We start from the raw sequence: 121,981 nt of genomic DNA, 5'->3' as shown, positions 1-121,981 counted from the left end.
ATTATCGACAAAATATCACGATAATCGTCGAATTTCCTCCAAGGATAATAAGCATGATACTATTCAGCGAAATCCGTAGATAGAATCGATTTTCGATAATTATGAATTTAGAAAAAACGAAGAGGAGAGTCGGGAGTAGGACACAAGGTTTTGAGAAAAGCGTATGCGCGAGCGAAATATGTCTCCTTCGAAAGTTGCCAGGAGGATAGAGCACGAGGAGATTGCGAATAATACGATCTAGAGGCGAACGTATTCATAGATATACAACCGCGGGACCAACCATCGAGCGGCAGTGTTATCGTTCCTCTGATAGCTGGCACTAGACGCGACTTACGTAACACGTTAGGGTCAACGTATCCACTAGCTTTATGCAATTGCACGTTGGCATGCTATGAATAGCTCGACGCGTAGCGGTGGCTCTAAGCCGTGTCTAGTCGCGATCTAATCGAAATCGCGACGGCAATTCGTGGATCGTCTTCGGAGAACGTCTTACGATTTCTATTCTTATCTCCATCTTTTTTCACGTAAACAACATAAACAATGTTTTTGCATTCGAACGTCGAACGTAATTATAAACTTTATGAGAATATTAGCTCGTAAAATGTTCGACAAAATTAACGATTTACGAGGGTAATGGAATGTGTGATCTTTAAATTAGCGATAAGAGATAATCGTTGAATGTGCGTTTACGTTCTCGAATATCGCTAATTTGTTCGATAAAACGTAAAGAAGTTGGAAATAGTTCGTATCTTCCAATTTTTATCGCTCTCGCAATATTTCTTTGGCGTTTCTCAACAAAGTCGTTGCACTCGACTCGTACCTTTACTTCTCGTCCTTCTTCGATATTCTTTAAAAGGAAATGATCCGTCGTAAAATTCTTACATCGGAATTGTAGTTCTTCGAGAAAACGTTTTACGTATTCGAAAAAAGAACGCAAACAATTTCCTTCGAGATAAATTTTCGAAAATAACTACGTTCTTTATTTACTCTCTCTCTCCCCCTCCCCCCTCTCTCTTCTATCTATCTGTCTTTTTTCTTTCGAGCGAATAGCGGACTGCTCGCTTCAACTATTTCTACGATCAACGAGGAGAAAAAAATACGATTACAACGAGATAGGCACTGGATATTTATGCGGGAGGTATAACAATAATTTATAATACGAAGGCGAAACGATGGAGAACGTCCAAAAAAATGGTCGTTCGTTGCGTAACTCGAGCCGTATTTCGAAATGGATGAATATAGCGTGGACTGCCCTTCGCTCGAGTTCGCATTTCGCGGGCGTGGTCGTAGAGTCCTATATCAATTCTTTCCTTCCTACGTTCCACTGCGGTCTTTATTCTCTATCTTTCTCGTTTTCGCTATACAATCACGGATAGAAAATCTTTTCATCCTCCTAAAGGAAAGATATTAATTAAATTTCTCGAGGACGGAAAAGAGAAATTTCACAAGTATTTCGAGAGCAAAGATTCGTTCGTCACGTCCAGGGAGATTCAACGAGACTATAAAAAGAAGAGACGAAGCGAGTTACTCTTTCCACGGTCTAGCAATCGATCGGAAAAGCAGCAGTTGTCCGGGTAAAACAGCGAGGCTTGTTCGAACGAGCTCTCGATCCTAAAGGGGCACGTTCACTGGCGTCGAGAGTGCAACGATACTTGACAGGGACCTGATAAAAATTCGTGGGGCGAGGCGGGAGTTTTTGGCGTCGGTACATCGAAAAAGGACCACCCCTTCTCTCTCTTTATCTACGAGTGACGCCCTGTAATTTTCGATCCTGACGAGGTACTAGGGTAGCGAGCGTGCCGAGGGTGCTGCTCGTACCGGTGGTAGTGGATTTTACGTGGGTAGAATCTTCGTGAACGCATCTAACCCCCAGACTTGGGAGCGAGAGAGAAGGAGGTAGTAGGGAGAGAGAGTGCAACGAGCATGCGCAGCCTGAAACCGAAAGTGCACGCCCATCCGGGCAATGACGGCCCTGAACCTAGACCTACACCCCCGCTTTCTGCGTCCCACGGTCAATCCTGTGTCCCCAACCTTCAAAGCTCCCCCAACCCTTACTTCCAGCCTACCTCGTCGTATCATTATATACCTTGCGCTGCCGCGGTAGCGCCACTGTTCTCCTTCTCTATCGACTCTCTTTGTCTCTCTTGCAGTAACTCGCACTACATTTGCACTGCAGTCTCGTATCTACATTTCTCGATCTTGAACGGAACTGGTACATACGAAAGTATGTTCTATGCGATTTTTCAATATATGCATTTCGGTTAGCGAGCATCGTTAGCTAGCTCCCATCCATCTTCACGATACTTTTACACCCTCGCGTCTAGCGTGCGAAATAAAAATTTCAACGAACGATAAGAGCTCGTTTCTTTGTTCCTCGCACGCGTCTATTTTTACGTTATTCCCTTCGAGAATTTGATACGCGCAAGATCTTGCGATAGGACTATCGCGTTCGTACCGAATAGTGATTCACTTTAGAATCGATTTTCATCGCTAATTTATAACCCTCCTCGTTTTCGATAGAACGAGCAGATGATAAATGTTTCCAAGATCATATTATCGTGCGTACATGCTATTTTAAAAAAGAAAACTACGAGGAATCCAACTTTGTACGCTCGCATGTAAGTATACTGCTTCCCTTTTTATTATTATATTACGTTACCTTCTCTCAACCACCCAACCTTCCCTCGACTCCCTACAGACTGCGGATTTTTTAATCGAGCAGCGGTGCTCCTTAAGCGCGAAACGGGATGGACCGTGTTCCTTTTCAGCGACATCTGGTTCTCCCGTACCTAAACCCTCCCTGCCTTCCTCTCTTCTCTTCTTCTTCTTCTCTATTCTCCTTTTTCTATCCTTTTCTCTTCCAACCGTGGCCATTATATACCGGCTAAAGCCTCATTCACGGTCACCGTCCTAGAAACCCGAGCCGATCAAAACAACTTTTTCATGGGGAGTCCTCTCGAGGACGATGGATTATCCTTCCTCTCTCTCTCTCTCTCTCTCTCCCCCTCCCTGTCTCTTTTCGGGTGCCCTGATTTCGCGTTCCCTTCTTCCGTTATGCAATTTCTTCGCAACCTTTGGTGCCTATTGGAAAAAGAAAGAGAGAGAAAATCCGTACGGGGGCACCAAAATTTTTCTCCCCCGTTTTACGCCATAACGTTCACTCCCTCCCCTCTGTCTTCCACTATCCCTCTCGTACAATATTTACACGTTTCGATAAACAGCAAGATCCTTTGTGACGAACGAATCGAATTCGTCGCCGACTACGCGTACGTATGTATCTACTCAATCGCCCTATAAATCTCAATTTTCGATTCTGTTATTCATCAACGACGAGTTTCGTGTGTGCACGCATACTGTACTTTCATGATAGAAAAAGGAAAGAGAGAGAAAAAGAGGGTGTGGATGATGGCAGTGGACGATTTGCGGCCGATACGTCACGTAATATGCTTCGAAAGTTCGCACGCGCTTTTTCCTATCGCTCCAAGTTCCTTGAAATTTATCGATTAGATCGTAAAACTTTGGGGACCCTTCTCTTATATATATATATATCTTACGCTAGCCTGAGTTCCTTAATAGAATAGACGAAAATATGATAGTGTACTATCTAAATAATAACGATTATATAATTGTCCGTATCACATATCTGAAATATTTCTTAAAAGGTTACAAAACAAACGCTTATTAATAATATTCACTAAACAGGTATTGCGGAAGTAATATTCGCAAGTAAAGATTGACCAGCTATGTATAAAGAAAATAGTTGTTCAAATAAAATGTACTATACGTTTCGAAGAAAATTTTTGTTATCTCGGATCAAAGTTTAAGATGGTTCCAGGTGCTATTTTTATTGTACACGTAAGTACGACTTTCTCAGTTTTATGCCACTTCGAGAAAGAAAGAAAGAAAGAAAGAAAGAAAGAAAGAAAAACAAAGAAAGAGGAAGAGGAAAAGAGAAAAAGAATTGGGAAGTCTCGTGTTTCGTAACAGCTTTATGTTCCGCCGATAAAGTTATGCAATGTAATCTAATACGTATTTCGTGTCGTTTCTCTGTCGGCGGTAGCGGCGTATCGGAAGGCGTATCGAAGCTGACGCGTAGCACAAAGTTTTTCATCTCAGATATGTTTGTCGTTTTAAGTCCGATCACAATACCGATTGCGTTACCAGACGTATCCGAAACAAATTGCGATCGTCGAAATTAATATCGATTGTTTCGAATTCAATTGAGACTGTATTATTAATGATTATTGTGAAAATTTTATCAAATATTACGAACTAAAAAGGAATTAAATCTGAAAGACTTAACGAAATAATTACCGTGAAAATTTTATAAAATATTCGGTATTTTTAAAGGATGTTAAATCTGAAAGATGTAACGAAACAGACTACATATATCGTACGATAAAAACGTATCGTAAAATCTGCTCTAAATGATCTTGCGAAGAATTCGAGGTTCGTTACAATCTCTAATTAAGTTTGCATTACTCACGGTATGACGCGGCGCCATCGATATACGAAGGAATGCCGTCGTTAAGAAAGAAAGAAAGAAAGAAAGAAAGCGATCGATTCGATTATATCCAGCGTCGTTGTTCGGTTCAATGTTTCCGCCACGCCTGAGAACTAGAAGAGAATTTCTCGGAAAGAACGGGAGCGATCGATTAAGGAACGTAAAACGGCGATTAACGATTTTGAAGACTCGATCGAGTGGTTATACAAATGCTTACGTATTTTTTTTTTGTAAATATAACAAACACGGAATGCGTTTCATGGGAACTTTGCTACCGATAAGAAGACGAGATAACCATGATAATCTCCGGTTCGACCGGAAAAATTTCCTTTATCAACTATTTCCGTTCATTATCTATTTTTGTTCAACACGCTTACGATCGAACGAAAATTTCAATATTATATTACGTTACGTCACAGAATAATTCTAAAGATTATAAAACGATATTATACTTTCAGTCTCTTCTTCCACTGCGTAGATCGTAAGCCGCTATCGTATCGTTCGACGTAACGGATAAGCTGGATATGCATGTAAGTAAGTACTTACTCGCGTCGTAGTCTCATCCGCGAATTTCTTCTTTCGCTTGGAGAAAAAAAAAGATTTCAATACCGTCTCCTTTCGATAAAAAACTCCATAATGGATCTTTTCTCGCGAGCGAGTACACGATAAATACGATTATCGTTTCTATCCATTTAAGTATATCGCACATATAAACTTCTTTTTATAAACGCATGATTCACATGTTTATTAAAAACGTTATATATGCAATTCGTGTAACGATGAAAAGAAAAAAAAAGAGGCGTATCTACTAATGTTTCGTATGATTCAAGCACGACTTACGAGTCCTCGGATCGTACAATTTAACAAACTATCGAACTGTTCCTTCATCGATTTACTTATCTTAATAAATTCCAAGTTGGCCAGATCCGGATCGAGTTTAAACGGGACGATCTTGCTCCTTACAATTATAATAATACAATGTCTTAAGATCGACGAAAGAAACGTGATCGAGATGAGAAAAAGAAATCGAGGAATAAGCGAAGTTACTCGACAGAAGAAAACTTCCACTTCGAGAGAATCGATCGCGTGAGATCGACGAGGATCATTTACGATTTACATCGTTGTTTATATCGCACGAACTGCGTTAAGATATTAGGAGAGTATAAACAAGTAGCACAACATCTAACATACTTCGTTCTTAATCTCTATCGAAACCGTGTAAGGCGATAACTAGTTTTCGAAGAACTATAATTATAGATGATAGCACGAACAAGACGAAATAAGTATCGCGAAATTTACGTAAGCAAAACCAGTCTTCTCGTTGTTTGGAATGATCGTAAACGAAAATGTCGTGATATTCAGCACGTACGCATTATAAGAATTCATGGAATAATGGCGTGTTGACTAATTGATAGAGAAATTAGAAAAAGCGAACGAAAAAGTCGTTTTCATTATTCTTCCATCTCTGTTCCTCTCTTTATCTCGCGATCTTACATTGTTTATTCTACGAATTGAATATTCCAAAGGTACCAACAAGAGAACTTCTATATTCATACATACATATGTACGTACATATAAACAACGTTCTCTTTCAATTTTTCCTAACGAGTCTCAACTTGGATTATTTCAAGCGGAACAAAAAATCACAGCGACGTATTTTTTTCTGTAACTTTTCGCTACATTTCGACAAAGGTTTCGCCGACTATGAAGTACGATACAACGAATCTCGCTAGGAAATTAACGTTTATCGAGGAAAAAAAGTTCCAAGCCGGATCGTTGAAGCGTAACGAAGTTTGGTTGATGCAGGGCGACAGTGTCCGGGTTACAACGTTGCATTTCAAAATAATCGCAGAGACAAACATCGTGTCACTTTTTGGACATCCTTGTCTGTCGAAGGACGTATCGTATAAACAAAAATATGTCGATTGTTTTAAAAGCGAATATCGAGAGCACGTATGCGCTATACCTACGATACCATTAACTTTCGATGTAATACCGGTTTTTATGTAACACGTTCGCGACAGTAGTGGTAGTAGTAGTAACGTCGATAGAGTTACTAAGAAACAAAGAAAAAAGGAAATGATCGTTGGCGAGACAAAAAAGAGAAACTATCGAAAACGTATAGGTGATACAACGAGAGAAAAGACGGGATTACCTTTATACAATTTCCGTGTACTCCATGAGTATGAGAGAGAGAGAGAAAGAAAGAAAGAAAGAAAGAAAGAAGGAAGGAAAGAAAAGAGATAGGCGGCTCAGAATCGCGTGTCGCGCGCACGAGCGCGTAGCACGCACACGCTCGTCGCGGATTATTCGTAGGGCTGTCGTGAAAAGTAAAACGCGTTGGACTCTTGGTAGATACGATGTACGCGCGCATACACACGCATTCCCGGTAGTGGAGGGGAAGGGGAAGCTGCACGGCTCACTCGCGAGACGAAGCGAGACGATTCGATCGGTAAGCGCGAGTAAGAGAGAGAGAGAGAGAGAGAGAGAGAGAGCGACGGGCGACGAGCCGTCCGGGGGACGAGAACGGCGGGCATCGATTGGCGCGCTAGCCGTGACCCCCACCATGCCGCTTTCGCTTTCACCCAATGAGGCCTCACTTTCGCGCTCGCCCGCGCTCCGAGCCACGGCAGCCGGCACGCTGTCGTCGCCGGTACTCTCAGTGATTCTGGTGCACCCTAAGTGCGAGCGAACGTGCGAGAGCGTGCGTTTTTCCTCTCGTCATATTTCTCTGAGCCACGTACGAGAGAAAGAGAGAGAGAGAGAGAGAGATAAATAAAAGAAAAGAAAAGACGTGACAGAAAAAGAAACGTTCTTACGTTGGTGACTTTCTATTCGCTATCTGGTCGCTAATATTCGTCGAAGGCACGAAAATTTGATAGATAAAGAGAAGGAGAGGGAGAGAGAGAGAGAGAGAGAGAAAAAGTCTTATTCATCCTTTGAAAATTGCGTTTCGTCGAACGTCGCGCGCGCCCCTCACCGGTGACCCTGACACTCGGACACACTGGGCACACACGGCGCGCACGTCCTTTTTCGTGTTCTACAGCAGGCGGGAGAAGAAGAGAACGAGAAAGAAGACGGAAACAGCGGCAGCATCATCAGCATCGTAGCGGCCGCCAGCCAGTTCCAATCGCACGTTCCACGGTACGCGATCACCGAGAGAAACTCACCTCTACGTTGTTTCTCGTCACATTCGACCGAGTCATCGAGAGAAAACAAAAAAGAGACGCGTTTTCGATCTTAGCGTGAAGTTCGTGCGTTTCGAGAAAAGAATCTAAAGAACGAAGTACTCCAAGTGTCCACCCTCCAACGGTGTCGCCTCGATCGAGCTGACCTTGACTTTGATTCTTCGCCGATCTTCGTGATCTCGTTTCGCCGAATCGGTCGAGTCGATTTTTGCGCCGGTAGACGGGTGGATGAATCCTCCCCGTCGTCGAATTCTAACCTCCAAGTAACGTTCCAGAGCGAGACGCGCGCGCTCGTTCGTCGGTCGGGAAAGAGACGGAGAGAGAGAGAGAGAGAGACCACGTGACTTTCATCCTGCTTCTCGAACGTGGAATCGCGAAACGGGCGGGAAAATGACCAAGTGATCCGTACGTCGGTCGCTCGAACGTTAGTCGTCGTCGTCGTCGTCGTCGTCGTAGCGTCGCCGTTGGAAGATAAGAGAAGGAGAAAACAGGGTAAAACCATCGACGAGGAAAGAGGAGAGGGACAGAGGTAGGTGAGAAAGAGAGAGAGAGAGAGAGAGAGAGAGAGAGATTAGAGGGAGGGTGGGAGGGAGAGACGAAAATCGAGAAAAACGGCTGCAACGGCTTTCGAGGTCGCTTGTTTGAGAGCCATGGCCCCTCGGCGCCACGGCAACGGTCACGCTGCTGGTGGTGGCCTCGGAGACAACAACGGTGTAGGTGCGACCGGAAGTAACGACGCCGTTCAAATGGACAACAATCTCGTGGTTGGCCAGAACAATAACATCAACAACGGCATCAACAACAACCAAGGTACGACTCGTTGCTGCACACCGACGGGCGAATGTCTGCGCAGTGACTCTCTTATACGAATGAACGCCTTGCATGATACGGTCAAGGTCATCTGCAACAACGAGAACTGCCCGGTCGGTCAATTTATGCATCGCGAGTGCTTCGATGCGTGGGAACAAACTATCCTGACCTATCTCAAAAGCTGCGGACGTGCAAGAAGCTGGTCCGAGAGACAACGTCATCAAAATCTCTGGACGAAAAAAGGCTACGATCTCGCGTTCAAAGCTTGCGGATGCCGTTGCGGTCGCGGCCATCTTAAGAAAGACCTCGACTGGATGCCACCGGGCTTAGGTAACGCTGCCGGCAATCGGCACGACGAGAACGAAGCGAAGAAAAAGAAACGACGCAATCGGCAGAACACTCGGCCGACTTTAGCCGTATCGGCCGGTCCACCGAACCACTCGAGTCACGTAGTTTCCGCGAACGGACGTGGCACCACCGAGGCACAACTCATCGAGTCCGGACGCGGCAGAGCTGGATCTCTTTCATCGAGTACCGGCTCGAGCTCGCCACCAGCCACCAGCGAGCCCAGCGTCAGTCCTCTTCATCAACCCCAGGCCATCGTCAAGAAGAAGAGCAAGGTTGACTTTTTTGCAGATCGGGCCAGGTCAGTACTAACTGCTAGTAGAGAGACTCTTGAATATGTATTTCCTTTTTTTTTTTATGTATATATATATCTCTTGCGATGTCCTTTGTAATCGAACAAAAAACGATACCTTAACATTTTCATAAGACTACCGACGACTATAACTCTACTCGTCGTTACGGACCGATTTTGAACGTGTAAATATCTCTTTTTGTCCCTCTATCTCTATTATTCCGCTCTCCGTAGTTTTCCGGTAATAACGGCTCTTTAGCCCAACAGCAGTATCTTTTTCGAGAAACTTTTTTAAGGTCCTTGCATATACGTAATACTCGAGAGCTATTCCTATATATATATGTTCTTACGTACTTCGGCGATGTCCTTTGTAAAGAAGGCTTTATCGTTTCGGATCTTCTCGGAAAGGCTTACGGACGAACGGAGAAGAGGAGCGATTACCTCTTATAAACGTAACCCGATATCCCTAAGGATCGTTCTATGTAGCTTGAAATTTCGATCTCTCCTGTTTCTAGGATAAGATTTCAACGGAAGATAGTAGGTAGTAGTCTCTTCGATTTAAGACGATTGGTCAGCTTAACCTATAAAAGAAACGTTAGAACGCGATCTTTCGGTCGAATCGATCCGATCGGTTTCATTCGAAGTCGGGAAAATTAGGAAGGGAAAGATAAAGATAGAAAGATTCTTTTCTTTTAGTCCGTTTCGAGGAAACAAAGAAAAGGGCACTTGAGTAGAAGCAGAAAGCGGAAGTTCTTCCCCTATTCAGGAACTTTCCAGACGAGCTTCCAAAGAGGCTTGAATGAAACTGCGAGTGAGTTCGTTTTGCGAAAACAAAGTAAGAGAGAGAGGAAGGAAGGAAGGAAGGAAGGAAAGCACGTTAGAAGATATATATATCGGGTTGTTGTATACAATCATATGTCGTTTCTCGAAAGTTTCTTTACTCGAGAAGGGAGAAAAGACGACGAAGGGTAGCGAAGACGAAGAAGATTACGATGTCGTGTCCCACCCACGGTGTGCGTTTGAGACATTCGGCGCATCCTATATTTAGTTCACGATCTTCTTCAGGCTTGGAAACCTGTCCTATTTTTGTCGTACGTTCCACCGAATCGTTTCGACGAGGAGGAACGAAAAACATCGTGGAAAAGAAGCTTTGGTTGTCGTACGTATTATTTTTAATAAAAGATTCGTTTGTTAGGTGAAACGTTAGATAAGGGTTTTTTTTTTATTGTCTGAAAGATCGACGTACCTAACAGCCGATTTATAAGTACGTATGTAATAATCATATCCGTGGGTAGACGAAGGAACAATTTCATTTATATGTATGTACGTACGTATGTATGTATATATTATGTCACGCGCTTGTGCGCACGCGCGCGAACATACAAATAATATATCGTGTATCTACTACGGTGCTACGATTTCTACTTGCAAGTTTGGTCTTGCGTTGCGATTAAAAAAGTGCACGTTCGCATAAAGGAACCGGAGCCGTTTTCGTTTCGAGCTCAGTCAGGCGAGTCTTACGCGGCACGGCCGAATGCTTCTGCACTCGAATGCAACGTTCGTCGAGTTCTCAAAGCCCACCGTATACCATAGGGATTCGTCGAGAGTCTCTTCTCAATTTCTTCTTCATCTTGGCTTACGAGTGTGTACGTTTGCGTGAAAGTATAAAAAGAAGAAGAAGAAGAAGAAGCAGTAGAAGAAGAAAAACAAGAAAAAGAAGATGAAGATGAAGAGGAGGAAGTAGCGAGAGGGGGGAGAGAGAGAGAAGGTACAGGAAAGAAAGAGAGAAAAGGTACAGGAAAGAGATAGAGAGGGGGGAAATGTTTGTGGCCTTGACCGTGGCCACCTCCTCAGGGCCACCAAGTAAAGGAGGAGTCCGATGCTTTAGCAGCTCTTCAAGGCCGACTGCATTGAATCACGGCATCGCGATGCATTTAAAGAGGCAAAACGGCGAGGGAGTACGTTTAAAAATTTTTGCACGCTACTACCATTCTTCTCTCTTTCTTTTCGAAGGACCACTAGTTCTTTTTTTAATTCTCTCTCTTTTTTTTTTTATCGCATATCGATCTATCTATTTAAAAGAAAAAGAAAAAAATTCTCCGATCTAAACTTGTTTTTCAATTCGACGATAGAAGTCTCTCAAAGATGTTGCTACTGTGTAACCCTCATCCAGGAAACGCGAGTTTCCTTTTATTTTCAATCTAACGACGTGTCGGTGGGAGCAAGCTCGTAAAATTTCGAGGAAAGTGTCCTTTGTCTCTTTCTCTCTTTCTCTCTCCCTCTCTTACTCTCTGCTTCCCTATCCAGCCCGTCTCGCGACACATTCTCCTCCTTTATGGGCTTCAATTAAAAGGAGGAGCTTCCTCCGAACTGCGCATTATCCTAAATCTTTCGGGTGGTTGTCGACCCAGAAGGGGCCACCATCTCGACGACACAATGACGACGACGACGACGACGACGACGAAGACGACGAACACGCCTTGTTCCGCTTAGGGATCGAGAGGATAACAACGAGGATGTCGATTACCAATTCTAAATATCGTTGTACGTAACTGCGAAGGCAGGCAGGCAACAGCAGAGGGTTGGCTGGCTACTCGCTGCTACTAAAGGAACTTTTCTTCTCGAGCTTCTTCTTGACGCTATTTTTAGGGAAATCGCTTGAAAGTCCTCCGTTTATCCTTTACATATTTATTTACAAGTTCTTCGAATCGCCAATCAGTCGGAAAGAAAATTCTGTTTTCTCTCGATTAGGATAGTTGATAATTAAATTTTAAAACGGCGTTATCAAGCAATAGATTTTTTTTTTTTATAAAAAGAAAAGGAAGAGAAACAAAAGAAATTGTTAATAATTCTCGAAGGAAAGGATATTTTTTTTGTTGTTGCATTTTTATTTCTTTTTTGAATTTCTTCCTCTCTCCATTTATTTATTAGTGGATTCTTCGAGCGTTTCATGATTTTTTTTCCAGAGAAATTTCCTCTTCGAATTAGTTGCTAACGATAAGAAGTTATTTTTACTATTTCGAGTTTTTATTAAATAAATCACGTAGCCGCGTACGAGATAAAGGATATTTTTAAGAAATTTTTATAATCGAGAAATGGCAATCAATATAGCAATCTCTAATTGTGATAATTTATAAATCCTTCGGAGAATATTAATACGTCTATGTTGTACATATACAAACGCGTCCATATGACGTAATTTTTCGTTATAGTTTTAATGAATCTTGTTCCACCTAAGTATGTCGTCGTGTCACGTCTCTGACTCACCGAGTTTACAAATTTTCCTCATTTTATGTAAGTACGTGGTTTATCGTACAAATAATAATGGCTATAATGACTACCATGGATGAAGAACTTTGTTCTCACGTTGAATTTCCTTCGAACTTGTTAATCCGTTAAGATTAAGAAATAAGAGTTCATTTGAGAAAATCTTACTTGTTATAAAAGATGTAAAAGTCGTTTCTCACTCTCACTACGAAAATATTACATCGTTAAACGTCCATCTTTTATTACATACAACCATTATCCAATTTTATATAAACATGCACGTTTTTAATCGTTATTATAACGAGACCTTACAAGACCTTTAATTATAGAGATCTTTATCCTCACAGACGAATTACACCATATTCGCATTTGCTCTTTGAGTAAAAATTTACAGCTTTAACCGGTATAGTGATTATCACTTTCATCGTCTCTCCATTATCGATCGTTTTTAGTAGCTCTCGAAGTAGGTAAATGATCGTTACGTGTTATTCAATTGTGTTCGGTACGATCGATCGATAATCCTTTTCTCAAACATAGGAATTAACGCGTGACGAGAAGTCTTCGATGATATTTAGAATATTACCCCTATTTATTCTCTTCTATATTTTCACTACAAACTCAAAAATGTGCCTTCGAAAATGTCAGGGTCGTTTTTTTTATATTGCTCAATCTAGCAAACAAGTTCGTGGATCAACTTTCAAAGTTGAAACATATTGAAATGCCGTGAAGGCCACTCCCGACTGGGACTACCCAATGTTGCAGGATCTTAAAACATTCTCCAAATTTTTTTTCTAACGTTTTACATATTAAACTTTCAAAGTTACACGCGATGATACGTTTATGTAATATGGTAATTTAACGGTAATAGTTGAGCAAATTATAATTTTTATGAAATCCTTTGATTTGAGATTTTGTTGTAATATTTCATTCATTGTTATGTAACTCGGAATGCATTAGAAGCATTATTTTTTTTTGTAAACGATATTAATAGGACTCGATGAAGTGTATCGGTAAATAGGAGTGAAAAGTAAGGCAACGATGAAGATAGTGAGAGAGCTTAGAGAGAGAGGACCGAGTTTGGGGATTGACCCTGAACCTCGACCCTCAAGTTCGCGAGAGAGAGAGAGAGAGTGAGACAGACAGACAGATCTTCCAAGGATGCCTTAAAGAAGACAGGGCGAGATGTGTGCTATCTCTCTTCTCCGCCTATCGGTTGTGTTTCTTTTTGTAAAGGTCGAATTTGCCCTTAATTAAATTCTCTTCGAAGGGTGGATATTCACCCTCTCCATGACAAATCCAGTTGAATTTTCGCGTTATTATCGGACCAGTCCCACCCTCTTTCTTCTTTTTCTTTCATCCCAAATAAGACATTCCATTCGCGCCACGGCGAAGCGAAAGAAAGGGTCGTGAGTGTTCCAATTATTAAAAAAAAAAAAAAAGTAGTAAAAAAGTACCGTAAAAGATCAAGAGAGACGTTGAAAGACGTTTTATTCTCTTTCATTTATTCTGTTCTCTTATTATTATTTTATTACTTATATATTATTCATACATATGTTCTCTTATAATTTACAACATATACTTTCCAGTTAAACACGAGATTCTAATAGTTCGTTTTGTATGATAATGTTTTATACATAGGATACTGACTTAACATGTATAATAAATTTGTCGTCTTCTTTCCTTTTTAAATGGATCGCGTCGAAGTAATCTGAGCGTGACGAGTCTGGCTGTTGTGTTACATTGTTTCCTTTTTCCTGATTATTTTTTTTTTTCTTTCTTTCTTTCTTTTTTTCCCTGAAACGAACTTGCGGAGTATAGTCGCGTAAGAAGGAGAAAAGTTTATAAAGGGATTAAACTTCGTTATAACTCGTGCCTCTGTGAATTTCTTTCTTCTTTTTTTCTTTCTTCAGCTGCTACACGAACTCGTCGGATACTTTTTATCCCTCCCTCGGCGCTAGGTTAATAATAACAAGGTGACTTTCATTATTACCGCATGTTTAACTAACCGACCGGTCGGCTAACGAGATTAGACGGGCCAACTATGGTATCGCGAAAATTACGCGCTTTGCCGACCCACGTTTTTAGTAATTTTAGTCTTTCTTGTTCTTTGTCTCTCTCTTTCTCTCTCTGTTCGTATTTTAAAAATTTGCGATTGACTGGAGCGCTTACGAGATTAACGAAATCAAGTTATTACTGAACGCAGGAAGAGCTCGATAATTACATGATAGCGAGATGAGATTTTTTCTTTTTTTTTTTTTTTATGTTAAATGCCGAACCGATTTTTCACACAAATGAATTATATTCATCTAATAATTTTCATATCTTTTTACAAATAGAGGATTCAGGAGAATTGTTATATTTTTTCTAGATTAAATTTTATTCTCATTAGAAAGAAATACTTTGAATCTTTAGAACGTTATTAGAAAAGAAATTTGAAAACACAATTGAAATAAATTTCTGTAACATCGAGTGTCACTCACGAGTGACCTTAACCACATTACAACAAATCGTTAATGTATCGAACGACTAAATCATATATCTATGTCATTTTGATTCTCTTAATGATAATGAGAATCAGCATGTAGAAGTATTATAGCATTCGTTGTAGAATAAGTTTTCCGAAAACGAATTTCGTAGTCCTCGCCATTATCATCGTGCCTTACATTATTCAGTCGGTAGAAATGTCCTTCACACGTTGACCCAAACTCGCGTATCTTTTATCTTGTATTTTCTGCAAGGGAGAAAGAGAGACGAGATTACATACCCGTGTATACGTCGACGAATGCGTAATAGACTGTTTGCCAAATTTATGCAAATGCATAGATCGTATAAGTCGGGTAGAGGAAACGACGACGACACGCCTTCTCTTCTCGCATGTCGTTAACATTCATGAATCGAAAGCCACTCGTAGTCATTCCTCTCTTTCTCTCTCTCTCTCTCCTCCCTCCCCTTCTCTCTCTCCTCTCTCTTCTCCTTTGTCTGGTTTCATCCTTCGACGATCGCTTTTGCGCCTTTTTTCGTAAGCAAGCCACGCTTTTCCATGATATAAGACTAAGGAAAGGGGCTTCCTGACTAGGCTGAATGCTTGCTTGGTTATTTGGCTTTGTCATGAATTCAAATGCTATTTGAAAAGATCGTTAAAAAGAGAATACAAAGGAAACAATGTTAGTTATCTGGAAAAATCGATAATTCGAGGATGTCGAGTACTTTTTAATTGGATTTACTTTTGTTCGATTCGAGGAAAGGAATCTACGGGAATGAAGAAGACCACTTGGATAAGATCGAATGAATATAAGATAGATCGGATTTTACCATTTAATGTATTATATTTTTTTTTTAACGGGCGGAATATAAGTGTTATATCTTTCTCTCTCTCTCCTCTCTCTTTCTCTTTCTCTCTCTGTGTAATGGTTTCGTAATTTTGGAAAGACGTATGTATCACTATAGAAAGTGAGAAACAGCGAGTAGGAGGATGAGGGAATGGGGCTAGTAATTTGGAAAGGTACAATGAGTACGAAACTGTAGGAGAACGGTTGGGCTGCCCTTCTCGAGGTTAATTAGCGTAGCCCGGTAGTGGCGTTCAGACTGTGTTTGTCGATGGACCGTTTTCACGGGTCCTCGGCTACGGGATGGTTATTTTCGTTAAAAATATCCACCCCTCGGGCAAGTCTAGTTACATTTAAACCCACGCGACGTGCAGTACCTATTTCAGAGAGAGAGAGAGAGAGAGAGAGACTGAGACAGAAAGACAGGCAAGCAGAGACAGAAAAAGAAAAAAGCGCGAGCTTGTTCGACACAGGGGTCACGTTGTCGGAGCACCCATCGAATGACCGTAATTAAAGAAAATTGCGTCGCGCCTTTTCCAAAACACATTTCCAAAAAAGTACGTATGCCGTTTGTGCCCGCAATTCTTTCGTTATCGATCTGACCGCGACAAGAAAATATTTATAGTTCATCGTTAATCACGCCTCTTTCAGTTCTAATCATGCAACGTAATTCTCGTTACGCGTTCTCGGTGAAATAGAAGGACAGCTGTCCGGGAAAAGTTATCGTATCGAACGGACGTCTCGAAAATTTTGCTGAATATTCCCGATCAATTTTAATTTCGAGGATAGACGTATTTTTATTAACATTGGTGTGTTCATGCAAACGTGTATGGAGAGTCAAGCATATGCGGTTTTTTTTTCATGCGTATGCGAACGAGCTTGTTGAAGGAAGTACTAGAGATAGAGAGGTATTTAATAAATTTCTTTCTTCTTGCATAATTAGCCGTTGGGAAAATAGATATTATAGTCGTCATCTTTCTCTTTAGTCGTCATCATTCACATCTTTATCTCCTGTATAACGTAGCCGTTTAATTGCAAAACGAGGAGAACGTAGCTCGTCTATGTTGCTACCGTTGCTGCTGGTGTATAGTCGTCTAAATCATTGACTTAAGGACCCAAGAGAAACGTGAACCCTTATTTACGCGATCCACCCGTTATCTTTCCGTTTCCTCTCTCTCTCTCTCTTCACGCGCGCGCACACACACACTAATTTTAAAAGTACTTTTATTTTGTTTATACACGTTTTCTATATCTCTCAATGTTTTTATGTATTTTTTATTTCCTAATTTATTGATATCTTTTTACCTTGGCCAAATTAAAAATGAAGTTTTACGTAGAAGCAGAAAAATTATTTCTTTTTTGTTTTTCGGTTTTTCCAAGCTGCACGTGCAAGTGCCTGTTTATATGGTCCGTGCGAGTTCGTATGAATTATTACAAGCCCAAGGGTGGTTTACTGCTAATTGCTTTGTTAACCTCGTATTTACTTCTCCCGAGACGCCAGTTTGCTCTCTTTACGCTTTCTCTCTCTCTCTCTCTCTAACTTTCTATCTCACTATTTCTCTATCTCTATCTCTATGTTTCAAGCACAGAAAGGACGATTGTTATTACCTCGAGCTCGAGCGTGTTTGTTTCTTTACTCTTCTATTTTCTACTTTGTGTAGTATTTCTAATTAAAGAACAATAACGAGTCATTCTTTAACGATAATTTTGTTGCTCATATTCTCTCCTTTATAAATTTTCTCTATCGTTTTACAATCGCTACACGCGATACTATAAACATGATATTTTGACGAATAAAATCCGTTTTTTGTTTTCTGTTTTTTTTTTCTTTTTTTTTCTTTCTTTTTTTTTGTTATAAGAGATGACACGAGGGAATTAAGCGATAAGAATTTTATCTTTTGAACATACGTTTATTGTTTACTCGGTCAGTATAATTTCATTGCTACGGGCATAGCAATTGAAAGCTTTTGTAACAAGATATTTGTATTTTCTTCGAAAGCACTCGTATAGAAAGAGATTTATCGTTCGGAATCTGTTTGGTGAAAGATTAATGTATAAACTCGAAGGCTTTTGATACGATACACGTATTGCCTTGTCGCACGATTGTTAGATTTATACGAAAAGAAGTAAGGGGAGAGTCGCGATAATGAAAGAAAGATACGAGTCAAGGTAAAACACATACACGTGTCACGGCGAACAGTCACCATCCTATCGACTTACAGAAAAACTTTCAGACAAATTTCATACTTTTGTTCAATCGAATTTTGATGGAGATCGAGATAGAGAAGGGTGAAGAGAGATCGATCGTGCTAAAACAGAAGGAGAGAGATAGAAAGTTTGATATTAGAAAATAAGGAGACGAGTCGATTTTATTTTAGAAAATATTCGTATTTTCATTTTCTTTTTCTTCCTTTTCTCGCCAAAGCAAAGAAGAATGAGATTGCTGCTGCTCCGTTATTCGGACGTTTCAACGTGACCCGATTCGCGTTGGAACGACTCGAAGGGTTAATTAATCGTGAGCGAAGTATCACTCGGGGCCTCGTGATCGTGTCTGAGATCGCGAGATAAGATAGCGAGATTGCTTATTATCTACTTTCATAGAATACTGCACTCTCCTTCGAGTGTGTTTATATCGTGTGAAAAAGTTTGTTTTTTCTTTCTTTTTTTTTCGTAGATACACCTACATCTATAATCGCAGATTTATTTCATGAAATCGACGAAAAATGATAGTCGAGTTTGGCATCGAGAGAAAGATGACATGCGTTTTTTTTTTAATGCCATTTCCGACTTAATTAACGAATTGAGTTGTCGTTTCTTGCGCTTGGAACGGTCTTTATTAGCATACAATTAAAATCGACGCATAAATACAGGCGTGAGTTAACCCAAACACCCATAGCGCGAATAAATTCCTGCTTTGCGATGCGGTACACGCAGACCCGTGCGAACGAATGAACGAATGGCGTGACATACACCAAATTTTTATCCTCCTCGGTCGCTGCTTGCCGTATATACTTATAACGTTTATTAATAGTAGAGGTAAAAACCTGCCGGAAGAACCGGTCCTCGATTCTTCTCGGTAGAAACGACTTTCATGTCCTGCGTCATTTCAAAACGTAGAAAAGAAAATCTTTCTTTCTGTTTTTTTTTTTTACAACCCTTAACCTTTCTCCTTTTTTTTTTAATTCATTTAAATTTATATTCATGTTTCTAACATCATTGTAACAATTAATGTCTACGAAGTTTTCTTCGTTACCGAAAACACATTAGATCCTTCGTTCATTATCTCTTCTAAGTTTATTAGTGTTGACCTACGAAGATACTCCACTATGTTTCTGCATAGTCAGATAGCTCGACGTTTCAATGTCAAGTAATCTCTCTCTTTCCCTTTTCTTTTCTCTCTCTCTTTCTCTTTCTCTTTCTTCGTTTCTCTCTTTATCCATCTCGTTTTCTTTGCTTTATCGCACGCAATCGCATGCGGCAGCAGCTAACGTTTCTTCGTAGCTTCCTTGGAAGGATCCTCACGTCTCTAGTAAGTAATTCGTGAAGCGAATCGAGGAATCCCATCCGCGTTGTTCAAGGACATGGTGAGACGTCAAAGACGGAACCACCTTCGAGGGTCGTTCATCCTTTCTCTTTAACACGTTCGCTGTCCTTTGATGTACGTCTATGTAGAATCGTAAAATAAATTCGACTAAAAATTCAAGACGAATGTAAATGGGATGAACGGATCTACGTTTGAAAAGAGTAAGTGCTCGTTAAGAGAACAGTCATGAAAGAATGGATCTACGTCGAAAAGCATTCAATCTTTCAAGATACTCTCCATCTGATCGATTATTGATGACCAATAAATTCAAGAAACGATTGTCCATTCGATTTCGAAAGTAATCGCGGAACCGCACTGCGTGATTACTTATGAAATCTGAGAACGGAAGGAAAACCACGTAGAAAGGAGGAAGAAAAGTATACTCGCTCGTACATAATTTAATTTCCTTTTTTCATACTGAAAATAAAATCTCGCCAGTGTCATTTCATGGAACGTATATGTTGACAGCGTATCCTTAACTATCAGAGACACGTAGATATTATTTATTGGGATTTTTCATCTCCCGTTAAACGAGATCGTGCGATTACACGTCCGTCTACGTCGCATTTTACACTTGGTGTGCATCGTTTATAAAACTGACGTGAGAAAGTTTCTCGAGTCGAGGAAATATCGGCATTCTCTCTCTCTTTCTCTCTCTCTCTCTCCCTCTCTCCTTCCCTCTCCCTTTGGTGGATTTAATAAGATAATGGAAGAGTTCGTTCGAGCTACTACCGTTGTTGATGCTGCGGATACTCTCTCGTAATTCGTTATATCATCGGACACATTAGTTAGCAAGTCGTGATTCCACGAATTGCTCCAACGATTCACCGTAATCGACTTTGCCAATAGCAACGTATATACGATTTCCTAGACGTCTTCGTTTTTCGTTGCGACTGTCTTGGTCGGTCTTTTAACATAGATAATCGTTATCGCCGTAGTGTGAAATAGAGATAGATGGAGCAATGGACCGAGAGAAAGAGAAAGAGAAAGAGAAAGAGAACGGTGCATCACTTACTTAACCCTTTGCTTTGCAGTCTGCCGTCCTGTCTGCCGCATACTATACCCTGTCTAGCCTTCTAATCTCGTTCGCAGTACTGTTAGGTTACACTATAATCGTTCTCTATAATTTCGGTTCGTAACAAGCTTCTCTAATTTCCTGATCTCTATTAATTATGTCATTAACTGTCTCGTATTTTATCGTGTAAAAATATTTATAAGAAAAGGTCAGACCAATCAATGAAATTCTTCGTCGAGAGATGAGAATAATAATATACTCTTTCGAAGGTAGAGAGCGATCTCGCGAGTGCAAGTGTACCGAGTAAAAAGATGATCGGACTACCAAGATCAAAGTCGTCATTCTCTCTTTCTCTGCCCCTCTCTTTTTCTCTCGTTTCTCTTATAAAGATCGCGCAAACAAATGCGACAGTGACGGCAGGCACCTGCACATATATAAGCTTCTCGCGTATTTATAGATAACAAATGTCTTGTTTACCCCCTGCATACGCGTCGTCCTTTTTATAAGCGTCTCTTGGTACCTGATAGAGACGAAAGAGAAAGAGAGAGAGAGAGAGAGAGAGAGAGAGAGAGAGAGAGAGAGAGAGAGAGAGAGAATGAGAGGAGGAAGAAGATGCTAAGAAACGAAGAAAGGTGTGGGTGTGGCGACAAGGTGTGATATTCCAAAGGTAGTTGACGTTGAAACGGGAATAAAAAGAGAAGCTGATGCGATCAAAATATACGTTCCCGGCGGTTGTTCGACGGCCGGTTGGTTGGTTGGTTGGTTGGTTGGTCGAGTGGCCGGCATATTAGCGATGTTTTCGCTCGAGGCATTTTTGCGCAGTTAGTCGATAAAGCTCGTGACTCAGATGCCCTTCCGTTTCAGGTCTCAATGACAATCCCAATAGCACCTACACGCATAGAGTGAGTGAGTGAGCTAGCGAACGAACGAGCAATCGTGCGAAAGAGAGAGAGGGGGGGAGGAAGAGAGAGAGAGAGAGAGAGAGAGAGAGAGAGAGAGAGCTACGCGTGCGCTACCCACCGATCTCTCTCTGACTCTCATTCTCCTCGATGCTTTGGGCGTGTCACGAGCGGACAGCGCATCGATTTCGCGCGAGTACTCGTGCAAGAATACACGCGTGCAAAGATAATCGACAATGATGTTTGGAAAATGCAGTCTGTTTCTCGTACTCCCATTATGACTAGCTACGGAGAGAGAATCTTGGATTTATTTTTACATTTTTACGTTGTTTTTTTTTTTATTAAATACACACACATACACGTACGTAATTTTGATTCGCCATGCGTCGCAATAATTAAATTCATTCATTTGCCATTGTTCGATTCACTGTACAAAGACAGTTTGTAGTATATGACTGGATCGAGTTTACGATTCATATCGCACGTGTGCTCTAACCGATCGAAGTTCTTCGAAGTTCTTCCTGTCCTTGTGCGAAGGCAAACTACGCCGACTGAAATAGAAAGGGAAGGAAGAAAAGGCGTGATTTTCTTCGAGCGTTAAAAGTCACGACAAGGTCAGATAAAAATGCTCCTCTCCCGCCTAGCAGTCGAGTTGAATACAGCTTGGGTTGTAATCTTGTGATTATTTCGTACGCGTATCCCTAGCCACTGTTTGCTTCGTGATAACAGTGTTGCTGCACACACGTGTACATATCGTTGATAATAGAACTGACGTTAATTGGACCGCGAAGCATGACGATCTTCGCTCAGCGAACCTGTTGAAATTTGCTCGCGATTCACATCTCGTTTAATTTAACAGACCATATTATCGTTATATGCATTGTTGTATTCTATATGTAACGATACGATAAACTTGGACATAAGTTCATTGATTTGCAAAGTATTTTTAAATTCTTGGTTAAAAACATTTTTGCTTATCGACAAGACAAACTTGTTCCGAGTTATATTCGTGGGAGTAAACACGCGATATATATCCCCTCTTACGATCGTCCGATCCTGCGATTAACGAAAGTATCGATTCGTATCCGTCTCTCTCGTGATAGTGTTGCGTAACGTCGTCGAGTATTAGTCATTCTAAAACAACTAGTCAACGTAGTGATGCAACCACGCGCGAACGTTGAGATTAGAAACTGCAAAACCTAGGAGATTTGCAAGACGATGGGATGCCACGCGTGTGATTCATAAGCACACTTTATTTTTTTTCCTTTTTTCTTTTTTTTTCTTTTTTTTTTTGATAAGGGATTATCTTTTTGACCTTGACTCGTTTATTTTTTTAAGAATGAAATTTTTTTCTTTTTCAATTTGTTTCTTTTTTTTTTTTTTTTTTTACTATTATCATTGTCCATCGTATTCAATTTCGATAGTATATATCGGGCATGTTTTCATTTTTTATGTGAAACTTTTTATGTGAACCAGAACAAGTACATATATTATCATCGTGCCTTATATATGCAGATAACTCTTACGACTTGATTCTCCAAGAGACAGGAAACATACATTCTCGCGAATGCGTGTGTGGTAACTTTCAAAAGTTATTTTTAAGCATTCATTATCCTCCACTGTTAGCGCGTGCTACGATTCGTTAATTAGTCGCGACGTAATCCGTTGCCCGTATTTGTTTCTCCACCTTTGCCAGTCACTATTGTTCACTTTTTCTTTTTGAGATAGTCAAATTTGAAAATAAAATACTCTTTGATCGTTAAACTCTCGAGAGTGTTTTGTCGAATGAATTTATATAGTAAAATCGTCGTCTGTTCGTTTAATATGTCGAGATTTGTTCGATGAGCAGCATCGAATAGCCGTAAAATGGCCCATATTCGGGTAATAATGTCGTTAGCTCTCGATAAGAGAAAATAAAACTAGAGTCATCCTCGTCGAGTACGTTTTCACTTTTTGTCCTTGTTATCGAGCTATTTGTGCGATTAACACACAAATTGCACCGTTTAGAATGAGAGAAACAAAAAAGAGAAAGAAATATAATTTCCTCGAAATTTATTTTCTAGATAAGTTTTCAAAAAGCTCATTGGATTTCAATAACTTACGTGATATTCCGTGTTATCTTTACACGATTAGATCATGATTAGGTAAACGCCTTTCCACTTGTTGAATTCTAATATAATAAAATTCTTCGAATTGATTTGAATTAGTCATCGTTGAATAGATATTTATTATATCCATCGATAACGGACGTATATAAATAAACCTTCATTAATAATTTATACTCTAATGAAATTTAAATGAAATATAGAGAGGTTAAAGTAGTGGGAAATTGGAATTATATAAAAGCGTCGATAAAAAAAAAAGAAGAATAAGCATTTCGATTACACTCGTGTTCGCATAACAAGGCCCTCGCGTATTTTCCAGTTTGTTTTCCTCCGATAGTATGGCTACATTGGTGGTGTGGTGAGGACAGAAGGGAAGAACGCGTAATATTTTCGTGACCCTTGCTTGACATTGCCAAAAATAACCGATACGGGCGACGATAGGACGATTTCATTCGAGTCGAGGCCAAGGTTAAGGTCGAGTTGTTTCGTTCTCTCTCTCTCCATCCTCTCTTCCCTCTCTATGTCGTAGCTCTTTGCCACACTTGTCCCAGTCTGCTTACTTTTGCTTGCATTTGTCCGCTTGCTGGCTTGCTTATCTGTCTCTTTAATGATGCAACTTGCGTTGTTCAAGCAACGGTTCGAGCTTTACGATTATTGTCACTTCTCTGTTTCCTTTTCGGCATTTTTTTAATCGTTTGTCCATTTTTACGAAATTAAATTAAGTTTAAATTCCTTATTAGTTACTTGACTTTTGAATCTTTCGATTGATTATGATCGTCCTCGTTTCTAAATTACACTTCTAAGTGACACTCTCAAAGCGATTTTGACGATTGGAGAATCATAATATAAATAAATTGCTATTTCGATTCGTTCACATTTCTTTCGACTCTTGTAGGTTTTCTAAATAAAATACTTCGATATTAAGTTGCTTTCGATATATCTTCATATTATTTATCCTACAATGACGTTGAACGATACTTCTACATAAAAATACGTTCTCCTACAGCCCGAAAGCTCTTTCGAATAACGACGATTCTTACATCATCGCTCCTCATAATTCGCGCTTCTACTTCGAGAAGGAATGCGCACATTTTTTATCGTTCAAAGTCGATATTTTTAGATTTTTTTTCTCTCTCTCTCTCTTTTTTTACAGATCGTACGGGAATCTGACGTACGTGTATATAGTTTGAAAAACTCTAAGCTAGCTGTCCTTGTCTATATACGTATAAATTTGTGTGTATGTGAAGATAAATACATACACATAGAATATATATATCTACACGTATAAACATATGTGTACGAGTTTTATCGCGCATTCCTTCTGCCGCTTCCTTTTCGAGGGTTATCAAGGGATAGAAAGGAGGGTGCGGAATTATTATGAATCACGAGAAATTCACTGGATCCCCCACCGGCTTTTCCCGTGAAAGCCTTTCAAATGGAATGTTTAGTTCCTTCCTTCCTTCCTCCCCCCCTCACACACACACACACACACACACACACACACACACACACACACACACACTCTCTCTCTCTCTCTCTCTCTCTCACTTTTCGTTAGAAGAACGTTATCAAATCTTTTTTAGAGACCATCTATTGCGAATGAAATGACGTGAAAAATTTTCAAATGATAGACGTAGATCGTATTAAGGTCATTGATAGAAATATATATTCGTTTACTTGTCTTCGTATTACGATCGAGATCGTAATAAACCTGAATTTGTATTTCCAGACAAAGCTGCGGTGCCAACGGTATCTTCTCCCGTCGTTTGGACTTCAGCGCGTTTAACAGCTTGCCCCGCACTAAACTGAACTCCTATCATATTAAGGTAAGAAATTTGAAGTTGTCTAAAGTTCGTTCTCATTTGTTTTCATTAGAATTAATACCTTGAACGTCGAACTGATTTAGTATAAAAATTTGTGTTCGTTTAATATCTTTAACCTTTTCTAAAGAAATTTACTATTTACGTTAGACTTTCACATTATCTTTATTACGGAAAATAGTTTAAAACATTTCAGAGGTAGCAAAAGAAGTCTTACAAATTTTGAAAATAATCTTTTAAAATAAAGTCTCAATCAGCGATATTCAATGCGATAATAATGATGAAAAGAACGTAAAAATAGATTTAAACATTTCTTTTCGTATTGATATTTTTATTCGTTGCATTTCTCTCTGGTTTTATTTATAACAAGGTCCGAAGTTGGTACTAACTTGTATCGAGATCGCGTAAACGTAATTAACGAGTGCAAAACTTACAAGAAAGGGCAGGTTTTCAGTTTAGCGTTTCTAATTTCCAACGTTGAATCAAAGTAAATCATGCGAGTACCACCCGCATGAGGGTTCTCTTTTTATCATTACCGATTAATCTCACGCGAATCCGATCGTTTTTTTCCTTTTTGCAAACAAGCAAAGCGTATTCTTCGTTCGCGCACGCTCACGCCCTTCCGAGCGAATCCTTTCGCGCGTTGCGTCGTAACACTGTCGTCCTACCCCAAATACGAGGGAAAATCAATACCAACCCCCTCGTTGGCTTTACCGTGCACTTACTCTCGCATTTTCTGCACGTACGCGTTTTGCTCCTACGCACGCGCCGTCACTTCCTGAAGGGTTGTATAAATTTTTTTTGTTACATTCCGTTTTGTTTTACATATATTCTCGTCGAGTTCCTAATTCTTTATCGATAGGAATCGATCGACTTAAAAAAAAAAAGATTAACATTATTAACGTTATTTCATGTCTCTATCGGTGCGGAATAAACTTGCGTAAGTAATAATCGGAATATTATAGTACATACGTGAATATAAATGTCTGCGAAAAAAGGATGAGAAAGCAAGCACGACAAGAGAGGAGAAACAAATACTTTTACTATGGCGCGCGTCCCCTATATACACATACGCACACGCAAGAAAAGCCATCGAATTATTCGTGCGTCGGATGGAGGACTCGTAAAAGGGTTCGAATCTAGCTTTGACGATGGCGTAATATGACAACGTACACATTACGTTTTGGACACGATCGATAAGCGAAGGACGACCTGGCATACTCTCCATTCCATCGCTTCTGCCTTCTACTCCTCGTTTAAATTGTACAGAGGGGAAGTGTATGGCAAAGTTCGAGAATAATTTTCTAACTATGTGGAAAAGTTTTTTCATATTTAGCCGTGGCCATTGAGATCAAGAAGAGAAAGAAACGAAACGAGAGGAAATGAAATTGTAGGACGTCGGTCGACCTTGACCTTGACATGGGTACTCTTCGTGTATGTATGTATGTATGCATGTATGTAGATAGGTAGGTAGGTAGGTAGATATGTATGCGTGTGTTAGCGAGTGCAAAGTGAAGGATGACTAGTAAAATAGTCGGCTCCCCTAAGAACTCGGCTAAGTGCCTGCGGCTTTCCGAACGAGCAACCATAATCGAGCTGCCCTCGTCCTCCTCTCTCTACCCTATTATATTTTAATCGAAAGGACTTGCCATCACTGTTCTTCGGCGTGTAAAAAAAAGAGAGAGAGAGAGAGAGAGAAAGAACGTTATTTCGAAAGGGTTAATTTAGTTTCGAGGTGGCTTCGATGTGTATACTTCGATAGTTGAATTGTTTTCATCTCTTTGAGATAATGCTAAACTGTTAAATTCTCTCTCTCTCTCTCTGTCTCTCTTTACTCAACTATCTTATTTTCTATTTATTTTTCCGCTCGATATTCTCGTCCCTAAAAAAAAAAGAAAGAAAGAAAACGTCTATGTATTACCGGTGAATGTCGTAAGAAAAATAAAAAGGGAAAGAAAGGATCGAAGGATCTTTTCTTGTTACGTTTTGCGTCAAAGAACGATCGTAAAATCGTAAAGTCTCTTTTCAGGGCGACCTTTAGATATGGTAGCTTTTCTAACACAAGACCGCACTAGGTAGTTCAGTGAGAACTTCGAATGCGGAGAGAACGACGACAGACGAGAAGGAGAAAGACAAAGAGGTGGTAAAAAAGGAAAGAGAGAGAGAAAGACCCTTACGTTGTATAAACGAGAATATCGTACAGTTTGTAAGACCGAATAACCACCGTTGCGAGTCCTTGTTCTTCTCGACCAATCCTGTGTACCCTTCTAACGCGGGAAAAGCCGCTCGTTCTTTGTACCGCGAACGAATGAAAATAAAGGGTACACTCACGATACCACGTGCGAGAGGAAAGAAATATTCTTTAACCCTTTGAGCAAATACGAACGTATATTTACGAGTCGTATCTTAGTCAGCTTGTTGTATAGCACGAGCGTACGTGTACATATACGTGTTTAAAATTTTTTTATTAAAGTTTTAGTACTGTTTTTAATTTATTAATTTGTGTCTACTCTTGATAATAGCTAATCGTTTCTAAAATTTATCGCACGATAAATTTAGGATACGAAGATAAAGGGTAATGTGAAATACAAGAGAACAATGTAAGTGTAAAGTATAAAGAATAATGAATACAGTTTTGTTTTCATTAATTGAATTATTTCTAAAGAGAAACATATGGAACAATCAATCTGACAATCGCTTACAGTTTATAGACAAATGAATTCAAAGCAAATTAATTGTTAACACGTTATTGAACGCCATGTGAAGTCAACATCAAGATCAGTAGAGAGACATAATTAGAGTAAATATCCAAATTTAGACATTTTTCAATACTATCATCGTTACTACGATGGTGCCAAGATATCCAGTAAGATAATTTCATTAACCACATTTATACATCTGAATTTATCTGTTGTAGATAATATTTAAAGATAATATGTATCGCATAATAGCAGATTGATGTTGGCGTTGTGGTCATGTAATGTTATTATTATATATTGAATTTACTGCATTAATTATCTCGACTTTTCGTAATAAAAAAAATTGTATCCAGAAGTTATATGATACGCGAGATCATTAATAGGCATTATTAGGGTGATTTGAAAACTAAGCAGCATTGGCAATGGCTCTCGAGATTACCGGTCCCCTTGCAAAGAGGAGAGTGATGTTTTCGATCGAACGAGCTGGCCAGGATATTCCGGTTTCCAATTGCGTCGCTTTTCGTTTCAAACTCGCAACCCTAACGACGTGACGAGAGGGGCGAGCGAGCAAGAGAGAGAGAGAGAGAGAGAGAGAGAGAGAGAGAGAGAGAGAGAGAGAGAGAGAGAGAGAGAGAATGATCGTATGCGCGTAGTATAGTAGAAAGGAGGAGCAAGAGGAGGACCAGACCCTCAAACGTATCCCTTTGCCGTAGCAACGTTGGCAGGGAACAACGAAACTCGGCAGGGCTAGTGGTATACGTGTCTATAACCCTCTCTCGCTTCGAGCAAGGGTGGTAGAGCACCCCTCTTCGCGAATTGCAAAATGCAAGGTTTGCCTTTTGCTCGGTGAATACCGATATGCAGGCACCGAACCCCTCGCGTTTAGTTGCGTCGCTTTTAAAAGCCGAGATTGCTGGCGTGAATTGGAAATCAGCGCACACTCTCTCTTTCTCTCTCTTATATGTATCGTTCTTGTTATTTTCTTTCGTTTTTTTTCCCTTTCTGTTAGTCTCTTTTGTCATTTTTTATTTATATAGTTTCGTCGTACATGTAGCATAAAATAAAAGAAAAAATGTTTGACGATTTAGATGTCATCGATCGAATTCGACACCTACTCACGAGACGAAACAATAAATCGATAAATAGGAGATGAGAAGCAGCGAAAACGGAAATGGAAAGGTGGCGTGCCACGAGGCGATAACTCCACACGTGGCACATCTTATAGAGATATATCGAATCTAGGAGTGGCTCGTTACCGGTCGCACGGCGCCTCCAACGATTACAGCAGCTCGTTTCGTGAGTATATATACAACCCGAAAGTTACGTACTCTCTATCTCGTAGCTCGTTAACGATTGTTGGAAATCGATCGCTCGATATCGGCGATTTCTTTACGATTCTCGTCGACTTTATTTCTTCTTTTCTTTTTATTTTGAAATACAAAATTTCCGCGTTGCGTGAAACTCCAGAAGAAAGAGGAAGATCGATTTTTCTAAACATTTCGTTAAATCGAGTCTGGTTTTAGAGAAGTAACGAAATCTCGTGGAATATCTCGTGAAGATGCACGATATGGAAATCCCTCTACGCTCGTTATCATCTTATCGAGTAAATTTTCTCCTGGCTGGTGCAACGACGAAGATAACTACCAAAAACTACCGACTACGTATCGTTTTTCTTCGATCTAGGAATTACCCTTGTTATCTCTTTTAGTGTGTCTCGATAACGAGACCCCTCACTCGAAAGTTCCTCACTTTATAGTCTTTTCGTCTGTTATCTCTAATAATAATAAATGGGCTGCATCAATAATAATAAATAAAAATAGTATACTTCTGGTACAATCTTAAATATTTTTTCTTCCTACTACTATTACTGTTACTATTACTACGAAGAAGAAGAAGAAGAAAAAGAAAAATAAGAATAAAACTAGTAAGCCGACGATGTTGAAACACAACAGAGGGAGAAGAACGAGAGAGCGAAAGAGAGAGAGAGAGTTAAGGATGATAGTACTTGTGTTCTTGAGGGGGAGGGCCGAGATTAATTAAAAGGAGCTCTCGTAAGGACGACGTCGAAAAGCTTTCGTCGTAATTCAACTGCCTCTTCTCTCGAAGAAGAGAGACTGGAGAGTCTTCTCTATCCCTTTCTCTCTCTTTATCTTTCTTTTTTCTTCTTCACCCTCCTCGCTTTACCTAGCCGCTCGATGGACATTGATTCCCAATGAGTCGACGCTGATATACGACGGCACGTTCAACCATTTGGAGACTAATAGGAAAACGCCAAGCAGGAATTTATCGTGGCGTGTCGCGTACGAATCTTCCGATATTGAATTCGTGTCTTTGACCTTTCGTAGAGACAACCGAAAGAATCACCCCCTAACGCGAAATTTTTTTTTTATTCTCATTCTGTTTTATTCTCTTTTATCCTTTTTTTTTTCTTTTCTTCCAACCGAGTAATCACGCAAAGGAATTCTTTTATGCCTGCCAATTCTTCTTTTTATTATTTCTTACAATTTTTTTCTCGAAATTAGGAAGTTGAAATATTAAGCCGAGAGATAATCCTTCGAATACGTAGCAACCAGAGGATATTTCAAGCTTCTACGAGCTTGTTTACGCAGCAGTCTGGTACAAGGAAATCGGCAGACACAAGAGATCGTTGCGAACGAGAAACCGCTGTACTTTCTAGCCGAGTCGAGTACCCGTAATATTCCTTAGATAGTTTCAAAGTAATATAATTCTGGGGCGTACTTGGTCTCTCTCTCTCTCTCTCTCTCTCTCTCTATGCCCTACCGGCGTTGATTAAATTCAGAGGTCGCGCAAAAGGATGAACGGAAGTTTGGCCAGTCGGATTTCTCGCTCGCATGGTTGCTAGAAAGCACATAGGGACAACTCGAGAGCTTCGAGAGAAGAGCACTTGCTAATTTCGTTGTGCCATGTTAAACTAGTCCAGATAGAGTTTATGTCTTTGATGCAGACGTTTGTACGTGTACATTTGACTTCTGTCGAACTTTGATTCGATCCTAGAGTCAGTTGGAGATATTAAAGTTTTTAGTAAGAACGAAACAATCGCGAACAATTTTCTTCCTTTAAAAAAATTAATAATCCCTTTGTCTAAGATTATTTTTGTTTTTAAGATGGTGAAAAAAAGATATTGTGAGGCGTTGATATTTTGGGATTCGTAAGGAATCGATTTATTTATACTAATATCGTGTATATAAAGTCTTCATGTTCAATGTATAACGATATTTCGAAATACGACACATGGACGAAGTTATCGTTCGATACACTTATTAGCAGCACACTCGTTAAGAGAACGCTCGTACGACTCGAAGATCACGTTTTTCTCGTAGCGACCGTTAATTAGCTTTCGAAACGTATTCATCGGCAAAGGGTGTCACTCCCTTCTCTTCTCTTTCCTCACGAATAATTCTCCTCTAGTGCCTTTCACATCTCCCGATGGGTACATTTTCTCTACCCTAAGCACCTTGTGTCACAGGGTCCAACGGAGGCGTGCGTTACAATGGAGCTTTGCATTAAAGGTCATTAGCTTAAACGTTCGTGCTTCCTGTTGCGCAAGCCGAGCGATTCAACGCGTTGAGCTACCAGTAAGAGAGAAAAAGAAAGTAAGAGAACGTTTTCGAGCGTGAAATAATTGCGCCGACTTTTCGTTCGACTACCCCTTAACAGTTCACAACCACCATCACCATTACCAGTACTTCACTACTACCCTCTTTTGCCATCGTGGTAGTTTAGTTTCCTTCTTCACTTTTTTCCTCCTTTCTGTCCTTTGAATCTCCCTAACGAAACGAAACGAAACGAAACGAAACGAAACTAGGCTACTCGGCTTTGCGACCATCTTACGATCGATGAAACAGTTCTTTTTATTTTTCTACCCCTCTTTTTCGTCTTTCTTTATCAACAACTGTATACGTGCGAACGCACCGAGTCTCCGACTCGCACGCTGTTTCCTCTTCTCTCAATTTTTCTTCTATCTATTCGCTTTAAATCATGTAGATAATTGGCTGTCTTTTTAACGAAACACAAAAACTTGATTTTATTAACTCGAAGATGTTCTTGCGCGTATATCCATATAACAAACTACGTTAATTTATGGAGGAATAAATATATTTTGGAAAGCGCTGATCATCAGGACAATTACCATCGGATCTTGCGATGAAACTATACGTTTTACGTTTCAACTTTCTTTCTAAATTATAGCCACGTCTTTCGTTTAAAATAAAGAGTTATGGTAGGTTCGTTTTAAGTTATCTCGAAAATTATGTTCAAGCCGAGCGAACTTGACGAGCAACGTGTTTCAGCTTTTTATTGCGGGATAAATAAAATTAACAAAAACAAAGGAAAGAAAAAAGAAAAGAAAAGATTATAGAAAAGCTACGGTGAGCGCGTGGGTTTTCGGTACGTCCTTGAAATTCATTCCTGAACTGGGATAAGAGTCGTGTCGTCGTTCCCTTGGGAACAAGACCTACCTCAAGCCAACGCGTCACGGCGGATCGATGCCAAATAGCCCCGTGTTTTCTCCGGTGCGGCCCTTCTCTCGCGTCGGCACTATTTTTGACCCTGAACTTGTTACGTACGACGGCCAACGTGCTTCCTTTTTTCCAAGGGTGAAAGAAGAATCGGAAGAGGGTTTGCTGGAACCTTTGTGTTACGAGGAAATCTTGTAGAAACACGGAAACACATCCTTTCAGTTTTTCTTTTTCCGTTCGTACTGACTTTAATCTTTCGAACGTTAAATGACAAGCTTTTTGATAACAAAAGACATTTGAAACTGACTCGTATTTTTCTTTATACTTTTACGATCGATAATATGTACTTGTTTCTTTTGATAGTGCAGTTTGACTTTCTCATTTTTTCTATGGTTTGAAAAAAAAAGATTAGACTGGTAAATCGCAGCAAGTACAACCTTCCTCCTTCAATCGAAAGATTCGTCGAATGAAGAAGAAAAATTAGACGAAATAAAATCTTTCTCTCTTTCTCCCTCCTTCCTTCCCCTATCTTTCTCTCTTCGAGAAAAGATAAAGAGGTTTAAGATTCGAGTTTGATGCAGAGACTGGAAAGAAAAAATTGCTTGCAGTTTTATGCACAGGTACATCGTCGATCATAAACTGGCAAGATTTGGATGAGAAAAAAATCAAAGTATGGCAGGACGAATGCACGATCTCCCTTCTTCTTGTTCATCGTCATTTTCGTTTTCGTCTTCGTCTTAGTCTTTGCTGTCGTTGCTTTCGTTTTAGTTTTCTTCTTCGTCTTCGTCGTCTTAGTTGTAGTCGTCATTATAGTGTAGAGAGGATGAGAATCAGCAGAAGGAGGAAGCAAAAGCCGACCGTCGACCTCTCGTCTTTGCCGAACGGGATTATTAATGATAACGTACCGTGCGTTATATACCCTCTTTCCTCCCTCCTCTTCTTCCTCTTCATTCTCCTGATATACTCATCAATTTGAAAACCACCGAGATACGGCGGAAATTACAAGAATCGTTCCACGTGGGCGGCCAGCTCTCTTCTCTGTCTCTCTCTTTCCCCCTCCCCCCTCTCTCTCCCTCTCTCTCTCTCTCTCTATCTCTCTATTTCCTAATTGGCAAATGGAAAAGAGGCTCGATTCCGTTTCGCGTTGGCTGCGAGCTTAATGAGGAACACGGAATCGCACCTTTTACGTTAGAGACCTTTTGTTCCTAATTAACCTACCGTAATTTAAATTTGTCCGTTTCATTTGAAAATTAGTTCCATAATTGCTTATTAATTTCTTCGTTTTGATTATATCGACAAGCAGATTTTCCTCCAAACTATCGATAACTTTCAAGACGAAACTTTGTATATTCGATGTTTCTCAGAAATAGAGAAATTCGAATTAGTATAGGTGAGGTGGTAGGATTATCACGCTTGATCTTGAGCAAGCCCTTTGAAGAAGTTTCTCGAGCGAGTAGGAAGAAGTTACTTCGAGACTCGTCCAACGACTACAAAACTCGCACGAGGTTAGTTCGATAAGAAATAACAAATTACTTGATAAGGGTTCTCGAAAGAGGTGTTCTTAGTCGAAATCTCGTCGAAAAGAAAAGAGGTCTTAAGATCCTTCTCTATCGTCCATTTTTTTTTCTTTTTTTCGTAAACCCTATCAAGAATCTCAAATAACATCGTTTCGGAGGAACGATAAGGATTTCATAAAAATTATTATTAACGTTTCCTGAAATCAAAATATACGGGATTTCTTTTTAAGAGTTTTCTTCTTCTCGAGACGCAGGGAAAATATTATGGAAAAATATTGAATCTTCTCCGTGCTACGGGAATTGTCTTATTTTTTCGTTCTTTCTTTTTTTTTCTTTCTTCTTCGCTGATGTATTCTATGTCCAAGAAAATGGAAATACAATCCCATTATGGAAATAGAAATGCGTGTTTCGTCGACCTCGATGACCATAACGATATATACTTTCACTGACCAGTTTCTCTCTCTCTCTCTCTCTCTCTCTCTCTCTCTCTCTCTCTCTCTCTTTGTACGCGCATATACGAGATACGATGATTTTCCGGTAATCGCGATCGATCCGTCGTGTACGATCTTTTTCGAATCTTACCGTGAAAAGAAGAGGTACTTTGCCTCCTCGATATCGCCTCGTATATGGTGCTCATCGCAAAATGGATACCATAAGAGGAAAATCTCTTCGATATAGAGCCAAACGCTTATGAAGTCTCTTTATCGTTAAATAAATTCAATGACTAGGGAAAAGTGTCGATAAAAGTGCTCGTGAAGTGGCTAGATTTGCCATTGAAATCATTCTTAACGTTTCCGTCGATGGTATATATCGACTGCGGTTAGAAGCTTAAATGCATTTTAGTAACCAAGTAAGAGAGAGAGAGAGAGTGAGAGAGAGTACATTCTATAGATTGATTCGTTGGTTCATTACAGAGTTCGTTCTTGTAAATTCAACGAAATAAATCGGAGATTTCGAATCCGAACACAGACGCTTCGTTCAGCATTATTTGAATATCCTTAGTTTCGTGGAAGGAGAAGCGAGAGAAAGAGAGAGAGAAAGAAATACTAATTTCGGTCGCGTTTGCAGACGAATGCAATAAGTCCTACACGCTGGTATTCACAGCTTTGCGCCTCCACCAACGGTATTCCAAGTAATTATTACAGAAAGGATCGAGAATGGGAAGAAGTGGGATAGCTATAGGAATGAGAGAGAGCGAGAGAGAGAGAGAGAGAGTGAAAGGAGGGATGAGTATTACGACGAGACATTCTTCCCTGGAGCTCCTCATGGTATTCTCTCCCTCCTTGTCTCTCTCTCTCTCTCTCTACCTTTACATCTATCTCTCTGCCTTTTGTCCCGGCCTCTTTGTCTGGACCGCCGTATTTCCCAGCTTTTTCCTTCGCCATCTCCTCCCACAGGAGGGAACCCGAGGGAAAGTCCTGATAGAGAAATAGTTGGAATACGAGGCGTTACGCGCGGTGATTTGGTTCTTGCGCACGATGAATCGATCTGTCTGCTGCGCCTCCCTTCTCCGCTAAAAGAGAAAACAGACGATGCTCTCAGAGCAGTTGTTGGAATTATTTGCCAAATTTTTCTGCTCTGGAATATTCGAACCCATTAAGTCGATAATATTTCTAGCTCCTTTCCCGACTTATTTTGTGCGTGTGTATGTTTTTCTTTTTTTTAGATGTTACAAGCGTTAAAGAAGAAAAACGATCGTGTTCTTGCACCATTTCAAGACTCCCTTCTGGTGGGCAGACACCGAAACCAAAGAGGGGGAAGGAAGGAACTCGAAAAGTTGCGAGATTTATTACGCCATTACTCGAAGCGATACGCTCGCTCGAACGGAATGGTTATGGTTACGAACGCCCGAAATTTGCTCGCGGGAGGTCGAATACAATCACCGTGTTCAGAGCACCGCGAAACTTGAGAGTTTCTTTCTCTATCTCTTCTTCTTCTTTCCTTGTTTCTAAGTGTAAAATTGCAAGAAGATCGTTCCCGGACGATACAAAATCTTCTCACGATTCAAAAGAATGTTTTCCAGAAAGATTATGTAATGTTGTAATCGTTGGAGGAGATAGTTGTTAGGAGAGCAAAATGATTCAATATTCTTCTGAGAAGTTAAATTTTATGACACTTATCCTACCTGTGATATGGTGTGTGTGTGTGTGTGTGAGAAAGAGAAAGAGAGAGATAGAGATAGAGATAGAGATAGAGGAGTATCCAACAGATACCTATCAGAATTCGGGTTAGAATTTTCATTACTACACAGAGATGCGTCTGCGGTGTGGCGAGTGAATCCCTTGTAGGTATCGCCCTGTGATGTAGCTAGCCGAGCTTCGCGTATTGGTTGGTCGTCGTCGTCGTAACCAACGGGGGCCGCAAGGTATTAAAGCCGTCAAGACAAGAGAGAGACACCAGGGGCCGGTACTCCGAGTGCCAGGGATAGTTTGAGACCGAGAGCCCGTTCTTAGCTATGTATCCCGGTGGTGGTTACGTTCGTATTCCTGGAAGGCGCCATACCCTCCGTAGAAATGCCAACGATGTTCCTCCGAAACGCTTCTCTCTCTCTCTCTCTCTCTCTATCTCTCTATCTCTATCCACTCTCGACCTGTTCTTACATTCTCTTACCTTTCTTGTATCGTCGTAGTTCTCTCGATGATCTCCACCTTTGCAAAGTTTTAATCGGCTACATAGTAAGACGAGCTATGTACAAAAGATATGCACATCCCTTTGGAATGGCTCGTCGTCCTTTTCGCCCACACTCTCGAAGAAGAATTTCTACAAGAGTTCGCGTTAGAAACCTTTGTTACTTATCGAAACATGATATTTCAATGTCAAAGTTCTTGCATATATAAAGTGCTCCGAAACTTTTCAGATCATCGTTTGCCTCGTAACAAGATACATCGACGGTGGTGGGATCTATCTTGTACACAGATCGTTTCGTTCGTTTTTACAAAAGAACGTATAGTGCGATCTTGCGTTTAAATCCGATCGTTTCTCTTCGCTCTTTCGTATTCTTGCATCTTCCGTCCTTTCTCCCTTTTTTCCTCCGTTTTATTCCCCGTTCTTTGTGGATACAATTTAAAGTTTAGAAAAGTGTCGTTAAAGAAAACTTCGGAACGAGAATTTACGCTGGTGTGCGTTTGCTCCGAGTGTCAAGGGCAAGAGAGAAGAAAGGCGTCGATAGAGTAGACATCTAGGGAGCAAAGTAGGGACGGGGAGGTCAGGTCATGTGAAAAATATAGATAGTAGTAGCCGATAGCAGTTAAATATTTGTGTAAAGAGTCCGAGTTTCGAGACTTAACAAGAGGAGCTAAAAAGAATACGAAGGTTGTTTCTACTCTCGCTAGATGGGTATTTCAGCTCGATGCTTCTACGTCGTTAAAGTCGTCTGTATTTACGCAGCCCTTCTTTTCCACTCTCTCTCTCTTTTTCTCAACGAGGAGGAGAAGAGAAGACTGCTTAAAACTTTGGGCAATACGTCTACCAGCTGAAGTAAAATTCGCAGCAGAGATCTTTGTTCCAGTCTTTCTCTCTCTCTCTCTCTCTCTCCTCTTTCTTTCTTTCTTTCTCGTTTTGTTCGTATTTATCTCTTGCTCCCGGAAAGAGAGAATGACCGAGGGTGAGCGAGAAGGGGGGAGAAACGAAGTGCGGACCGTCGTCGTTGTTCATTTGCATTTCATTTCGGACGGAATATCTTAAAAGTCACCGCGCGTTTTCACTCGATTTATTCTCGCCTCGAAGTAATTCGCTATCTCGCGAAACGCGATCAGGTTCTAAACGTTTTTATTTAAAAACTGTCTCTTTCGCGAGAACGCGATAACAATTTTATTTAAAGCACGACTGATTTATTATGTAATTATTATTATTTTTCTCTTGTTCTTTTTTTTCTTAGTTTTTTTTTTTTTAAATTTGAATTACACCCAAAGGTACCTTTTTTGTGGTCAGAGACCTCGTTATGATTCTTCAGAAGGAAAAGGGAGAGAAAGAGTAAACCCTTTTGGTCAGAATGGTTCAAAAGCATAACCGCGTGTCCGTAGAGCTCTACCGACTGTTGAATTTAGACATTGGATCGCAAAAGGGAAGAAAGATAACGAGTCAAAGTTTCGTGGTGTATACTGGACAGAGGAGGACCCTTTCCTGACACTAATGCGAGCTCGCACTTTGAATCCTGAATATCAACGACATTAACCGACCCTCTTTCGTTGACTTCTATGGACGACGTTAAAAGTGGAATGTCAAGAGATGGAAGATTTAAACTGCCTTTTTCCCGAATATTATTGCCATCCCTAACGATATAATGCCTCTAATCTTTTCTTTATAGGCTCGCCTGTTTTTATTTCCAAAGTAACATTTCGGTATGGAGATGGTGTATTAAAAAAAAGAGAACTGCGAACGATCAAACGGGACATCGTAAAAAAAAAAAAAAGAAAATGGACCGTTAAATATTTTTGCAAATATGACTGAATGTAAATACAAGTGGCGAAGGTATAAAAAAAATTGTAATAAATTGCTCTCTCCTGTTTTTGTCTCGTATGAAATTCATATGAAAGTTTTAAACCAGGAAGGTAAAAAATTTCATTCGTAGGAAATTCCAGACACGAACTTTTGGTCTAAGCTTTTAGTCGAATACTTATTCCGAAAATCTGTTCGAAAGTCTTAAAGTTTTCTCTCCCTTTTCCCTCCTTTCTTTCTCTCTCTCTCTCTCACACACACACACACACCGCGAGAGAGAGAGAGAGAGAGAGAGAGAGAGAGAGCAGCTATTACGAGGTAAAAGAAGGGGTTGAATCTCGTCGAAGAACTTTTAGAGTTTCACGGAAAGAAGGTGTGCCGTGTATCCGGCGCGATATGGTGGACACAGCCGGTTACAGGTTCTCTCGCGGTATTCTCTGAAGCCAAGCAAGGCGACACGGCGAACGAAGTGACTGTTATGAGGGAGTTAAAGCCGAGGGAATAGTGCCGGAAGTGAATGACTAGCGTTCGTTGCTTTAAGCACGCGAGAGAAGAGGAGCTTCTTTATACCGCCTTCGTGAGGTTCTCTTCTCGTTGACTTAACCCCTTTACTGACCGAAGTTTAAAACCGTAGAACGCGTTTGTCGTGTTTTTCTCTCGGTTGATTCTTTGCTCTAGCTTTTTCAGCAAAAAGAAATTATGACGAGCGTCGTAACAACGATAATAGAACGGAGAACGAATACATATTGTAAGCAAAAAAAAAAAAACATGCGATGATACCGTTATTGGAATATATGTACATATGAAAGAAGCAAGGAAATAATATCGATTTGAAGAGAAAAGGATAAATAGAATTGGTACTGTGATTTCTCCGAGTTTCTTTTATTTCTTTCTCTTTATTTTTATCTTCTCAGATTCGAAGTCAACGCTAGCGGAATCTTTTGCAAAAGTCTTTCCTCATTCGTTGCAGTGAAGTCGTTCGGCTTCGCTTCGTGTATCCCATCTCAATTTCCCAGGAGTAGTCGAGAAGTCTTCCTCTCTTTTTCCATATTATCTCTCTCATACGCGTTCTTACCAATCATATTATGATTGAAGCGATCGATTTGGAGACTATCTGTGAACCAGCATCGATGACCGAACCTTCCCACTATTTTTAACATTTTCAAGAAAAGAAAAAAAGTCATTTTTGTCTGTGCAAACGTTTAACGTAAAGTAATACTGAAGGTCTTCCAATTTGATTATTCGATTAGAGAATATTTATACATGAAAAGGGAAAACTCGATTAAAAATTGAAGAGTAAATTCACTCGATTCGATTGTTTGATAGTATCGGAAACTTTTTTCGAATCTGTGTTAACAGATGACACTGGATCTATCAATAAAAAAAAGCGAATCGGTTGTCAGTAGCGTATGTAGAATAGATTGTTTTATTGGTAGATGCGATGTTATCGGTTTACACGATTACAGTTCAAAAATATTATTGATACGTTAAAAATGTCGACAAGTGTGAACTCGTTAAAATTTGAATGCGTTAAAAGTTCTATCGTACCGTTGAAAATCATCTCTGTTCTCCGAAACATTCGGGAGATCCTTTGGTCATTTAGACGTCATAACAGATATACTACGAACAAGGTCAAGCACGAAGGTCTCCTACGCTCGATCCCTTCATTCCCGAACCTTTTTCCTCTCACCGTTGTCCCCGATTTTGTCCTTCCAGGACACCCCCTATATTTCCTTCTGAAAGCGAAAAAGGGAGGGACAGAGAAAGAGAGAGAGAGAGAGAGAGAGAAACAGAGAAAGAGAAGGAAGAAGGGACGAGTATCTGAATTTTAAGCGGACGAGGCTAGCAACGACGAGGTGCAAATTAGCGAGTCTTATCCGGCACTCTCCTCTTTAAGTCCCTCGCGGAGGGAGGGTGTGGGTGGGAATCAATGGCGCAGCTGATGAGCTGTTCGGTGCGCATGCTCGCAGACGATTCTATCGACCGTCCTCGTCCTCGTCTGCTGCAGAGAGCACAGACACGGCGGCCTACACCTTCTAACACCCTCACGTCCATCCCCTTGCCCCGTTCACTCTCTAGCTGTGTCTCTCTTCCACCTATTCGGACTACACCCACAGTCAGAAGTTCGAAGCACTCTTGAGATTGTAGATAAACTTTGAACGTGTACTTACAATTCGAATTACTCTAATCTTAACTCTCTATTTCCGGTGAATTAAACGATCTTTAAATTTTGTCTATATCGTATCGTTTATTAATTAAACGCTTTTGTATAAGAATTACAATGGTACGATATATATATAGACATATATGTATATATATACGCATACGTGTATATTTCTTTAAAAAAGATCTTTCTATAGCAGTTAGGTATTTATTAATAACAATATAACTGAAACGATTATAATAGGGTGCGGCAAACTTTTGGTCGGGGATATACTTTTCCTTCCTTCCTTTCTTCCTTCTTTCCCAGGGTCCCATCGTCATAGTACGGGGATGGTTCGCTGCTCTTGAACGAGAGAGAGGGGGTTGGCCTCGACCGGGCTGCGGCTGCGGCTGCGTCTGCGGCGCTGCAATGCTGCGGCCTTGACTCTGCGCCTGTCCGATAACTTTCCCCGATGATCCACACCAGACGTACCGACGACAGTGTTGAGCCACCACTACCACCACCAACATACACCATTACCCGCCACCCCCACCAGCACACACCCATACACCCACGCTTCTCTCTCTCGAACTAGCAAGATCCTTCTTCTTCTTCGCGTCGCTATATACCGACAGAGTGTTAGACAACTATCTCTCTCACTTTCCTCAATACTCTGCTCCTCATAACCCATTTCAAGGATAGTCTGGTGGAAACGTCTTGTCGAATGTGCTTGAGGGATCGGCTTTAATCTTTTACCTCGTAGTTCGGTTATGCTTCTTGAACATATATAATATTATTTATCGTAAGATATTTAAAAGGTACATATACGTTAGCACCGAATTTTAAATGGCTCCGGTTAATATTAAATTTGAAACGTCACCTCGCGACGAAGACGTAATTTCTCTCGTCTTTTGGTAGAACGTAACCTCGAATGTTTCAGGATGATTTTCGGTGAGATGTCTGCTCTCTTCGTTCTGGCAGACGTGATATTAACGGTCTTCTCTTCCGTCTATTCTTCTTCCTGTATTATGCATGGTCTTTAGGATATTAATATCGCATCGTTCTTTGCGTAGTTCCCGTCCATTTTCTGTCCGGGCTCTTTCCCCTTAATGCCTCTCTCTCTCTCTTACTCTCTCACTCTCTCAACCGCATTTCCTGCATAATGAATTATATTATCTAGTCGGAAGAAAATAGGATGGAATTCATGAAACAAAGGGAAATAAAGGAAAGGACAATAGATTCCTCAATGTTGAATATTATCAGACGAAAATTTTATTGAAATCGTAAAACAGAATGAAAAGCATATCTTTGGATCGAAGGTAAAAATATTCTATACGATTCGTAAAAAGAATAATGTACAAGTCGGAAATCCATGATAGACTGTAAAAGAACTTTAATATCGAAAGCAAAAAGACGATGCCTCTATCCATCGGAGACAATGATCAGAGACGTAATCACGTGGATGGAAGGACTAGTCGTCCCTTATTCCCTCTACGAAGGGCGGTACGAGATAAAACGACGAAACACGTACACGTGCACACCTAGAGCTATGTTTCGTTAATCGTACGAACATCGGCTAACGCTCGTCGAGAACGGTCGGTTCCGTTCACGATGCAGACAATAGTGTGATCAGGACACAATGTGTCTTCCCTTCATTTCCCTTTTCCTCGATTGCTCCGGGGCTATCGTCTCTCTCTCTCCCTTTCTCTCTCTCTCTCTCTGTTTCGTACATACAACACATACACGTATACGCATACACATTTGCCAGAATAATACTAGCTTTCAAATGGGGTACCGACATTCTATCTTGTTCACTCTCCTCCTCTCCTACTATTCTATTCTTACTACTACCTTTCAAATATTTAGGCTCGACGAAATATTTCGTATATTTTAATAATAGTAATATTAATCCTTTTTGTTACAAATTATCAATTTACCTTTTCTCATTTGATAAATTAAATATTATTATGAATGTTGCAATAAATTCGTTCGAGTCTCTGTCTCTCTCTCCTTTTTGTTTGTCTGTCCGTCCTTCCGTCTCTTCTGTCTCTAGTTTTCCTCCTCTTTCATTGGACTTTCCCTTCAAAGTGTCGAAAGACATTGTATCGTACTACTCCACTGTCTAACTGTCTCGATTTGTTAGGCTCTCTCTTCAGTGTATAAGGCAGGAGAACTAACGCGTCGTGGCGCGCTCACGCGCGCGCGTCTGCAAGACGACGTCAAGCGCTCGCATTAACTTGATGTATGAGCTTTGCTGCCGAGACACCGTCTGGCCCGATTCCGGGGGTGTCTCGAGAAAATTCGCACGCCGTTTTTCCCCCTTCTAGCCAAACTTTCCTTTCTACCTATCCTCATTCCCCTTTTCTTTTTCTCTTTCTCTCTCCCCTTCCCCCTCCCCCTTTCCCTTTTTTCTCCTTATTTTTCTTTTCTTCCTCTCTTGGTTGTGTATCTTTACGACCTCATTGTTTTTGCGATAAGAGAAAGACGAACAGGTCTCTTGGATGGCTCATAAAGAATCTTCTATGTATCGTATTTTTCGATTTAGATCTTTTCTTCTCTTTCTTTTTTTTTTTTTTCACGTGAATCGAATGACATTGTAAGAAAGGTGTGAGAATAGTCGTTAGTGTATAAAAAGGACGGAGCAAACAAAGTTACCCGTGAGAAAGAGAATAAGAGCGAAGGGGGCAAAAGTAGGGTTAGTCTTGCGTCAAAGGATCGCCTGCTAATCAGTTCCCTAAACAGAGGAGACCGAAGCTAATCTTCCTCTACTATATACTATGGGGACAGTCCGGAAGAACTAGGGGAAAAATTTTCATTCTAAATCCCCCTATATACCTCTCTTCCTTCCCTTCTCCCTTTTAGTTTCGCGAACATGCGTGATCCGTATGTGATCCGTGCCTTCAAAGAAGAACATGAAAAAAGGACGACGGATTATCTATCGAATAGCAGTAAAAATACTTTGTTGATTTACACGCACGCGAGCACCTATAATGGGTCTGTCATAAACACGAGTATTGATGAACGGGATTGAACGAGATAGAAAAAGTGAAAAAAAAAAGAAAGAAAGAAACTAGCACGTTAACTCGTTCCTTCCAGGGAACGAGAAATCGAATTTTCCATGACGATCTTGTAAGAAAAAAATTCTGGCGCTGGGAAAGAAATTCATCTGGAATTCCCAGCACGAGATTTTTTTTTGCCGCACGAACAACGAAAGATCCCCGCTGATCTCGCGAGTGGATTCGAAGGAACGAAGAGGAAGCGTGTCACGTTTGCCGAGATCAGACCAACGGACGGATTATCTCGTAAAGAGAAATAGAGAGAGAGAGAGAGAGAGAGAAGGAAAAAGAGAAGAAAAGAAAAAAATACCGAGATGAGACGGAGAGAAAGAAGAAGGAGCTCTTTTCCTTCGAGTTTCAAGCGATAAGATTTTTTCATTCCTTGGCGAAAAATCGACCGGACCGAGAAAAGGAAAGATCCGTCGTCGGCGAATTCTTAAAATCGCTTTCGTTTTTCCAAGCCAAGTAAAGAAAGGTAGTAGTAGTAGTAGTAGACGCTATTAAACCGAAAGAGGAGTCCCCTTGAAAGATCGGTTCGTCTTAGATAAGATAAGAACGCGATCGAAGGGAATCGTAAAAGGTAAAAGAGAAAGAGAAAGAGAAAGAGAGAGAGAGAAAGAGGAACTTAAAGAATTCCAAACGTTAGAGGGCCGATTAAATAACGTGTTACGTGCGTTCGCACGTCCGTCAGAGATCATTAAATTCTTTCCACGTAGACGAAGGACCGGGCCCTTCTTTTTCTCGAAGCCCTCTGCTCGTCGTAGGTTAACGTCCCTTTTATATAGCTTTAGAACTTTCGCCTAACGCGAGTGAGAAGGTCTTCTAACGTGCTCCCGTAGAAAGAGGATGAGAAGGAGGAAAATGTTCTGGCAGGGAAAAAAGGGCAGAAGAAAACGTTGGCTGAGAAGAAGAAGAAGAAAAAGAGGAGGAAGGAACGGAAGGGTGCGTTTTTGCTCTTTCTCTTTCTCCTTTCTCTCTTCTCAAAATCTCATCCTCGACTAGGTTCAGGCTTTGTGCCGAAGTAGCAGCGAGACGACGTTGCTGCCTCGCTTTTCGTCTCGACGTTTCGATCCACTTCCAGCGTCGTTCTCGACGACACAACGAGGATGCCGACGTAGAGCTATCCCCTACCCCTTTGAGAATTCCGAGATCTATCATCGACGTAGCGAGCGAACTAGACTCCCTTTATCTGATCTGACATCCGTGCATTAAACATACGTATAGAGAATGAATCTTCCCGAAATCCGTTACAAGCTGCTTTGAAAATGAATGAACGGGAGAACAAGTAAGAGCGTCGTCTGGGGGGTTATCAATTTTATTCGTTTCGTTCGAAACATTTGTTTCTCTCGTTCTTTAAGTAAATTGACATTAAAGTTTTATGAGAAGATAATAATATGAAAACTTGACGTACGCGATGAAGGCGATGCTCGACGCCAAAGAACGAAGAGAAAACGACCGATTTATAGACTCGTAAATGCCACGTCTTCTAGATTATTAAGATCTATAATTTTCTGTGTTCTTTCTTGTCGAGCCAAATATCTCCAATAGTTTCGATAAACGATTTTTTCAAACGGTCCAAGATGTTTTTTGCTCGAACCCGTTCTTTTTCGTTATCGCGAGGTGCAGTTCGTAAGGGGTTATGTGATTCATTCGCGTCTTATATATATATATTAGATACATATAATAGATCTATATATTCTAAGGTAAACACAAGGACACATACGCCTTATCTCGAGTTAACGTGGAAAGTTCGTAGCAGAGTATAATGAAGATTTATAGGGAGCTTAGGCCGGGTTGGATCATCGCGATGGCTTATTGCCGTCCTCAAAAAGTTTTCAAGGTTTAAGCGTTCTTTCTCGTTATCTCTTTCTTTCTCTCTTTTTCCTGCTTTTTCTCCATTCTCGAGACGGCGTCTCTCGAGGGCGGAAAAGGGAGGAGCAGGCAGGAGTACTGCAGGACAACGCCAGTATATTAAACTTTTTTTATAGACCTCAGTAAGAGGATTCTGTCATATTAAAATACTTGGTCCGCCTTGTTTTCGTTCCCCTTGCACATCCTTATACGCCCTACCGCGCAACTAGACCCACCTGCGCGCCTTTGTCAAGCCTCTTTTCTCTTTCTCTCTCGCTTTCCTCCTTTTTCTTTTCTTTTTCCTTTCTTTTTTGACGAACCCGAGAAATTTTTCGGAGATCTTACGTCGTCGTATTTCCATCGGAAGTCCTCGTTTGTTCGCGACCCTTCGGATTTTCTTTGATCTATGGAACACTAGGGTTGATGTTTCGTCCTTCTTGGACCTTTCGTAATAAATTCCTTAAAAAACATTTTTTTAATACGCTCCACGATACGACCTATTAAATCCACGAACATTTAAGCATTAATTCTTATTCAAGTTGTTCTTTTTTCCCTTTCTTTTCTTTTCTTTTCTTTTACAAAAACCTGGATATAATTTTGATCAAATTAATCTCGGAGAGATGAGCGATCGAACGCGATTAAGAGACACCAGAGGATATTAAACGGATTTAAAGGGTGGTACGAGCGGAATAAATCTCCTTTACGATCACGATAACGGTTTGTCGGGTAGCTTTGTCCAGGGAATCGCGCGGATGAACTCGATAACTCCGAGAGATAAGCTACTCCCAGGGATTCGTAAATAGTAGAGAGAAAAAGACGGTGTGAAAGGGAGAGAAGTGGGAACAGCAACAGCGTGTTATACTGGTAAGCCTCGTTTTAATCGAGCAACGCTTCCTATAAGTCGAACGTGGAATGCCGAGGCACGTAAGCTCACGGTAGGTGGGCGACACGAAGTAAAAAGAGGTGGAGACTCGGGAGGATAAGAAGAGAAGAGGGGGTGACGAGCAGGATGGTAGCAGCGTGTATATACCTACTTTGCATGCAAACGGTGCGGCGAGCACGACATCGCGTTGTTCCCCGAACGTCTTAAGGCGTTAAGTAATTGCACCGAGAGTAATTCCGGATATGGGTTATCAGGGGGAAAATCGCCGCCATTATCCTCGAGCCTGGCTCCTTTTTCGCATAATCGATGATGCGTAGACACCTCCTCGACTTCACGTTAGTTACGTGATACGTACTATGTTCCTTCTACGGGCTGTCGTGTTACTATATTCTTTGTAAGCTGCTGTTCTTACGATCCTACCTCGATAGCTTTTGCTAAAAGAAAACGAATACTGTATCAGTTTTCTTAACTCTGATAAAATTGGTAGATCGTTTAATTAAAAGAAAAAATAAGAAGATCCAAGACACATTCGAGATAGCTCGAACCGATCGCCGGGAGTCGCCCAACGAGGTAGAAAAATATGAGTTTAGTGTGGGAAAAAAAGATGCATGTAGAAGAGGAAAGGGAGAACGGTCAGGTTGAAAAACGGTCGTCGGTATGGCAGTTAATTACAGAGAGTTCCCCTGCGTGTCATCAACCAACCTCCACGGTCTTCTTTCTCATCCTTCTCCTCCCGTGAGACTGACTCTTGGTAATCGCGCCGTTTTGTCACTTTTACGTCGAGAAAATGAGGAAAGCACCGAAGAAGTAAGAGCATGAAGCAGAGGGGGAGAGAGAGAGAAAGGAGCCCCTTGACGCTTCGTTACGTGGCAATGCTGTAAATGCACACACATACGTATGCCGGAGAGACACGAACACGTAACAAACGAAGTAGCCACACTGCTAGAGTACATGGGACCTGGCTCGCGACGTAAACGAAGAAGAGGGTGCTCGCACGCTATCGCACAGACGGTTTACGTAAACTGCGAATTTCACCGGAGAAGGCCTCGCAATTTTCTCGACAATTCGGAGGCACGAGTTCGGAAGTAACACGATTCTACCCAGTTCTCTCATTTTTAATAAGAGCCACTCTGTGAGCCTCTTCTTCCGTGGTCTATGGAGGCTCCTTGGAAATGTGAAAATTGGAAGAGAGAGAAAGCTACCTTTTGAAGAAGAAAGAAAGAAAAGAAAGAAGTCTTCGTTATGTTTCTTTTGTAAAAATTCGGCCGATATTTCGAGCTGTGATAAAAGTGTGAAAGATCGAAAGGTACGAAATAGAAAGAAACAAGTAATATAAGTAAAATAAAAATATCTATTTGATCGAAAGAACGATCGATCGATCGATCGATCGATCGATTGATATTACATGTCTGTTGTACCTTGCGTGTTATATAAGTTGACTCGTAATGCTTGCTCACGATCTTAATTTCCCGGGATTTCGAAGTGGAAGAAAGAGAGAAAGACAGAGATAGACAGAGATAGAATAAAGACATGGCACTTTGGTACGACACTTTCTCACGCAGCCAAAGTCCGAATAGCGAAACTGTATATATGTCGACTTTGTCGACTAAAACGAGGTAGTCGGACGGACGGGAGATCCGTGTGTATTTTAAAATCGCGTGGTCTCGACGCGAAAACATTGTCGCAGGTCAGTTTAGTCGCGTATGAATCACGTGGCGCACGTTCACTGCCAAGGAATTCGTCGATGAGCTGCGCCGGAAGACGTAGAAAGCGCCAGGAGACGTAAAGAGCGCCAGAAGAAATGAGAAAAAAAAGAGAGAGAGAACGTTTACGAAGATTCTTAAAAACCTCTTCGATTACGTTAAAAGTTGGTCCTCTCTCTATCTTCCTTACCAATTGAAAGATTTCGGTAAGTTCGTGATTATTAATTTTTCCGTAACAAATAATTTCACGACTTCTAACGAGAACAAACGCCATATTTTTTTTTTAGCTGAATTATTATTCTGTTTATTATGATTAAATCAAAAAATAAAAAGAAGAGAAAAGAGGAAGGAGATTGAGAACGTTTAGGCGACACGAGCCACAACAGTGCTATAAATCCAGAGAATATAAAGAAAGAAGGGCCTGAACTCGCTTGCGTAAATATGCGTAAATACCGCAGGCTCGTATTCCCCCATTAAAACTTTTCGCGCACTTAGTCTGAATTTATTTCAAGCTCGTTGTGCGTGTCCGTTTAAAAAGGCAAGTGTGTGAGAGGGGGTGAGGAGGGGGGGACATCGGTAGCAACATCGGTGGTAGATGAAAACAAGTCGAAACTGGTCTCGTGGTATTAGAAGGTAACCATTTTACAACAGCGGCTTGGTTCGTTTGACCTGCACATATTCGTCCGAAACAATTGGAAAGTTTCTATATATTCATGAGTTTCGCGGATCGTTAGAAATTCATAAAAAGTGTTCTCGTCAGCTCGTAATGTACTTGCCGATTCTGTCTCTCTCTCTCTCTCTCTCTTTCTCTCTCATCTTTTTCTTCGCGCGTCTGGAAAGTAGCAAGTACTGTTACGAAACTCTGTACGCGGAATTCTTTCCTCGAAAAAATCTCATTTAGCTCCTACAAAATTCAACAACGAAAGTAAAAACGTATTTTAGAAATCGATTCTAAATACGCTTCGCGTTGACCGATTAGAAGTGTAAAATACATAAGTCTCGCAAACTGGTGGTAAATAGTTTCTCATCGGTGGACATGTATATTTCTTCCAATGTTTTACTAATTATTCGAAATCAGAGAGAGTGGGGAGGAAGAGTTAGAGGTAAAAAGAAGGTGGGAGAGGAAGCAACGGCCTGGCCTCTCGTTGGGTGTGCGTAAGCGTTTACGCGGCTGTCGTGAAAATAAATTATTCGCGACTAGCTGTGAGCAGCGTTCTCTCTTCTCTTCCTGAAAGTTAGCGCACGTACCTCGAATTAGAATTTCCTTTTCGTGCGAAGAAAGAGACATAGTAAGAGAGAGAAGGAGAGGGAGGGAGAGAGTACTTGTAAATTGTGCGTAAGATTCTGACGCCTTTGAGGGCCACCTCAAAAGTGAAGTGCCTTGGTGAAAGACACCAACGATGAAAAGCTTCGCTCTTTCGTCAAATGCCCACGCTCTTCGCGGAAACACGCGTCTTTGATTTAAACGATGTTCTTCTCGCTTTTCACGAGCATCAGAGCTTCAATGATGTTGTCGTTTTTTTATCTTTAAATTACATTCTTAGTCGCTTCGAGACATCTTTATTTCGTATATCATCTTCGATAACGAAAATCCCGAGGGTTACGATTTTAACGATATTAAATGGGATTCGTCGATATGGAAATCTCGTGACATTCGAGTCGTCGGTGCACTTGCATCGAGTGCACAATAATAATCAGTCAACGACCGCAAGAGTGCGAATAGCGCGCGAGCGCGCATGGACTGTTACTACTTTTGCGTCAGGGTCGGCCATGGTAACGTCGCGTATTATTCGTAGCCGGTCGTCGTAGTGTAACGTTGTGCTAGGTTAGTACTATCGCCATCGCTTTCGTCACCGTCTTCTCTCTTCTCTGCTTCTCTCCTTGTCTTGTAAGTCGTTCGAGTGCTATTTACCGATTCTATTCTTACGCGTTCTGAAGCGCACGCTCGAACGATTACCGCGTACTGTGACGAGGAACGCGGACAAGGCTCTCTCTCTCACACACACACGCACACATGTAATAATTTGGCATATCGAAAAATTTGGCATGATCCTTTCGATAAACATAGGACTGGGACATAAACAGAGCGTATATTATCCGCTGTTTTATATACACATGCTTTCTATATAAATATTTTCGAGCGAAAGAATTTTGTAGGCCAATGATCTTGGTATTCGATTTCTTATATCGGTTTAAAAGGAACATAAAGAATATTTTGGGTAATATTCGTATGAAATTATTTCGTTCTGGTAGAAGTACAGTGTCGGCGTACCAATCTCGAGTGAGAAAGAGAGAAATAAAAGGATACAGGATAAGAAAGAGAACGTCCTTCAACGATCGATTCTTAGTTGAGTCAGGTCAGCGATCATCTGAGACACTATTCTCGTTCGCAGCCGCTTGTTTTTCCTGCACCAGGCGTATTTAAACGGCTTTGTAAATAAATAGCTATGTTAGCTCGTGATCGAGGAACGTTGTCCCCGATATGTCTGACGTACGAAGAGTTCGTATGTGTGCGAACGTGCTTTGAGGATCGTTTTTCAAATAGGTAATAGGAGGAGAGAAGTAACGTCGTTTGAATAATTAAAAGAACGTTGTTTACGTATCGAGGTGACAAGTATTTTTTTTTTCACGGCAGCCTTTGGCCTTCGTGGAATTTATTGGTAGTTTATTTTACGAACGCTATTCAATCGACGTTTTTTTTTTCTTTTTTTTTAAAACGAAAATATACATCATTAAACGACACGATAAAAATGTTATACGATAACCAAAACGTGCGTGGAAACGAAGACGTAAGACTGATCAAACAACAAAAGTGGAACAAAACAGAATTAGCAGGATGAGAGAAGCAAACGCATGATATAAAGATATTTAAAATGATCTAAGAATTTTTGTATTTTTTTTTTTCGAGTGGGAACGATGTTTATCTTTTACAGGATTCCGTACGATTCCTTTTACGAGCTTCTTTTTATACAAACTTTTCTGAATAAAAGGAAAAGTTCGTTCGCGTATATTATTGCTGCGATCAGTGAACAGTGATGAGCGTGTCGTACGTCGTTTGTCGCGTGGTAAATTCGCAACGACGGATAAATATACGATGTGCGTGTATTATATAAGTTGTTTGCAAGGCGAGAGGCCTTCATAGTTGCGCGCGATGCCTAGAGCTCCTCCGGTCTCTCGGATCTCGCCGCTCCAACGTATTTTTTTTTATTACGTCTTACGTAATTATGGATGATCACTATTTTATTTTTAACAAAGAGTATTAAACGATGTTTCTAATGTCGTATTTATCCATTAGAAAAAGAAAAGGAAAATAAAAGATTGGGAATTGTAAAATATTTCGAGTGAAAAATCATCCGACGAAAATCTTTCAAACGATATATCTCTATGTCGAGTCATACTCGACATTTTTAAATTGTCAATTTAAATATGCGCTATTAAGTAAAGAGTGAATTTAGGTTAGAGTATTTGGAAAACAACAAATGCTTTTATTAAAATAAAGATATGAACAGTTTTTCTATTGTATTTCAAGACGCACAATGTCTGTAATTACAAATAAAAGCAAGCTATTCCGATAATATACGAGAAATGGAACAACCGGAAATAATTATACATTGTAACGACAAATATATGGATGGTGTCGATGTAGCGAACCAATACACGATATTTTTTTTTCTTTTTTTTTTTTTTACGTCGAACGCATAAATTCATGGATGGGGTAATATTTCTTTTAGAGACTTTATCTCTTTAGCGAACGCGTATATTTTGTATTAAAAAAAAAATGGAAGAACACAATCTATTACCCACAAAAAATTTTGAAAAAACATTTCGTTGGGACTTCTACGTTATTTTCGTGTTCTAAATGTAAAATTGGTAAGGTTCGGGACAAGTGACGAAAACGATCGTTTAGATAGAAATATTCCATTTTGTTACGTCCAGAAAGAAAATACAAAGATCGTGTATTTCGTTCAAAATCGAAAAATATTCTAAAGGAGAATAGAAACCAATTTTTTTTTGTGTTAATCGTGCAAAAGAAAACCAAGTTTTCTATTATTTAATATAATTAGTATAAAACTTGACTTTTCTTTGAAGTAAATTTCGAACAAGACATTACAAATATCGAAGAATTGGCAACAAAATTTGGCAATAGAATTGAAAAATAATCTAACAGCAAAGTGTATTAATTTTCTTATTCCCAATTCTATCATGACAGAACAAAAGCATTTAAGAATAGATTAGTATACGTTCTCAAAAAAAAAAAAAAAAAAAAAGCGAAACGGACAGAAGAAAAATTGGAAGAAAATTTGTCTCCCGATTCGATTAGAATCCGGTTTTCGTTCTCTTACGATACAGAGAGAAAGAGAGAAAAGAAGACAAAATGAGAAAGACAGAGAAAAAGAGAGAGAAACGGAAAGCAAAAGAAAGAAAGAAAGAAAGAAAGAAAAGGAAAGAAAAGAAAGGGCATAAAAGCAAAAGAAACGAAGAAGGGACACGAGGAACCCTCCAAAGGCCGACACAATCGCGATTAATTTTCTATCGAGCCCGTAGATTTTCGCGACCCCTCGGAAAAGCGTTTCTCGTACAAACGACGACGGCTTCTCGTTGTTCGTTCGTCTCTCGTCCTGTCTCGCAATCATCCACCACCTCCGAGTCTTGTTACGCCCTCGCTCACGATATATTCTTCTCCTTTTCATTGTCGATCGGTAACCGGTAACCGACGAACGCGTTCTAGCATTGCCTTCTCGACATTCCCATCACCCTCTCCTACTTCTTCTCTCTCTCTCTCTCTTACTTACCCTCTTTTCACGCTCTTTAGACGCATTGTCATTTGACGAGCGCCTGTCATCCTTCCGTCGTTCCACCTCCCTCTTGCTTTCTCTTTCTCACACACAAGAGGACACTGTCAAAAATGGAGGACAGCGGAGAACACGAACGGCCATCGTCAAAAGCGTAACGATCGGATGGTTGCCCTAATGTGCTACGATGAATTCGATTTGACGACAAGAGTTACAAGGGTTCCTTCTCCTTCGAGCCCTTTTCTCTCTCTATCTTTCTCTCTCTTCACACCCTGCTAGGACGGAAACGATCGCTTGATTGCGTGCGAATGTGGCACAATTTCACGTTCTCGATGTGTCTACTTTAGATACAGAGAGCGAGAGAGAAAGAGAGAAAGCTAAAGCTAAAGAGTGACGATAGGGATGGGACTATCGATGAAAGAGGGAGAAAGAAGTTGAGAGCTGTAACGATAGAAGCTGCTCACTCTGCCCCTTCCTCTTCTCTCTTTTTCGCAGGATCGACAGGTTCAAAGGGATCTTTCGTAGGAGGGCTGTTGCCGATGGCAATAGTGAGTGTAGTGGTGGTGATTGCGATGGCACCGCGCCGGATTTTCTCGCTGGAGGAGCGTGCGACGTGAGCTTTCAGGCAATTTCTCATCCGTGCAGGTCACGTCGGAAACGTTCGCGAATACGTCAGCAAGACGTCGTGCACTGATTTAGCCGCACTCCCCGTCCCCACCCCACCCCACCCCACCCCACCCCTTATCATCATCTTTTCCTTCTCCTTTTCTCGCACTCCCTCCCCCACTCATCTTTCTCTGTCTCACTTTTGGTACTCTCCTTGATCTTCTTCTCCTGCCGTAGGGTGTCTCATAAATACACAGCGCGCGCTGGTGGCACGGTTGATTCCCAGAGGATAGGCCGCCGGAAGTTCGTTTCTTTTTTCTTCTTTTCTTTTCTTTTCTTTTTTTTTTCTTTTTTTTCCTTTTCATTTTTTCTTAGTTCGGTCTCTCATTACACGATTCTGAAAATATATTCGGTATGTATATATGCACGTGTGTATTTATATGTATTCGAGGTCAGAGAAGATTAGACACTCCCTTCGTCTCAATCCCTCTTTCTCCGAGAATTATTCAAAATCGAAGTACTGTTAGAATTATCTGGAATAACGTGTTCGTTTTTCTTTTTTTTTTTTTTTTACTTTCTTTTTATTGATTTAAGAAGATATTTAATATGTTTTTCTTCTCTCTTTCTATTTTTATCAATTGAAACGGCGAACCAGTTAAACGTTCGTAACGGATGAATGAAATTCATTCAGATTCAATGAATTGATATTTGACATCTGTATGTCGTTTTCCTTGCTACTCGCGAGTCTCTCCGTTTAAAGAGCATACTAAAAAGTATCGTCAATCTCGAAAGAAATTTCTCGCCAAAGCGGTTCGTTCAAAAAATGCTGCTCTTTCTCTCTCTCTCTCTCTCTTTCTCTCACATACACACACGCACACACACACAGGACCGTTCGTTAACGCACTCTCGACATTGCCGACTCACCGAAGTCTCTCTACGACTACTCGAATGGAATAAGTAAACTCAAAGGAAGAGCGCAAATTGACTAATACCTTGTGCATGCTTTCGCGTTGTCGCCTCGCTTATTTCAACTTTAGTTCACTTTGGTTTCTCTCTATCTTTCTCTTTCTCTCTTTCTCTTTTTTTTCTCCTTGGATCGACTACTCGGATCGAACCAGTTATCCATAGATGACTCGATAAGGAATCTCGTTTTACTTCACGGTTCTTTTATTTTTTTTTTTTTTTTTTTTTTTATCACCGACTCATTCCACTCTCCTATACACAGTTATACCAATGTTCACGCACACGCACACTTGTGCATATGGATTCTCCGAAGATAGATTTTAAAAAAAGCATTTTTCGATTAAAATTATATTACGAATAGATTTCTCGAACAGGCCTCGCAGATTTTTTTTTCCTTTCTTTTTTTTCTTTTTTCTGTTGATCGTACGACAAAAGTCTCGGATTTCGATATGCGAGAATTTACGAGCGGTGTCAGTTGGTCGCGAGAAATGTTTTGCCAGTTTCACGTGTGTCGTTTGCCGAGCGAACAACCGGTTTTGAAGTTGACGATGCCTCCTTCGGGGACGTTAAAGTTTTACCTTTTCGATCGCGAGCTCTCCTTGGTGTAGTAGTCGGTCAGCTTTGCCTTTTGTGCGAAAGGAAAGAGCGAATCGTTCCAAGTCGTCCGTTCTTTCGTCCTTTCGTAAAACATCATGACTTTTTTGTTACATTATCGATGATCGTGTCTTGCCAAGAGTTCCCTTCTATTTTTTCTAATTTATAATACTAATAAGTAAACGTGTAGCGGTTTAGAAATCAACCGACACTGTTACTTTCTTCGAGTAAATATCCCTTGAGCCTTTCACGATTAGCGATCCTGGCTTAATCAATTATTGAACTGGTGGTACGACGTTGGCCATCAAGAGGACGATTTATTTCCCGGCCAAGTAATTCGTAAAGTGTGTCGTTTGTGTAGGTACATGTGTATCCACATACGTATCCATTTCTCGAGAAATTCGTCTTGTCTCACTATTCGAGTTTCCGGTAATCTCCTTAACGAGAAGAATCTTCCTTTATACCAGTGTAAGGGTAGTAGGAGGTAAAAGAGAGAGAGAGAGAGAGAGAGATAGAGAATGTCTCTGGCAAATCCAATAAGCGGCTATCGGATACGCTTGTCTACTTCTCGAAGAGATGAAATTCGTGACCGAAGGATCGTGTGCCTGTTGTAACAGAGAAAGAGAAAGAAGAATGAAAAGAGAGAAACAATCTCATTCTCGTGAAACCCCGAAAGAGTCCCGAATTGAGCCGGAACGAGTGGCAGGTGCGCGACTCTCTCGAATGGGAGGGTATACGAGACCCTTAATACGCTATTTCATCGCTCATAATCCTTCCCCGTTGCCCGGTACGTGTCCCCTTTGTCTTCCAGAGTGTCCCTCGGAAGGAAGAATAGCCCTATCGATGACTGTATCCTTTTTACCTACCCCCTCCGTTCTCTTTCTAACCATTCTCTTGAAAATTAGAACAAAGTGAATAAAGTTTGCGGAATTGGTTGGTTGGTTGGTTGTTTGTTTGTTTGCTTACGCTTGCGAGAAAACAAACCCTCTTTGATTTCGAGTAGGACGGTGTATATTTGATCTCTATCTAACGATCAAATGTTGACCGGACGTTTAACACCTGTAATTACCTTTACTTTTTCTTCCCTCTTTTCTCTTCTCTCTTCTATTCGCCTAATTAAAGCCAAGTCATTGTTGTGTCGTCATATCTCCGTGACTAATGTAGAAGAAAAATGTTTAGATCCGGTTGGCGCGCTCTGCCCCATTCTTGTGCCAGCAAGAAACTTTGAAGGGTGAAAAAAGTAATAGTATTTTCTCACTCATCGTAAATCGTTTCGTCTCTTCCTTTTTTGTTTTGGTCTTTTAAGCGGGTATCGCGATAACGTTTCTTTTCTTTTGTTCCTCTTTTGTCTTATCATCTCGGCGCAGTCAATAGACCAGCACGGATATTCGATTAACGAGAAAGTTCCTTCTCGAAGTTGGTTTACGAGGGTCGTGTAGGATTAGAAGAGAGAAAGATGATAGAAAGTTTTCTTGCTTTCGCGTTAAGAGACATAGTTTTCTCTCTATCGGTTTGCCGTTAGAACCCGCGAACCTTTCAAAGGACAAGCATATAAACCTTTCGCACATTCCACGTTTTTCTATTTCATTTCACTTCTGACACGCTTTTCCTCTCAACGAAGGATTTCGAGATCGTTACTTCTCGTTACGACGAGCGTTACATCCGATTTTTCCGAAAGCATTTTGATGGATACGTTCATAGTTATCGACTTTGAAAAAGAAATTTGAAGATCGAGTTAGAGCGACTCGAGATCTTCCTTGTATAAGCAGAAACGTTAGGGACTTTGTTTTGTGTGTGTGTGTGCGTGTGTGTAACAGGACCTTTCAGTTTCCTGCCCGTTAATCGATCATTTTACTGAGCGTCTCGACACACGAGTAGACGGTTTAAATAAAACTTTAGTAGCGGATGACAAAAAGCAACGCCGAGAGAAGACCAGTAGAGTGCTCCCTTGTCGACGAAAAAGGCAACCATTTGGCACTTCCACTGTACGCTTCTCCTCTTATGTTCGTACGAGATCAAACTTTCTCTCGATTCCAATAGTAATATATTATTTTTGTCCGACATCGAAAGAAGATCGATCTTCGAGGATTCTCCTTATGGAAAGTAAAAAAGAAAAATTGTTCGGAGATCTTTGGAAGAGTTATCCTTTTTTTCTTGCATTAAGAGCCATCAAGAGACTGCGAAAAATAAAATCGAGTTTAGCCAAGGGCAAGAAGGTTCTCGCGTTTTTAACCATCTCTCTCTCTCTCTCTCTCTCTCTCTCTCTCTCTTTCTTTTCTCAGCCTTTCGAGGCATCGGAGAGGAAACAAGAAAAAGAAAGACGCCGAAGGACGACGACGATGGGTGGTGGTGGAGTGCAAAGGGTCTCGTTTAATGCCTCGAAGCAAAATTCGCAAAATACTCGAGCAGCTGCTTCTTTCTTCTCTCTCTTTCTCTTTTTTACACACCCTCTCGATTCGGGCCATTTTCTCGCTCCTCGTTCTGTCACTCGCCACACCCCTCTTTCATTCCGGATCCTCCATTTCCGCAGCTTGCTGCGTCTTCCCACCCTTTCTATTTCCCTTCTCCAGGAAAGTCTTCCGGTGGTCCGCACTTCCGTCGACCTCACCAACCGCATCCACCTTCCGCTACGATTTGCAATTTTTTTTCTATTTTTTTTTCTTTTTTCTTTTCTTTTTTTTTTACCAAGCCACGAAGCGAGAAAAAATATTGACAGTGATGAATCGTCATCAATTAATTTACATAATATTTTCATAAACGGATGATTAGAACAATAGAAAAAGATAGTTACGTAATCAAATTAAATAAACTTCATTTTTATCTTCAGTCAATTGATAGCAAAGTTCAAAGTCCAAAGAGAAGGGTATATGTTACTAAAGAATTCGATTGTGAGTCATTTGCTCGAATCAGCTAAAGATCCTTTATGATATGTTAAAGAGGAAGTGAGTCTATAATAATGTAATTCGTTGTAGTTTTCGTATAGATCGGTCGTACGATCAAAACTGCTGGCCCGGAAGGTCGTTTTCTTTGGTCGAGGGATGTGGCAAGAAGGGTAACATTGTTGCACCAAGAACAGGTGCAGCTTTAAAAAAAGGGTATACATTAAAGAGAAAGATATATATATATGCATGTATATATGTATAGAGAGAGAGAGAGAGGGGGAGGGAGGGAGGGTGGGAGGTAGGAAGGAGGGTCGTTGTACCTGTGACACAATGGTCTTCAATAATAGGATAGATCGTTCCGCGTGATTGATCGATCGTGTTGATCTTGCTCAACACTCCTCGACAATTTTATGACAATCCAAACGTATGTCCTCTCTTTCTCTCTCTCTCTCTCTCTCTCTCTCTCTCTCTCTCTCTCTTTAATTTTTAAATTCCTTTCAAACTTATCGTTCTTGTACGATTAATAAATCAACGGAAGAAGATTGATTATAGAATTGTAGGATAAATTCTGTAAAAAAATTTGTAATTTCTATAACAAGGATAACGAATTGGAATACGCGGAGATAGCAATTAAATAAAGGACAAAGTCGATCCCCGTAGACCGATAAAATTGAAAAGTAGTAAGTAAGAGTGGTAAAATAGTAGAATGGGGGAGGTAGGATAAATAGGTGTGCTTACTCGTTTCTACGAGCGGTTAAAAAGAAATGACGTTATATCTCGTGAAGATCTTTTCCAAATATATGTGGTTTTAATTATAATTTTTCGAGAAATACGATATAAATTTCGTTCGTGAATTATTACGGTATTCAATCATGCGATGAAAAAAAAAAATTACTCGGAAGATTCATAGCTTTCTCTTAGCTATGGATCTTCTCGAACGAGTTGTTCTCGATCGAGTTGTCGAAATGTCGCAATCGAGTTTTCCCGCGGGAGTCAAAGTTTCGTAAATTTTATGTGCGCATCATATCGCGTACGTAGAAAAAGAGGAAGAAACGAGATTTTAACGTCCGACTGCTATCTTACCTTCGAACGTCGGCAGCTTTGTAAAAGACAGTAAGAAGAGATATCGCAAGAAAGAAATAAAAACGGTGAACTTTTCTTAATAGCCTTTCGTTTATCTCGCCTCTTCTTTTGAATATCAAAGGTACACACGGCGCTTGATTCTGTCGCGTTACGAGCCAAACGATATATGAACGGTCTACGAAACGAGAAAAAAGAGAGAGAGAGAGAGAGAGAGAGAGAGAGAGAGAGAGAGAGAGAGAGAGAGAGAGAGAGAGAGAGAGAGAGAGAGAGAGAGAGAGAAAGAGAGAAAGAAAGAGAGAGGCGCACGAGGAACTCGTGATCTGTTCGACGATTATCAACGCGCGTATGTGTGTATGTGTGTACGTGTGTGTACGTATGTATGTGTGTTTGGTGCATGCGCGCGTACATACACACTCTCACCATTTCTTGGCACGAAAATTATTACGGCTGAGGTCATTAAACTTACGAACGCTCGCAAAACGCGTAGACGCCGGCAAGATATTGACTGTAAATCCTTTACCGGGTTGCCTTTTCGTTACGCCGCTAAAATCACTGGAATGTTCTGTATCTCTCTCTCTTTCTCACATAGGCATACTACATATTTCCTCTTATTATAGCGCGCGTACACGTACGAAACATACTCCTAATAACGAAATTATGATACTCTCGTCATCCGAGGCTTTATTGCAATCGATGAAGAGATCTTCGTCTTCTTTTTATCTTCTATTTTTATATACAGAATGTTTCGTAACGAACGTGTATGTATGAGACTTACAATTCCTTGGGAAAAGCTGAAATCATAAGCGTAGACATCCAACGGTGCATCTCGTTGGGTCTAGATTTTTTTCTTTCTTTTTTCTTTTTTTAATTTTATTGTAAATTCTTTCATTGCAAATTTTATTGTAAATTTTGTAAATTTTATTTCATTTCGCGTTAATAGGTTTACTGCCAAGTTATTTCATCATAAATCGATTATACTCATCTATCAATGTTCATATCTTTTTTAAAAGATTAGATTTCGAAAAAGTACTCGTCATTAGTTCCGCATTAGACTTTGCTCTTATTAAGAAATATACTTTGAAAATGTTATGTACATAAAGAAACCTTGAAAATAATTGAAATAAAGTCTATAAAATTGAATACCTGTTACGTGTTATGTCCCTCATAACATTCAACATGTTAAATTCGTGCAATTGTGAAGTTTAAAAATTCCGTACACGTGATTTCCCTCTAAGTATATTTATCCAAGGCTTTAAAATCTTTTTCAGTGTTTTTTTTCTCTTTTCCGGTGCGACCTTTTCTTAAGTTTTTCTTTTTTTTTTATTAGTAATATTATTATTATTAGCATTTCCCGTAAGATACGAGCGAAGGTGTTATCGTTTACGCTGCGCACCGTAGACGTGTCACGCGTTTTATTATTGCGCTTTATGACGTTTAGTCGAGCGTGAAAAGTAAATCAACGTCGGGTCCAGGCCATATAATGTCGTATGTGTGCACGTAGGTACATGTACGTAGGCACACGTTTATAGAGGAATATTGTATAATATGCGCAGCGGGTCACGCGCACTTTACTTCACGGCCTTTTCTTGTAGGCGCTTCACGGACGATATATCTTGGGCTCCTGCGAAATTCTATTTAAATCTCTTTCTCTCTCTTTCTCTCTCGATCTGTTTTCTTTCTTTCTTTTTTTTTTTTATGAACAAACCTTAGAATTTCTTTATTCTCTGTACTGTTTCCAATGAAATCCTTATAATACACGCGTGTCACATCGATCTTGCAAATGGCTCTATGTTAAAAAGAATAAAGAAAAAAAAGAAAGAGAATAAGAATATTGAAAAAAGAATGAATAGAATATTCCTAAGGCACTTTAATAATCGTAAGTTATATCAGAACAGCAGAGATTTCGATCCATTAACAATATAGATCGTTTTACCGACGACTTCCTCTGATCGATCTTTTCTTTCTGTTGCAGGTAAATAAGAACACAAAGTGGCGTTTCTTTCTTCAAAGTCCTACTCTACGACGAGCGTGTCAAGTAAAAGAAGAAGAGAAAGAGAAGTACTTTCCTACTTTTACAGATGGTAGCAGACACTTTTCTTTGTGCTCGCCGTCGTAGATGTCTTCGTCTTTAGCGTAGGTGTAGGTGAGACCTGAGTTAAAGCGGATTTTATCGCACAGCGTGCCGACTTTTATCGAAAATGCCGTTCTCGTCGTCCTTAACACCCCGTTGGGGACGAAGAAGCCGTGATTTATATGAGGGTGATCGTCCGTCGTAAGCCTCTCGCGTTAGAATCGATCGAAGCACGCGAGCTCGGAGGGTGGTGGACACGTGAGCGAGAGTAAGAGCGAGCAAGCGAACGAACGAGAATAACAGAGAGAGAGAGAGAGAGAAAGGGATAAAGATAGGGTGCCTCTGGTCACGTCGCCACGAAATTAGATCGTTCGGAGTCTCTCTCCGCATCGAGATTTCGGGGAAACAATTTACACGAATCGTGTTCGTGAGAATTAGCTTTGATTAACCACCGAAGTAATCGTATTTTCAATGCGAACCATTGCCATCATCGCATTGTCTAGTTAAATATTTGAGAGACAAGCATCGTTTGCCGTCTACTACGGGGATGCGTGATTAATTCGCTTTGATTAATTTGATGTTTATAATCGCTTTGAAGGTTGATGAGCGGATTATAACGTTCATTCTGGATATTTCAAAGGCTTCTGATTAAAAAATGTTCATTTTGTCGTTAGTTCCTTGAAATAAAAAATAAAACCCTTGATGATAATAAGAACAACGAAGGAAGATTTATATTTATCGTGATGGCGATAGAAACTAGCGTGGAAGCGAGCATGAGTCTAATCGTGTTTGTCTACGTCAGTCAATGGCGATACTAGTTGCTGGTAAGGAGTAAAGACGGGAGAGAAAGAGAAAGAGAAAAAGAGAGAGAGAGAGAGAGAGAGAGATCGACGGCCGTCAGTTAGAAAATCTTTCGATGTATACGCCAGTGCAGTTGCAAGAGACAGCGGCAACGACCGGCTTCAAGGTAGCAAAGCAACCAGTGGGGAGCTTATATAAGTTGTTTGGAGGTCTGCTCATACTCTAGAAACCAAGTAGGAGCGAGATGTGGTGGGAGTTAAAGAGAGAGAGAGAGAGAGAGAGAGAGACATAGTTTATTTATGAAAGAGAGCGAAAAAGATCGAACGAGTTTACGTTAACCATGCATCTACATACTTCTTGCTATCATTCCCGCGTGATTCTTTAAGCATAAAGTCGATAAAAGTAGTTTATGCAAAATTCCTATTTATCGTTCAGCCATATAGGCTAGTTATTTATAGACGACAAAGTATCTTGATATTTTTAGTATTGAATTACGATATTTTGTTTTGTGATTGTTATATATATCTGATCATAACGATTTTCATATCTGATATGTACATTATATCACTTGAAAAGATTCTATAATTATTTGATGTCATAATTACGATTTGGTCCTACACCTGATTTTTAATTATTTCGTAACAAAGAAAAAAAGAAGAAAGAAAAACACGTCAGATTTATATCGTTAACGCGAATAATTAAGAATAGAAAGGTCGTGTGTATTTTGTTCGGAAAATAGACGAAGAGAAACAATGGTCTAATGGGGTAACACCAAAGAACGATTTTCGTACCGTTAATAGCTTTCACGCCAGAAACACACGTCGTGGTTTAATTTACAGGAAATCCTTGAGTGGCCATCGATTTCCATTTAACCAGGGAGATCCTCGCTCCCGTAAATGCTAGCCGAACCAATCCCAATGGCGGTCTAATTACTCCGCATGTACTGCGAGATGCGATTTACGCGATCCACAATATTCTCTCTCTCTCTCTCTCTCTCTCTCTCTCTTTCTCCCTCCCACTTTCTCACATAGTATACATAGATACACGCCTCGCACACATATATATATACAGTTTCATACACTCCATAGGATTCTCAAAGTTGCTTCTTCAAGGCGAGCAGTTAATTGAAATTTTATCGCCTTTCTCACGACACGAATGCAAAAGATCATATTCTCTCTGCATCTCGTTCATTTCTCTCATCTATTTTTCTCTTTCCTTTAACGATCGTTTACAAAAACAGTTCTTATTCGAAAGTACTTCAACCGAAGTTGAACTCATCTTTACTCGTCTTATTTTGATATATAATCCCTATGTAATTTTGTCGCGAGGTAAAAAGTTCTCGCGCGAAGGGATCGAAAGTGTTAAATGCTTCGTTTCCCTTTGAAGTGAAAACCTTTGACGATGTTCTCTTTCTCGCACGTATATACACTCGGAGAAATACGGGGATATTTTATTTTCACTTTTTTCCCCACTGCTTCGATCTTTAAAGACTTTTTTTTTCAAAGTGAGGATAAATGGAACCAATCGAAGAAGGGGGTTTGACATTTTATAGCTAATTTCGCAAAGCCCTCTCGTACCACTTTTTTCTTTCCTCCTCCCCCTCTTAATTTCCTCCCTCTCCAATGGTCTTTATTACCTTCCTACATCAACGACTTCGCGATCTCCTTCGACTACTTTTATTCGACGAACTTTCCGATCCAAGAGGACGTCGTCGACGCTCGTCGAGGACCACGGGAGACCCTTCGCATCGGACATTTAAATGCAAATACACTTTTTACTTATATTTATATGCAAATACATTTTCCCCTTAGTCGATCGGAGATGTACGTGCGAGCGCGCGCCGTGCGTGTCTGTTTATTGTGTGTGTGTGTGTGTGTGTGTGTATGTGTGATACGTACGAGTTCGAGTTTCTTGAAGTACCAGTCGAAGATAAGATTTCGAGAGAGTCAGTTGTACCGGTAATATAGGTTGTTCATAAATGTGTGCGAAAGAGAAAGAGAGAGAAATCGAACTTTTATGTCTTGCCTCTTTCATTAACAGAAATCCGAACGTTCTGTCTTATTAAAGGCTCGACCGTTATGCAGACTTCAATTTTTATTTCGCGATAGCGTGTGCAGGGCACTACTTCACGAGTTCGATATGAGAAGTCTCAATTAACCGGGAAAGATCCTTTTATTCTTTTTAATTTTAATTTTTATACTTTTCTTTTTGTATTGAAGAATACAAAAAATATAATTCAGTATTACCTTATCGAGATAATTTTTTATTTCGTTGAAGCAATCTCACTTTATCGTCTTTGAAATTGAAGCGTTTATCTCGTTATTTATTAATCGCTTGACTTTTCTCTCATCCAGTCTCGATCGTGTCTGGATGAAAGATACATTTGCATTATTTGGAAGGGTAACAACAAGCGACGTCTTCGAAGTTTCGAAGTCGTCTACTTCTAGGAAGGGGAAGGGTGAGAGATACCATCCAAGTCGACCGTAGCTCGGAGGGTCAAAAAGTTTTTATGAGCATTGTGTAGGATCGATACCCTGTCGCAGGAGATTATAATCAGAAATTTAGAAGCTATATCGCTTTCGGTACTTTAATTATTCGTTTACAAAGAAAATTAGAATACGATCTTCTCAATGGGAAAATAGTTTTGATCGAAACAGTCTCGCTATTTCTCTTTCTTATTTCATCTCTGTCCAAGATTTTAACCAAAGTATCTATAGATTTTCAGAGAGAGAGAGAGAGAGTTAGAGAGACAATGAGTCCATCGAGCTGTTTGTTCTTGACACATCTCATCTCGGGTGCCGACAAGAGAGTCGTCTACAGGAGAGCATCTTTCTTCCTCGACGCTTCTGTTTCTCGCCCTCGAATTTATTTCTCTCTCACGAGAAAACGACAGAAGAGAGAAAGGGAGTATCTGTAATCGGAAAGTTGTCAGGCGCACATCGTGGTACCCTAATGGAATTTGAATGTCGTTAGTCGGACTAACGGGCCGTGAGGCCAGGATACGACCTTATCCCGTTCCACGTCATTCTCTTTCTCTCTCTTCTCTCTCTTTCTCGTCTCTTTCTCTTCTCTCTTTATTTCTCTCTCTCTCTCTCTCTCTCTTCTTCTCGTTAAAGGGCTCGTCGTTTTGCCCTTCGGGATAAACCTTCATCTAGGCGCCAAGTTTATTGGGGCGCGAAAATGGCTCTCCTTTTCCTACCAAGTTTGAGAACTCCAAGTCGATTGATGATCGATTAGTCTATGACAAAGACAAACTATATATATCCACCATCACAATTTTCGAATTAGGAATATACCGGATAAATTTTCGTATCAGTAGATTATATTATCGAAAATATTTAAAGTAGCGATCATCTATAATCTTTCCGTGTTCGATTCAAACATTTTGATAGAGTAATATTATATTAATAATACGAAGGACAAGGGTAGCTAATCATGAAGTTTCCCGAAGGATTAACTTGTTATTTGAAGATGAATATAGAGAAAAGAGAGAGACCATTATCGAGAGGCCATCGACCTTTCCTTTCGAGGTAAGAAATTTCATTCGTTGTTCGAGTCAACCGCGTCAATTTGACATTTCAGAAACCGCGACGGTCGGTCACGTTTAAAGTTTACGCTCAGAACCTTGATATTCTCTTGATTTATCGGTATATCCAGCTCTCTCTCTCTCTCCTCTCCCTCCTATTTCTCTCTCTCTCCCTCCCCTTATTCTACCTTCATTGCTTTACGATTTCATTGTTCGTTCTAGGAAAGGCTGTTTCGCGTTTGTGAAATTCGAGAGACGATGAGTGATTCAGGCTGCTGGTCGGTTCATTCGGATTGTCTCGTGCGTGCTCTATGTCATATTCCCTTTCATCGATTATGCAGCCGAATTTATATTTATGAAGCATCACACGTTGCTCGCGTCTCGGGTATCTTCATTCTAATAATAGATGCCGCAACGATGCACCTTGGATCTTCTCCGTGATCTTCTACGATCTTCTCCTTCAAATCTCCCCCTGCTTCGATTTCACATGACTCCTGGGAAATCAAATCTTCCTATTATTACAACGAAATCCTTATTAGATCTCTTGACATTGATGATACTTTTCCAAACATAATTTTGATATTTCTGCATGTATCGAGAAATTTTGATCGAGGAGAAATTGGAAAATCGTTTTTGAAAATAGAAAGAGAACAAATTGAAGAAGTAAATAGTGTAGAGATCTTCTCTCTTTAACGGAATATCCGCATATGTCGCACTCTTTCGAACGCGATTTTTCTTCCCGTTATTTCTCCGAGCGAGAACGAACGGCGTACGTTGTTCCATCGACGTTCTCTCAGTTAGAGAGAGAGAAAGAAAGAAAGAAGAGAGAAGAGAAAGAGGGCTAACTGACTGACTGACTGGCTGGCTGGCTGGCTGGCTGGCTGGCTGGCTGGATGGTTGGTTGGTTGGTTGTTCGGTTGTGGCTTCTTCCCACGAAGAAAGAAGCGAGAACGACGTTTCGTCGTGCGAAAAACTCGTCTGATGTCTTCGCGCCACCCAGTCAGTTGCTTATCTTTTTCTTTGCTCCCTTTTACCCTCCCAACCCTCCCACTAATGTTTCTCACGCGTTACTTCAGTTTTCTCGACAGATCGGTTCGACCGAAAAACGCTGGAGCAATTAGCTTTCTTTTTTCTTTTCTTTTTTTCTTTTCTTTTTTCTTATTTTTTTTTGTCTTTCCTCTCTTTTTATATCGTTAATGATACAATATAATACAAAAATATATCGACATGAAACGTATTTATATAATACGTGTTGTATGTTGCAACCTATACGTAACGTTAGCTCGTTATTGCATGTATTACGCGGCGATCCACAGCTAGAGGGGCTTTTCACCGTTGATTGGTAACGTCGGATTAATTACCTTGATGAAACTATGTGATACACGTTATAACGGACTACATATCGTCGAATGTGTTTTACGATTATCCGTAGATGTTCGTTCCAGCTTTTGTTCTCTGTAACATTGTGATCTAGACACGATAGAGTCATATAGCAAATCAAATATCATTGTTTAGAGTATTTGTGGTCATTGTGATATACGTTCTTACACAAACATTTTCCCATGAATAAACATGAACATAACCGTGTATCGTGTAAAAAAGGTTTTTATTTAAAAAAAAAAAAAGCAAACATCCGATTAATTTTTCCTCATTCATAAAATAAAAATCTTACATTGCATTGTGGTTCCTACTTTTACGATATAATATTAATCGTCACTATGAAAGCCCGTTGAACTGGTTGGAATCGATGATTCGACGAGAGGAAAGTATTTTCAAAAAATTTTACCCGTTACCCGATGAAACGCTTACACATGTAACATTATTGCATCGGCTACACCCCGGTACTTCGGTCGCTATGCCAAGTTCTTGACTTTGCGATACGTACAGTCTGGTGGGAGGTAGACACTACATACACACATGTATGCACATGGATACATGTATATTGCTACTTTTTCTCCCTCTTTACTCCTTCCTCCTCTCTCGACCCACACACGATCTGCACTCGAAGGCTCCTCTCACTCTCCTCTCTCTCTCTCTCTCTCTTTCTCTCTCCTCCTCCCTCTCTGTCGCAAATCGCACGTGAACACTCACGTACGCATGCACGCACGTAACTTCTCTCTCTCTCTCTCTCTCCCTCTCTCCCCCCTCCCTCTCTCCTTTGCACTAGCGGGCCGATCCTTCGCCTCGATTGTGCACACTGCACCATCGCATCGCCGAGCTGGAGGCCAATGGCCTTTATACTTCTCGAGCGCCGCCAGTGCCGACGCCAATGACGCCGCCAATGATGTCGCACACACAACACGAGATTCGTTATCGATGTAAAAAAAAAAGAAAAAGAAAGAATTATTCGTAATTTTTCTTTTTCTTTTTCTTCTCTCTTATTCTCCCATTTACGATCTTTGCTTTCCCATTTGGAGATTGGATATATAAAAAAAAAGGAAACGTACGTTGACGTAACACGTATTTTATTACGGACAAAAGAAAAAAATATAGAAATGAAAACACGTGTCAACTATTTGTGCTTTTTTTTATCGTTCGAATCGATCGGATATAGGCCATCGTTGTACGAGTACTACTTTCTTCTTTTCTGTGGTACTATTAGAGCGATTCGGGTTCATCGAGGAAGCCGAAAAGTACTCCTCTCGACTTCTTTGTCCAAGATCTCGGCCCCCTTTTTTACTCTCTCCTTTCTTCCTCCGTCTCTTCTCTTTCTTCTTTCCCTCCCGCTTCTCTCGAGCTTCTATCGAGAGAAAACCGGTCCTACCGTTTTCTTCGACGGAGATCGGCCCGAGTAAGAGGGAAAAGAGCGCGAGAGAGCCGCTCCCTCCTCGCGCGATTAAACGTCATCTTCCATCTCGGGAGCGGCCCGAACAAGAAGATTTTCGAGAAAGTCGGAGAGAGAGAGAGAGAGAGAGAGAGAGAGAGAGAGAGAGAGAGAGAGAGAGAGAGAGAAGGCTTCGATGAGGGATTAACTGGAACCGTTGGAAGCTTTCCTTGCTTTTCTTCGAGAGAAGAGGGTCTTCGAGACGGTTGTCTTTTTTGCATTTGATTCGTATTTTGAACGGATAAAAGATCGTGTTGGGAAAAGGAAGAATGTATTTTTTTTTTACTTAACAAGAAACATATATTGATCTTTCTAGAAAGAGGAAGCTTTTCTTGGAAATAACGAACGATGTATGAATAAAAGAAAAATTGTAAATATAATGAAACCGAAGTGCTAAGAGAGAGACAGACAGAGAGAGAGAGAGAGAGAGAGAGAGAGAGAGAGAGAGAGAGAGAGAGAGAGAGAGAGAGAGAGAGATATCGAAACACATCCATATTGCATTAACTTCGAAGGATCTGCAGTTAAAATGAATCTCTCGCCCACGTCGATTGCAAATATATCTTTCTCTTTCTCTCTCTTTCTCTTTTTCTCTCATACATTTCGCGATCGTACGAGTCGACGACTATCGGTGTCTAGAAATAAAGTCAACTCAGAAATAACTGCGTATCTTCCCGTTCACTACCACCTCTCTCTTTGGTCTCTTCAACGTATACGCACGCTGCATCATCTGCTATCTGTATCCTCTCTCTCTTTCTTTCTTTCTCTTTCTCTCGTTCTTTCTCCGTTCGTATCTATTTATCTTCTGTTGAACCCCTCGACCCGCCTTTTGCTTAAGTCGGGAGCAATATCAATGGAGCTCGCTGTTCTCTTCGTCGACTTGCCATTTTCAGAATCCTTTTATTAACGGAAAAAGCGAATCGTTTTCCGTACACGAATAAACGGCAAAATCAATGGATCGAGCGTGGTATGAGCTGTCAATGAAACTCCTTTCGAAATACCGCTTCCCATCGATGCTATAAGCTCTCTTTATCTTTCTCATTCGTTACAAGTCATGCAACACTTGCTATCACGTCGTCTGTCCGAGTGCAGACGCTGTTTTCTTCGTACCTTCTTGTCATAGATATACATACTAGCCTGTTACTCATTTTGAGAGACATTTAAATCTGCTAACGTACCGTGATGTATCAATTAGTTAGTCGAAGGAGCAAGAGACATCTCTATGTTGGATGACCGGTATCTCTGTCTCCGTCTCTCTCTCTCTCTCTCTCTCTCTCTCTCTCTCTCTCTCTCTCTCTCTTCCTCTCTCTCTCTCTCTCTCCCTCTCTCTCTCTCTCTGTCTTTCTCTCTTCCTCTACCTTTATCTTTTTCTCTCAAAGCGACCTAATTACATATTTGATGCGTACGAGTCAAATAGCTAAGTGCAGATGCATGCACCATGTACGACGCGTGTACCGTTGTATGCCACCGATACCACTGTGATTCGCGTCATCCGGCAGAACGTGCTTTCTCTCTTTTTCTCTCTTCGCTGGTAGGCGACGATGTTAAAGAGACAGAAAGAGAAAGAAAGAGAGGGAGAGACGAAAGGTGAACAGAAGCAACCGAGCGACAACTTTGATTCAATTCGAGACGGAAACGGTTGTATTCCTTATTCTATATCTACCTTTCTCATTTTCTTCGTAAAAACTACAATGTAACAAAGTAGACCAGAAACAGCGTAAACCTGACTTGTCACTGGTTGATCGTTAAAAGTAATGATAGACGCGTAGAGCGAGCTTTTCCTCCATTCGATATTTTTTTATGTACACATCATAAGTACGTACGTACATACGTACATACGTACTTACATATGTGTCTAACGATATTTTCTGCACGAACGAGAATCAGCAGGGAGAGACTCCTCTGAGTCGTTCTAATTAAATCGATGTCGCGTGTCGATGGAGGAGAAACGTCTCTCTCTCTCTCTCTCTCTCTCTCTCTCTCTCTCTCTCGCGTGTTCGCTTCTACTCGCTAGGAGAAACGTCGTGAGATTCGAGTCTTACTTGCTTAGCTGTTTTACTTTTTTTCTTTTCTCTTTATCTTTCTTTTTTTTCTTTTTTTTTTCTTTCACGAGTCAAACCTTCTAATTAACATTTTAAGTTCCGATCGAACGATCCCCCGCCTTTATTAGTCCTTTGTAGGATTCATCGTTCTGTTGAATGAAAAACTATGCGTCAGCATGGGAACATCGAGTTCACCTCGAAAATGACTTCTTGTCGGTATATAAAATATTCCAAGGTCAACGTGCCGTTTTAATTACATCTACCGTACAGGGGACATCGACGAGTTGTGCGGGTGGGTGGTAAAGAAAGAGTGAGAAGGAAAAAGAGAGAGAAATACCGAGTCGTAAAACATTCTAGCAATAAAGCTGCCTGCAACAACAGGCATCGCGCATATTTTAAGAAATTAATTTGTCGAAGGACAAATTACCCCCTATCTCGTAGCTTTGAGGTACGAAGCATCGAGTTGAGAAAGAGAGAGAGAGAGAGAGATAGAGGGTGAGCTTAACCTTGCTTTCTCTCGATCTTTTTTTCTCGTTTCTCTTACGAATCACAAGAAAGAGAGAAAGAGAGAGAGAGAGAGAGAGAGAGAGAGAGAGAGAGAGAGAGAGAGAGAGAGAGAGAGAGAGAGCAGAAAGGTTTGAATTTGTACGAGAAAAGGAGCGAAGCTTGTCGGGAAACCTTCTTTCGACCAATTTACGCGCTCGTAAATCACAAGTGTTAAGTTGTTACAGACCGAAGAGAAAAAATAATTGAAAAGAAAAATAAGTTAAGTGATATTGCGCGCGTGTGCGTGACTGATTTTCTATTGCACGTTCATTTTGAACTTTTTGGGAGATGAAATCTAAAGTGAAGTGGAGGGCGGAGAGGATCGGTGTTAAGTTTAATTCATTGAAATCGTTAAGTACGACACAGAAAAAGTTTGAATTTATCGGGATCGTTTCCAAGTAAAAAAAAAACTTCTCGGATATCACGAGACTCACTTTGATACGTACCGTAGTCTTTCCGTCCCATAAAATACCCATATAGACTTCCCGGGAGGGAAAGATAGGAGCAAACAGTGAAGAGGAAGAGGAAGCGAGAGAGAGAGAGAGAGAGAGAGAGAGAGAGAGAGAGAGAGAGATGAACGCTTCGAACGGCATATATAGAAATATTCTTTTCCACCCTGATGAAGCTCAAAAGATCGCGCGTTCTTATTTCGCGGGTGTTTTGCTTGCATCCTCGTCGATCGATTTATCGTCCCTCGTGCGATTCAAACGTCATCGACGTGATGACGACGACGACGACAACGATGACGAGATATGTGAGAGAGAAAGAGAAACAAAATAGGAAAAAGGACGAGAAAGAAGGGTATACGAAGGATGAGAATCAGAGAAGTTGAGAGAGAGAGAGGAAGAAATGTCGTTTTGCGAAGAGAGGAGATGGTCCCCTTTCGCGTGGTGCGTGTATAATCTCGCATGGAGTCGTGTCGACGTCTCGACATCGATGTTGTCTCATCCTCTCTTCGTCGTTCTCCGAGAGAGAGAGAGAGAGAGAGAGAGAGAGAGAGAGAGAGAGAAAGAGAGAGAAACGGAGAACGCATTATTTATGCTTCTGTGCTCTTATGGATGGATATAGAAGGCAGAAAGTTGCCTCGAGCTTCTCAACCTCCATCTATCTATTCCTTCTCTTCTCTTTTTCAGCATTTTTCTCTTCTCTCTTTTGCTTCGCTTCCTCAGAATTCAGAATCACAAGGGGATCTGGTTATTACTAAAATTTAGATTCCTCTACAAAAAGAAAAAAAAAAGAAGTAGACGATGGTTGATATCACAGATTTGCAAGTTCGTAGAGTGCGAATCTCAACGAGCAGAAAAGATGATAATTCAAGACGTTTTTTCGAAATAAGAAAAGGAAGAAAAAAGATAAAGATAAATACAGAAAGAAAGAAGAAAAAGTACAAGAAATGTATTTCTCGAGGACGTTCCGTAAATGCAATCGTGTGATACGCACGAGTTCACGCATACTACGCACACAGTCAGTGACTTTATGTGGCACAAGGATGCAGCTCGTCTGGGTCATTACTGTATCGCCCTCCTCCTCCTCTTCCTCCTCTTCCTCCTTCTCTCCTCTCTTTTCCTTTCCTTTCCTCCTCTTGTTCGCTTATACTCGCATGCACGTGTACCTCTTCTCGTCATCGACGTACGTACACGTTCGTGCATACACAGAACCGCTCTTTGGCCCCTCTATGGGAGACGTATAACGATCATCGGAACAGTCAGGGCTGGTTATGGAAAGCAACGAGGGGATCCTCCAAGCACGAATCTCCTATCGAAAATCTACGACGTATTATTCACACTGGAGAAAGATCTCTCTCTCTCTCTCTCTCTCTCTCTCTCTCTTCTCCTCTCTCCTCTCGCTCTCTCTCATATTTATTATAGCATCTCTGGGTTCGTCGAATAAATATTCGTTACTATATTCGTCACATCTTCCGAAATATGTTGATCGATAATAATCTCTCGCGTTGAAAAATTTGTCCTCTTTTTTCTCTTTATATTCCTCTTATCTTTTTCTATCTATGTCGCTTGAAATTTTTCTTTGTAAATTACAAATTTCGAAGATATTATTTTATATGGTTTTTCTGCGAACAAAGCGAGTATCGCACTTGGTGGAGCCAAGTACGAGTTCGAGCAGATATCAAGAATATTAAAGAGCGTGGCACGACGAGAACGAGCGTGGCAAAAGAAAGGAAGGAAGGAAGCAAAGAAGGAAGAAAGGACGGATAGAAGGAAGAAAGAAAGAAAGAAAGAAAGAAAGAACGAAAAGAAGAGAAACGAAACGAAACGAAACGAAAGGAAGTGAAGAGCGAGAAGGCGAAGTCCGGTGTACGAGGGATTTACACAATGGGATTCATTGTACCTCGACGAGACCGTACAAGGCAGACCTCGCGATAACTTTGAAGACGTTTAAAATACGCGACGTTTCTACGAAAAAAGCAATAAGAATGGATAGGAAGAGTCGAGAAAAATACAGAGAAAAAAAATCTCAAAGAATACGAGAGACAGTGCTTGCCAATATCAATGATTCCTCAACTCTTTCTCGGAGGTTTGTGAGAGCCTTGAAAAATGAAAAGAAAAATTCCTCTATATGTTGAAAGAGAGGGTGAGGGAGAGAAAAAAAGAAGGAAAAAAAAGGAAGAGAACTTCTTTAATTTAAAATCCTTTTGAGTTCTATTGTTTTTCCCCACATTTTTGTCTTTTGGACGTCGACGAACATGCGTCATTTTTCGGAACATAATAAATTAATAAAGAAATAAAAGGGACACCGCACGCACCTATTTGCGAGGGCCCTCCTACGAGTTGGCCTTTATAATATCCTCGGAGGCTGCCTGGAGAAATTATAGAGTCGTTGACGAGGTCCGAGGCGCGCTCGTAAAACGTCGTCCGCTGAAAATTGACGTAATTCGTTGGCTCACACGTACGTTCAATTTTTATTATCTCCCATTCGGTCCACAGGCGCTCGTCCAAACGGTGATTATGTAATCAAAGCTTTTTTTTTTTATTCTCTTTCCTCTTCCCTTCACGTTTTTTTTTCTTTCTTTCTTCTTTTTATTTATGTATTTATTTATTTTTATACCACGATATTACGATTTTATTCTACAACGAACGATAGATGTAATCATCAATGTCGATTTTGTATTCGTCAAAATGTTGTTTCTTGCGTAAGGCGAGCGAATATCGACGAATAACTCTTTTCATATATTTTATTATGATATAGGTCAAACGTGGGCAACAACTTCTTCGCCGCGGGCCGCATGTTCTCCACCATCAATCAATCCGTTCCCCCACTACATTTAGTTCGCTAACCATCACTCACTCCATGCTTAAAAATAAAAGCCGTGCAGCTCCACGACCTGTATGTGGTCCACACGGACCGGACCGGACCGGACCGACAGTTGACCACGTTTGATATAGGTAATAATCCTAAGCGAAAACATTTCGGCGAGGTTGCTAGTATTGGAAATTATTGCAGCGAGGGAGAAGAATAAATGAGAGGAGAGGATATTAAACGGGGAATGTTTTCCTCGGGAGACAATCGACTTGCTTGCCGGTTCTTTTCTTTTTCTGTCTCTCCGTCTCTCTTTCTCTCTTTCTCTCTTTCTCTCTTACTCGTATAAAAATTAAAGAAAGAATATAATTTCGCCGACCAATTAGCGTCCTCTCCTTCATTTCCATTCTTTTTTCTTCCCTCCTCTTTCTCATTTTTCTTTTCTTCTCTTCCCTCGTCGTTTTTTTTCCCCTACGATAAAAGCGTACGAACATTTTTCACGATTTTTCAATCGGAAAAGGGACCTCTCCTACCGACAATTAGCATCTTTTACCCTCTCTCACTCCATTTCATTTCTCTTTTCTTCGTTTCCCGTTATTTTCGATCCTCGACTTATTTCCGAGAGTACGAACAGAGAAGAGGTTTCGTGAACCTCTCGAATTAAGTAAGACTTAAAGAGAAAGAGAAAGAGAAGGAAAAAGAAAGAAGAAACAAAAGAGAAAAAGATAAGAACTACCATTCGTACAACGCGAATTCTGTGAAAGCATCATTAGCTTTCTCAGATTTGCTCTTGGAAAAGCACTCGACGTGCTTTGCATGCCCGCGAAATTGCATCGTTACTCTAAATTCGAATAATTTCGACTTTTGCAACAGACCCCGAAGAGAACTTGTATCTTTTTATCGTTCGGCCTTTGAGAATAAGAAATCTTCATTGGCGATAGGAAAAAGAAAGAAAAGGAAAAAGCAACGATGGTCCCCATCGATCGTTAATCTATAGCTATTTCTTTCAACGAGCTATTAGTCCCGATCGGAGTCAATTCGAGCGCGCAAAAAGGTTTAAATTGATCGAAAACTAAGTGTAAAATTAAAGGAGACGAGGAATTGTGAAACTATGGAGAGAAAAGAGAGAGAGAGAGACATGTATGGTTTGGGTGTAAAAAACGAGGAGGAAGAGTCTAGACGGACAATAACGATTCTCGAAAGGGGTTGGCAGAGTTACAGGAGGGGAGGGGCAAGAGGTTACGAGAGGGAAAAGAAGAAAGCGTTCTCTCGTTAACGTGGAAACGAGCGAGCGAGGTCTTTCGAATCGCTATGTAGCCAGAGTTGCTCGCTCTCTTTCTTTCTTGTGTTCTACAGGGTCTCATGAGGAGACGAAACGAAGAGAAGCAATAAATCTTGCAATAATCGTAGCTCTGCCCCTGTTGGCAAGCTCTCCCCTCCTCCTCTTTCTCTTTCCTCCCCTTCTCTCTCTCTCTCTGTCCTCTCTCGTCGTCGTTGTTTCTCTTAACATCAGCAATGCCAGTGGTAACAGGAGCAACAGAGATGTCAGAAATCAGCCAGTTCTTCGCAACGAGAGAGAGAGGAGTCGCAAAATCGTCGATGACGATGGACGAGAGCTAAACCAAGAGCAATAACATTCTCGCTCTCTCTCTCTCTCTCTCTCTCTCTCTCTCTCTCTCTCTCTCTCTCTCTCTCTCTCTCGTGACGTTACGAGAGAGCTTATTGTCGTCGTAGGCCAATGAATCGTGTCAGCTTCACTTGCTTTTCAACTTCTCAATTAATATTAACTCGTCTCTCATTTTGAGATGCACGAGTATTTACGACTCGATGGAAAGTCGGATTTCTATCGGAGAAATTCGAGGAAATCGATTTCTTCCTCTTCGACAATCGTGAGTGTCATCGACGGATAGTCCGTCCTGGCAGGACACGACGGCCATTTGTTCGACCGGCTGCCGTTACTGCCACCGATGTGTTGCTGCTGCTGCTACGCGTCTCTCTTCGTAGTCGAGCGCGCACGTATTTGCACAGCTAGATCAACATACGAGAGTGAGTCCGTTGCTTGAACGTATAGGTATACTGGGAACAGAGAAGTCTGCTGTGTTGAAGAGAGCTGGAGGATTGAGTGGAGGTGGGAACGGAGTAGACGGACATGACGGACATGACGCGAAAACCTACCTACTTCTTTTATCCTCTTCTAGATGAGTCGATCGATGATGAGTAGTAGTCTTTCGCTTCTTTTAAATCGCGCTGAAAAATCGCGATTTATGAATAAGTGAAATTTATGATTTGCCGACTCCGTTAGAGAGAAAAAGAGACTGAGAGAGCGTAAAATAGCGAGCATAATCCCCTCGTTGCTCGTTATTGCTTGGCGAATTTAGCATCGTGCCATGGTAGCACGGCTATTTTTGTTCGCTTGGCACTCTGCTCGAATCTTCTCTCTCTTTCTCTCTCTCTCTCTCTCTCTCTCTCTCTCTCCCACCCCTTTCTCTTGATATTTTTTGTTTCTCTTCAACACTGTCCATATTCTTTCTTTTTCAACGTCCTTCCTTTCCCAAACCTAGTCTCTTCTTTTTTTCTCGTTGAGGGAAACCGAAGAAAAGCCAGTCTGGGGAAAAACGAAATTAATGTTTAGAACGTGTGTGGTCCAACAGAAGGAAATCGTGTCTTCCGATGTCTCTTGTGTCTCTTGAGACCGTGTTAAAGGATAAATCCTGTCTTTCGTTTTTCGATAGTAGTTTAGATATTGCACGAATGGAAATATGACGTGCGAAAACAGATTTCTACGAAAGATCGGACGTTCGGATAATTATGATTTACGATTAGTCAAGTTTGTAAAGTTACTGTTTCTTCGATAAAACGCGATTTCTATTTCTAATTAAATTAATGAGAAATGCGATCTTTTTCTTTCTTTCTTTTTTTTTATAACAAATTTCTACTTTCTACTAGCGCGACCTTCTTCCAATATAAAATTCGTTTGTTAAAGGCTGCTGGCTGGCTGGTCCTTTTTATCTAAAATCGCCCTAAATTCATTCTTCACAGGTACCCCGACGCTATCGCGTTCAGGTCATTGCCGTTCGTTTTATGAGAATGTCGGTCGGTGAGCTTTATTACCCTCTTATCTCTCGATTGGCGTGACGACAAAATGTTTATTGTTCTTTCATTTCTCAAGTGTCGGGGTTATCGTGTCAGATGTCAAAACAGCAGAGCCGTGAAAGGCAGGCTCAAAAAGAAGAATGGATGACCTTGGAGGATACATTTTCCAAGGAATTGCATAAATTTTTATAAGATTCTTTTCTCGTTGGTCCGACAGAAATCACTTGGTAAAATTCTTATAAGGAATTCCTCTCAGGATGGTTTTAACGCTTCGAGCGTCCCGTCATCCATAGATTTGTCAGTTTTATTATTATTATTATTGTTGTTATTATTATTGAAGCAGAAAAGATTCCTCGGTTGATAAACTTTTTCTTTTCTTTTTGACTTGTTTTTATAATCGGAAAGCGTTAACTACTGAAGTCTTCCGCTAAAATAAGCTACCTTCATTTTCGTAATGAATCATCAAATATATATTTAAAACGAAATGGTAAAAAGAAATTACATAAATTCTGAACGTTATTACCGTGTAAACAGTACGTGAATAGTAGTGCTTATTGATTTTTTTTGTGCCTTGCAAGGATTACGAGCTGAACGTGATCGGTACGTTAAATCGGTACGTTACGATCGGTAAAAAGTGTGTTCAATCGTACTTCCAGTTGCCTACCCGAAATAAAAGTAAATCGATCTTTTCATGTCGAAATAAATCGATTAGAACGCGAAACTATCGCCGATATCAAAATCTCTTCGATGAGAGAAAATACGAATATACGATCTGGAATATTACTCGTCCGATAAGACTCGCTTTTCGCGAGAGTTGATAGTGAACGGCACGTTTAGATAGGGCCAAGCATAAAAATTGTACAAAAATATCGTCGTTCTACTATTGGCGAGCGTATCTTTTGAAAGAAAAAGAAAAAAAAGAATAGTAGACGGAAAGGGAAAATAGTGAGAGAGTGAGAGGGGGGTGGAGGGAGAAAGAAAGAGAAAAAGAATATACGACAGACGTAATAAAGTAATTTATGTCGAGAGAGATAGGAGTACTCGAACGCAAAACACGGCTAATAATGCTCCAATAACGTTATCTGGGACTGCTCGTGTGTGTGTGCGTGCGTACGCGCGTACTCACTCGCGGTCCTCGTTCTCTTTTATACCATTCTCTGTAATTTTGTCTCCGAGCAAAGCGAATCACCTGCTTTCCTTCGTTTCTCTCCTTCTCTTTGCTCTTCTATCCGAGGCGTTATTAACGTGTCGCTTTTACGATTATTAGAAAAACTTTCACAGTCGCGATAAGGTGTAACGATCATGCGCGTTATGTTGCCTCGAGCGAGATTCGAAGCGTTGGCTAGTGCTTTCGTTTCTTTTTTCGATGATGTCTCTTGTTATTAGAAGAGAACTAATTAAGCATCTCTTTTATTATCGAGCCCTTTTTTAATCTCGCTTCCCTTTTTCTCCTTCGTTTGTAAATTTTTCTTGGCTTAATTACAAATTGCTTTCTTTCGAAATTACAACAAATTTTTTTTTAGAAATTACATTTTTTTCAAAACTTTATTAAATACTATTAAATAATCGTTATGTAAATAATGTAATAAACTTTATAAAAACTATTAAATAATCGTTTATGTAACTAAGAAACAGCTATTCTATCGATTCTTTCTATTGATTCTTCAAAGGGTCGATATACGAAGAGGGGGTTCGATTTCGCGCTCGAGAAGGTACACATTTTCCCCTTTAATTACCACCGAAGTACTTCGGATGTTTCCTTCGATGCTTGATGCTTTATGCTTGATGCTTTCAAGGTACGCAGGATTTAGCGGCATCATCCGTCCAATTAACGTAGCCTAGAAACGACCGTCCTGCAAAACCCCCTTTTCGAATCTCTGCGTCTTCTCCTTTATCCTCGAGAACTGTCTAACGATCGAGAATTCGCAATGAAAAATACAGAGATAATATTCGATCTCGTGTATGAAAGCATCGAAAGAAATCGCTTAAAATTTTTTCTATTTTTTTTCTAGATACGCGAAAAAAGAGAAAAATCTCACAAAAATAATGCGATTAACACGATTTCGTGGTAATTTAAAAAAAGAAAAAGAAAAAGATTCCTAACGCGCTCTGTAAGAAAGTTTTTAGTTCTTTCGATAGACATTCGTAAGGGGATTATTATTACAAATGTTCTAAGAAAAATGACGAAAGACAGAGACGTCTCGATTAATTTCAATGGACCACATTAGAGTAAGGTCTCTCGTTATCTTTTGTTTAACGTACCGCGTGTTTCTTCGAAACGTAGAGTCAGAGAACAAATATAGGAAGAGAATAGCATGCGTTGGTGTAGCGAGCGGCAACAACACTCGGTGCCGGCTCAGCGGCTTACCGGATTTAATTAACAATCGCCATTTTTTACACGTCTGGATATATATCCTTCCTCTCCTCTCTCTCTCTCTCTCTCTTTTCTCTCTCTTCTATTTCTTTTTCTCTCGTACATTTGTCGAGAGAGCCAACGCTGTTTTCTCTCCCCCTCTCGTCTTGCTTTCTTTCGTATTTATTCTCTCTCTCTCTCTCTCTCTCTCTCTTTTTGCAAGCGAGACGAGACACGGACGAGTTTTATCAGCCTGCGGGCAAGTACCAAAAAACCAAACAGAACGAAATGTTATACATGCTCTCCTCGTTCGGATTAACGTCTTCCATTCTTTTTCATTTCTTTTCTGTTTTATTTTTATTTTTTTTTATTCTCTTTTTTTTATTTAAAGTTCATTTAGTCCTTTCCCTTTCATACATCTCCCTTTTATCTCTATCTCCGTTTTTTTTATTTTCGTTTCCTGATACGTACACTCGGATTTCAATACTTGATGCACGAAAACCTTTATCTGTCGCAAACAGCTTGGAACGAGAGTTATTTGTAAAAAAAAAGAAAAGAAAAAAAAAAGGAAAGGAAAAAGAGAAAAGCTTCTCTTTTCTTTTTTCTTTCGTCCAACGAAATTTACTGCCTTTTTAACTTTAATCCCGACGACCTTTCATCGATCTTTTTTAAGATGAAGGAAAGAGAAGAGGGAGAGCAAGCAAAGCAATGTTGGCGTATCCTTTCAGACAAGGCGATGCGTGTACACGAAAAAAAAATTTTAATTGACGTGCCGTACGTGGAAAGCTTGAAGCTTTTTTTTTTTTTTTTTTTTGAGCTACCAGGTTCCATAGATACTATATATGCGCACGTGTGTGTACGCCTTTGCTGTGCTATCTTGTCAAACGCATGAGACTCTTCTCTTTCTCTCTCTCTCATATTCACTTGGTCTCTCTGATGCGCAAGAAGAGGTTTCATGCAACCCTTGCACGTTTTTTAACTCGAACGAAAGAGGAAGAGAATGAATGAGAGGGAGAGGGAGAGAGAGAAAGAGAAAGAAGGATAGCGAGTATAGTGAGTACATATCCTCTCATCATCCGCCGTCCATCTCTCAGCATGGACCTCCAGACCTCGAATATTGCATGAAATACGTGAAATTACGTCAAAGCCAAGCGGCAAAAAGAGATATTAATAATTACTTTACGTTCTCTCGTAGAGAGCACAAAGGAGAAGTGCTGTGAGAAGCAACGTTGTTAAAACCAAAGCGAGACAGAGAGAGAGAGAGAGAGAGAGAGAGAGAACGATGATAATATAAAAAGAGAGCAAGAGAGATAGAGCAACGTATGCTTGAATCTTGAAACAAATAAACAAAACAATTTTTTTCCTTTTTATCTTCACGTGTTGTTCCTCTTTGATTCATCATGAAACTCTTATTGTTTCGAGTACAAAGTTATCTTTAGGATGGTTCTTTTCTAAATGAAATTAATATCAGCAGTCCTCTTTGTGCTATCTGGAACGTTCATTGATGTTTCCCAAAGAAAGAGAAAGAGAAAGAGAAAAAAACGATTGGTGGTGGAAGGACCATGATTAATGGCGGGTGCTAGGAGAAGAGTAAGAGACGGGGAGAAGAACCACGAAACGCAATGCGTTTTTGGCGTCACGGTGTCTGCGTTCCAGACCGCATTGTTCTGCGACACGAAACAGCCGTGACGCTGGCTTTTCTGCGATTCTTCCGCCGTCCGTCGTCGAGACATTTCGCCGTGAGCGTGACAGGAAATACGCGTCCGCTTGCATTTTGGCATATCTCCTCTCTTTTTCTTTCTCTTTTCCTCTCTATTACTCTCTCATTGCTCTCCGGTCCGGCTCTACTCGGCTTGGCCCGGCCCGGCCCGCCTGGTCCGACCTGGCCGGAGGAAGGGCCAGAAGAGCCTTTTGTTTTTGCTCGAGACGTTCTCACCGGTGATTATCGTGTCCCTCCAGATCATTTCCGACAATACGGTCTTATCATCGATCGGATTGCACCAACGTTCTCTCTTGGGAATATAATTCTACCCTTCTTTAACCATTTCTTTAACGACATTTTCATTTAGCGATTTATTGCTATAATGAGTTCGAAGTAATTATTAAATCTATTGTACGGTTAATAGCGTACGTAGCATTTATGTATATAGACTTCTTTGACAAAATTTTACGCCTTCCACTGTTTAGTTCCGTTTCTCTTCGACAAGAGGAAACGGAAGAACTCGCTTACAGACAGTCTCGTCTAGCGAACGAAATGTGTACATGCGAGAGAGCGAGAGAGAGATGGCGTAGGCGCGTTATCGCTGTCAGGAAGTTTCGTGGCAACGTTTCTATCGGCTCGTTCCATATACAATAAGCGACTCGACAGTTTGGCTTGGCTCTAAGGGACTACGACGGCCGGCGTCGGCGTCGCGAGATACTGTCACGTCGTTCGTCGACTCTCTCCCTCTCTCTCTCTCTCTCTTCCGGATTTCCCTTGACACCCACCAGCAAGGGAGAGAGAGAGAAACAGCACTGTATTTGGCTCCTCGTTGTATCACGGAAACGTTCGTCAAAGTCCTCGGTGCATCGACCGAGCTCTCTCGCAAACTCTACTACTCGGAGGAAATTGAATATCAGTTTTGTTTCTCAATTGAAACGGAAAATGAGAGTAGACGTTGAAACCGGACTTGTCCTTAATGCCGGAGATTGACTATCATTTTGGATGATTTTTCGAAGACCGTTTTAATTGTCACTCCCTTGCAAAGTGTTTTCGAATTATCGCGCGTTTATTAAACGTAAAATCCTTTGAAAAGAGAACAAAATTGAAATGACAGAAATTATTGAATCGACGATTCGATTTCTTTTCAAGACCAGATTATCTTTTTATAGCAGTTGCGTTTACCTGTCTCTCTTCTCTCTGTGTACTTTACGATCTACATTTAATAAGATTCTTTTCTTTTATGATATCGTCGTTCAAGGCTCTTTTCTTTTCTTTCCTTTTCTTTTTTTTTCCTTTTTACCTTCTTTTCTTCGGGTTTAATTACTTCATTGTCATCGCGTCGTCATCGCCCTTCTACGTGTTGAAAAACCTACGCGCGAAATTTAAAAAGAAACGTCTCGAGGACAATGGACAATAATAGTCGGACGAGAATAGCGAATCTTCTGAATTTCAGGTCTCTTGACGAAAAAAAAAAAGAACGAGAGAAAGGAAAATAAAGAAAGATTAAAGATCTCGAAAGAATTTGATCTCGTTCAGGAAAAAGAAAGTCTTTCTCTGAAAGTTCGTTCCTCGAGGGCGAAGAACGTAGCCAAAGAGCAAGAAACTTCTTAATGGTCGCAAAAAAAAAAGTAGCAAATGGCACGTCGTCGTTCCTTTCGTTGCATACACCGTACGAACGTGAATTCTTCTTCTTAGTCTACGTGTACGTTTACTAACGCGCGAATACCATTGTGCGGCGTTTCATTAATGCGTCAGCGAAAAGGTGCGCATTATGCATTATCCAGCATGACATTGTGTTAACAATGGCAAGGCGTGGCTTAGAAGCAAGACTCTTGTTTTGACGGTTAATTTTTGTGAATCCTTAAGGACGATGTTTCGATTTTTCCAAAAAATTTCTTTTTTTAACTTCCTCGCATGACTAATCCTAATTGAAAATCTGTGTGATACTTTGACGAACAACGAATGAGATTTTTTTTTTTTTTAGATACGAAAATCTTTCGTTAAATTGATCAATGCTACTTAACTTTCCGACGAACGAGAACTCTCTTTTGAATATTTATTTTTATAATTATTAATGCGACTTTTCTTTCGTGCATAATTTTGTAAAATACGAAATAAATGTTGTAGCGTGAGAAAAGGGGTTCTCGAAGGGAATACCTTGCCCGAAGCCCTTCGCATCGTTTTCGCATTCGCTATGGTGTTCCTTTCTCTCTCAGTTCGCGCGCGGAATTTAAAATGCAGATAGGTATCCATTTAAGGAACGCCGTGCCACCTTCTCCGGCATCCCGCCAATTAATTTCATTACCCACACCTTTGTAAACCTTCTTTTTTTCCTTTCATTCTTTCTATTCGTGCTATCCATTTAAATCGTAATAACTTAGGAGAAGGATAAAAATAACAAGTATATCACAAGAATAAGTATAGCAATAATCTTTTTCATTATTTCTTCAAAATTAATAATTATGAACGTTTCGTATCATGATGTATCAAGAAGATATCGAGATAGTAGGAGTATTAGGAATCCCTTTCAGGAGAGTTTGCTCCAGTTGATTGATATTTATTTAGCACTAGACCAGTACGATCCTACAACGTCGGATCTCATAGAATGACAGAGATTTTCTTTGTCGTTGTATTCGTAAATCCTCCATCGAGGTAAAAGAATGAGAGAGATAGAAATAAAGAGAGGGAGAGAGAGCCATAGGAAATTTCCGGCTGTTTCAGGTACTCATCGAAATACGTGACTCAATTTCCAGGGAAAGCGGAGGATCACGTAGAGCATGTATAGGTCCTTTAGACGCGTCCCATGCATATTTAGAACAAACAGTTACCGGGATGAAGTTTCCCTTTCTCCCCTTCTCTTTCTCTTTCCCTTTCTTTCTTATCTTTTTTTTAGGCTCTTTATCTCAATCTTTATCTCTATCTCTGTTTTGTCACTCGTCGTCTTCTCTACCACACCCCTTTTTCATTTGTAAGACTTGCTTTGCATTTAACTATGTAGTTTACTTAATTTATGCGGAACAGCTTTGGTTCTTAGAAGTGATGACTTAATGCGGTGAACGAACTGGACCAATTATTGGTTAAGGTGAGGAAAAGAGACCAAGAAAGAGAGATTAGTCAATATATGTACGAATGAACCAGTTAAATTTTGTTGCTGGCATTTTTTTTCTTCGGTCTTGCACGACTTGTACTTTTCTAAAACGATTATGACTAAGGTATCAAAAAAAAAAAAAAAAAAAACATTAAAGAAAGAAGAGAACGTCTGATATGATACTTATTACGAAGAATGGTAAATAATTTGTATTACATTTTCATAATGTTTGTTGAATAATCGTCCGGAAGTTTCGACCTCATACTCATTATTATCCAGAATAAATGCATTCAACCGTTGTTTTCTTGCAAGAGTTGAACTTTCGAGTAGAAATTCTAGCTTTCTCTTCTACTCTTTCTGTCTTCTTCGTAAGATTTTAGAAGGAAAGCAAACCGCAGTAAAGATTATACGAGAGTTCGTGAATGTGCTACGAAAGGGGTTTAACTCCCTCCCTCTCTCTCTCTCTCTCTCTCTCTCTCTCTCTCTCTCTCTCTCTCTCTCTCTCTCTCTCTCTCTCATTGGGGGTAGTCAGCAACGTTTGCATTGTCTTGACTTGGTTTTACGAGGCGACGGAAACTGACGTGAAAGGAGAAGAGTAGAAGGAAGGAAGGTAGGTAGGAAGGAAGTAAGGAAGAGCAAGGTAAAGAAAGAGAAGAGACGAGAGGCAAGAAAGGGGCTGTACCGAGTTTTGAGGGCTGCTGCTGTTACTGGGCAGGAAGAGAAGGAAGTTTACACCTACCTGCTAATTTTATGAGGTTAGTTAACTCCTGTAAGAAGCTTACGAGCGAGCTTATACACGAATTCGGTAATTTCATCATTTAAACGAGTTCTCCTGCCGCTTCGTATATCTTTCTGTAAGCCATACTTGAGGAAAAATGTTCTTTCTCTCTTTCTCTCTTTCTCATTTATCTCTATCTATCTTTTAATTTCTTCTTTAGCGAACCCTTCGAAAAGAAATTCAAAGATAAATTGCGAAAGACATGGATTCGTTGTTCGAAGATCTTTATACTAATTCGATATTCTATTACTATCACACATCTCTTTCTACGTACTTTATGAATACTTCAATATTGATCTATCACGTGACGGTACGCTTGTCGTTATATGGTTAAATAGAGATTGGAAAATACTTAAGACTTCAAATTGTAAAGAAAAATTTATTGTAATTTTAACGTTCCTAGTGTTTGGCGTGTTTCTATCGATCGTCAAACGTTTATACATTGTTAATACGGTTTCTGGTAGTCTTAGATAGAAGTAAGGACAAATCCAAGGAAGAAAGAAAATTTTATAATAGATTAATTTTCAATTCTTTTATTATAAGAAATCTATATAATCAAGGATTTAATGAAGAAAAGTAAGAATAGACAAGAGAAGTTAATAAAGAACGAACGAATGAATATAAAATAAAGAATTAAAGATGGGAAAGAGTTATTGGACTGTAACGGGTATAATAGATCGTCAGTCCGTAGTTCGCTGATTTTTACTTTTTACGATTACCTAAATAGTCCCGAAATAACAACTTTCAGTTTGTTTGGATGGGATAGGGAATTTGTGATATTCGTGAGACAATTCGAAGGAAACTCTGACGTCGTTCGCCCTTTCCTCTATGTCAAAGTCTCTCTCTCTCTCTCTCTCTCTCTCTTTCACTCTCTCACTTTCTCTCTCTTTCTCTTCGGTGCTCATTAGACGTAACCGAGTTATATTTCTCACCAAGTCCCTCTTCGATGGTTCTCTCTTTCTCTCTGTGTCTCTCGCTTTGCGCATTTCCATGCAAATTCATCGAGCCGCCTTCGGCAGTAAAATTTTAGTGTCTCCCCTCTATCTGTTCTCCTTTCCACCTATCCACCCTTCGAAACTTTACGCACTTCCCGCGCGGCCTGAGTCAGCCGTTCGCTCTGCTGGGAATTAACCGGGCAACATCCTATTAGCAATAAAGCGAAGTACCGCGAATGTCGTTTCTATAGTTGGCCTATTCATCCCCGTAGATCAGACTTGAAGCCTTCCGAATTTCCTTTCGATCCATATTATTTTCTTGGAAAGAAAGGAAAATGTTAGAAAGAAAATGTTAAGAAAATAATAGTACCTTTTACCGTCTTTCTTTATCATCTTCGTCACCTAAAATGAACTCGCTCACAATCAATACGCAGGTTCTTCTATCCCCTTGATATATACTATTCACGAGAACATTCGGCAATTTGCAAAGCGGTTTACTGCTCTTAATCATAGTTCTTTCATGGCGTCATTAACGTGGTATTGTCGCTACCCTCTTTGCGTTCCAGACGTACCGAAACTTTCTCAGACATTAGGAGGTAGGAACGGATGATAAAGCGTGCAAATTATCTCACGATTATGCAAAACGATCTAGAGAAAGTGCTAGATACCGGCAGAGAAAGAGAGAGAGAGAGAGAGACAGAGAGAGGAGTCATCTTGCGTAAGATATTTGAAAGTTCTTTTTCTAAGAAAAATTCATTCGAATTTTGATTTTTCAACGCGATGGAATCGAATCGATGAACCGAAAGTTTCAAGTTTTTGGCTCAATCTTCGTCGTCGTCAAATGATTATAGTCACGAAGTCGAGAAATTGGACAAATTTATAATAGGATCGTAATGGACTTTCGTGCGGAATGTCTTTCGTGAACTGTGATCGTCAAGATTATATCTTTTTAAGAATTTCGATTATTCGCCCAAGTTGGGATGTCTTTAGTTTTTTGGGATGTCATTTAAGTTTTCGGTTGGTTGAATTTCTTACGAATAGTAATGGAAAATACTATGAGCATGCAACCAGAATTGCGTGACACGAAAGGCGTGTTCTTAATGTTTATTCATTAACAGGTTAACGCCGATATTGTACCGGTGGTTCAAACGGAGAAAGCTCACTGGACGATATATACCATTGGTACATACCAGTACAGTCGTAGTTTTAAATATCAATTTTGCTGGTAATAAAAAGTTTTTTTATATCGGACTTTTGCTTTTAATAGCGATCTTAAACGGTTAAAGCAATTTTCCAATTCCTAACTCAGAGTCGTCCGGTGTATAAAAGTGCCATTAATGGAAATGTTCGATGAAGTAAAACGCAAATTATAGCGCTAGAGTCGATGTGTGTTAAACTTCGGCGCTATGGATACAAGTTTAACGAAGGAAATCAACTCTTCCAAGTCTGTATGGCATCTTTGCCATCTGATGTTTATATACAGTGCGACGTATTGGGAGCATCGCGTTACCGTCGAGACCGGAGGTATTCGTAGCCAAAACAAAGTGTATACCAAAACAAAGTATTAACTGTAACAACGATTATGTCATTCAATGAATAGTTCTGTGAAATTGACAAGAAGATGATAATACTTCGTCCTTGTCCACACAATATCTATAACTAGGAGTCGATAGTGTATATAAACTGCGAACCGAACTCGATCAGCACCTCCTACTTCCAATCCCGATCGAAACCATATCCTTCGGGCTATGCGTGCTGAGCGCAGCTTACTTGAGCTTTTCCAAAGTGGTGATTTGGTTCTAATCCTTGGGCCAAATGTTCATCAAGTCCCCACTCCGCAGACGCGTGTTGAGCATCTAACGAGCATCCGTTCCAAATCCACCAGATCTAAGTTCCGAGTGTTGATCGGATTTTGTCCCGAAGCCGATCCTATCCAATCAGCCTTAAGCCAAATTCCATAGATATTAATATCGATAATTATAAGTTTCGCTTAGAGTATGTTCCATGCTCTTATGATTAACCCTTAGGCCAGTCTCGTACTGCTGGCTACTTTTATGATGGGCGATTGAATAGTTTGATCAATTAAAAGTTGCTCTTCTCTTCCTTTATGTACGTACTGAACGATTAAATAGTTGTTATACAGCTCCCAGTATGCAATGGATTTCATAGAAGCCTCATGTGCTTTATGTTGTTTGATTTGTATTCTAAAAAGCCTGTTGCTTAACTACTCTCTTACTCTACTCTATCAATAGATGAAAGCAACTGAAAAATTAGCAGTGTGAGCCAACAGGTTGGAATATGCGCATGATTTATATTACCGGCAACTGTTCCCTCATACTTGGGACAGAGTGTAATATAATTTTGTAGTTGCCGCAATTGAAAAATCACCATGCACGGTTTCTATATAAGAAAATTCGAGCTGTTTCATGTCAACAATGTCTTATCAGAAAAAGATATTTTAGCGAATACTAATTCAGGTTAAAAACGATACTTTTATTTACGAATAAAAATTAATTTTTTCTTTATGAATAATTTATGAGTATACTTTATGAATTATTTATGAATATACTTTTATTTATGAATAAAAACTTTAAATTTTATACAAAAGAAAAAGAAATAAGAAATTATACAATATTAAACGAAGCAATTTATTTAAAATTTCAAATTTACGAAACAATATATTCAAAACTAATGTTTCAGAGTTATACCGTTTAATAAAAAACATGTTAGAGCACAAGTATATTTTACAAAGAATATAATGAATGTGCGTTTGTTGCACGCATGGATCTGCCAAGAGCAGGCCTGTGTCAATCGACACTTGTTTTGTGTAGAATATAAATTCTTATCAAAGGAAGCATTATGAGATCGTTTAGGTTTCGGCAGTTAACCCGATATCGTACTGTGAGAGCCTAAGATAAGTATTACACAAATGATTTGATCCACGATCAAAAACGGCGGTTCCGTTCACTATCGACAATGTAAGTATAATAAACGTATTTTTACGCAATCCAACGACAATATTATGTTAAAAAGTTGTTTTGAAAGAGTTGTCAGTGGGCGACCTTAGAACAACTGGCGGTTCTTGTTCTCTCGTCTATTTTTGGAAAGTGAGAGAAGACAATACCCGCTATTTGACATCACCGTATCTCTCATGAGCTCAATGACGTTTGTTTTTAAACATGGAGTGCCAACTAGTGAACTTTTAAGTAGTATGGAGTCGGATTGATTGATGGTGGGGTTCGTACAGCCCGAGGCGGATAAGAAGTTACACACCCCTGCCTTAGACTACAGAACTAGACTTCAAAACTTCACGACGGTTCATAAAAACTCGTAAATACAGTGATCATACACGTGGTAAAACAAAACTCTTAAAGAGAGAAATATTTCTTTGAAAATAAATTTGTTTTTAATGAATTCATTTGAAAGTGCAGACTATAGAGAAATATTTATGTAATAGTAAATCAAAATAATAATTGCCGAGCGCGTATAATTGCTCGGTAGCGCATATAATAGCAGATCATTGCGATAGTTTTTGTTGAGCGGATATACTCGAGAGATTATATGTACGTTTTGCGTAAGTTAGTTTTAATACTTTGCACTCGAGAGACAACTCAGTCGCCGCTTAGTTTTATATGGCAATTGGAATGGCGAGTGAGAGGTGACAACGCTTGTTCGTTTGATATCGATGAGGGATTATCGAGTCATGTATATAAGTTCCTAAGTTTTTTGTGTATTCTTTTAACAAGTATAAAATGATACACCCTATGACGACAGGATTATTTAATTATTTAAAAAAATTCTGGATCATGTCGGATCATTGAAGAAGTATCGTTTGGAAAGTTTCAAATAATTACAAAAATTGATTCTGAAAATGAAATTGATACAAATGAAAATTAATTTGATTTTTCCTTGTTGAAATTATTTCTATACATAAAACGCTTTACGATGAAGATAGCGTTGAAGTACGAGTTGTGTAAAAATGCGAAAAATCAGGATAATAAACAGTGACTGTGAAAGCGATAAATATTACGGTAAAATCGCAGAAAGTTCAGAATAGTTATCGTTCACAGAATCCGAAGAAATACCAGCTAGAATACAATGTGTGCTCGGCGAAAAACTCGTAAATATGAAATATAATAGAATCAATGGATTCTTTCAAGTTGCACCTCACCGATGAACTCATTAATGAAATAGTGTACGAGTCAAATAATTGTGCTAAAAAAGTTTTAAGGAAACGCGCTATCGTCTAATTCGATATGATGAAATTGACATGATCCGACTAACTAAGAATTTTTGGAATATTGATAAATATGGGGATTATGTCGTTTGCAAATTTACAAGAGTATTAATTGTATTAATCGTATTAATCAGTATTAAACTATATTGATTAAAGTAAGCTACGTTTCTTCTTATTTAGAAATATCGGATACTTCATTTGAAAACGATTCTACCACAAGATACAAATCCAAGAACTCACTTGCAGTTAGTAAATTACTTTCTCGATTACATAAATTCAAGATTCTTATATTATTTTACACCGAAAGAAGAGATTCAAGTGAATGAGTTTATTATCAGGTTCAAAGATCTAGTTTCATTCATTACTTAAAATCCAAAGAAACTGATCAAACAGAGTGTCAGAGTTTTCACGATAGCAGATTCAAATAGTGGATATATTTGTGATATACTGCACTATTACGGAACTCTCTCATAACTGAAAAATTGATAAGGACTGGATCTTTCAGTATTAATTAAAATCCGCACTTATTAAACCTTTATAAAATGTTGAATAAAATTCTTGTGCTCGAGGACATCATATACTCTTACGAATCACAATTATACAAGCTTTAGCTCAAGAATTGCATGAAGTAAAATATCATTTAATTGAAACGATCTTAACAAATAAGAATAAGTTGCAAAATGCAATGGAAAGACCAAAATTCTATAAGACACCCCTAATCCTTTACTTCTGCCACGGAAAGAAAAAAATCATCACATATTTGACCACTTGAGATAGTGCGAGAATAATTCCAGTAAAAACTTTACGAGATGATGATATCGTGAAAAAAGGATCATCATAAACTATATAAAATATTAATTCGGAGAAAAAAAGTGTTTTGTATTTTGATGCAAAAATAAATTAGATTTTTTTGTATATATCAAAGAAAGTTTATCATAGTATCAAGTATGTGCCTTTTTGATCGATCATTTTTCGCCATTTTTAAAGTAAAATCATAATCCCGTCATTGTAGAACTTGTGCGTGTCTGATCGAAAAACTGATAAGCGATTTTCACAGATCTCTTTTAAAGCCAGCAGACAAATGGTAGTCTGACGGTGCAAGGTCGGGACTATATACGGCGAATGCATCAAAACTTCCCAACCAAGCTCTCAATTTTTGACGGGTCACCAATGATGTGTGGTGTCTGGCGTTGTTGTGATGGAAGATGACACCTTTCCTATTGATCAATTCTGGTCGTTTTATCTCGATTGCTTTACGTAATCTTTTCAGTTGTTGACAGTAGAGATTAGAATCAATCGTTTGACCCGGCGGGCAGCAGCAGCAGCTTACAATGAACAATTCTTGCAATCCTACTATACACACACACACACACACACATACATCACTTTTTTTAGCGTCAACTCTGACTTTGTTACTATCTGTATTTCCGTACATTATTGCTGTACGTGATACATTTTTCATCGTCCGTAATTAACCGTTTCAAAAATGATTCGATTTCGTCCCGTTTTAACAACGATATGCACAGATGGAAATTTCATCCATTAAATTTTTCATTGTTAAATCATGTGATATTCAAATATCGATTTTTTTTGTATATCCAGCCTTTTTGTATCCAGATTTAAAACTCTTTTGTCGTTTAGTTCCTTAGCGATACCATGATTGCTAATAAGCTATCCTTTCTCAATTATTTTCATGATTTTATCGACTTTTTCAGTCATCAGCTAATTAGAACGAGGTGCATCGTTTGCATCAAAATTTCTAGATTGAAAACGCTTGAACCATTTTTATGCCACACGTACTTATATCAAGTATATAAACATCAAAATTTTTTTCAGCAACCTTTTTTATAGGTCGGATCCCTTCTCTTTTTTGTAATTTCAAAATCTAAGGAATTTCTTCTTTATTTTCAGTCATTTTCAACTTTTAAATAAATAAACGAATATATCTTTTCTAAGAAATATTCAGTGACGTGTCACCTTTCAAACACATGCAATTATTAGCAGATTTGATTGATACTATTAGTTATACGTTCGCAATATCATCGGTCAGAAGAATACAATTTTGTCCAATTCAAATAGATGGACGACGTTGATTTAGCGAAGCAATGTATTTGTTCATACTATTGTTTTCTAAGAAAATCTTCGAAATGATTGACAGAAGTTATATTTTGTGAGAGTTTAGAAGTATATTCAATTAATTCTTACATTCTTTATAAATTAGAGAAAATATATAGAAACGAACGACCGACCACTCATCTGTGATATATAAAAGCTTTGGTCGATCAATTGAAAGGAGACTTTTACCAGACTCGTTATCGAGATTTCGATATTTCAATACCAAGTTTCAATGAAATTTGCTTGAATGAAAAGTTGTGCGTTATTTTAACGGGTACTAAGAAAGATTGCAATTTGTTCTGAACGAAATGTGCTCGACGGAAAACATGAAACGACGAATTCGTAACGAATGCTTTACAAATCACACAAAAGACAAATACAAAACAGATATTGTTTTTTAAGATGCAAATTTATATAAAACTCCAATATATTTCTTATAATTTTTATTCGTATATAAACTCATTTTGAAGTAGCTGTATTGTAAGAAGCTTGGCAAATCTTCACCAAAATCGTCTCGAGTTGTTAGTTGCCTCTAATGAAAAAATCGTCTAACTAAATTTGTTAATAATTATATTTTATACCGACCAAGCTGAAAATTATTTCTAAAGTTAGTCCAAAAACCAGAAAAAGTTACAATATGAATAAAGAGTATCATAAAAATGAGTATATTTGAGTATCCTCCAATGACATGATTAATTCAGAGATATTTCTTATTAAATAATTATTAAATCATATTAAATATATATATTAAATAATGCCTCATAGAACGTCGATGAGACGACGACAAACCATCGAGTCGCACGTTCTCGTATAAATGTTTCACCCTTAATTTGCATTCTCTGCCATTTCGAAGAAGAACATCTTTCAAAACTGAATCGTTTCATGGTGCATAGCGAGACGTCATAAACATTTTTTATTTACGAGACAATCGTCATTTCTGCAGACTTGGAGGTACGAGTATTCGCATGTAAATCGTTTCCTCCTATCCCAAGGTGGAAGACAAGAAGGGTTGGAGAGACAAGAAGGGAGAAAGGAGACACTCTTAGAGTGCGAGATATGCAAATGTCGCTAATTACTGGTAGCGGCAGGATTACACGATTCGTCGTCCTTTCCCTCCTTCGAACGTCTATCTCTGTCTCTCTCTTTCACGTACTCGTACTAGCTCCTTTTTCGTTTAACCCTCTTCAGCTTCTTTGTCCCTTGGCACGTCCTTACCAGTTTCTCCTATCCTATTCCAGACGCTCCCCTTGGCCCGACTCTTCTCTTTACTGGATAACTAACACCTTGTAACGAGAAAATCAAGCTCGAAACGCTGATTCCCGACGTTTCGTAGTCGGACGATGTTAACTGGCGAGAGAGACGAAGGGATAATCCTTGCTATCTCCATCCCGTTCTTTCTTTTTCAAGAAGTAACACGCTAGACGAAGTCTCATCGTCTTCCGTCTTTCTCTGGAAGATCGAAGGTGCCGGACTGATAAGAGCCTGGAATTAGGCTCTATCGTAGTCGTTCACTGTCAGCCGAAATTGTCGAAATGGGGGCATGCCGAATAGACTGTGCTTTCAATGGTTCTTCCTGACCATAAGAAAGAAGAGACACCGAGTAGAGGAGACCTCCCCCACCTTTGACGTTAACGATCGCCAGAGAAAATTAGAGAGCCGAGGCAGGATTAGCCAAGGAGCTTGAGATGTTGCTTGTTCCATGTGATATGAGTCTGCTCTTTCTCGAAAATTGGCTGGAATATGTCCATTGTTTCCACTCCGTGTAACTTGTGCGTTTAATGATACGGGAGTTTAGTAGGAGTCGCGTGATAGCTCTAAGAGGCTCTTACGTATTTCGTTCGGAGAATAGCAGAGGGTTACAAAAATGAAGGGACTTGGGACAGGTAAAGGAGATTGGACTCTGTAAGAAATTGTCGAGAAAGTCGAAACCATTTTATTACCACGCGTAACATCCTTCTATGTCGAAAAAATAAAGAACTCCCGAAGATGCGTGAGAATTTTGTCTGTTCCGTTCCTCGAATATTACTTCGAAGCAAAGAATTCCATCGAACAATAGGAGATTCGAGCGATAGTTGGCGTATAAGAATCGTGACGCTGCGTGGTTGAACAAAGCTATGAGCCGAAGAAGGAGAGAAAGAAGAGAACGGAGGAGGAGAAGAAGAATAAAAGGATATAGCGGGAGCGGTTATTACGGTGCCATAATGAGAGGGTGGTCCGGTAAACTGAGGCCATTTTTAGATAAGAAAAGTCGGACCTTGCGGTTGGAGGTCGCGCCGAATTAGGCAGGACTATTTTCATTACGTTCTTTGAGGTTCCCTCTTGGTGTGCGTTGGTTCTTTGCTACGACCGAAGAGGGAAGGGCAAATAGCTTGAGAAATCTGAAAGATCGTCGTCTCCCTTACACTAGACGACCAACTTTTTTCTATCCATGCCGTACACACACCAACGACGCACTACTTCGAAGTTTGTCTAATACAAACGGAACTTTCTTCAAAGAGAGCCCGTTCTTGCAAACGGAGATCTTTCCTTCCTTAAATTTCATGCTCGATTCTTCCGAGGTGTCAGGATATTTGTCTTTACACCTTCGATTTGATTAGCTAGCTCGAAAACGTTTAAACAAATTGCTGGTAAATAGTCTGTCAATTATTGTCACTTGTTTATTATAATGATAAACCGTATTCCATTTGTTAAGTTTTCGTTGCTATTTATTTCTATAATTTTTTTCTCTTTTTTCTTTTTTTTCAGGTAAGATCTCCGATAAGCGCAATAATCAAGAAGTTTCTTTTCTATCGAGAACGTCGTGGTAAGTCGAGAAAGAAGTGAAACTAGTTGTAAGTATGCGGGAATTCATGAGGAATGGCGTATTATAAAACCGGATATTCTTCGTGTGACAACAACGAATGTCTCCGAGCTACTCGGAGTTAGTCGTGCTTTCATAACTCGATTTCGTCTAACTCCATGGCGGTTAAACGCGATCAAAGGAGCTCTTGCGTTAAGAAGATGCGACTGAAAGTATAATATCAAATCGGTATTCAACTGGAAATATCTTTTGCCAAGAGGATCTTTAAGAGTTGGTAAAATAGGCTGATGGGAGAGAATTTTTATATCCTTCAACGTTGTATCAATGATCCAAAAAAAAAAAAAAGAAAAGTCAATAGAATTGATATTCGGTTTTATCTTTCATTTAAAAAGTCATTCTTCATTAAGAGAAGAAATTGTTACTACGTATGTGTATGTGTGTGTCCTTAGCAATAAAAGAAAGTTAGCTGTCGCGGAGTGAGTCTCATTTCTTTCTCGCTGTTTTTATCCTTCTTTCTCTCCGTCTGTTCTGATAAAGCATCGAGAAAGAGAGAGAGAGATAGACGGACAGACAGCTAGCCAGCATATGGAAAAGAAAAGAAGCATCGCGCTTCTCGCTCATCGTGCGGTGGCTCGTATTAATGCGAATCTTTCACGGATATCGTGCGCGGTGGTGTCGCGCGAGTGAGCGCCAACGCAGCACTAAATCATCCACGGCCAATCAGGCTAGCCTTTGTGAGCTCGCCAGGAAGAAGGCGTCCTCCTTCGAGGATATATCTCTTGACCTCTCTCTTCTTAACGAGCGTTACGTCTTCTTCTGTTTATTTTTCTTTCTTGTAAGCTTGACGTACAGACGTCAGTTCTCTTTCTTCACGCTGTTACTTAATTTCACTTGCAATTGTATGCGAAAGAACGGTTTGCTTACTAATTTGAAAAAAGTCGAAATATTCTTCGAAATTTATCCGATGATCGTATCTCGTTTTTTTTTTCTTTATGAAAAACGTCGATGGATATCACAGTAAGAAGGTACGTCGATTTTTCATATTTGAATATAAAATTTCAGAAAGATTGAACTTTAAAGCATTTACTGCCGTAATTATCAGTCGATTTTTTATTTTGAACATCGATTCACACGTTTCTTTTCAGTCTGAGTTCAGTTTCCATATTGTCTTTGTATCGTCACTTCGGTTAGAATTCAGTTTGTTATTTATATTCGCGCATATCGCTTCAATTTACTGTTAGTCAGACCGTACAAATTTTACGTTATGAACGTCGAGAGTGTATAAGATGGAAATGGCTGCTCGAAAATCTTCTTTGTTAATGAACAAAAATTGCAAGTTAAAAAAGTTAATCCGCATATTTCAGTTTTTGTTCTGATTGTTCGGCTAAAATAATTTTGACATTGTATATAATTTATGAAATGTAAGCGTTCACACATTTCCCTTCAGTTTCAGTTCAGCTGACCGATCCATCATATTTTTTCTGTGTCCAAGATCGTCATCAACGAAGTTTTTGTTGAAATGACTGACAGAATTCTGATAACTTGACGTCTTTTGTCTCTGGTACGATACAGAAACGTGTCTGGGAGAGAGAGAGAGAGATCCCCTATTTCGACCTTAACGTCTTTTGTATTATTAGGTTGCGACATACAATATCTGTCCCGTTTTTTCACCTGTTGACGGAAAATCGCTTTTTCATCTTCGCACACGCAATTTTTCATTTTATAAAAGTGACATTCCAGGTGTCATTTAATAAGATTTTCAGCAGTTAGTCGTAACATTTTGTGTTATTTTAAATGTGTCAGAAAATAAATATTTTCGTTAAATTTGCTTTACTACCGAAAATGCGAAAACCTATTGCATAAACGCTTAAACTCGTCACAAAATTTATGCTGTATACGGAATTTGTGCTGATTCAACGTGCAGAAATTTAAAGAGGAGAGATTTCGACGTCAAAGATGCATTTCGTAAAAAACGCTAGGGCTGACTTGATCACAAGAAAATTTTTATTAAAATGTCAGCCATTAAAGTGTCACTTTTAAATGAAAGATAATATTTGCGTGCGTGAAGTTGATAACGGTACGAAATTGATATGTTTAAAGATTCTATACTTCAAGAGCGTTAAAGGTGGAGAGCTTTCGAAAATCTCTTTTGTCCATAGACAAAAGACATTATCAGTGTTTCGTCAAAAAACATCTTTGAGGACGATCTCGGACGATCTCGAATACAAAAGAAAATATAACGGATCGATGATTGTATTGTAACTGAACGGAAACGTGTGAAAGTGTACATTTAAATTGCATACGTTAACATTAAAATCACTATGGCTTGAATAATCGTTATGGAGACTGGATTATGAAACGTTTGAACCGACTTTTATGCCAGGAAAATCGATAAACGACAATTAAATAAATACGTCATACGTTATATTTTGCATGCGATTCAATACTATTAGATAAACGAGTAATATTATTGTGCAATTCAATATTATAATTCAATTCAATGTTTCATTATTCTTGTTGATATAAAACGATCTAATAGGGGCGAATGAAAAATCCGTCAAAATACGTTTGACTTCGAACGCGTTAATGAAAATAAATAATAAAATAATAAAATTCGGATCATTTAAACGAGAACAATTTTTTAATGGAGTTCGTCGCAAGACGAAAAGAGAAAACTTCGAAGAAGAATCGAAGGAAAGCTTTAGCTACGTCCCGGTCACTAAAAAATATTCATTAAAGTATCCATATAATTTCGCCAACCATCTTCTTAATCGAACATTGATTTACGAGAGTCGCCATTTTGGGAAGAGCACGATCGAAAAAATTATCGGTTCATCTCGTGATTCAAATATTTAGACGTATTCGTGTTCCCATATTCATATTTGATTTATTAAATTATCATTACGTCACATCCTTCGACGAGGGTCAGAAAGGAAAGAGAAAGAGAAAGAGAAAAGGAGAACGCAGCCGCAGTTGCACGCACCTGCAACAGCACAAGAACGCATCAGGGCATAAACTCTACCTCGTGACTCGATCGACTGACCGAGGTATCGCGTGAGAAACGGATCTTTCCACTCCTTTTCTCCACCTCGTTTTACCTTTCAACATTATTTTATAGTAATACTAACAGATCGTTAAAAATATCAATCAAATAATGACGACATTTGAATTTCGACATTGAATTCGTAATACGAATTCAAATCTTCTAAATCTTTTCAATAGTTACCAAGATTTTTCTACTATTGGAAATTCGAGTGGAATGATATCTTCTTTCTTTTCTTTTTTTTTTATGTTACATAAACATGACGGAAAGACTATCGTTACCGATCAGTATGCAGCATCACTTCGAGTATTATCCATCTCGTAGATACGGAACTTACCTGGATGTAATTCGAGAAGGTATATTGAGAGAGATCGAAACGTATAGTCGAACAGCTGGAGAGAAGCAAGAGAGAGAGAGAGAGAGAGACAGAGAGAGATGGATAGAAGAGAGATTTTCTCTTGACGAGCCGAGGTCTCGCCCCCGTTTCGTTCAATACGCGGGATGAGGCAGGCGTATCGGAGGTCTGTGACCTTAAAAGTTGTTCCGAAGGAGACGATGCTTTCGGGAGGAGGGAGGAGGTGGCACGAGCGAAAGAGGACAAGACAAGCTCGTTCATTTTATCGTACACGTCGAGGTCTGATGCACACGTACACACATGTGAGATCGAAAGAGAGAGAGAGAGAGAGAGAGAGAGAGAGAGAGAGAGAGAGAGAGAGAGAGAGAGAGAGAGAGAGAGAGAGAGAGAGAGAGAGAGAGCACACCTAGTTTCACTGGCATGGTATTGTAGAGATATACAGAGCCCGATCTGTCAGGTAGCCCGGTGATACATGGGCATGTGCACATAATAATATCGTGTGACAGGCCGCAGGATAGGTGGCGTGGGTCGGCAGACAGGGAGTGCCACTACGAACTAACCCCGTCTGGTTTACTATATTCTCTCTCTCTCTCTCTCTCTCTGTCTCTCTCACTTGCTGTCTGCCTTCGACCAATGTGCTTTTCATCGTGATTGTTAACAATTAGCAAGCAAAATAGGTATCTACCGGTACTCAAAGTCCATTTACGCGTCGATCGAGATTACAATGAGAATGTGTATCGTCATATATAGGCTGTTAAATTAATCTCGATTGTTTGAAATATATCATTTCTTTCAACCTATTGGAGATTGTATCATGGCTTCTTTTTCTTTTTCTTTTTCTTCAAATAGACTTTATATTCTTGATTCTTTGTAGAATACATAATGATTTATTTGAAGACTATTTCTAACTGGAAAAATTTTTTACGCGTTCGGGACGAATACGAGGACCTACCACATTGCAAGAGATTCGATCGCGTCGTTGCACACGAGTTATTTTTCATTCCTGCGACGTGTAGAAACGAACGAGCGGACGGAAAAGACGAAAGAGAAGACCTCTCTCTCTCTCTCGCACGCGCGTTGAAGTTAGTCCTGAGATTTCAGAGATCGATGGTTCATAAACGTCAGAAGGCTAATTCGTAGGGCTCACGACGATCACTCGTAACGATTTTATGATCCTGCATCGTCGTAATAGTCGACTGGTTACATAATTACGAGCGGAAGCGCGTAAAATTGTCAAGGACTAGTTTTTAGGATAACAGTGACAAGAACGACTGTGACGTGTCCATGATTAAGAGAAGATATATAGATAAAAAAAACAAAAGTTATCTTACAAAAGAGAGAGAGAGGAAGAGGGAGAGGGAGAGGGAAGGAAAATAATATCGATACATGAAAATAGTACTGTATTGTTTCGGCGATATTCTATTCTCTCCCATAGTATGTTTCTTGCTCGAAATTTGATAAATTCGAAGAAAGTTCACATCGTCTAAGAATCTACGCATAGTTAAAGCTCTTAACGAGCGAATCTTACGAAGTAATGGTTGGCATTAGGCGCGAGAATAACGTAAGTCGATCGCGTTTCGTGCAAAATGTCGGAAGTCGAGTGAGGGTATCCATAAAGTGGCTTACGTGGAGATTATCTTGTGAAACGATTCGCGTGCGCGTTACTTTCTGGTAAAAGTTTGGAGAAATAGGAAGTCGAAGAAAAACCTTTTCGAGAGGTAAGCAGATGGTGAGAACGATAAACCAAGATTTCAATTTTGTTTCCTATATACCACCTGCGAGATCGAAAGGACAGTCGTAAGCAACGAAAACCTGCGGTATCTCTAGAATCTCTACAACACCAGCGGCTAACATTAGATATATTACAGAGTAGATATTTATTTGCGTCTCTTGGGCCCTCCCCCTCTTGCAATCTTAACGTCAAGATCGCTATCTTTTATCTTTGCTCTCCCACTTTCTTACTCTTCTATTTTCTCCATTAATATTATTATGAAATTTACATTTTTATACTTTAAACATTTTTCTAACCCATTAACTTATCAACTACTTTGTCTTGGAAGAGCTATTTCCTTTAGCGTAATAATCGTAAGATAAATCTATAAATGCTCGTTGTAGAAGCTGTAAACCGCAGCAACAATGCCGTTTTAACTTTGATTACTGCACGAAAGATCTCTCTCAGACCTTTGCACGTACACAAACAAATTAGTCTATGTAATATGTTCCCGTGAGGAGCTGTGTTTATAGCTGCCTGTGAAATCGCGAGAGAGAGAGAGAGAGAGAGAGAGGGAGAGGGAGTGAGAAATCATTAGAGCTTTCTCGAGATTATCGGCCAGAGTAATTCATCGATCAATCCGTAGAAATTAATAGACGGATTGCTCGTGATTATTACTGTGTGATTTACTTCGATGTCCGAGAAGATAAATCTGCTCTATCGGTCGATCGTTTGATAGTTAGGCTCGAGCAGGAAGCCTTCAAGCACGATTCAAATCCCATGGATACTATTAATTAATAATAATTATCGTCTATTTTGAATATAACGTGTCGCGTAATTAAACGCGCTTACGTAATTATCCTGTCGCAATTAATTCAATTTCGATGCTGCTTTATTACTATCATTATTATATTTATTTTTATATATGTTTCCTTAAGTGTCAAGGTGCCCGATCCATTAAGGCATTTAGGACCAATCCGACACAAAGAGGTCTTGTGAGACATTATAAATAAGTCGTTCGATAGGAAATAAATTATTACGATTGAAATGGAAAATACGTAAATAAATGATCGTATTATCGTGGTGTTATGATACGAATTGGTCTGTCTGGGATATTTGATTTGTTAATCCAGCTCGTTAATTCGACGAGCTATGCACCGTATTTATATCGTAATTTATATGCCTCCGCATGTCTGTAAATTATATATCTAAATTAAATATAGTCGCTCGTTAGATAGAGAATTCTAAGAGGGGGAAAAGATAGCCGTCGACGATACGTTTGCGTTCTAATAATAGTCAGCACGTTTCGGACTCTCTCGAACGTGATCTGGGAAAAGGAAAGGCTCCGCGAATTCCGCGCGAGTGCTCGCGAACTTGCCGTTTTCTACATTGTCGCGTATCGCTCGATATCTCTCGTTCGATAACCCGTTCCCTGTTCACCAGGAACATTACGACGACCGTTTCCATCGTGAACGTTGCGTTTTCTAGAGTAGTAGGCGAAGCAACCCGTTGTCGTTTCTCCTTTATACGTTTAATTGAACGACGATCGAGCAGCCAGTTTAGCGAGTCTCTACGAATGGCGATGGATGAGTACCGGTTCTCCTAGGACGTAGGCCTTCGATTTATGATCCGGTTCGAGGCTGTTCTGATAATGGAATGCCTCGCGGAAATGCAATTTTACCCTGTGTCTGTCAGTTTTCTTGTCGTTCGGTGACACGTTTCAGAATCGATGAATGAACAAGAAAGAGAGCAAATGTTTTATCCTGCTACAAATCGATTTTTACGAGTACGAAGAAATAATGTACGCGGGAGGTTCGATCAAGAGTTCATTCTCTTCGTTCTTAATGCAACGTGTTAATTAGGTGCTTGCGACTTGAATGATAGTTCTCCTCCGTAGGTGAAAATACACGAGCGATCCGATTGTAACCAAGATGCGGTGTTCGAGGCGCCTAACGCACGTTCTTCCTTGTCGAGTCAGAGTCCAACACAGACAATACCTTTTCTCGTTCATTAACGGGTGGTGTGTAATCAAGAAACACGTGCTAACTACTCTCATTAGGATAAAGTTCGTATGGAAGGAAGAATCGCATTTGCAAAGGTCTCGGCATACAACGCAACCTGAACTGAGAAATTTAAGAGAAAGAGAGAAAGCAAGCGCCATTGTCGTTGTGATTATGAGCTATCGCTATCTCGTTTATGACGTCATTCAGGTCGAAAGCAAGACCAAGAGCGAATTGCTAGCATGCCAGCTCGTTTGTTCCTTCTTCGAGCGAAGATTCAACGATGAAACGTTATTCGGGCATGATCAAACGAGAGAAAAAGCTTGCGAGTTCTTGCGATAATTGACCCTGGCTGAATTATGGCTACGATGACGTCGTAAACTCTCCGTCTTTCGTCAGAGTTGCCAAGAAAACCAAATGTACGAGAATTACGAAGTTGACTTCTTTTTGTGTTTCTTCACGACTCAAAATTAAAGTACGACGCAACTGGTTAGTAACTTTCGTTGTATTTTTCTTTCCTCCTCTCTTCATTTTCTCAACCAAATTAATTTAGAAAAAATAAACAAATCGATAAATAAATTATGTATACATATATGGAGACGATAAATAAATTATACGACAACATCCTAGATCGGTCCATTACATCTTTCCCTATTAGGATGCCTGCTCGATTCTACGGTCGATGTCATCGTTGCAAAGAAAGTTAGCAAGTTCTCGTAAGTTCAGTGAACGTCAGGGAGTCAAAGAAATCGGCGTACGTACGTGCCAAGAACCAAGAACCCGCGCCTTTCCCTCCCCTTTCCCCCCTCTTCATCCCGACGATTACTCAGGCTGAACGCCGATCGTTGCTCGTTGTTATGTACCGAATACCAATACTTACGTGAATTGACCTCGAGGTTTACGCTGATGTTCCAAATAATTAACTAATCGATTGACGACACTACTGTTTATCAAAACCACTTTGTATGTAAAAAATGTCTTGGCCGTTTCGACTCTGGTGCGAAGTCGATTGATGATTCGTGGAAATGTCGCTGATAGAAATCGTTGGAGAACTTGAAGCACGTTCCAGGCACGTAGAGATTAGCAACAGCAGACGCTGCGTCGTCGAAGGGTGAGACCAACAACGACGAGGACTTTGTGTCCATTTCTGTCTGCATGGGACGGAGCTGTCAAACGCACCACGTATATGCATAATTCGCAGTGCGTTCTCTCTCCATCTCTTTCTCTTTCTCTCTTTCTCTCTCTCTCTTTCTTTGCGCCGTTAATATTGCAACCGCGGGTGCATCGATCCTACGCTTAACGTCCGAGCTCTAACCAATCACGTAAATCTTCTCATTTATGCGTCTACACGATCTACGTGTACGTACGTACATATACATACATATGTACACGTATGTGAACATTCATCCATCCATACATGCGTACATACATACATACATACATACATACATAAATACATGTATAAGTACATGCATACATAAATTTTTATTATTTCTCTTTCTCTTTTGCAGATTCGTTTCATTTTTATATCAACGTTATAAATATTTTACAATGAAACAAAGATCATAGCAAAGTTCGGTCGTTACGATCTTATTATTCTCCGCAAAAAAAAATAATATAATCCCATCGAAATTGTATCGATATTGTACCGTGTAGTACTATCCGTGTAAAATCGTATATATACGTAACAGTAAATCGACGATGATCGGCGACAATGCAAACAATTTCGATAGCTCTACATCCGTTCGATAGAACGATAGTAATTCCGATGCAACGATCCATTGTGAACGTTCCTCTTCGACGAGAATAATTCTATTCGTTTTGCGATAAAGCAAATGTATGATATCTTATCTCGAAGAGAGAAACATTTTCTTTTATAAACGAAGAGCACGTGGTGTGACCCCTCTCTCTCTCTCTCTCTTTCTCTCTTTTTTCTTGTTCTTTATTTTTCGTCTCGTGACGTGTTTTACTTGTCAATGCGTAAAACTTCTGTTCACGAGTCATTGTTAACACATTGCATTATACGGAAGTATGAAAAATATATCCTTATCATCGAATTTTAATGGTAAGAGTATAAATATTTCGAAAATTATATTTCAATGATTTATGAATGACAAACGTGAAAAATTGAGTTCCTAAATCATTTTTATCATTAAATCGTGCTAAAAATTCATAGTACTCATAAATATTATTTCGTTCGCGTTAAACTTGTATTTATAAAAATAACTTGGAACATATAATTCTAGTGAACCGTAATGAACATGAAATCATTACAATTTCCTCATGAAAGGATAAAAATTTTAATTACTACGCGTTAAAAAATGTAAAAAAAACTTAGAAAAATCAAAAAAATCATTCTCTTTGATACATTCTTAATATTAATCTACATAGGTCAATCGATAGCTAAAATGTATATACTTTCGGTACATCATTTTTCCTTTTTCTTCGTATCACGCGTGTAATTACGTCCTCGTTAGTCCATTTCTAATAATTTCCTCTATTACTCCTAATATTTAAAATTACAGACGCTATAATACTCGTGTATTCGTGCTCATTGTGCTATCCATTGTTTCACTGTGAACATAATCTAAGATCATATACATATATGTATGTGCTAATAATGCAAATGATTTTCTTATAAATTGATTTATTACAAAGAGAAAATGATCAAATCCTTGATTTCGACATCGAACGTATCTCCCATCGGTGCGACAAGATGAACAAAGTACGTAAAGGTGTTCCGATAAAAGAAAAGCTTCTCTCTTGGTATCGACGGCCAGTAATACCAGTCGTATTTCACGTTCTTTTACAACGCTTTCTCCGCCCCCGTCTTGTTCGCGACGTGACACGGTACACACGGTCTCTTTCTCGAGGTCTTTCATGACGGCACGCATGGCATACGCGTATGTATGTATCTGTGTCTCTCTCTACTATCTCTGCGTGTGTTTTCACTTTACGGCTCGTCTTTTACGCGCTTCGACGTTTCGCTCGCGATTCCTCCAAAGGAAACGTTGCGAGATACTTTCCAGACGTATAACCCGACATGACAGAGAGAGAGAGATAGAGAGAGTAAGAAGGAGTAAGAGAGTAAGAGAAACGTTGGAATTTCGGAGACTTAGGATGATATTTCTAGATTTTACGACGCAACAGTTCGTGCAAACGTACGCGGAATATGATGTTCAATAATCTTGGAAATCTCTCTCGTCAATATCGCAGCGATCGTCACGAACGAATCTTTCAATATTTTATTCGAAGTCCGTGTTATTACTTTTTGAGAAAATTTGAAGCAGTACAGGTTGTAATCATTTATTTGATATTATTGCTTAAAATCTAATCTGATAATCTAATTTAAATTCAACGTGTTTTGTTATCGAATACGATAGGCAATTTTTTGTTTAACATAGGGGTGACCTTTATGTTGTTGAGTACTACTCGTTGATATTGTTAGATGGAGACTTTCTGAGTAATGACTTGTTCTATTAATGACGTTATCTTTGGGGAACGAAAGAAAGAAGGAAAGAAAGGAAAAAAAGAACGAACGAAGAATAAAGATATGTGAGAAAAGGGCGTCGAAACACTGCGCGTTTTCTCTCGAACAAAGTTTTTAGGCGTCGTCACGATTTTCGTTCTTTGTCTCTCTTCTCTTCCTCTTCTTCGCAAGCATCATTTTTATTCCCACACGGCACGACGTGTCTTGTCGTCGACGACCGCAACCCGCGAACGCGATGACGACGACGGCGGCGACGACGACGACGACGACGACGACGAGAGGCACACACGCGGTCCACAGCAGTTCTCTTCTATCTTTAGATCGACTCGGTGTAAAAATATTTTCAAGGATCTTTGAAGCTTCTCTCTCTCTCTCTCTTTTTCTCTCTTTCTCTCTCTCGCTCTCTCGTTCTCTCGCTGTTTATTCTCTCCGGGGTAGTCGAAGAAAATGCAAAAGAGAGTTAGAAAAGAAAATTTATTTAAAGAAAGTTATAGCACACGAGATATGAAAAAAAGTAATTAAAATGATATAACTACCAAGTGTCAGGAATATATATAAACAAATAGAAGAAATATGAGTAAATCGAGTTGAGGGATAAAGGTGTAAGTATAAATCGTCGAGAAACAATGGACAATAAACGAGAAAAGAAAAGAAAAGAAAAGGAAAAAAAAGAAAAGAAAAGAGTGAGAAGAGAGAAGAATTTTTCAACGTTTTGTAAGAAGGGAGAGAAAAGGAAAAAAAATGTGAGGGTTGGTAAAGATGAAGGAGGTATGAACGACGAAGCAGCACACCGTCGTTTTGTCTCGAAACGTACGACATTGGCTTTTATGTTCCTAATAATGTGAGTGCGCCGGCTGTCAGGTTTCTTCCCACTTTCTCTGTCTGTCTTTCTCTCTCCCTCTCCCTCTCCCTCTCCCTCTCCCTCTCACCCTTGCTCTTTTCGTTACGAAGAGACATCAAGGAGATGGTCGACGTACACGACAATTTCTCTGGATTTCAACGAGAAACGAAAGCGAATCATAAACTACCTTCCTTATCGTCGTCCGTCCAACTTCTATTATTTCCTGTGAATAAAAATTCTGTATAAAAAAAAAAAGAAGAAATGTCGGGGAATACACTATTTCGTGTAACTTGTCGACAATTTTTCTACTCTATTATAAAAATTAACTCGAGAGCTAATTTTTTTTTTTCATCTGTAATATTCAAAAGATAATGCGATGTATAGTACATGCGGTGCATTTTCTTTTTTTCCTTTTCTTTATTTTCCTCGCCCCCTTAAAACTTTCCTTATAAAGGGATAACAATGAATGAAATTAGCCCGATAAAAATGCATGGCTTCTCTCCATCACCCAGAAATCCATAATCTTACCCCAACACGGTCTAAAAGTATATGTGAATTTGAATATAATCTTTTGATGAGACCTTCTTCAAAGTTAGCGACACTTTTATGAAAGCGATGCGAAAGTCGTCGTTGGTGGTACCGCTACCGGTAGATTGGCAGATCAAGCGTTAATAATGTACGACGACGTCACCAACAAGAGTTTTCTTTGCCCTCTTCTCCTCCTTATCATCCACGTCTTATTTCAAGGATGACAAGAGAGGACCTTAAGGAACATAAGAGGGTAACTTTTTTTTTCTTCTTTTGGTTACGCTCCGCTCGTCGTCGAACTACACGATTCAAGTAGATTTCGTTTAAATCGTTTAAACGCAACAAATCTTTCTAATTATTCTTTTCTCCTTTTTAAACAATCTCCGCTTTTGTAAATGTTTCTCTTTTTATTTGTTTAACCTTGAAATTAGTCTATGTCAAGTGTTTTATATATTTTTTATTTTATTCCTCTGTCCCTTTTTCCCTTTCTTTCTCTTTCTCTCTTGTCTCTTTTGTCTTTTTTTTTCTTTTATCATTTTCGGTGAGGCTTTCCCTTTTTTCGACAAAGCGTAGTTTCTGCCTACCGAATGAATATTTAATTTCTACTTATCTACCACACTTCGAACGATCAGCAGTATAAGCGAGAATAAATAAACTCCTCTCCGGGAGGGAGGACAACGCGAGGAAGACGTATCTTAATGGTAATCCGCAGACGACATCTGCCAAGCTACCTTTCATCTTTTCTCTTTCTCTCTCTTTTTCTATTTTTCTTGTTACGTTTCGTTCCATCTCCGGTAAAAGACTGTTTACCATTCTTTCTGATACTAAATTATGCATTTCTAATCGGACTTCGTTCTTCATTTTCATCTTCTTCCCAAGTGTTCGAATCAATCTCATTTTTCTTACTACAATTTAAATTATATAACCTTGATGTACCTGTAGATTGTTAAAGCAAGATAGCTAACATTAAGGTAGATCATCGGGCGATTGGATTTCCACGGAGTTGCTGATGATCGTTTGATCTCGAGTAATGAATATCTCTCAGGGGAGTCGAAAGAGAGATCTCTCGAGGACGGCGCCGTTTCTATGTCCTCCTTTCTTCGTTTTCGCAAAGAATTGAATAAGAGAAAAAAGAATTATGGACAGAGAGAGATCTAATGATCGAGCATTGCATAAAGTCACTAAAGAGCTAGAGAGATCAGTGAGTAAGACAGAGAGAGAGAGAGAAAGAGAGAAAGAAATAGAATGAAGAATACAGAAACGGAGAAATATACGTATGTATCTGTCACTTAACAGCGTTCGATCGAGCTGAGCAAATAATTCCGATACGTAAGCGCGCGTCTCGCTGAAATGCACACAGTGAAACATACAGACGTTTACAGACGTGCATTTAGAGAGAGAGTGAGAGAGAGAGAGAGAGAGAGAAGCTCGAAGGTCTGCGGTTCACGGCGGTGCATTGCACGGTCCGCGGAGCATTGGCTGCATACGTACGTGCAGTGAATGGCATTGAGGGGTCTCTACCTATAGAGACTAGATTAGAGTGCATTAGCCTCAACGCTAAGTCGATGTAGATATCTTTTGCGCGAGTTCCCCTTACGCGTTTTCTATACGAGAAAGAAAGATAGACAGACGGACTGACTGAACGAGAATTTTAGAAAGAGAGAGAAAGATGTCTCTCTTGTCCTTATGCCTACCCATTTCCTCTCCGCTATTTCTAGCATCGAGTGCAACGAGAGTTAACGGCTGCTGCGATTATCGAGCAGCAATGATGATAATCGATGAAAGCGAAGGTTTAAACGGTTCGCAAGAAGTTTCTCTTCTCGATTCAGTTCGCTCTTTCTTGTTTCATTGTTTGAAACAAAACGCGCGCATATGTGATAAGGAATGAGAGAAAGCAGTATTCAAAGTTCAAGTCGATGAAATTCATCGATTCTAACAAAGTGTTAATAGATATCAACAGTCGATTCTCAAACAGGATGTTGTTAATCTCTTTATCCCTTTTCTTTTGGCTTGTTTATCAAATTAATAGGTTTGTCGATAAATCGTTCGCATAATTCATTGCAATAATATTATTATCAAATGATCGAATTACGTATGCGATTACGTAATACTATACGTTTTGGATTATTCGGGCTTTTCGATTAAACGAACACTGTCACCTGATCGCAATAAATTAGTATATCTTGTTTCCCTAGTATTAAACGTGTTATTAAAAAAAGTGCTTGAAAATGATTTCACCTCGATATTCCTTTCGATCATTAATAAGCTCTATCGAAAACCAACGACGTGATTAATGATGTCTCTCGGATAAGACGAGGATAAATTAGTTGCATCCTCAAAGCTTTTTTACTTTTCTCTTTCTCTCTCTCCCTCTCAAACACACACACACACCACACACACGTGCTTCCTTTCACTCCCATTCTTTCCATTTCTCTCGATTATTAATTTTAGTTTCGATTATTGCGGGACGAAGAAAGGAATAGAAGAAATAAAGAAAGGAGTTATAAAATCACGACGTTTTCATCTTCATCGCCATCTAGTCGTCGTACGAGGACGGTGATATGACTAATTATTGCAGATTAACGTATCCGCCCTGTGGTTATCGCGTCGCTTCGACGAACGTGTTTTTCTCTCTGGTGGTGAACAGGCGCGCGCGCACGGATAAATATAGTCGCGCCGTATCCGGTGTAATAAAACGCACTCGAATCCGGGTCAGCCGTTTACATATTGCCACACGTTATAGCAATTTTCCCGTATGCGTAGAAAACGACACGTCGATGATGAAGAAGACGATAATAATTCAAGAGACCATAACGAAGTCGTCGACAAAGACGAAAACGACGACGACGACGATGACGGCGACGACAACGACGATCAGGGCGTTGCACTTTTCCCGAGGTTGAAGAAAATCTTCTCAGACGCATTCTGGGCTCGGTATAGACGAGCCACGACCTTGTCGTCTCGTGGCTTACCGATCATCGAAGGAAGTCGCGAATAATCGTGTAGAATGACAATGACGGGAAAAGACAGTTAGTGCGTTGAACTCGCTCGGTATCTCTCCTTGTATTTCTTTTGTAGTCCTTTGATATTTTCGTTCATTAGTTTTCTCTCCCTCCTTCTCTCTTTCTATCAATCTATCTCTCTCTCTCTCTCTCTCTCTCTCTCTCTCTTTCTCTATAATGTGTATATCTTTCCGCTTTATCGAAAATTTTCATTTTCTTTGTAAACGAGACGATATAAAGAGTTTCTCAGGAGTTTGCCAAAATACACAATGAAAGTTTGAATAAGAAAGACGACGCCGATCTATTTGGGACGAAGCAGTCACGATTAGATGTGTCATTAGACGAGCATGCAATAAGATAACACTTTGGAGTCTGTGCTCGTCATCGCGCGTTTCTCGAATGGGTTAATCATTCTCTCGATTAGAATGATCGTGTTCTATATCAACGTTAATGGAGCTTCGGCGTAAAGCTATAAATAAATTAACTTGAAGAATAAAAAAAAAAAGATAATTTAATCGGAGCAGACCGAAGTGTTTGAAAATTCTTCAACGCTCGCGATAGCAACTTGAATTCGTTCGTATTTCGTTAAGATGAAAAAAAAGTTTTTCACGTTTAATTAAATTTTTCGATATCCACGAAGAAAAGAGCGCACCAGCGAAACGTTAGTTTCGAGGTAGAGAGTAATAATCGTTTGGGAGCGCGTTTCTCGTGTGGAAATTGGCTCGTTAGCCGTGTACACCTTTTTCGTGCCAAACAACGTTGCTAAAGACTTCGTTAATGGTTCGACAAACGAGTTTACGGCACGATCTTTCGATCTCACCTTCTTTTTTTTTTCAACTTTCTTACGACGGCGCGATAACGCAAAATGAGATGGAGTTGTTTTCGAATAGTTTTCTTTCTTTTTCTTTTTTTCCGACTCTTTGATCTGTTCTTCTTTAAAAAACGATCGAAGATCATAAGATGCTTTACCCCATCTATCGCGACTAGCACTGGAATATCGCGGTGGAGGACTAACGCTCGGTTAGCGGATGCGAATTATATTTAATAAAATATCAACGTTAAGTGCTGGTAAAGCCTCTTAGTCGGGAAGAGCTCTTAAGCTCTCGCTAGAGAGAGAGAGCGTGAGAGAGAGGAGAGAGAGAGAGAGATGTTAGGAGGGTTGGAAGAAAAGGGCTGCAGGGGTGCAGTCACTTAGGATAAGTCCTCCAACCTCTGCATTTCTTTTTGCATATTGCTATCGTAAGAGTGGCCGTTCAAGAGGATTATTTTTTATTATTAGTACCTGGACGAGCCGTCGAATAATTTTTCAAAAGCGGTTTCATGTAAATTGTCGGCGTATTCTACAACTCTTAAAAAGAATTCTTTATGCTTTTAAGACTTTAGTTGAATACATTTTCAAAGATAACGAGGCCTTATCTCGAAAGAAATAAAGAATTACGTCGGACGTCGAGGGGTTTAAGTAGGTGACATAACGCGAATTAACTTTCACCCCTTAAGCACCGGCTCCGCGAAAATCGCGCGCCGGCACTGATTTCGTTCGCTGACTCTCTCGCCGTTCGGCCTTTTAAGGGCCGTCGTTAATCACGTCCGCACCGTGCTGAAGGTTTGATGACAATCTTATCTTAAACGAGTAATTAGGAAGTCTCGTAGGGACGGCGAGGGTTCTAAATCGCGTTTCCACGCCTCCTTCGCATTATCGGCCGGCAAAAGGTGGGAAGAGGGTGAGGCAGAGGGATGTTTTGGGTGGCCCGATGCGATATTTCGACCTCGTTATTTATAATTTTCCTTCCAATTTCGTAGGCCGCGTGTCGCACGAAATCACTCTGTAATTAGCCGTGTTCCGAGCAAAACGGGGATGGTTGAACGCGTGTGCGTGTTATCTATGTGCGTTGGATTTACGTAAACGCGTACTTATGACGATCATTACCAAAGCTCGTTTACGCGTTAAGCGATCTATGCCTTCGAAGGAAAATTCGAATCGGGCATTGAGCACACTTTCCCCGGTAGATAAATTTTCGAGTAATCCGAAGTTAAAGCTCGGCTTTCTTGTTGGATAATGGTTAATTACGCTCGCCAGATTCTTTTTCACGAGATATCCCAATTTACCTAACACAGAACTCGTCGTAAATGAGAGACGCGCGAAGTAATAAAAACGAAATGGACCATTAAGTTTGATCAAGTTTCTTCTCTTATAAATTATTAATTAACGTAACGATCGACGATTAATTATAATCCTTTTCGTTGTGTTTGCTTTACGAAACCTTTGGATAACTTTTATAAATAAACGAATGTTGTCATGAGCCGGTAACTCATTGTTTGCGTAATCAGACATTCGTATATTAGCAGATACTCGAGAAATAACTTCCCTTGAAATTCAGTGCTTCTCTGAGCGAAACAATGCGAGAAATGGAGAAGGTAAGGGTGAGGGTAAAACCACCTTCGGAATGATTAACCTCGAATCCGAGTAGTAGTATGGTGGTGGTGGTGGTGGTAGTAGCCGTCTGACGATTAGGACGATTGCTTGGAGTTTCTCGAGCCGACGGCACAATTTCCTCGAAAGCTCTTACTCTCTCTCTCTCTCTCTCTCTCTCTCTCTCTCTCTCTTTTGGTTTACTACAAACGTGTCCGTTCTTGTTTCGCTGTTAGTCTTGAAAGACATTTACCTCTCTCGACCATGCCTCTTCCACTTTGTGTACGTACTACGTCTATTCGCTTTCTATCATCCTCCTTCTCGTCTAGTCGAAACGTTCGAGCCTCAAGGAAAAATATCTCTGGAATGAAGATGTCGAAGGGATTTCCGGTCGAACGATTTTTACGGGACGATGAGAGGATAACCGTTTAAAAGGAGGCCAGACAACAACGTTCGACGATGAAGAAAGAAGAAGAAAGAAAAGGAGGAGGAAAATATCGTCGTGCCTTTCTTCACTCTTTTGTTTTCTTCCTCTTTCTTCTCTCTCCCTTTGTCTCGAGAAAAGGGGCGCATCGAGAATTTTCCGATGAGTCCTTCTCCTATGACGTTTTCTTCTTGTCTATATATACCGTACGAGAAATAGAATGAATATTCTCGCGAAATTTTCGAAAGCTCATCGCGTTCTCTCGGCCGGTGATTTCGAGCAAGTAGAGTTTTAAAGAACGTTTCATTCTCCCGACGGGTTACACGAACGAACACGAGATGATTCAAGGAAGATAGAGCCCGATGATATTGAGGTTCTGTTTGGAGGTAAGAACAAATCGTCGGCATTAAGAAACGCCTCGTACGTCGTAGGAGCTAAGGAGAAAAGGGTGGGAAGGAGGGGAGGGGGAGGGACTATGGAAGATAGAAGGAAAAAAGAAAGAAAGAAAGAAAGAAAGGGAAAAAAACAAGAGGAGAGAAAAAGGTTCGCTCCGTGGGTGTAGTACTACGTACATACATTCGAGTGGGATGAGTATAGCGCTGCTATGGCGTGTGATATATAGTCGTGTCTGGTAGCGTTGAACGTTGTTGCAATCTCCCTTAGTGGAAGGGACATAGATTTTTATGGATAGTCACGGTTAGGGTGCCTCGCCTCGGGCGAAAATCTGTCGTATGAATTTACGTTGATCGGTGTTTTAGCGTCGGAAAGCTCGGCAGGAGGGAAAAAGAGGGAGGATAAGAGTCGTCGGCTATCTTTGCCGTAGAAAAGCAAGTTTCTCTTGTTTCCTCTCCATGCGTCTATTTTCGTTCTCTCACCGTTGTAAAATAAATCCTCTGCCATATCTCGTATATTTCTCCTTGAAAAGCGACTCGTGCCTTTTCATCCGATTACTTTTCGTAATCAAAAAGAGACGGAGAGGGAGAGGATAGTACGGTGATCATATTTTTATCCTTACAAAAGCATCAAATTCATTTTCTCAATCGACATAGAGATAAAGATCTTATTGAAATTTGACAAAAGATGGAATAACATGGGTCTTGTCCTTACTCCCTCTTCCTCTCTCGCTCGCTCGCTCGTTCTCTTTTTCTCTTTTCATCTCTATCTGATTTCAAGCAAAATTTCGATCCGACCTCTGTCAATTTGGAGACGATAGCACCGTCGAAGTCATCCTGCGTGAAAAAGCTATCTCTTTGTGAGAAAGATCCAATCGGTTTATTATCTCGGCCCTTCTTTCAATTCCGTCTATGATCCACGAGAAGGGGCGATGCTTTTGGCGCTAGTAATCATAGTCTCTATCTTTTACTGAAAATCGTACCAAGGTTTCTTCCTATCAGGATTGCTTTGCTTTTGTAAAAAAAAAAAAAAAATACGTTTTTTATTTCTACGATGATTAAAATCTAGGATTGTAAGAACTCTGAGCCTTTCATAGGTAAATTCTTATACGACCGAATCGATCCAATGATTCGCGATAAAGATAAGATAGTAGATTGAAGTATTTATATACGTACGTATATTCGTGAGAGAAGAAGAACGCAGATTCTTGTTACATAATTGATATCAACAGATGTGTAAGAAATGAAAAGGATTGGAGAACAGAGAAAATACATTGATAGGACAACAAAAGAGAGTTACGTAAACAAACGAGTCTGCGTTATTCTCGATCATTCTTGTCTCTTTGTATTATTTCTTAACTGTACCGAATTAACTTTCGTAACAAAATGATAATTACTTTGCTTTTTCTTGTTACGATTGATATTGATATATTTTTTTTTTCATTTTTTCAAATCTTTTGTTCGCAAAGAAAAATCACGCCATAAGTTTTGCAATTAGAGTTGATTCGACGTAAGAACAGGAGACTTTTTTTTATTTTCTTTTTCTTTGTACCAATCGCAATTACGTGTAATCGCCTTTCCACGCGGAAATCGAGAGTAAGCCGCTTAGTCGGGGCAAAACGGAAGGAGATTACGAGAAAAAAATCTTGTAAAGCTCTGGGAAAATCACTTTGAGACACCATTTCTTTTCTTTTTTTTTTTTTTTATTCTTTCGCTATTTCGTAGTCAGATTCATGTTTGTTTATCTTACGTGAGTTCTGTCGAAATTACAACTGTAAAGTATACGAATACATGTAACGATATAATATAATTCGTTTTATTCGTATGAATATTTCGAAACGAAACAACATAGAAAAATAATGCCTATCTTCTGATTTTATTTCGATTACTTGGAAAATACTCTGTAAAGAAGAAAGCGGAAGGAAACAAAGAAAAATGAGAGAAGAACGGAAGAACGTCGGAGAGGAGTGGTCGAAGACGTTCGTTGTAAGGAGAAGGAAGAGAAAACGAGAGGGAAATAGAATCAATCGATTATTTTCATGCGAGAAGGAGCACAGTGAAGAGGGTTTCTTTGTTCGATTTGACTTGCTCTGGTACAAGGCTACGACGACAGTAGGTCACTTGCATCGCGGATTCCCTCGGGGGATGGAAAAGGGTGAGGGAGAAGGACTATATAGAGCTAAGAACAGGGAAAGTTTCCACGAAAAGTTTCCTCTCGTCTTATCGAGTCTCCCTGGCTCCTCTTCTTTCCAGCCGACGGAGCACGTGCTATCTTTCCCTTTTTCTTTTTCTTTCTTTCTCTCCTTCTAGTCCTTAGAATCCTTTGTCCTCGAGCTCGCAAATCCGCTAAGAAGAACAAGGATCCTTGCGAGTTCCCTTGTCCTTCCATTTTCTGTCTCTCCCTCCCTCCCTCCCTCCCTCCCTCCTTCCCTCTCTTTCTTTCTTTCCATTCATTCTTGCTTTTGTTCTTAACTCGTATATCTTTCTTTTTCAAAAGCTTATATATTTGTTTTATTAAAGTTTGGTATATATGTATATATGTATGTATATATAAATTTAATATATATATCTAATATGTATATATATTCAATATACGTATGTATATATATATATATATATATATATTGCGTGTGTATCTATATGTATATATATTGTATACAGGCGGCTATGGATAGTAAATTGTAAGGAGTTTTCTTTTTACGTTATTTCTTACGTTATCTCTTTAGTATTTTATCTCACAAAAAAAAATATTATTTTGTTTTATTTACGTAAAATAAAAGTTCGCTTTGGAAATTTTTGTAAAAATTGTTAAGTGCATAGCTCCGTGCATATGTCGTTGTGAATTATTTAGTGTGTTTACAAAATTCAGTTTAAAAATTCAAAAATTATTTATAAATTTAATAATTATTATTAATAGTATGTCGAAGAAATTGAAGCTGTGTAACCTTTAAAATAGCTTTTAAAGTGTTTAAGATATTTTGTTCGAGAGATATTTCCTATCTAAATAAGGATTATTTACATGACCCGCTGACCTACATAATATTTTGTAAGTGAATTGACAGAATGACCTATATAAATTTCTAGAATCTAAGTAAGTTTATCAGCTGGGTGACGTAAATTACTACTACTACCAATGTTGTTGATAGAATATGAAACTCTAAAATGCTTCGAATAGAAAACAAATGACGACAATTTCAAACGCTTCAAAGTTTATTCGAAGCTTCAAATTGTTGATATAGGTTACAAAGTCGTGATAAACTGTTAATTTTTCGTCAATTTTATTGTTCGAGCGACAATGAACTAAGTAACTTCGTTCCAAAGGTTTAACTCTGTTACACATGTATTACTTGTTTAGTAACAAGATTTTAATCAAGATGTTGTATGTTTTAATGTATAATAGTTATATTGATAGTGTACTTTATTTGAAACTGATTAATGTTCCTTTTACATATTCGAATTGCTCATTATAATTCGAAATCGGACTTGAACGCAAATATTTATATATTATATATATCCACTATTTTGGTTTTGCAATTTTTATTATTATAGTTTTTTTTTATGTATACGTTTTATCATTAAAGTGAAACATATTAAAGTTAAAAATAAAAACTCACGAATTTGTATATATTATGTTCCATGATGCTAACTTTAGATACGGTTTTATTATTGAATAAATAATACGTATAAGTAATAAATTAATTTTCTGTTTTACTTTTTTTTTTCTCTCGTTCTCAAAATATCAACGTTTCGTACTATGTATTGCAAGCTATAAAAACGAATAACTTAAATAAATCTATTTTTATTAATTCAAACTTTCCTGATTTTCTTAAATGTCTTATATCAATGATTACTACTAGGAACTAAAGTAATCAAAAAACTTACAAAATATTGGATACTTATCAAGCTTTCAAAATTTATCGAAACTTTTGAGACTGTAACGTATGAGTTGTCGATGAAGAATTCCAAGAGTATAAAGTTGGAATAAAGTTCGAAGTTATGATACAAATTCGGAGCTATTCAAAGTTTTCATAGCGAGTTCATTGTTGGTAGAACAACGAAAGTAACAAAAAGTTCGAGACTTATCAAGATTTTCAAAACTTGGAATCCTTCTAATCAGATTCTAAGAGATTCAAATTTGTCATGAAAAATGAACAAAATAGATTTTAAACAATTCGAAATATGTCAAATCCGATCTTTACATAGGCGTACAATCAAGATCTCTACATACGAATTAATAATGGAAATATTTCGAAGACGATATTTTTGAAATCAAAAGTCGTGAAGACAGAACCCGAAACAAAAATAATTTTAAATGAAAAAGAAAAAAAAGTTCTATTTTTATTTATGTATTTTGATACGATCGATTTCATTGACATTTCATTCGTATATGCATATCTCGTAAGTACATTATATATCTACGTGTTGAATACGTTTATATTCGTTTGTATTCGATATATTTGATTTCAAAATTTATATTACTCTTTTGTTACCGTTTTAATTGTTGTAATAACAATTTTTTATAGAGAGCAGGCAAGATTTTATTTTATTTTTTTTCTACAGAGAATGTCATCATCCCCCCTTCATACTTTGGAGCAGATGCGGAAACTAGCCGGGTCCGATCGTAACAAATTTTACGCTCTTTCTATATACTATTCTTTAACGTCCGGGGACCAATGGTCGTTTGACAACAGCGTTAAGACTTCAAATAAGAGCGTTTTTAAGAGTACCCTGGAAATCCCAATGGAGCCCTTTTTCACCACGCTTCCATCACCCTTTTTTAAACCCTCTTCTTTACAGGTCATTTCATACTACCGGGTATATAAACTAAGCGGTCTCGTTTCTTTTTCTTTTCTCTTTTTTTTTTTACCCTTCTTTGGAACATCTTTTGCGGCTATCCTTGTCATAGATATAAAACATTAAATTATAATATTAAATATATTACATTTTTTGCTCAATAAGAGAATTTTTCTCATAATTATCAATGAGAGTTCGACTAACACGAATGGGTATGAGAGGAAGTTTGGAGAGTGAGGAGAAAATGGCGAGGACGTTTTGAATGTTGTATTTGCTTTCGAGTGTATTTCAGCCCTCTATACTTCAGCCCTCGATATTTCCCTTCTTTATTATTTTGCGCCGTCGAGCATACCGTCGGAGGGTGATTTTTATATTTATTATATTTGTATCGCTCGCGTATTATTGAATTCCGATAATCCGCAACGCCGGCGCAAAAGCCCGCTAAGAATGTACCTATGTATTGATGCGCGACGTTTTATGCTGCTCGCGTATCCTTTTTTCCATACAACTTTTTTCCATTTTCGATAAGCTCAATACAACGAGCACCGCCTCTTCTTTCATCTCCCTCTACTATTTAATCTTTGCGAACGTTGATCTTCGCCAATTGCGTATACATTTTTGATGCATCAAAGATACGATTTATTTCCGTTTATTTATCATCGGTCCATCATTTTGAACGAAAATAACATGGAACTCGATTAAAACGGTGGTCCGTCTAAAACTTTCTCAACCAATGTTACTTCGATTATATCCTCGTTTATTTTTATTTTTGTTCTTTCAAGGGCGGTATGACAGTAGGAAGAACAAAAATTAAATTGCACGCATTTATTATCATTACTTGGTATGAAAAAATGTGTTAAACGAACGATCGCATCGGGGATGTTATAAGAATCGTATTAAATAAATGAGATATGATAATTTAATTTTCTTCGATACATTACGAAGTAGATATAAATAAAGAGTGAACGACAGTTTTTGTCAGACGGATGGAGACGAATGTATGTAAGCGATGACATTGGTGGTCCTTCCTCTAAACCATCGACCTGAAGGTTGGTCCAGGGAATTCTCCTGCTCGCCAACGAGAGTCCTCGAGTATGTTCCCAGACGAACTCTCTCCTATACTTTTCTTTTTTTTCTTTCCTCTCTCCTCTCTCCTCTCCACTCTCTTTCTACATGCTCATCGGCGTCCCTCTTCGAGCGGGTATTCTTGCCAATCGACGAGCCCTCCTCTCAGTTTCTCTTCAAACAGTAGAAACATAGCACCGTAGATATATCCCGATGATATCTCTTTGTGAATAAAAGAGAGAGAGAGAGAGAGAGAGAGTAGGAACGGTCACGTGTGTTCACTCCAAAAATATTCTCCCTCAGTCTGCTTTCCCTTTTCGTCAATTTTTCATATACTTTCACATTATCCACCAAGACGACAAGGTCTACGAGGTAAAAAGACGGACGTCCAGTCCGTTGTGAATTTAAAAGTAAAAGAGAAAGAAAATTTCAAATTTATTGAGCGGTTTCTCATCGATCGCAAGGACTTCTATTTTAGCGGACTATAAAAAGCGAAGGAGGAGAAGGGAGAAAAAGCAGAGATAGATATGACTTCCCTTAACTATTTTTCGAGGTCACGTTCACGGGCACGAGTTCACGGCTCTATCGATCGAGTCGAGTAAAATATATAGACGCCATACGCGCTCTGGATGGGACTCTGAAAAGAGACTTTCTTTCTCTTTCCCCTTTCCTTATTCTCTTTCATGTTATATCTTCGTGTTATAAAATCTCGTAACATCCTTTTAAATTGCAATTTATTTTAAGGAAAGGATCTTTATATATATATATGTGTGTGTGTATGTATGTATGTATATATGTGTATACATATATACATGATATATATATACATATATATGTAAAAAAATTGGAGAGAAAGGGGAAGAAAGAAGTCTTCGCCGATTTCATAAATTTTGTTTATTCTCTTCTTTACATTCTTTCTCTCTCTTCATATCTTGTTATCGCGGTCGTGAGAGTTCATTCGTTACAGTACATGCCCTTCTGAATTTATTTAACAAGTCATTTTTTTCTTGAGTGACTATTTACGCTTTTACACGAATAAGAGAAATCTTTGTAGCTGTGAATCCATTTTCTTTTTATGGATTTTTAATTATATGCGCATTGCCAATGAAAACTTTTATAATGTTTCAAGAAATAATTTATTCGAAATAATCGTTTAAGACGGTTCGTTCAAACGTTTATTAACGTGATCATATTCGATGTTTTCAGATGGAGGATGAAGGTAATCACGGCAACGACGATACCAGATGTTTCATCTTATCGACTTTGGCAGCCTTGCAGTGGTCCAGAGTCTCTTGTGTCCTTTGTCGTGCCGCCATGCTTGTATTCGATCGGTATCCTTTGGTAGACGGCACGTTCTTTCTATCACCGCGACAACATTCTCCGGCTTGTGCCGAGGTAAAGTTAATAATTCTTATTATCAGAAAATCCATTAGAATGTTTCTTGAAACGATTATATCGAATTAGCAAAAAAATAATATTCGATTTTTCCAATAAATAATTTTTTTTTGTTTTTTTTTTTTGTAGTTTTTCATGCCATTGTTTCTAACGCGTGAAACAGGTTTATGCAATGACTGTTAAATGAATATTTAATTCAACTATGAAAAAGAAATGGAGGGTTAAGAATTCAAAGAACGAACGATGTTAGAAAAGATTCTTTGCATTCGCTACAGGTAAAGGTCGAAGGTCGCACGCAATTCCTATCGGCCGTTTGCATGAGTTGCCTCGAAGGTAGCGGCAACGCTCCCGTGCGTTGTCGTTGCTGCACTCAACCGTGGGATGGTTCCAGTTTGGTCCTTGGCACCATGTATAGCTACGACATATTCGCTGCTATGCCCTGCTGTACGGAACGTCTCAAGGTACGTATGCTTAGATCGATCCCTAACTCGAAAAGATTTCAACGATAAATAATACGTTTCACTTCAATTAGGTATTCGTAAATGTTCGATAATTTCATTGTTAACATTAGAACTATTACAAAATCGACGAAATAATAGGATTTTAAATTTCTTTTCTTTTTTTTTTACAATTATTAAAGTATCGTTAAACGAAGCTGCTTTGGTTTGGTTATTCTTCTAAAATTATTAACAATTTTCTTTTTTCTTCAAGTAATTGGTTAAACTGACAGATGTGGCGAATATAGTTCTAGTGTTAAAAAATGAAAGGAACGATAGAAGAATCGTTACGATAGTTCTCTCCGTCTCTCTGTTATAGTGCAACAGCTGCCAGAAGCCACTGATCTACCCTCACCAGCGACTAAACTTTTACTCGGACTACAGCCGCGTGTTCGCCTGCCCGCACTGTAGAACCGTCGACGCCCACTTCGTGAAGCCTCTATCGGTCTGCTTTACCCGCGAGCAATTCCAACTCTATAGTCAGTGGCCGTAACCATTAGGGAAGTTAGCAAACCGGCGTCTAAGCAGTACGCCGTCCGACCCGAGCCCTCTCTTCTTCGACCCGTTGATCTCCCTGCTTCGGGCGACCTTGCTCTAGATATTATCCGCGAGATTACGACGTTATTCTTATCTCATTACGGCATTATTCTTTCTCTCTCTGTCTTCGAGACAACGTCCACGAAATAATTTAGAGAACGCATCCGATTTCTCTCTTCCCCGATCTCAAGTCTATTTTTTATTCGCACGACTCCTTCAAACTCCTCTTGCCCTTGGAAATTATTCTTTTCATGATGGTCTTGATCAATCGCCTCGACGATTGTTCTTGCGATTGATCGAGATATCAAATTGTTTTATTTTCTAATGAGAAAAGGGATGGTTTCTATCGGTACGTTCTTTTCAACATATCGGATCGAAAGGAAAGAATCGTCTGTTTTTTCGAAGAGGTATGTATATACCAATTAAAGAGACGGTCGATGCTTCTCTCTCGACTGGTAAATATACATATTACATATATATATATAATAAGAT

The 121,981-nt window shown here is 39.5% G+C and overlaps 1 protein-coding gene across 1 annotated transcript; it reads left to right on the top strand.

The window, feature by feature from the left end:
• The first annotated feature begins 6,722 nt into the window (after window positions 1-6,722).
• LOC127073000 (headcase protein) lies at window positions 6,723-121,764 on the top strand. The gene is made up of 5 exons (XM_051013971.1): window positions 6,723-9,148; window positions 25,064-25,160; window positions 120,267-120,455; window positions 120,731-120,916; window positions 121,272-121,764. Exons 1-5 carry the CDS (start codon window positions 8,343-8,345, stop codon window positions 121,443-121,445), a joined length of 1,452 nt encoding a protein of 483 aa, XP_050869928.1. The 5' UTR covers window positions 6,723-8,342; the 3' UTR covers window positions 121,446-121,764.
• The last annotated feature ends 217 nt before the right edge of the window (window positions 121,765-121,981 follow it).

This window comes from Vespula vulgaris, chromosome 2 (assembly GCF_905475345.1).
Source record: "Vespula vulgaris chromosome 2, iyVesVulg1.1, whole genome shotgun sequence".
Classification (NCBI taxonomy): Eukaryota; Metazoa; Arthropoda; class Insecta; order Hymenoptera; family Vespidae; genus Vespula; species Vespula vulgaris.
This window is presented reverse-complemented; position numbering and strand designations above follow the sequence as displayed.

Excerpts from the sequence above, each read along its gene's own strand:
- LOC127073000 (XM_051013971.1), top strand. The coding sequence starts at position 8,343 with ATGGCCCCTCGGCGCCACGGCAACGGTCACGCTGCTGGTGGTGGCCTC. Across the intron at positions 25,161-120,266 it reads TGAACTCCTATCATATTAAG|ATGGAGGATGAAGGTAATCA; the intron begins GTAAGAAATTTG and ends CGATGTTTTCAG. Across the intron at positions 120,917-121,271 it reads GCTGTACGGAACGTCTCAAG|TGCAACAGCTGCCAGAAGCC; the intron begins GTACGTATGCTT and ends TCTCTGTTATAG.